This window comes from Xyrauchen texanus, chromosome 11, assembly GCF_025860055.1.
Source record: "Xyrauchen texanus isolate HMW12.3.18 chromosome 11, RBS_HiC_50CHRs, whole genome shotgun sequence".
Lineage (NCBI taxonomy): Eukaryota > Metazoa > Chordata > Actinopteri > Cypriniformes > Catostomidae > Xyrauchen > Xyrauchen texanus.
This window is the reverse complement of record NC_068286.1, coordinates 23,020,868-23,165,046: the sequence shown is the minus strand read 5'-3', so window position 1 is coordinate 23,165,046 and position 144,179 is coordinate 23,020,868. Positions and strand designations below refer to the sequence as shown.

The 144,179-nt window shown below is 39.4% G+C and overlaps 6 protein-coding genes, 1 long non-coding RNA gene and 1 pseudogene across 9 annotated transcripts; 6 read left to right on the top strand and 2 right to left on the bottom strand.

Moving 5' to 3' along the window:
- Positions 1–9,880: 9,880 nt before the first annotated feature.
- LOC127651623 (5-hydroxytryptamine receptor 1F-like) lies at positions 9,881–10,992 on the top strand (annotated as a pseudogene).
- Positions 10,993–26,010: 15,018 nt separating this feature from the next.
- On the top strand, positions 26,011–42,748 carry LOC127651620 (zinc finger protein 654-like). Its single transcript, XM_052137545.1, has 9 exons — positions 26,011–26,149; positions 27,798–27,943; positions 28,033–28,114; positions 32,382–32,517; positions 32,711–32,913; positions 37,767–37,903; positions 38,174–38,315; positions 38,455–42,295; positions 42,399–42,748. The coding sequence occupies exons 1-9, from the start codon at positions 26,024–26,026 to the stop codon at positions 42,407–42,409; spliced, it is 4,824 nt and encodes a 1,607-aa protein (XP_051993505.1). The 5' UTR covers positions 26,011–26,023; the 3' UTR covers positions 42,410–42,748.
- A 1,265-nt stretch (positions 42,749–44,013) lies between these two features.
- LOC127651622 (ADP-ribosylation factor-like protein 13B) lies at positions 44,014–88,815 on the top strand. 3 transcript variants are annotated; one of them, XM_052137546.1, is made up of 10 exons: positions 44,014–44,840; positions 68,658–68,728; positions 68,851–69,100; positions 72,325–72,430; positions 72,602–72,804; positions 85,813–85,912; positions 85,998–86,142; positions 86,407–86,526; positions 86,811–86,879; positions 87,031–87,352. In XM_052137546.1, exons 1-10 carry the CDS (start codon positions 44,782–44,784, stop codon positions 87,126–87,128), a joined length of 1,221 nt encoding a protein of 406 aa, XP_051993506.1. In that variant the 5' UTR covers positions 44,014–44,781; the 3' UTR covers positions 87,129–87,352. The 3 variants fall into 3 exon arrangements, with proteins under 3 accessions (XP_051993506.1, XP_051993508.1, XP_051993507.1); XM_052137548.1 differs by lacking the exon at positions 87,031–87,352 and adding an exon at positions 87,379–88,815 and having other exon boundaries at positions 44,016–44,840; XM_052137547.1 differs by lacking the exons at positions 44,014–44,840; positions 87,031–87,352 and adding exons at positions 67,062–67,326; positions 87,379–88,815.
- Positions 88,816–99,025: 10,210 nt separating this feature from the next.
- LOC127651329 (uncharacterized) lies at positions 99,026–101,204 on the top strand. The gene is made up of 3 exons (XM_052137108.1): positions 99,026–99,308; positions 99,679–100,350; positions 101,129–101,204. The coding sequence occupies exons 2-3, from the start codon at positions 99,785–99,787 to the stop codon at positions 101,202–101,204; spliced, it is 642 nt and encodes a 213-aa protein (XP_051993068.1). The 5' UTR covers positions 99,026–99,308; positions 99,679–99,784.
- Positions 101,205–101,274: 70 nt separating this feature from the next.
- On the top strand, positions 101,275–103,357 carry LOC127652118 (uncharacterized). The gene is made up of 4 exons (XM_052138169.1): positions 101,275–101,362; positions 101,456–101,566; positions 102,310–102,586; positions 102,832–103,357. Exons 1-4 carry the CDS (start codon positions 101,328–101,330, stop codon positions 103,057–103,059), a joined length of 651 nt encoding a protein of 216 aa, XP_051994129.1. The 5' UTR covers positions 101,275–101,327; the 3' UTR covers positions 103,060–103,357.
- A 1,666-nt stretch (positions 103,358–105,023) lies between these two features.
- Positions 105,024–107,876, bottom strand: LOC127652021 (uncharacterized). Its single transcript, XM_052138085.1, has 10 exons — positions 107,760–107,876; positions 107,359–107,442; positions 107,190–107,269; positions 106,723–106,800; positions 106,414–106,619; positions 106,206–106,305; positions 105,948–106,110; positions 105,766–105,863; positions 105,402–105,535; positions 105,024–105,150 (listed from the first exon to the last, which is right to left on the bottom strand). The coding sequence occupies exons 1-9, from the start codon at positions 107,871–107,873 to the stop codon at positions 105,496–105,498; spliced, it is 963 nt and encodes a 320-aa protein (XP_051994045.1). The 5' UTR covers positions 107,874–107,876; the 3' UTR covers positions 105,024–105,150; positions 105,402–105,495.
- Positions 107,877–108,193: 317 nt separating this feature from the next.
- LOC127652101 (uncharacterized) lies at positions 108,194–109,356 on the bottom strand. The gene is made up of 4 exons (XR_007971661.1): positions 109,232–109,356; positions 108,780–108,943; positions 108,453–108,675; positions 108,194–108,235 (listed from the first exon to the last, which is right to left on the bottom strand). It is a non-coding gene; the product is annotated as an uncharacterized LOC127652101 (long non-coding RNA).
- Positions 109,357–110,932: 1,576 nt separating this feature from the next.
- On the top strand, positions 110,933–139,067 carry nsun3 (NOP2/Sun RNA methyltransferase 3). Its single transcript, XM_052138157.1, has 6 exons — positions 110,933–111,140; positions 112,233–112,342; positions 112,853–113,211; positions 127,111–127,265; positions 129,463–129,584; positions 136,733–139,067. Exons 1-6 carry the CDS (start codon positions 110,988–110,990, stop codon positions 136,998–137,000), a joined length of 1,167 nt encoding a protein of 388 aa, XP_051994117.1. The 5' UTR covers positions 110,933–110,987; the 3' UTR covers positions 137,001–139,067.
- The last annotated feature ends 5,112 nt before the right edge of the window (positions 139,068–144,179 follow it).

Sequence of the window (144,179 nt, the reverse complement as noted above, 5' to 3'; positions counted from 1 at the left end):
TATTTATGTCAAAAAATATAAATTATTTATATAAAAAATGTTTTTTTTTTTACTTCACTTTACTCACTATAATATAACTCTTTTGTGATGACATTATGTTAATGTATGTGAAAATTCAAGAATCATGATAGATATTAGGGCAATCCCACTGATCTGCTCTTCCCAATACATTTACTTCAATGGTATTGGTCAACAATTTGACATATGTAGCACTTGATGAATTAGTTGTTTGAAGCTGATTTGCAATAAGTTATGTGCTGTATCTGTTCTTTTGCATCACAGATGATTCAGGGAGGAGAGAGGATGAGTTAGTCGAGGATAGTACTAGAGTGGAAGATTTAGGAACTGTAGAAACAGGCCCAGCCAGAGCAAAACTCAAAGAATACCCTCTCACCAGCTTTGGACTACAGAGAAGTGGTTGCTAGTGTGAAAATAAAATGGTCTGGGCTAAGCCCCGGATGTCCTTCAATGCTGGAAAATCCAGTCCTGCAAATCTTCCTAGATGCCATTTGTTGAATCAGATCAAAAAAATTTGAAATACTATTTATATTTCTTCAAAGATAGCCTAATGATTTTGCTGCATTACCCGTGTTTATCAACATAATCATTAACAGCATATAACATATTGCATATTAATCCATTGGTCTGTTCACTGCTTGATTCTGCATGCATGGCTATGAAGTACCTCCAGGTATTGACTGCATAACGGTTCTATATCACTTGGGCAAATTATTTCAGTTATTTCAGAGAATTGTACAGGCTACCACAGCAAAATAACCAAATAAAACAAAGACACTGGCAAAGTACATGGAATAAGTAGAACAATGTCTATAATATCCTACATTTATTTCAATTTCTTTTGAAAAGCGCTCTTTCACTCCCTCTCTCTGTGTTGCTCTCACCAACACACATAGTTACACACACTGACACATGTGCATATTCGCACACACACACATAGAGATTTGAGTCGCGACCAATCATCAGAGCCTTGTTGTAAATGCACCCTGTGACTTGATCGACACAAAAGTTTCTATATTATCCAAAATATCTTTGAACATATCTGTGGAAATCATAAAGCTCTCTCCAATGGTCACCGACAAGCCGGTGGAGGGACTAGGATGCAATGTTCTGCTGGGAAACCATAGACGACAACATTCTCATGACTTGATGATGTTGTGTTTTGTGATGTGATGGTTAATTCACATTTAAAGGTCGTTTGAACCAAGGTATAACTGCAGTTTCTGGGGTACTTGATTCTAATTGGTCAATGGTGCCATCTAGTGGTCTGAGATTTCTCAGTAACAACTGCACATACACATATCAGACCGCTCATTCAGGTATTGCGAGCCATCTGTCCTGCTTCTCGTATCACTGTGAGATAATTCAAATCAATGTTAAATGTAAATTTATTTGGCAAGTAGTTTTGATTTGGAATCTTTTTATTGTTCTTTGAACCCAGGGTATGCATATTTGCATGGACATTCAACCTACAAAATTCCAAATAAGAATTTTACTACTCAAATAAGACTTGAGTAGTTTTTAGCGCAGCTACTTTTACTCTAGCTCATTTAAAAGTACTCATGAGTAGTGATTATTGAGTACTGAGTTGCAAAACCTATGCCCCATTATAATGAAAACTGTATGCCAACTTTCAAAACATAAAAGGGAGACATGATAACAGAAATGAAAAGATGAAAAAGTCATTTTCAATACACTGATCACCATTTTAAATCATAACATATGAAACAATTACATTAAAATCAGTTTATGTGTTTATGTGCATTTCCCTTAATGCCGAAAGAGCGTTATTGTTGTGCATAAAACATGTTCAAACAATGCAAGGAATGCAACATTTTTTTAAATAAGCAGGGTCACTTGGCACGTCATGTCCTGCACAATAGAGGAGGAAGAGCAGGCATGGAAAAGTTGTTTGGTACAGGGGCTACATCACAGTTATAAAGGAATAATTCACCCAAAAATGAAAATTGTCTCATTATTTTCTCACCCTAATGCCATCCCAGATGTGTATGACTTTCTTCAGCAGAACACAAATTAAGATTTTTAGAAGAATATCTCAGCTCTTTTGGTCCATGAAAGTGAATCAGTACTAAAATATTGAAGTTCCACAAAGTCAGCATAAAAGTAGCCTAATCCATGTGCCTCCAGTGATTTAATCCATCTTTAGAAGTGATATGATAGATGTGGTGAGAAACAGATCAATATTGAATTCCTTTTTTTACTATTAATTCTCCTCCCTGCTCAGTCACTTTAAATATCATATTGTTCTTCTTGTGTTTTTGGTGATTCACATTCTTCATGCATATCGCCACCTACTGGGTAGAGAGAAGAATTTCTAGCAAAAATTGACTTTAATATTGATCTGTTTCTCACCCACACCTGTCATATAAATTCTGAAGTCATGGATTAAGCCTCTTGAGTTGTATGTATTGCTGCTTTTATGTGCTTTTTGGAGCGTCAACATTTTGGCACCCCTTCACTAACATTGAATGGACCTACAGAGCTGAAATATTTTTCTTAAAATCTTAATTTGTGTTCTGAAGAAGGAAAGTCATATACATCTGGGATAGCATGAGGGAGAGTAAAAGATAAGAGAATTTTCATTTTTGTGTGAATTATTTCTTAAAGCAGCACATGGGGGGCCACATTGTCTTCCTTTGGAGATACAATGTTCAACATTGATTTAGTTCTTGTATCGTTTAAGCCAATAAATAGTTGTGTTCTCATTCTAATGCACGATGCACAATTTTCTGAAGTTTGTGACTGGTGGAATGTTCTACCTGAAGTATTGCTCTGCAAATGATAATCTTTATAATGGCTAAGCATAATTATAAATTATTTGATCATTTTTCCTTTCCTGGTAATTTATTATACCAATTAACACACTCTCTACCTCAGGGGTCGATATTATTATAAAAAATATAATTATAAAAATTTTTTTATTCTATTACATGAATAATTTTAAGTTATTCGGCCAAAAGTAGTGAGTAGTTTTCTCATTCCCTTGTTAATGTTGTTTGATTAATAGCCTTTATATGACATAGCCTACTAGACAGTGTTTGATTCGGTTACATGTACACTTTAAGTCCAACATTTTGATGCAAATATGCTTTTTGTCCCACTGTTTAAATTCACTTTAGACACAAATGACAGCGTTTACATTAATGCCTCATCAAGATGGGCACTGGCGGAATTATAAAGTGTATTTGATAATTTAGGTGCAAATCCGCATTAACGCTCAAACATTAGCCGCCTGTCAATCAAACAGCGTGCAGCTACAGGCGTCAGAAAATAAAAAGTAAATCTTTTATATTTAATCTAGATCAACCAACCAGTTGTGCTCTTGCTATCAATTGATATAATGAAAAGCCCTGTTCTAGATGTATAATATAGGCTAAATATAATTACTACTCAAACGTTTGATCGAGGAAATCTCTCTTTTTTCAGATAAACATCTAGATCAGTTTATTGCCCAGCCCTGGCTTGAGCAAGTTAAACTCACATGACACAGTCAAGCAATTGGCTTGAAAACCCTTCCAGGTGTGGCCAGATATGTTCAGCTGTAAACTGTGCTTGAGGCATTCTACACATCGATAACAGTTGGTGCCAGATCTGCAGCTGCCGTTCAAGTTGGTGGAGGGGGGTTGATGGTTAGTGACAAGACGGATGGTACTCCGGCCTGAGTCGGGCGATGGGGGTATGTGGTGATGGGTGCGTAGCCGAGCGACATCTGTGGAGAGCGAGGCTGGGAGAGGAACAGTGGTAAGGATTGACAGCTGTGGGAAATTATCTCTAGCAGCTGTTTTGTGTTGCAGTGAGAGCTGGAGAGAGATAAAAGGGCAGTCCAGACAGCCGAGAGAGAGGAGAGAGAGAGACACATGCAGCCGTGTTGATCTGTGTTTTAAATTGTTGTGCTGAAAGCAAACTGTTTTGTGTTACACTGAAAAGAGGAAAAACTAAAACTTAAGTTGTACAGTTTACCCGGCCCTCGCTTCCTCCACAGAGAGAGCAAGTGATCTATCACACACACCAATAAAGGTCTTTAATCTTTAAAAAAATTGTATTAGTGAAAAGAGTGGTATTGTCATAGTGGTTAAATAGCTTAATTAGAGCAGTCTGATCCTTCTCTAACCAGCAGAGGGAAGTGAGAAGAGCTATTGGCAAGAGCAAATAGCTGGGATCATGTACTGTGCAAAATTAATCACCAAACTTGTGCGGAGCATATTAGACTAAAGGGCAGTGCTATACGGGTATACGGGTAAAAGGAGGGAATCGTGCGTCTGTCCATTGCACTGAGGAGCCGAGAATAAGGTTCGGCCATTACAGTGGCTCGGTACAGCATCGTGGCCAAGGGGGACATAACGTCTCGTTCCCTCCATCAGGGAATGGGGGTTACAATAGTAACCTAGACATTCCCCGTCTGTCGCTCACTCAAAGTTGTGTTGAATGAAGTGACACTAGGTGTCCCTATTCAATCATGCCATGCTCTGAACCATGTACATGAACTGCTGACGCAGGTGCGGGCAGGTAGGCTGCGTCAGACTGCACGTACCCTTCCCCAACACCCCATAAAAACATCTGTTTTTAGGTTCCCGGCATCCCGAAGGAAGGGAACAAGCGACGTGCAAAGCATGGGAGCAGGCCGTGCCAACCACGCTTTTTCTCTCTCTATGTTTCTCGTATAGATTTAAAGCGGCTTCCCAAGGGAGACATGGGTCTGCAGGCAGGGGGACCGTACCGCAGAAAATACACACAGGGGGATTAATCCATGATGGCCAAACCCTGTAGATCACCTATTCCAGTACAGAGTAGTTAGTACACTTAGTGGGTCTGGTCGGGAATTCCTCAGTTGAATTCGCGGACCAGATTGCTAGGGAGGAAATACATCCAGGGAGCACGAGCCTAGTGGACTCTCCTGGGAGAAAGAGTGCACATGATCGCCTCAGTGGAGCAGAAGGGCGCTATGTGCAAGCAGAACACCCGGTCAGCCATTCCGCATTACCGAGTTCTACGTGCTTGGACCTGAGAAAATACATGACGAGACCGACTCAACCCTAAGATTGCAGAATCTCGTAAAGGTATTGGGTGTTGCCCAGCCCGCAGCTCTGCAGATGTCTGCTAGGGAGGTGCCGTTGCCCAGTGCCCACAAGAACGCCACACTGCTCGTAGAGTGTGCTCAAACCTGCAAGGGGGCGGACACAGCCTGGGTCTGATAGACCAGACTTTAGGACGTAAATCTGCCTGGTAGAGGGCGCTCTGGCTTGGTTGATCATGTCTACAACAGCAGGTGGTAGGCCACTTGGATCTTCAGCAGCCCGTCCAAGTGCCAGACATGGAGGTTCCAGAGGTCTGGGCGCGGATGCCAGAGAGTGCCCCTTCGGGTGGGGTGACTTGTTCCTCGTCCTCACTGGGCTTGCACAGCACCTGTACAAGTAGGCTCACTGGGGGTAATGCGTATTTGCGTATTGTTACCTGGGATTTTAGCAAAGCCAATTTAAAAACAATTGCACCAAAATACCATCAACACATCAGCTTCAACACACGAGGGGACCGGGTTTTGGACCATTGCTATTCTCCTTTCCGGGATGGCTACAAATCCCTCCCCCGCCCACCTTGGCAAATCAGACCACTCTTCCGTTCTGCTTCTGCCCGCTTACAGGCAGAAACTGAAACAGGAAGCACCCACCCACATAACGATCCAGTGCTGGTCGGCCCAATCAGACTCTATGCTACAAGACTGTTTTCATCACGTGGACTGGGAGATGTTTCGGTCCGCCTCTGATGACAACATCGAGGTTTACGCTGATAGCGTAACGTGTTTCATCAGGAAGTGCGTAGAGGACGTTGTTCTGACCAAAACCATACAGATATACCCCAACTACTTTAATTCCGGGAAGGCGGAGGAGCATAAACAAGCCAGTTATGCCCTCTGTAAATCTATCAGAGCAGCCAAACGCCAGAACAGGCACAAAACTGAAGGACAGTTCAACACCACCGACTGTAGAAGTATGTGGCAGGGAATTAACATCATCACAGACCACAAAGGGAATAAAAACTCAGCCATGAACACCACTGCCTCTCTCCAGTTATTATTAAGGATGAGCTTAATAAATGTTATGCTCATTTCGAGGACAATAACACCACCCTCGTGGAGAGAGCACTCACGGCCGACGCTACAGAGGTTAGTTCACTCTCCGTCTCTGTTGCGGATGTAACCCAATCCTTCCGATGGGTGAACATCCGTAAAGCCATGGGTCCAGATGGCATTCCGGGCCATGTCATCAGACCATGCACGAACCAACTTGCTGGTGATTTTACTGACATTTTCAACCTGTCCCTCTCCCTGCAATTTTTCCCCACATGCTTCAAAACGTCCACCATTGTACCTGTACAAAAGCAATCAAAAATCACTTGTTTAAATGTCTGGTGTCCTGTTGCTCTGATCTCCATCATCAGCAAATGCTTTCAGAGGCTAATCAGAGATCACATCTGCTCTCTGCTGCACACCTCTCTGGACCCATTGCAGTTTGCCTACCGCAACAACCGCTCCACTGATGATGCCATTGCATCTACAATACACACTGCTCTCTCCCACCTGGAAAAAAGGTACACATATTTGAGAATGCTGTTTGTAAACTACAGCTCAGCATTCAACACCATAGTACCCTCCAAGCTTGATGTGAAACTCCGGGCTCTGGGCTTATACAGCTCGCTGTGCATCTGGATCCTGGACTTCCTGTCAGGCAGATGTCAGGTGGTTAGAATGGGTAGCAACATCTCCTCATCACTGACCCTCAACTCTGGATCCCCACAATGCTGTGTTCTCAGCCCACTCCTGTATTCCCTGTACACACATGACTGTGTGGCAACACATAGCTCCAATGCCATCATTAAGCTGACAATGATGAAACAGCCTACAGAGAGGAGGTGCACACTCTGACACGCTGGTGTCAGTAGCAAAACCTCTCCCTCAATGTTAGTAAAACCAAGGAGCTTGTAGTGGACTTCAGGAAGAAAGACAGAGAACACAGCACCATCACCAATAATGGAACACCGGTGGAGAAAGTCAGCAGCTTCAAGTTCTTCGGTGTCCACATTACTGAGGAACTCACATGGTCCGTCCACACTAAGGCCGTTGTGAAGAAGCCTCTTCTTCCTGAGACGGCTGAGGAAGTTTGGAATGAACCACCACATCCTCACACAGTTCTACACAAGTACTGTAGAGAGCATCCTGACTGGCTGCATCACCGCCTGGTACAGCAATAGCGCCACCCACAATCGCAAAGCCCTGCAAAGGGTGGTGCGAACTGCCAGACAGATCATCGGAGGTGAGCTTCCCTCCCTCCAGGACATATATAACAGGCGGTGTGTGAAAAAAGCTTGGAGGATCATCAGAGACTCCAGCCACCCGAGTCATGGGCTGCTCTCACTACTACCATCAGGCAGGTGGTATCGAAGCATCAGGACCCGCACCAGCTGACTACATGACAGCTTCTTCCCCTAAGAAATCAGACTTTTGAACACTTGATCTCTCATGATCAATAATCAGCACTGCACTTTATTAATCTTATATCTCACACTGGACTGTCATAATTATATTCTCCACAATTACTGTATATATATATATATTTTATTTACTCTTTATTTTTTATTGTATGTGTATTCTATATTGTGTGTATTGTTTACTGTACATTGTATATTATTATTGTGCTGTGTAAGTATGTGTACATTTGATATGTAAATTATGTTGTGTAAATATGTTGTTTATTGCAATTGGTATTTGTCTCGTCACTGTCATGACTGCTATGTTGCTCAGAACTGCACACAAGACTTTCACCTACTGTTGCACTTGTGTACATGGTAGTGTGACAATAAAGTGATTTGATTTGATTGAGATGCTCTGAACCGAGTAGAGCTTGCTCTTTTACCATTTGACCTGAAGCCCTAGATGGCTGAGGTGCCTGAGCACCCTGTCCCTGTGGGTGCACAGAGACTATCGAGAGTGAGATAGAATCAGCCAGTCATCAAAGAAATTGAGTACATGGATGCCCACTTCACTTAGCGGGGCAAGGGCAGCCTCTGCGACCTTCGTGAAGACGTGAGGGGATAGGGATGAGCCGAAGGGAAGGATCTGGTACTAGTACGTCGGGCCGTCGGACGCGAGCCGTAGGAAGGGTCTGTGTCGAGGCAAAAGTGAGATGTGAATGTACGCATCCTTCAGGTCTACCACTGCGAACCAACCTAGATACTAGACACACGTTAGAATAAGTTTCCGTGTGAGCACCTTTGAACGGGAGTCTATGTGAGGCCCGGTTCAGAACTCGCAGGTCCAAGATTGGCAGCCACGCACCGCCTGTCTTGGGTACAATGAAGTGAGGGCCATAGAACCCTGGCTTCATCTCGGCTGGAGGGACGGCTCTATCGCATCTCTGTGGGGGGCACTAAGGGGACGATCACGTATGACGTCCCCGTTGGGCCTTCGCCTCGTGGGGAGCAGGTAATATTATGTCAGGGAGCAAAGTTGCGTCCCGAAACAGTTGTGCTGAGAAAAAAAAACTCAAAGCACTTACCTTGCTCCTGGCTGGGTGCGGGAAAGTGACTGAGGAGGAGGTCCTATGGAGGCATCATCTAGACTCGTCAGAACTGGCCCACCGGAGGCAATGGTATCCAAGATCCATTGGGCAAGCCTCTGTTTAGAGACAGCGTTCCCTTTCCGCTGTCCACCAAAGCAGACAAAGAGCTGCTCAGAGCATCTAAAGCTCTGCGTGTGATCCAAGTAGGTGCGCAAAGCAGAGGGGAAAGATGTTCAACATCAATGTGTGTGCTCTAATAGAGAAAATATAATCTTTAGCATGAATAAACTCACTTTTAGTACTGTCGAAACACCCAGGGGTGAAATCTGTACTCGTCTTGCAGAAGGAGAGAAAGCCGCTGGAAATGTGCTGTATATACAACAGCATAAGCTTCTGAAGAGGTGAATGGAACAGCAGTAGTATTCAGCTCGCTGATAGTACAACCTCTCGGCTCCATAGAAAAAATCTGAATAGAGTTGCATTCCAGCTCCTTTTATACCCTTATGTCCGGGGGAGTGCTATGGAAATTCCACTCGCCTATTCTCATTGGCCTTTTCTCAAAGAATAGGAGGTGTTATTAATAATATGATTATTTATTATTAACATAAATTTGTATTTTATATAATTATTATTCTGGGTTGTGATTTCCAGGCCTGAAAAATATCATGGAAGTTAATAAATTCATAAAAGTCATGGAAATTTTAATAGTGAATAAAATTTTGTCTGGTCAAGCTTTGCTCTAAACATTTTCTACATCTTTTGTTAAATAGAACTTGTTCGCACACTAAAGTGATGTCCGATTTGTAAGCACATCTTCCTTTTTAGTAAGAAATTTACAGCTACTTTACAGCTAACTGTCTTGATGATTTATTGCAAATCTGAAAAAAATTATATTTAAAAAAATTGTTTTCCAGAAATCACGAACAACTGAGTCATGGAAATCCATTTTCCAAAAAGAGTGAGAACCCTGATCAATATAATTTTACTTTAATATATATATTTATACACTCTCAGAAAAAAGGTACCCTTGGTACCCTTAAAAAGGGCTTTTGTTTTAAGAGGTTTAAAACATATACAGGTACATTTTTAAAAGGTACACAATAGGTCCTTATGGTACAATTATGTACCTAAAACAAGTTATACATGCTGTACCTTAACAGTACTATTTTTTGAGAGTGTAATGTATCAACCTCTATAAACCTTTCTTTCATACTATTGTATAAATGAAAATAGGCTTGGCACTTTCATTATCCAACTCTTAAAGGTCACAACAAAATAATTCTGTAAACATGGACCCCATCAATTGTTCAGCTGTGGACTTCTCTGACGTTCTGGCCAACAAGATGAGCCCCAGTAAGACCCTCCTCTCCTTGACACTCTCCTTTCTGGCTGTGGCCACCACGGCCATTACTGTAACTGCCTGGTCATCACTGCCATTCTGGTCACCCGTAAGCTCCACCAGCCTGCCAACTACCTGATCTGCTCTCTTGCTATGACAGACCTGCTGGTGGCTGTTCTAGTGATGCCTGTCAGCATTGTGTACATCGCAGAAGAGACGTGGGTACTTGACCCGATTCTCTGTCACCTGTGGTTGGGTATCGATGTTACATGCTGCACCTGCTCGATCCTACACCTGGCTGCTATTGCCCTGGACTGATACCGTGCCATCACAGACACCGTTGCCTATTCCCAGAAACGCACGTATAGAAGAGCAATCATGACCATTTTTGCCCTGTGGGTACTGTCTGTGCTTGTGTCTCTACCACCTTTGGCGTGGAGGAAATTCCCCAGTGTGGAACGCAAAGATGGGGAGATGCAAAACATGGACTGCTGGATAGAACATGACCATGTAGCCTTCACTGTTTATTCCACATTTGGAGCATTCTATATTCCACTGATCCTCATATTAGTGCTTTACTACAAGATCTACAAGGCAGAAGAGACACTGCGCAACCGTAGAGGGAGCAGCCAATTGGTCAAACAGACAGTGAGTGGTGTGATGCTTTCTGGAATTAGTTCTGATAAAGATACCATCCTCAGTCCAGATACCTTCAGCCCAATTGAGAAGTCATTTTCAGATCCATCAACAGATGAAGAAAGGGGTTGTGTGGCTTCTTTGTCAGGGAATCACATCAGGGTTCGGAGGACCACTGGAGCCAGGGAGAGACGAGCAGCTTTAACATTAGGGTTAATCCTAGGGGCCTTTGTGGTGTGTTGGTTATCATTCTTCCTGAATGAGGTGATTGTCAATATATGTCTGACCACTGTGCTTGCAGATTTCCTCACCTGGCTGGGATATCTAAACTCCCTCATCAGTCCTCTAATATACACCATCTTTAATGAGGACTTTAAGAAGTCTTTTAAAAAGCTTCTGCCCCTCTGTTGTTGCAACATTCTGTGAACTTTTAAAGTGTTGCTGGAACTTTGAAAAAAAGAAAAGAAACTACAGTCACTGGAAGAGAAAAATACAATTGATCATCTCATGTGAAAAAAAACAAAAAATTGCAAACTGGTGGATGTTTGCAAGAATTAGACATTTCTCAGAGTTGGAAACTGTACTGAACCAGACTGAACACAATGTGAATTCAGCAACAGGTTAAAAGTGATGCTTCTGAAATAGATCTGTTTTTACCAAAATTTGAACCACTGTCCCTTGGCCAAAGCTGGAAGTGTTGTTTAATGTATGGGCACGTGTGGGCTCCTGTTTCAGGATGAAATGTTCACAAAGTAGGGCCAAAGTCAAGTTGAATGTTTTGTTGTACATTATGTAATACAGTTAACAGGAATGCATATTTTATTTATTCTTATCCCAAACTAAACCCCAAATCTAACCGCCAGTGGACTAAAAATGTAATTTTAGATGCAACCTCCGAGTAATGCTCACCATTGTTTATGTGAACGCGATTTCTTCCTGGTTTCCAGGGGACTACAGTCCATGTCTCGTGCAAAGCACTATCAGTAGTGCTAAAGGGAAAGGTGACCACAGATAGACTCAGAGTATATACAGTGGATATAAAAAGTCTATAAACTCCTGTTAAAACAGCAGGTTTTGTGAAGTAAAAAACGAAGCAAATATAAGTCATATCAGACTTTTTGCACCTTTAATGTAAAAATGACAACCTATTCAATGCCACTGAAAACCAAAGTGACACATTTCAGAGAAAATAAATAAATAAAAAACTTAGAATAACTTAACTGCATAAGTGTGCCCTTTTACAATTGGGTATGTGGCTGTGTTCAGAATCAACCAATCATTAAGCTCATGTAAAATAGTACACCCCTGGCTTCACCTTAAGTGGCTCTGACCAACTCCTAAAAAATCTCAGCTGTTCTTGTTGGATTTTTCTGACATCTGATCACATCTTGGTTGCATGCTACTACAAGAGCCATGGGCCACAAAGAGCTTACAAAGCATCAACGGGCACACTAAGATTAACTGAAAAGTCCTTAAACTTTTTCATTTACCATTCATTTAATGGCTGTTACTTGGATTATTTTACGTGTTCCTGCGAAATTCTTATTTTGAGTGAATTTGAGTTGTTTGATGTCAACCGAAAACAAAAAATGGATGGTGACAGAGGAAGACAAAGACGGGAGCGGTTTGATCACGTAAGTTAAGTTAACTTCTCTTTCAAAATTATGGCGCTATCATGGACCATTTTCTCTGCTATTTTCTGTAACAATGTAATGTTTTGTTTTCATTCCTTTCATTGATGTAGCCCAGTCTAAAAATGGGGTAAACAGACGAGATGTGTGAAAGTTGTTAAACCTGCCGTGGTGTAATTTTACCCATTAAGAGTTTCACCAACGGGTAACGGATATATCGAAACCTTCAGAAGGTAAATACCTCTGTGTTTTACTACATCAAGATGGTGTGTGTTAAAGTGAGATGCTAATTGAGATATTGGTACATATTTAAATGTAGAAGCCAAGGTTGTTGTGTGATGCTAGTATGTGTTAATGTTGTCAGTTACTTTAACGTTCAAACAAACTCTGTACTCTCTAATTGAGAGGTAAAGTTAATGTACTTGTTTACTTGTATTATAACGATAGCAGTCTTTGAGTGGTGACATAATACTGGCTTAAAACAGAAGGGAGTAAGTAGCAAAGTAAATCCTGTAAATTCACTGAAAAGTTTAATGTAGTCTACCTTGCATTATCATCGCATGTGTGAGACAACAAATTTTGTGTAAACGTTAGAAATTAAATGTACATAGTTGGCAACCTTTATCATCATGTACAATGATGGTGGTATGGGAAGTTGATGGTCACTTACTTTGTAAACCGATTACAGCACAACTACAATAGGCATACACCTAACTAAAATAGGCATACACATCTGACCATTGAGGAGTACTGTTGTATTTATAAAAAATAATTATATCAAAGTTGTGGTGTGCAGTTTTCTGATCTCTCAACTATGGAAGTTATTAATGTTCAATATTCCAAGATAATGGCTCTGAGATATAATTGACAATATTCTTCAGTGTCCAACTGTACTTCACACCGCAAATGACCACAGCAGTGCATCACTGATGAGATCATGAGAAGGCTGAAGATCCAGGAGTGACAAGATATTACTGGATGGTGGGGTACAGAATTAAGCCCAGGGACAGGTAAGCAAACCGTAGCAAGACATGCATGGATTGGATTTGTTCTAACTAATTTGTTTCATGAAACCATGTTTCAATTCATTTTCATTTGTTTAGCACCATCTCACACAAAAGTAGTCCAAAGTGCTTTACATAAAAACATGGTAAAAACAGCAAAATTGTAAAACATTCATGCATGCATACACATACAAGCATACAGCGCATTCAGAAATATTCATACCCCTTAATTTTTTTTCCACATTTTGTGTTGCAGCCTTATGCTAAACATTTACATTATTTTTTTCATACCAGTCTACACTTCATACCCCATAATGATTAACAAAAAAATGTTTGTTTCTTAAAAAGAAGAAAACCGAAATCTCTCACTGGGATGTATTCATTCCCTTTGCTATAACACTTGAAATTTAGCTTGAGATTATCTTTGAGATGTTTCTTCACTTTGATTTGTGTCCACCTGTGGCAAATTTAATTAATTGGACATGATTTGAAAAAGTACACATCTGTCTATACAAGGTCTAACAGTTGAAAACGCATATCGGAGCAAAAACCAAGTCATGAGGTCAAAAGAACTGCCTGCCGAGACCGGATTGTGTCAAGGCACAGATCTTTGGAAGGCTACAAAAAATTCTGCTGCATTGAATGTTCCCAAGAGCACAGTGACCTAGTATACAAATTATTTTATTTTCTCCAATTTCTCCCCAATTTGGAATTCCTAATGCGCTCTAAATCCTCATGGTGGCATAGTGACCTCAATCCGGGTGGCAGAGGACAAATCTCAGTTGCCTCCGCATCTGAATCCGTCAATCCACGCATCTTGTCACGTGACTTGTGGAGACATGGTGCATGTAGAGACTTCACGCTATTCTCCTCGGCATCCAGAACCACATTTATAGTGACCACGAGGAGGTTACCCCATGTGACTCTACCCTCCCTAGCAACTAGGCCAATATGGTTGCTTGGGAGACCTGGCTGGAGTCACTCCGCACAACCTGTATTCGAACTCCCAACTCCAGGGGGTGGTATTCTGCGTAAATACTCGCTGAGGTACCAAGGGCCCCCCTTTTTTTATTTTTTTTTATTTGCAAAGTTATCACAAATCTGATTTTTGCTTTGTCATAATGTGGTATGGAGGCTGGTCATTCCCAGTTAATTATACAAAATATAAAAATTATCTAGTAAGTAGCTCTGCAATCCGATGGCCACTGTAATATGCATTCTGGGTGAAAGCCTTTTTAAGTTGGATTTTTTTTTTAACTTCAAAATATGCACATTTGATAGCTGAATTGACTTGATAAAACACTTGATGACGTGGCACCAATGTCTGCTAAAACTATCAGACAGAAATGTATGCTATGGCTTGTACTTGTCTTGGAGAGATGTTATATTTGGCCCAAATCTGTTACCGTTTTGAAATTCTCCCTTCAAACTCATTCTTTACTATTATTCTAAATTGTGAGAATTATAATAAAGTCATCAACTGTAGAATTACATTAAACTTACTTTGGAAATTATGTTGTGACTAAACAAAATCTAAAATAAACTACATTTAAAATATATCAGATTTGTTGTATTTTAGCATATTCAGTCAACCCTTAGCCTAGATTTTGCAGACATGAACTCTTGACATTTTCTTTACCAACTTCTTGAGGTATCACCCTGGGATGCTTTTTAAACCACATTGAAGGAGTTCCCATTTATGTTAGTCACTTTTCTTTATTATTTGGGCCAAGCAATCAATTAAAAAAAAAAATATTTTTAAATTAAATGAATTAACATGGTGGCACAAATATAGTTTTGTAGACACAACTAATTTCAAACATTTAAGCATAACCCTTCAGATCAAAAGATTTAAGATATGAGAAACATTTCAGTCAAGTGTTTCAAAAGCTGACAGTTACTGTATGTGTAGCTGCCGGTTTCTTTGTGCAATTTTTACATTCCCAGTTCCAACACTGACAACTGCTAATTGTTAGATAATTTTGTCATCCAATTTATTTTGTTGATCTGCAATCCCCGTCTCGATACGGCTCAGCTGAGGGAAGAAAGAAGTGACAGACACTTAATGGTATCAAATCTCTCTTCAACGTTTAATGTTTCAGCATTCTGTTATATGGTCCAGAAAAACCACATTCCACTGGACCCCCACCAATGAAATAGTTCTTTACCTTATATGGGGGTGACATACATGTTTGAGCTACGTGTGAAACGTGAGAGTAGAGAGAAAAAACAGATTCCTTAGAACATCTTTAGAACAGGGAGCAGCTGCAGCTACCCAACAAAAGAAGTTTAAAGAGGCCTTAATTATTCCACATTACATCACCAGAGAAGTTGTTGAAGCATTAATTATTCCACAATGCCCACTTTGATCCTGAAAGGATCACGTAGCCTTCTTAACCAACTTCAGTATTTGGTACACACATATAATGGAGCATGGCGATATTATGCCTGTTTATCATCACATTCATCTTTTGCATTAGTAATTGTAGCAAACATGGGCCAAATAATAACATAAGTATAATGCATACACCAGTCGATATAATGGAAGACATCCAGGGTGCGAACCACCCAAACACATTGAAAAATGTCCCATATTCCCTGATGTTATCAGCTAATCCTTTATTCAACTTATCCATTTCCTTTCATACCTTCATGAATTCACCATCATCATCAATATGACCCAGGATGTATGTATGGCATTTGTCACCAAATATTTTACATATTCCTCCATCTTTAGCCAGGAATTAATCCAAACATTTAATACCTTGGCTGTCCAACACTGTCTAGATATACTTCAGGGTCACTTGAGGCGTCACCTTCTAGGTACCTTCGTTTGCGGGTGTTTAACCGTACCTTCATAACCGAAACTTCTTCCTGTAACATTACCATAAAACATAAACTATCATACATTATTTCTAGGAATTGGAATTACACTTGTGACTCCTTTCTGTTGTGTTGATACTGAACAGGCATAGGCAAGCACGACCGCCTGCCATATGCAGTGTTGGTAGGAATGTTTTCATGTTGACTGTTCCAGGTCCCTCCTCGGGTCCTCCTAATTCACAGATTCCCGGTTGGGCACGGCGCTGCGTGTTCAGCTCCTCCAGTGCTTTCACCTTGAATCAGTAAGGCCCTCCTCTGGAGCAAGCTTCACGCGGCTTGCGTGGATCCACTGTGGTTGAAGGTCAGTTAGCACCCCCATTCTGGTCACCGGCAGTTCAGTAGTTGAGCTCTGAACATTCTGAGCTCAGTCAGCCGAATCTCTGTATTGATAAAAGGAAATGCAGCTGTTTTATTTTCACTTGTTTTTTCTTTGACTCGAATACGTCCGTGGCTGCAGGGAATGAGTTGCCTTTAAATTGTGTGTTGTGCATTGTGTCTTTGGGAGGTTAGGGGTTAAAGCTTTGTTCACAACAATATCATATTTAGGCGGCTTGTTTTGAAACGGAGACCGCTGCGTGCATTTGATTAGTCTCTTTTCGTTCAGGACCTTTGTCTCCGAATGGTTTTATTTTCTTCCACATGTATATACACTCACCTAAAGGATTATTAGGAACACCATACTAGTACTGTGTTTGACCCCCTTTCACCTTCAGAACTGCCTTAATTCTACGTGGCATTGATTCAACAAGGTGCTGAAAGCATTCTTTAGAAATGTTGGCCCATATTGATTGGATAGCATCTTGCAGTTGATGGAGATTTGTGGGATGCACCTCCAGGGCACGAAGCTCCCGTTCCACCACATCCCAAAGATGCTCTATTGGTTTGAGATCTGGTGACTGTGGGGGCCATTTTAGTACAATGAACTCATTGTCATGTTCAAGAAACCAATTTGAAATGATTCGAGCTTTGTGACATGGTGCATTATCCTGCTGGAAGTAGCCATCAGAGGATGGGTACATAGTGGCCATAAAAGGATGGACATGGTCAGAAACAATGCTCAGGTAGGCCGTGGCATTTAAACGATGCCCAATTGGCACTAAGGGGCCTAAAGTGTGCCAAGAAAACATCCCCCACACAATTTCACCACCACCACCAGCCTGCACAGTGGTAACAAGGCATGATGGATCCATGTTCTCATTCTGTTTACGCCAAATTCTGACTCTACCATCTGAATGTCTCAACAGAAATCGAGACTCATCAGACCAGGCAACATTATTCCAGTCTTCAACTGTCCAATTTTGGTGAGCTCTTGCAAATTGTAGCCTCTTTTTCCTATTTGTAGTGGAGATGAGTGGTACCCGGTGGGGTCTTCTGCTGTTGTAGCCCATCCGCCTCAAGGTTGTGCGTGTTGTGGCTTCACAAATGCTTTGCTGCATACCTCGGTTGTAACAAGTGGTTATTTCAGGCAAAATTGCTCTTCTATCAGCTTGAATCAGTCGGCCCATTCTCCTCTGACCTCTAGCATCAACAAGGCATTTTGGATGTTTTTCCCTTTTCACACCATTCTTTGTAAACCCTAGAAATGGTTGTGCGTGAAAATCCCAGTAACTGAGCAGATTGTGAAATACTCAGACAGGCCCGTCTGGCACCAACAACCATGCCACGCTCAAAATTGCTTAAATCACCTTTCTTTCCCATTCTGACATTCAGTTTGGAGTTCAGGAGATTGTCTTGACCAGGACCACACCCCTAAATGCATTGAAGCAACTGCCATGTGATTGGTTGATTAGATAATTGCATTAATGAGAAATTGAACAGGTGTTCCTAATAATCCTTTAGGTGACCGTATAATCCCACTGAGGGTCCTTTCACCCTTTTTAACCATAGATTTTGATTTACTCATGAATTTATCTAATTCAGTTTATTTATTTTTTCTGACCACCCAGCCAAATTGCTGATATATGGCTCAGTATTATAATCTTATTGCAAAACATCCATTATTTTGGAGTTTCATTCGATAACTGGCGACTTATTTCCTGTCCCATAATGTCACCCTTTTAATAATAATAATAATAATAATAATAATAATAATAATAATACAAACAATTTCCCGATCGACACGGTTCATGCAGAACAATAATGCAGATCAAATTCTCTCCGTCTTTTCCTTAGGACAATTACCGTCCTCTTCCTATTCATACCAGAATAAGGATATCCTTAAAACTGCTGCGGTTGTGGGGTTTTCCCTATATTATAATAGAGCAAAACCCTCCTTCCTATTTCATAATAGGGCAAAATCATCTCTTAGAAGAGGCCCCCGAGCGGAGTTATTAACGGAGTTAATATAGAGCCAAATTAAACTACTTTTTATTCAGTCTCTCATCAGACAGGAATACCTGATACTTAAATCAGTCTTACCTGTCTGGAGATATCCCGGACGAGCCCCCAAACTGTGTATTTAATTTGTTGATCTGCAATCCCCGTCTCGGATACGGCTCAGCTGAGGGAAGAAAGAAATGACACAGACACTCAATGGTATCAAATCTCTCTTCAACGTTTATTGTTTCAGCATTCTGTTATATGGTCCAGAAAAACCACATTCCACTGGACCCCCACCAATGAAATAGTTCTTTACCTTATATGGGGGTGACATACATGTTTGAGCTACGTGAGAGTAGAGAGAAAAAACAGATTCCTTAGAACAGGGAGCAGCTGCAGCTACCCAACAAAAGAAGTTTAAAAGAGGCCTTCATTATTCCACATTACATCACCAGCGAAGTTGTTGAGAAGCATTAATTATTCCACACTAATGATAAGAGACTTGCTTACGTTTTTTTAGATCAAGAATTGGAACAAGGTTTATGGGGAGAACAGGCACCCAACAGAAAGACAAGTCCATCGCTAGTAATTATCAACTGTACTATATAAGATATTGGTCATCAATCCTTTATTTAATTTTCAGGACAACATTTAGACCCTCAGACATGTAAACAGGGTAAACGCAGCTGCAGTTTTATTTATTTATTTTTCGCTACAACTGTTTACCTTGCTATGATGCATATGCGAAAAGTGACCCATTGTTGTGAATCCACTTCCTCCATTTGGTGGTTCACATTTTTCTGACTGGAGTGCGAAGTCATGCATTAGGTGCATGGTTAAATTGGTAAACATTTAATAACGGACACTCACAGCTGACAGGACTCTCATAATGGCAAATGTTGGTACAAACAATTTAAATAAAGTTTGTTTAATAGTAGACCGTGGCGAGTTGCGGTGCAGATGGCGGCGGCGGCGGCAGCAGTGCACACACTTAAACCGACGTATTGTCAAACTAGACCGGTGAGAGGTGCGAACAGTTCTCATTGGCTAGTTTTCTGAATGCCAGATAACCAATCATTCTCAAAGCAACATGAGACCGCCAATAGCAATTGTTTCAGTGTGGTAAAATATCAACTATAGGGACAGACGACTTTTTTTTTTTTAAAGTGTGTGACATTTGTTGGCTGTTGTATTTAATTCATTTCTCAAATGGTCTTTTCTCTAAAGTGTATGAATATAAATGCATGCTTATGCATGTGCACTATAGCCTTTTTTTTTTTTTTTCTTCTTCAAGGGAGGGCCACCTAAAATGTCTCACCAGTTGGTTTTCTACAGGTTTCACCATATTAGTGGGGATATTGTGGCTAATGTGAACGCATTCAATAGAACATACAAACTAAATCACAGATTGGAAGATGTTTATGCTGCTCTCTTGGGGTTGAAACTTTCAAAGCATGTTGCTGCTCTAAAGGACTTAAAGCACATCAATCTTGCTTCTACTCATTCCTGCCTTGACTATTGCAATGCGTTGTTTTCCTTACTTTGCCTTTACTAATATTGGCATATGTGCTTTTACTCACTTTGACATCACTGATTTGGTGTGGCCAGAGGTGTAATATGTCTGAAAGTTTCAACCTCGAGAGCAGTGCAGCTTTGTACTCTTTCAAAAAGGCAATTGATTGTTTAATTCTGGATTCAAATTTAGCAGAGTTTGAATGTAAATGTACATAAATATAAAACTAATAAGCTTTACCTTAAAATTACAAAGAAAAATGTTAAATATTTAGTATGGACATAACTTTATATAACGAGCTACATATCAAATTACAGAATTGTCATTTTACATTTGTCTAATTTTAGAAGGCAGAAAAAATTATATAAATATAGTAATTGTTCTGTTAAATTATTATTATTTTTTTTTTAAATGGATGTAATTTGTCATTGTAAATTAACAAACCAACAGTCCTTAAGTTTTATGAATTTTTAATACAAGTGAAAAATACTGTGAAAATGTAGTTTTCTGTAAAATTAGGATTTTTATTTATTTTCTTTTCCCCACTGTGCAGCTCTTTCTGGCAAGTACAGGTTGCTCCCTACATGTGACAACTATCTCCTGTATTCATCTGCCTGGGCTATGGGGCAGGGTGGCAAGATGCAGTACAGCAGCTTCATATACGCATGCCATGCAGTCTGCGTTGGACACCTCCTCTAGGAGGGCATCAGGAAGCAGTTGCAGAACACAGACGATCACTTCACGCTCCAATCACACAAAAGCACACATCCAAATCAAGAATGGCTTCAGAAAAAAAGATTAATGTTTTGGAATGGCCCAGCCAGAGCCCAGACCTAAATTCTATAGAAAATCTGTGGGGGGACCTGAAGAGGGCCGCACACAGTAGATGCCCTTGCAATTTGACAGATCTGGAATGTTTTTGCAAAGAGTGGGAAAATATTCCCAATTCAAGATGTGGCAAGCTAACAGACTAAGTGCTGTAATAAAATCAAAGGTTGCAAAAGTTTTTTTTTTTTCTCTGAAATGTCACTGGTTTTCAGTGGCATTGCATAGGTTGTAACTTTTACATGTAAAGGTGCACACATTTGTACTAAGTGAAGTGGTGCACCAACCATTTGTTCTTCCCACTCACTCCATGGCAAACATTTCCCCAAAACACCACTCCACTGTAAAGTTTCTTCTGTATGCTTTTAAACATCACAAACCTCGGTGCAGAAAATGTATTAGATCTACACAGTACTACAAGAAATTAATTAATTTGCCTTATTGAAACACTAACATTAGCTTAAGCCTATATTAAAATGATTGTTTAGCTTTTGAAACATGCCAGAAACATTCTCTGGATTCAATAATAAAAAAAATTATTACCAAATGAAAATAATAAATTACCAAACAATAGTAAAATATTTTCAAAATGGAAAATTACATTGAATTACCATAATATTATTAGGCATATGGGTTGTTGCCCTTTAATTTATAAATGAACCTATACCTCAATTCTTTGAATGGGGGGAAAAAACCTTGCTTGAATGACTCTCTAAATGGTCTTTTATTTTTTAAATCAAGAAGAGAAATGATAACAAAATGGTGCATGTTCACTTTCAGAAATTTTTTTTTTTGAATCTTTCAAATATAATTTTTTTTTTTTTTTTTTATCGACTCCTCTCTACCTTCTGTTTGTCTTAATATGTAAATTTGATTAATGGCACTAAAATAAATTTTAGATCAATTTACTATTCAATATGAACAAATTGAAAAGTTAAGCTGCTTTTTAAATCTTAAGTTCTATTTAATGCAGAAAATAATATAGTTAAGATGCTGATGCATTAGACTAGAATTATGATTTATCTTTCAAAATATTTGTTAGGAAAGAGTGATATGTATTTATATTTTGACCTTTTAGATTTTCTTTCCACATTTGAACAGAACACAGTTTTATGGATACATTTGGACTTCAGTTTCCATAAACTTTTGGTTGTGGAAATGACTTCTGCACTTGCGTTCATTCATTTTCAACATACATTTGCATTTTTTAATCACATCAATATATCAGAATTACATCTGTCATTAATACCAACAGTCTTTAATACTTAACACATGGTGAATTCCAATAACATGTTGTGCTTGTCATGGAGCATTAATGGAGTGCTTTTGCAGCTAATATTCCAATTAAAACAAACAAAACAATGCTGCTCAGCTCACATTTGAAGTGCTGCAAAAATGCCTAATGACGGATGGTGCTTGTCAGTAATTCAGCAGTATACAGTGTTGATTACAGGAACATTCGGGAGCAACATGCCAATTTCTTGTGATGATGTTGCTTGAACATTGCATCATTATGCTTACATACTGCCTGTCAATCCTTTGTATATGTACAAATCAACCATTTGATCTTCTTGAAAGGACTTCAGTATTTTGAAACTAATGGCTTTTGTCAAATTAAACAGGGTTTACAAATTAAATGTACTTTCTGCAAACGTCCCCAAAGTCTATTATTAATGGAATTTTGTTGGCAGAGCATGGTAAAACCAATGCCAAATTGAACAATTCCAGAATTCCACCTCACACAGAGGGTCTATATTCAGAAAGGAATAGCTTACTGAATACTACGCAGTATACACTGAGCTGCTTAATATTTTTTAAACAGTAAGTGAAACCATAGATATTAATCCACAATAAAAATTGCAGTCCAAGTTATATAAATATTTTAGAAATTGATAATTTCTTTTCATTTTCAATTATATTTTGTGTTAAAGTGTCTTAACATCTGGCAGTCCAATCAAGATGATTAAATGAGATGCAAAAAAAATTATATAAATAAAAACACACTTGATATGAAAGGTCAATCATTCAACATTGACAATATTCCACATACAGTTGCATCTCCAAAAATTAGAATGTCATGGAAAAGTTCGTTTTACTATAATTTAATTCAAAAAGTGGAACTTTCATATATTCAAGATTCATTACACAGTGAAATATTTCAAGCCTTTGTTTTTTTTTTTTTTTTTTTTTTGGATTATGGCTTACAGCTCATGGAAATCAAAAATCCAAAAACATCTAAATTCTAATTAGAATAAATAATTTATAATACAGAATTTTCCACCTACTGAAAAATATGTTTATTTATGCACTCAATATTTGGTCGGGCTGCTTTTGCACAAATTACTGCAAATAATTTTTGCTCAGTGGTCCAAAGTTTTTCTTTGAAAGTACATTTGGCATTTCATTAGGAAATCAAGGTCCCAGAGTCTGGAGGAAGAGTGGAGAGGCACAGAATCCAAGTTGCTTGTAGTCCAGTGTGAAGTTTCCACAGTCAGTGATGATTTGGGGTGCCATGTCATCTGCTGGTGTTGTTCCACTGTTTTCTCAAGTCAAGAGTCAATGCTGCTATCTACCAGAAGATTTTAAAGCACTTCATGCTTCCATCTGCTGACAAGCTTTATGGAGATGCTGATTTCCTTTTCCAACAGAACATGGCACCTGCCCACAGTACCAAAACTACTAGTAACTGGTTTGCTGACCATGGTATTATTGGCCAGCCAACTCGCCTGACCTGTATTGTCAAGAGGAAAATGAGAGACACCAGACTCAACAATACAAATGAGCTGAAGGCTGCTATCAAGGCAACCTGAGCTTCTATGACACCTCAGCAGTGCCACAGGCTGATTGCTTCCACTTTTCCACGATATTCAAATTTTTGGAGATGCACCTGTAGTAAGCTTTTGTATACTGCTCATGTATTGGCCATCTGGTTATTATGGGGAAGGCTAGATCTTAGTAGTTTTAAGGTTGAGTTAGTCCAATTAGACAATGTTTTTTTTTTGTCTTTGCATTGAAAATGGGTAAGAGCTATTTTCGCCAGCAAAGTATAGACACCCTAATCAAATCCATTCCCTAAACATGTGTGGTGTCGCCAACATTTGTAGTAACCCCACCTCCTTCTGGAGTATCTCTATCTTTTTCTGGAGAGCTCCAACCTCCAGCTATATACCTACTCGAAAGTTGACATGTTTATTGGGGCAAGTTGTCACAAGTGTTTGAATATGTCCTAAATGTATGCAATTTAGCAATTAAAATATTAGTTGGACAAAACCATAGTGAAATACGTGTGTATCAGCTTTCTCAATTTTTTTCATTTCATGAGTCATATTGCATCTCATAATTGTTTCTTTTAATCCAACCAAAAAGCCCATAATAGGCTGTTTTTAAATGCAGGCATGGATGCATTACTTATTAGGGCATGCTGACACACACACGCCAATTAATCCTGGGCAATAAATGGTCAAGAATTTTAGCCAACACTAATGTCACTATACAGAAATTAGCTAAAAATAAATAGATAAAATAAACCTACCCATTGAAACATACACTGGAATAAAAAGGGAAAACTAGCCCTGGTCTCCTATTGTTTTTTTTTTTTTTTTGCACAAAGGAAATGTGTGTCCTGTACAGTGTACACACAATATACATGAAACACAGCAGCAACAGTAATATGGCACTATGCTCTTCCAAACTTAGTCTTGCTAATGGAAGTGGTGCACATTTTAGAATCAAGACTGCCCCCTGTAGGATAAAAAGTATTTTATTATCTAATTGAAGGCAAATTCAGTAACAGGTTGAAACTTTCAGTGTACATGAAGCCAAACATACATTTAAAAGAAGTAAAATCTTCTAAAACACATACTTCAGTTCTCAGAATATTCAGACACATCCTGCACTCACACATTCCAAACACACCCTACCATTTTTTTGATGCTAGTTTAATCGACCCCTACTTGATGCTCTTTCATTGGAGCAAGAGCTGCAGGAGGCCTCCTCCAAACTATATGAGAACTGCCATCCCCAACAGATAAAGATAGTAGCTCCCAACTCCATCTTCTGAGCATGTGCCACTAGAGGACTGTAGAAGTGTGCAATGACCTTGTGGGCAGTCGAACTAGGTCGCACCAAACCCAAGACCCCAGCAGCAATGAAGGCCATCCCAACTGCAGCAGCCCGGTCTTTCCTGGAACTCTTTGTAAAGCAGTTGTTTCATTTACCACCTGCAAAACTGGCAAATATGGCTACTACACCAAGAAGGGCAGCAATGAGAATGATAGCTCGAGAGGCCTGAAGGTCTTGTGGTTGAGCCAGCATGGAGTCATACACTTTACACTGCATTTGACAAGTACTCTGCACCACACAGCACATCCACAGTCCTTCCCACACAACCAAAGTAGTAACAATGTGTTTTCCAGTGAAGGCAGTCACACACACTGTAGAGGAATCAAACAGGATATGATGATGGCCAGTGAAGAATCCCCAGTGTCGTCCCAAGCAGCTGTAACACATTAGACATGACTGCAAAGAAATACAGTCATAGTTTATTACCTTCTGCACTGACCCAGCAGGAGAATTCCTTGTCAACCAGTTTGAAGTAGACTTTCAGTATTACTGTCACACTATTGATAATTCAACAATTTTTTCAAGGCAAACCTTTAGAAAGTCTCCAGAATAAACTCCTCTTACTTGAGAATTGCCAAAGCTTTAGATTACATCCAATTACACTGATGCCAAATATATATTTATATATATACATCTTTCTCATAACTCATAAAAATTATTACATTACCCAGTTGGTCACAGTTTATGCAATGATGAGTTTAAATATCTTATTTAAAACAATATTTATTATTATTTAATAATAATAAATAAAAAAAAAAATCATTATTAGAATTATTTATTTATTTAAACCCATAGTCAGAGGAACAAAACAAGCTCAAACATGTTGGAATCATTCAGACAAGAAAATAAAAGTGCTTGTGCTTGGACTGTATATGCTTAAAAAAATATTCATAAAGAAGACAGATAATAAAAAGTTTAATTGACAACTTATTTGTTTTGGGGCATTCATTACTAGACACAAAAAATGTACGTCCCTGTCTGACCAATCAATTATCCAACTATTTGATTGAAGAGACAATCGCCAAATTACAAAACAGACGCCTACTGCTCAGTACATGATTCACAGGACAATCCACCAATCACTTTCATTGGATGGGCTGCCTTCAGCTTCATAGTAACATTCGTGGTCTCTGTTGTACGCGCTAGGGTAGACAAGCAGTATGGCGGAAGAAGATAGTGAATTGGAGTTTGACAGGGTTACAAAAGAATTTGAGAGTTTGTTGAAGACAAATGCAGGCGACGAACGCGGACTCCAGAGCAAGACGTACTGTGAAAGATTTTGCGAGGTAAGATGACGGGGGGACTAAAGCGAGCGTAAGCTATTAGAGATAGCAAACAGAGATGTGCTAACCTATGTTAGCAGCATGTCATCAGATTCCCCTCCCCCAGTGCACAGCCTCCGTCAGCCAAAGATCACGCTCTGTTTAAACATTGTAACTACGAGTACCGTCCAAGTGCTGTTAGTTGAAAACTCAGTAGAGCGATAATGCGTTTCTGAGCACTATTTCTAAGTCATGGGCTTTCGTTTTCTTTTAATTATTCCATTAGCCTGATACGTGGCTAATGGTTAGCTTCCCTAAGTTGCATCCCAAAACAAACAGGCTGCGAAAGACCAGCTTCTGCAGCAGACTTCCTAATATCAGTGGTTAGATCTGAGAAACCGTCAAACTCAGTTTGAAATCTCATTTTGTAATTACGCTCGGCTTTGCGGTGTCAAATGATGAAAAAAAAAAAAACTGCTGTGGACAGTGCTGTCATTGGTTAATACTAAAATTAGCCACCGTTTACAGAGTCTGCAATAACTGTTTTTTTTTTCTCCCCTCTGGTTGAGTCTCAATGGCTACTGTACTCTCATTAACTCTTTTAAATTATTTTGTATTCAGATGATTGCCGAATTAACGAATACACATTTCGGCCATGAAAAACACACTTTTGCGATTGTTTAACGAAAATTTGATTGATGTTTCCTAATTTGTATCATTAGTAAATGTTCTGCCATTTAATGGCAATGGCCAACTATAAACATACATTTAAGTGTCTTGATGGTTGATTCTTTTGGGAGCACTTTAAAAAAAGTTTATGAAAGACCAATATATTGGCTCATATTTGGCCCCTTGAATTTAAATGATCACCATTAACTGTATCCGATAACCAGCTAGAGTTATCTATAGCTAACCAGCTACGTTATCGAGTTGATAACCGACAATTGTTCCCTTGTGGCAGGTTAAAGGACTATTCTGGGTTCAGAACAAGTTAAGCTCAATTGGCAGCATTTGGCAGATAAAAACATCGAGGTTATAGTGTGGCACTTACAGTGGAAGTGAATGTGGGCGATTTTTGGAGGGTTTAAAGGCAGAAATGTGACGCTTATAATTTTATAAAAGCCCTTTAATTATTCTTTTAAAACTTGTGGTATTATTTGAGCCGTAAAGTTGTTTAAAAATTGTTATTTTTACAGTACTTTTAGGGTTTGTTGACATTAAATCATCATGGCAACAAAGATGTAACATTTTCTGTGGAAATAACTGTGTAAATGATCTTAGTAAGTGATTTTAAAATCATTACATTTCTTGTGGTTATAATTTTGGAAAAAGTGGGTATTTTAATGTTCAGAAATTGCTGTAATCAATATTATGCTACAAGTCCTGTCAATTGAGCTTGACTTGTATTGAATCTGGAATATTCCTTTAACAAGTGGTTATTAGGCATAGTCTTTGATCTAAAATCCTGTGTAAAAGTTTTCCAAAAAAAATATTTAATTGAGTAAATATTGTGTAAAATAAGGGTGTTAAAATATAGGTAAGCAATTTTGTGTACCCTGCTGTATAAATATTTGCTTTTAAAATAAAAACCTATAAAGGCTGACACTCAGTATTATTCTCTTATAATATCTTCTTTCACTTTTGTCTGTATTCTCTTTTTTTCACTATTTAGTTGGTTGTGGAGCAAACAGGGTATTGGCAGGTTCCTCTACCCCAGCTCCAGGTGTTGCAGAGTGCCCTGTGCTCTTTTGTCCAGGGTACAGCATCCTTTCCCCCAGACTGTGAGCATGTGCGCTTCACCCTGAGTAGCCTGGCCCTGTGAGTATGGACTGCTTAAGTTGCCCTTGAATTTTATTTAGGACCAGTGATGAAAGGTAAAGAACAGTGTCACCTTTTTTTATTTGCAGGAGTGTTTTTGAACTGCTGTTGTTCTTTGGAAGAGATGAATTTGTCGAGCATCCTTTAAAAGACATTCTAAACTCATTTCAGGTAACAGCATTACCTATTTTTTTTTCTTTTTGGGGACGTATTGTGTAAAGTTCCAATCTATGCTTTATACTAGGCTTGGAGTGCCATTTATTTTATTTTCCTGGTTAACAGCTGTGCCGACGTCTAATATATATATATATATATATTACACACACACACCCCCCGATCGGCCACAACATTAAAACCACCTACCTAGTGTAGGTTCCCCTCATGCCACCAAAACCGCATCTCATAATAGCATTCTGTTCTTCTCACCACAATTGTACAGAGCAGTTATGAGTTAACGTAAACTTTTTCAGTTCAAATCTGTCTGGCTGTTCTCTGTTGATCTTTCTCGTCAACAAGGTGTTTACATCCACCGAACTGCCACTCACTGGCTGTTTTTTGTTTTTGGCACCATTCGGACTAAATTCTAGAGACTGTTTGAGCATGATTGTTGGTGCCAGATGGACGGAAATGCCTTGTTGATGAGAGGGGTCAACTGAGAATGGCCAGACTGGTTTGAACTGACAAAGGGACCTACCGTAATTTCCGGACTATAAGCCGCAACTTTTTCCCACGCTTTGAACCTCGCGGCTTATACAATGACGCGGCTAATATATGGATTTTTCCCGCTTTCAAATTTTATATATATAAAAAAAAAAAGAAAAAAAAAAAACATTCTGTGACGTGCTCAGTTTTTTGGCGGCGTGACGCTTTCATTAGACCAGTTGAAATTGCCGAACGGGTTAAGGTCAAAACAACTTTTTTTGTTTACTGTTTAGATTATATCGAGCGCGCTCAAACTTCCCATCATTCTGATTACGGTAGTAAATTTGTCACCCTCACCATGGCAAAGACATGGAGAAACTCATATGATGCTGCCTTCAAGTTGAAGGCGATTGATCTGGCTGTTGGAATAGGAATTAGAGCTGCTGCACGGGAGCTTGGTCTTAATGAGTCGATGATAAGACGTTGGAAACAGCAGCGTGAGGAATTGACTCAGTGCAAAAAAGACAACTAAATCTGAGGCTATTCAACTCCGACACCGAAGGAGATGACTTAAGTGGTTTCAGTGCACAGGACGAGGAAGATAGTGACCAATGACTTTCTTGGTAGGCTACTGTTTACTGCAAATGTTTTATTACAAGCCGTGTGTTGCAGCGGGGGCGTGTTCAAGCGCCCGTCCGGGAGAGAAAAGCTGTAAGGGCGCTTACACCTGCGCTAAATTATGTCTAACACCGGTGTCTAATTTCAAGTGCCCTGCTTCACGTGTCCTTCTTGGGAAAACTGTCACACGGGCACCAGTGTGACAGTTTTCAGCAGGGCACTTGACGTTCCCGGTAAGGCTTAAGGCCACAGCAGTGTTTACAATCAATTTTATAAAGTTTCTCAATTCTTCTATGCGCCAACACTAGACTGACGTGTGTCACTCTCTCAGCTCTGTGGCTGCTGTCTTTTTATGCCGCTCTCCCCATGCTTACTGAAATTAGACACCGGTGTTAGACATAATTTAGCTCAGGTGTAAGCGGCCTTACCGCTTTTCTCTCTCGGACGGGCGCTTGACCACGCCCCCGCTGCCACACCGTGTTTTTTAAAGCCTATTTATTTTTGTTACAAGCCGTGTTTCGTTAAAGCCTGAGTAAAGTTCATTTGTTTCAATGTACCGGTAGGCACCTGCGGCTTATAGACAGGTGCGGCTTATTTATGTTCAAAATAATATTTTATTTAAAAATCAGTGGGTGCGGCTTATATTCAGGTGCTTTCAATAGTCCGGAAATTACGGTACACAATTTTAGGCAGGTGGTTTTAATGTTGTGGCTGACATTATATATACAGCTCCATATATACAGCTCTGAAAAAAATATTAAGAGACCACTCCAATTGTTCAGTTTTTCTGGATTTACTATTTATAGATATGTGCTTGAATGAAATTTATAATTAGTTTTATTCTATAAAGTACTGACAACATTTCTCCCAAATTCCGAATAAAAATATTGTCATTTGTAGTGATGCACGGATACCATCTTTTCTCTTCTGATATCGGAAATCTCAGTATCTTCTGATACCAGTTGTTGTTTTGCATAATCAGTTTAGAATATCGTTACATTATTGTGTGGAAGTAATTGGGTGTGCTTTTCAATATGTATAGAAACACAAACCTCTAACTACACATTAATTCAATATAAATGTATAGCTTATTTAGAAAAACTTTATTGTTAACTAGTATACTGGATAATGTAGCTGCATAATTAACAGTATTTCCAGTATAAGTCATCAGTAGATAATTTATTTTACACCTTGTATCTGGACTTTAAAGGACTCAGATCTCTTTTTTTTTTTTTTTTTTCAATTTAGTTGTAAGATATCAGCTCACTTTTCATGCACAGTTATTTTTTGGAACCCATTCAACTTAAATATTATTATCATTTGTAAACAAATGATGCTAATAATATATTATAATAGTGATATATCTCAATCGTGCACCTTTAACTTTTAAACCCTCACACTTTTATTTTGACGTTCTAAACTCCCCAGGAAGTCCTTTTTATATGTCTGTTTGTAGACAAGTTCACAGTAGTTTAATTCGCTTCTTATTCAAATTCTGGTCAAATGCACCTCTGGTGCTATTCTAAATGCATATTATAATGGCACTTTTCCACTGCATGTTACGGTTGACCTGCCCCAACTCTACATGCTTTACTTTTCTGAGCTTGCTTTTCCACTGCAGTTTAGTGTCCCTCAACATGGGTGGGATTATAGGATGATCGTCATAGTTGCGCCGCCTCTACTGCCGTGACATCATCTTAAACACGGCACAAACTGTCCAAAACAATAACACGACCGCTAGCTGTTAGCTACTAGCTCATTGTGCTGCATAAAGCAGTTGGTTGTTTTACACAAGTGTAACAATTAAATTGTTCTGGTTGTTTTAGAAGCTAGCTTCTTGTAGCTGGTCAACTAAATAAAGTGAAGCTTTCAAGCAGAGTATAGAGTTAACATCCTCCATCGTGGCTGAGTCCAGGGCTTTCTCCATGCCATTGCTTTTTCTTGATGGTTCTGTGGTCACTTTAGTTTTTTTTAAACTTTTCTCTACACTGTTGGTAGGTCCAGTGGTCCAGTAATAGCCGTGCACGCGTGTGTGCAAAGAAAACAAGTTCATATTCATTTTAAACACAATTCTAATGTTAGGAATAGTTCAGAAATCCAAATTTGGTGAATAACCCTGCTTTTCAATCACAGCTTTTATGTGTCTTTGCAAGCTTTCCACAAGTCTTTCACATTGCTGTTGGGTGACTTTATGCCACTCCTGGCGCAAATATTCAAGCAGTAATTCAACAGATGCTGGAATGGAATGGCTTCCATATATGTAGAGATACTTATTTAAGAAACATTTGGAGTGGTCTCTTAATTTTTTCCAGAACTGTGTGTATGTATGTATGTATGTATATATATATATATTAGCGAGAGGGGAGCTGTCTATTTTATTTAAGGTTTTCTGCACCTGCATTCCAGTTTGCATTTTGATATAATCCTTCCTCATGATCACGCAGCATGTTTTCATCAGCTGAATGGGAGGCTACACAAAAAATAAAATGTGACGAGACCGGTGCTGCGCATGCTAGTCATTTGCGTATCACAAGCCGATCAACTATTTAGCCCTTTTTGGTGAATCGCACCTGCGGAATCTTAACTTTATTTTGAGTTTAAATTTATATTTTGAATATACTTTGATTTTTGAACCCCACAATGTGGGTTTGTTTTCTCTTTTAATCGTTTCATGTAATTGAATATGACCATGGTTTAAGAATGGTGTACCTGTATGCTGGGTTGGAAATCTCAAGGATTAATAGTGGTGTTTTCCTTATTACATCACATGGTGATCTGAAAGCAAAAAGAAACAAATGAAACATGGAATGAAGGTTGTCTTCCGCGCAGGGCACATTTTAACATGCTCAATTAACTGAAATTGAAGCGCAAATGTCTTGCATGCTGCACAAGTCAGTTGGGTATACTGCAGTCTCGTCACATTTGTACTTTTTGTTTAGCCTCCCATTCAACTGATGAAAACACTCTGCGTGATCATGAGGATTACATCAAGATGCAAACTGGAATGCAGGTGCGGAATTTCATATAAATAAAATAGTCCTCCTCTCCAGCCATTGCGTGCCAGTGATTACCCCTGTTTTATATTATAGCACAAGACTTTCAAGTGCTTTTTGTGGTTTGTCACCTTGCTACTATATATGTGGTGTGAAGTTTAAAATGACCCCCCCATCTGTACTAGGAATGCTACGCGAACCTTGTAAGGCACCAGAATGTGTACCTTCTGCAGGTCAGGCATATTATCAAAGATGGGGGTCCTTGGGCAAGCCCAGTACTTCAGGCCATTCTCAAGGATTCAGAGATACCACAAGGGGATGGTCAGTCAACAAAGCTTTTATAAAAAAACAACTTAATGTGATGTGTAATCTTTACTTTGCATTTCATAATCTGTGTATGTAGTTCATTATAAATTGTACTCTTTAAAGTTGGTGCCTTTATTTAGTAATGGCAGTTTTGGAGAAAATGCTTTTAGTTCTTTTTTCATTATTCTTATTTGCTGCTTTTTCACAGTGGAAAGATATCTGGGCTCAGAAGTATATGTTTTCTTTGAGCTTCGTGTACGTTACCTGGTAGCCTGTGAGAGGCTTCCAGAGGCCATAGCACTGGCAAAGAGATGCAGCCAGCACTCTGTTGCAGGGAGGCATCTCTACTTCATGCAAGCTTACCTCACTTGCCTTTGGAGAGCTTCTCTCCATGAATGCTTGCACAAGGAGGTAAGTGAGATTTTATTTTTTAATAGTTTTTTTTTTCACATGACCTTTTGAACAACTGAAATGGCAATGAATAATGTTTAGGTTCAGCCCATACTACCTTTGTGGCGCACAGAATTAAATTGGTGGACTAAACAATACAGATTTGTAGAGCCGATTCATACCAAGGCGACAAAGCAACACAAACCAGAATCATTGCAAGCAGTTTATGTAACTCAGCACAATGCTATTTTTTTGTCGGTCTCTGACTCCAGTTATTCATGTGCTGAAAGGAATATTCCGGGTTAAACCTGACTTGAGCTCAATTGATGGTTTCTGAGACATGAAGAGTTGCACCACACAAAATTTCATCTCATCCCTCAGTTTGCCAAAATGGTGGAGAATCTTGTTTACAATTGAAGCATATGGGGCATGTTTACAGTGCTAATAATAAACATTAAATAACACTTTTATAACTGAGTATGGAGTATAACCATGACATTTATGTGGTTGACAGACTCATTTATCAAAAGCTACTTTTAGTACATTCAATGTATACATTTTATCAGTTTTTGTGTTCCCTGGGAATGTAACCAATGATTTTGGCATTGCTAGCGGCATGCCCAACCATGCCTATGCAAACTTGTTGCTAATTCTCTAACTCGTGTCATGAGTAGGGCTGCATGACTTCTAATCATTGTGATTTTGACAAATATTGAGTTGCAATTTGAACTGCGATATGATAAACCATATTGGTACAGCTTTGAGATCAAGACTTAAAGAACAAAAAGGAATTGGTCCTGCTGCCAGTAGAAATAGTTACATTTTAAAAGCCCTGGCATACTTCATATGAAATCGAAGAATGAACTCTGTGTGAACACTTTTGTAGACCCATCTTTGCATCTTTTATACACATGTACCATGCCTTCCACTGGCTGATGCTATCAACTTATAGCATATTTATTTAAAAAAGCTAACCTGTTCAACATTAAATTAATTAAATGCAACATAACAGCTAATGTGTTCATTTATAGTTAAAAAACAGCAAACTTGATTAATCTCTTAAACCGATAATAAGATAATCTTTGATCTCAGGTATGTGGGTAGGTATGGTGGGAAGGGACGATGTGTAGAGACCAATCGGCCACTGTTTTATAGCTTGGATTGGACTGACCACTTAGATTGACAGGTCTTGATTTACCATGCACACAACTGAAACAGTGCTGGATCTTATTACTTGTTACTTATTCTATGTAATTATGTTTCTGGTTTATTGTGGCATTTACAAATGTAAGTAGTTCTTAGGTTCAGTAAAACCCTCATATCACTTGTTTGGAGTTTTTTTGGACTTTTGATAAAAAAGGCTACCTTGGTTCCAAATGCCATAACTTGCATTGAGATAACAATAAAATGTTTTGCCCAGATACAGTTGACATGATTGTAGTCATCATGTCAAGCATGAATAATTAATAAATAACTGCATCACTTTCTCAGCAGTGTTGTAACATAAGAGCCTCAAAACATGAGATTTGCATGTTTGCATTATAGAGAAAATAAAGATTATTTTATATATATTTTATGACTTTATAAGTCACTGACTGAAATAAGGCCATTAAACACATAATAATTTTGTGAGTGAAAACTGGAGTCTACAAAATCTAAGTTTTGTGAGACACTTTTTGTGTTAGAAAGGCCATAACGGATCACGCTCTTCTACTGTGGTAAATTCACAGCGTGTGTTCCAAAAACTATAATGAGCTCAAACAGGAATGACTGTACCTCTCGTTTGTTTCATATGGATTACACAATCATAGAATATTTGTTTTCGATTTAAATTGGTTAATTTAAAAGTGGACAATTCAATCTTTCTATAGAAATATTTCTCATGTCTGCGAGGCAAGCATACGCTAAGTTTCGTTTCATTTTCGTGACTCGCGGGACGAGACCGCAGAAAGCGCATCCTGTATGATTTCTTTATTTTACAAAACCACAACGTTTTGCTATTATTGTGAGTGTACACAAATAAAAGTAAACCCTTTATAGTTTCGAATTATATCTTACTCTTAACTGTATGACCAAAAATTACCGACTATTTCTTTTTGCTGTTATCAGGGAAAATGTCAGGTGACCGCGCCAGCGCCACCAGTGACCACAGAGGATTGATTGTGTTATCAATATAAACAAACTAAAAAAAAAACAACTCAAAAAGGAGCAATTCAAATATTGAATTTTGGGAGCATTTCCAACCCTGCACAACGCTATTTTGAGCCAATTCCTGATTAGCTTGCTTACTTTTTAAGCTTAATGGAGGGCTATTGCTTAAGTTCTGCTGGCTCTATGGAGATTTTTATAGTGGTTTAATTTCACAGCAGTGGCAAACAAGGTCTAAGTTTAGGGCAAACATTATCCTTACCTGGCTGTCACAAATGTAGACTTCAGTGTTGCTCCTCAGGGTGCTCATTCTGTGTGGGTTAACTGTGTGGAGACTGTGACAAAGAATGTCAAAGAGGGTGAGGGGCAGGGCTCATGTGGGCTTGCAGAATTACAACTTAAATGCAGATGTTGGGCACACGTTTAATTGAGAATTGATGCCAAGGGCCAAATTTAAATAAAAACTAAAATATAAAAGTGAGAAATTACTTGCAAAAAGGGCACTTATCCTGTGAAAGAGGGCAGGTGCTTGAGCACTACTTGGGGTCTATCTGTGCACATGACTGCCTGCCTGAGTTTCGTCAACAGTCAGCGGTGGCATGTAATTTGACAGAGGCGGCCACCTCATAATTCTCTATGCAGAAAAAACCCTGTGTCAGTGTCCACATAAAATACAATAACCAAGGGTATTGTAGGTAAACCCTTACTGGTGCATATTATGGCCGTGCATAGCATGTTTTTGCACATTAGTGCCATGAATACAGAATGTAAACATGACAAATTACACATTATCTACTGCTTACATTTTATCAAGTGGTTAAAACAGTATCTACTGGTTTGTGTGAATCATAATTGTAGAATGAGGCATGGTGTCATTGATAAAATGTTTTGTCTCTAGTTCAGGTTTTACATGTAGTCTTGTGTGTCTTCATATTAAAATGCTCCTCTAAATTCCTCCCACAGAGGGGTGGCCTATGTCTGAATGTTCGCAAACCGAATACCGTTGCTCAGCTGTTTCAAACATCTTTTTGACTCTGAGCAAAGAATGAAAAACAACTCTGTTAGTATGCCAGGGCATTAATGGTGTTCTCACTTGAGTCCCCTCTTAAAAGAACAAAACTGGAGGGTTTTCATCATGTTACAGTGTGCTATCTCAATTTATCCCCTTCAAACTTAATATCCTATATACGCATACAGTATTTTTCAACATGCTGCACTGTGATCGTTGAGACATGTTGATTCAATAGTAGTTCAACAAAACTTTTTCAGTGTCTTATGACCACTGCAATCTGTTCCAGTCTGTTGTGCTTGTCTAGCTGTTTTTTTTTTTTTTTTTTTTAATTGCTGTCCATTTACCTGTATGCCTGAAGCACTTTGAAAGCCTTATTTAGTACTTGTCAAATAAAACATATCATCATTTGTAGTATTAAACACATTGTCGAATATTGCACTGCACTTAAGCAAATAAATACCTGAACAGTCTTTCCATCATAATATTGCGCGTAAGCTCTTAAATCTGTTTGCTGTTTCTGATAAAGCGCTAACATAATGTTAGTCTACCTATAAACCTAATGAGATATTACAAGTCATGTAAAACTGCCTGTAGCTGTTTTTTTTTTTTTTTTTTAAACATTGATTTTAGACTCTTATACTATCTTAGACTTGTCTTTTTAATAAGCAGATCAGCGCTGCGGTAAACGGTAACTTTTTTTTTTTTCATCTGAGAGCAATCGCTAAAGTTAAACATTTCCTTTTCAGCAAAGATCTGGAAATTGTGATCCACTTCATGATCCTCATCATGGTTAGACTACTGTAACTCGTTATATATTGGTCTCCCTCAAACTGCATTATCCCGGTTATAGCTAGTTCAAAATGCAGCAGCCAGGCTGTTAGCAAGGTAAAAAAAGCAGGATCACATTTCTCCGGTTTTGGCAACTCTTCACTGGCTCCTTGTGAAGTTCAGTGTCGAATTTAAAATTCTTCTTTATGTATAAAAGTGTCTCTGGTACACAATACATTTGTGACTTTCTCCACCATTATTCCACCCCCAGAGCACTTGGGACCTCTGATCAACTTTTATTGTGTCCGCTATAAATTAAAGGGCAATCAATCCTTTTCTGTGGTCGGTCCTAAACTATGAAACAGTCTCCCTTTCCATTACTAGCCATTTTTAAATCCTCACTGAAATGTTTTTATTCTTTAGTGTTTGAAAATGTTAATTTGTGATATTGTATTTTTATTATGATCTGTACAGCACTTTGGTTCACTGTTGTTTTTAAATGTGCTTTATAAATAAAGGTTGTCTTGATTTGACTTTAGTCTCTGCAAATTCTGTGGTATGATGCTTGTGGAGATGGTGCTTTTAGGTTTAAAGTGTTTCCTGCCTAAGCCGACATAATTTGTTTATTTTTTGCAACAAACCTTACAAGCTACAAGAAACATTAAAGGTCCCATGTGGATCTTTTACATACCCTAGTGTATGAATAATAATATTGAATGAAGTGTTCATGCCCTTAGTGTGAATAAAGGAACAGGAAATGTTTACATTGTAATAAACAGCTTAGGAGTGCTTTTTCTTTTAATGCTTGGACTAGTCTACAGGCATCTAAGATTCATTTGAGAGATGGCAAGTTATTTTTTTATTTTTTTTTGTGTGTGAAAATGTTGGAAGATTGACTGATGAGCATGGCCATAAATCACACTGTTCTTTCATCTTTTCTCTAAAGATGGCTGATATTGATGGGAAGGATGCTGTAGAGATACTCTGTATGGCAGAGAATGAGCAGAAAGCTGAGACTGTTTTGATGCTGAGTAAAGGCTTTCTCTCTCAGCAGCTCCAGAGAGGAGACATGTACTACCTTTGGTGGGTCTAACAAGTTCTGAACTTTTATGAAGTGGAATACAATTTACAAAAAGTTCCAAAGATATCTATACTTAAGAATAACATTCTTGCCTTGTTTCCCTTTTGGGAAATTGAGTTATTGCTTTTTTTATTTTTTTATTTAAAATTTTATGTTTTCATTCCAACAAACCTGAGTCGAGAATAATGTTGAAGATGCAAAGCCACAGAACTGCAGTTTAATAAAGTCTAATAAGAGTCTAATGTCTGTACTCTGTATGTTTTTCCTTACAGGGATTTGGTCTTTATATGGAGCAGACTTTACCTGCGAATGAATGCCTCAAAGGAGGCATTTCTAGAGGAATGCAGAGTAATGATTCAGTCAGTCACCAACTTAAAAGCAATTTTCCCATTCATGAAGGTGATTTTGGCAGAGGTGAGAGAATAAATTATTTTGTCATTTTGAAATGTGGATATTTTACATGTATATGTACACACACACAGAATATTTAAAATGTACATTTATTTATTTTTATAAAAAAAACAAAAAAACATTTGTGGTTTTATGTTTTCAGCTAGGAAAAGTTGGCTTGGGGGTTTGTGTGGAGCTTTGTGCACGAGCCTTGCAGATTGACCTAAAGAATGATCCAGTCACCAAGTCCCTCATCTACAAAACCATTGCATATCTACTCCCTAATGACCTTGAAGTCTGTAGGGCTTGTGCGCTGCTAGTGTTCTTTCTAGAGCGAACTGTTGAATCGTACAAGACCGTATTCCTCTTATACTCTCACCCCGATCAACAATACCATGCAGATAATAGTCCTGTTGGGAATAATGCTCGCTTTGAGATTCTCCAGATCTTGAAGAAAGGCCTGTACTTTGACCCTGAGTTCTGGAGCCTTCTCAATATTGAGAAAAACTGTCTGAAGCTAATGAGTGATAAGGTTGCTGAAGCAGCCTTGTGTGAAATCATGCAAAAGGACAAGTGGGTGCCAAGTTACTGTATGAAAGGACATTGTCAGTGTCATACTGATTTCACAAACAGGACTGTCAGAAGTGTAGAAAAGCCTACCAACAAAAATGGCAAAGAAGGAGAGAATGTGAAAATGCAGACTAATTCTGCCTCAGGTGAAGCATCCTCTAAACCTCCTGGCAAAAAGAGGGGAAGGAAGCCAGGGACACGCCTTGTAAAAGTTTCAGAGGCCTGTCCAGTTCGACATTCTTTTAGACAAGTGGACTTGGCAAAGGTTCATGTCCGGCAACTTAATAGCAGGCGTCAGAGATTCCTTGCTCGGCAGGCAGAGGGGAAGACTCTGAAACGTAGGGGTAGGAAACCACAGTGGCTTTTGGAAGAGTTAGCTGTCCAGGCAGAAAACAGTGTACCCAGACAAGGCAAAAAACCAGGAAGGAAACCAAAGCAGTTAAATGTTTTGATGGATATTTCAGTTGAGGAACCAATAAGTGAAATCACAATGAGCCTTTCTTACCCTGATAATGAAGTTGACCTCTTTTCTGATGTTCAGGCTTCGTTGTCTTCCACAGACACTGCTCATTTGACTGAAAGCAGTTCTGTGAAAAGCAAAACTGAAGAGGTTCTGAAATGGTCTTGTGACAGTGCTACATCTCTTATTGATTTACTATCAGCTGAATCTACTCCATGTTGCAAAAAAGACTTGAGGGTCAAGGAGGAGCTTGTTTTCTGTGAGCAAGGCCTTTCAATGGTTCGAAAATTCCATACATATTCAAGATCATCTGAAGTTGAAGGAATAGCAGTTGACCTTTTTAGCAGTGATAAAGAGGTTAAGCCAGACCATATTGAATTCAAGCAAGAAAAACTGTTGCAGTCTTCTGAGCTACAGAATGAACCTCCTCAGAGCCCTAGAGCTGCCACACAGGTTGAAACTTTAGTAGAGATTGAGGCTACACAAATTCCGGCAACAAATCTAGTGACCTCCTCTCCTGTTGAAGTCACTCTTGGGCCAAATGAAGAAATCATTGTAGAGCAAAAGGCTAATCCTGAATTACCAAATCAACAAGCTGCTGATACCAAATGTCCAGACAACACTGTTAGTGCTCCTGAAATTATTACTGTTGGTCCTCCACCAGAAGTGACTTTATTTACCACAGATGACACCACTCCTATATACGATAGTATGCCAGAGAACAACACAGGTCATCATGAGGATGCTCCTGTTCTTACTGAAGTGATGAACATCCCTGAAAATACACCTTCAACTTGTAGTGAAACTCAGTTTGCTGCTCCCTCTGAAACTTTGCCTGAGAAAACAGAAGAGCTAGTGTTGCAACCAACATCTGAGGAGACGTTAAAGAACACTCACGCAGATGTTAATAGTCTAGTCTCTGGCCTCATCCCCCAAAGTGATGGAAGTCCCCAGCTTTCGTTTAACTGCAGACTTTGCAATAAAGAAACCAAATACCATTGTATACTACGGCATGCACTGTGGCATTATCGGATTGACAAAAAGTGCATGTTTTGTCACAAATGCTACACTCATGGGCGCAGACCATCACGCCATATTAAAATGCACATTGAAGCATTGAGAAAATCCAATGGGCTTTTAAAAGAAAATATTTGCAAGGGTATTGCTGACCTGCCTGAGACAGCAATGCAATATGCCCAGACAACAATGCTTAAACATGTTAAACCAGTGCAGAATAAGTTTAGAAATATTAAAATGAGGTTAAACTGTAGTTTGGAAATTGCACAATTGCATAAGGAATGGGATGGTTCAGAATCTAAGGTAAGATTGCGGACAAGGTTAGCAAAACATTCAGATCCCCCAAGTACATCAGAAGAAAGAAAAGAGAAGGTTTGCCGGAAGAAGAGAAGGCGTTTAAGGAGGGTTTTGGCAGGGAGGTCTCAGTCCACAGATGAGAACAAGAAATTGTTTAGGATGAGATTAGCAAGGAAGAGATTAGCAAAAACTATTCAAGCACCAACGCCAGAGGAAGACAATTCTAATACCATGGTCAACTCTGCTCACATGATAAATGGATTGATCAGAAAAAGAAGAAAAATTAAAAGTGTGAAAGAGGTAAATATCTCAGATGAAAAAGCTCAGACATCTTTAACACATGGCAGCAGAGAGCAGAGAATGGAGAATGTCCAATGTACAGAAAGTTGTGCAACCCACAATGATGTCAAGACTGAAACTGAGAATGTAGGGATACATTACCATAATCACAAAGACACGATTGGGGAAAAAATAGAAGTACAATATGAAGACAAAATTACCCTGAACTCTGTTCGGGCAAAGAAGATTGTACCTGGAGATCATAAAAAGGATGTTGTAGCTGTAAAAAGAAGGAAGATGACAAATGGTGAGGATGAAGGTTCTGTGAAGAAAGAACACAAAGAAGAAACTATAACAACTAAGGAAACCACGTCAAGCAAGGAAACAAATGATTTTAGATTGCCTAAACAGTTATCTACTCCATTTCAGGGAAACCGAACAAGAGCATCTACAGAGGTCAGATGCCCTGTGGAGATTTGTACGTTTACCGCAAAATCAATCCTTGTCCTTTCACATGTGTTGTCACACCATCATGGTGACAAGAAGGCGCTTGTGTTCTTTTTTCATTTTGCCAAGGAAAAATGTCTTTATTGCAGCAGGAAGGTATTTAACACCCAGCATTTCTTTGACCATGTGATTTGCCACAAAGGTGAGCTAAAGTTCCCATGTTACCATCAAGGCTGTAAGGAGAGGTACAAAACGCGTATGGAGCTTTCAGAACACATGGTAGGCCATAATCCTTTGCGAGCAATGTGCTGCTTTCCTGGTTGCTCTATGCAAGTTGAAAGTATTTCACACCTGTATAGACATGAAAAAATTCATTACCGACTCGATGCAATTTTGGAACAAAATGCAGTGCCCAAGATAACTGAATGCATGGCTCCTCTAAGTCAGGAAGTTGGTATGGAAGTTAAGCCAGAGTCGTCAACAAATTCTTCAAATGGTCTCCTAGTTCAGGGAGCAGGTCCTGCCTCTGCAAATCAAGATGATGGGAAAACTTTCGTCCTAAATAAAGGGTCTGTAAGCTATAGTAGCAGAGACCATAGGCTTCTTAATGGGCATGGTGATAGTGACAAAGATGTTCCACCCAAACCTTTCAATGCAGCAATCAAGGAGCAAGAACCAACAGGAAAACCTACAACTCAAAAATACATTCGACCTCTTCCCTCTGCTTATCTGGATGAGTCTTACCTTAGCATGCCAAAACGCTGGAAGGAACCCCACATGAACACAAAGTTACTGGGCTCTGTGACAAAAGCAGTAACGAACTCTACAAAGCAGCGTTGTTCTCGTTGTTTTGAGTCTTTCAGCAGTGAGGAAGAGCTGCAATCACACAAGGACAAATGCACATCTCTCTTTGGCTTTGATTCGGATGATGAAAGTAAGTAACGTTTTTTGTTTTTTTGGGGAGGCATTGTGTTATTTTAAACTAGGCTCATGTTCTTAAGATTACTGTGTTCAATTATTTATTTTTGTCTTTACAGGTATCTCCTGAAATTGCAGACAGGCCTTTCTACTGAGGCGACGGCCACCAGTGAGACCTGTTGTTAAATGCTGCTGTTGTCAATCAGAGTTGTAATCATATGGGCTTAAAACATCTCTGTCAGCGTCTTTATATTAAGGACTACATGGGAAGCAAACTTATTCTTTGAAGTTCAGTCTAATTCATTTTCTGTTTTATTTTAGAATAAAGTTTGAGCTTTTATCTCATTGTAAAATATCTGACTTTGCAAATTTGACACTGTAATCTTACAGTATATAACACTTAGGAGTGCAAAGTGATTTTTTTTTAAAATATATATAATGTTCATCTGCTTTGCTAGCAAAACATAAATTTTGCCTTTAAATTATTTTATATATATATATATATATATATATATATATATATATATATATATATATATATATATATATAAAATAAATTAATTTTCTTTTCTTTTGTAAGTTGCTGTTTGGCTATTGTCATCACTTTCTGTCAAAGGCTCAGCCTGTTTAATATTTTCTTGTCTTCTCAATTCCTGGTTGTGAGAAATCAACAAGGACCAGAGGCATTGGGCTTTCTGGCCATGATAATTACCTGCTCTATTAAGAAAGTCTTGTGGTTAATGAAAGGCTTCGCTTGGCTGTTTTGTGTTGGGGGTCAGTTGTATACCAGTGTGAGGAGCAGACATATTAGGTGGAACACATAAGCTGTTCAAGCCCATGTATTGCAAGCACACTCTAAATATGTTATTTTATTATTTTAAAACACTTGATCTGTGACCAGATTTGTGAACTGTTACTAATTGCATATTTTGCAAATGTCTTTTTCTTGCTTATGTGTAATACAGTGGATGCTTTGGAAGATTTGAAAAAGTCTTGAAGCACTTTCACATAGTCGAACAAGTACTGTTGGTCTGTTATAGGTTGGGCTGATTAAAATGCCTACTCTGAAATCTTGCAAGAATTCAGATTCTCCTGTTATCATAGGAGTGTACATGTGCCACACGACCTCTTTGATCATTTGGTGTTACATATTCTAAATTACTTCTCTTAAAAATCAATACATTTTTAAGGGGAGGACTAAATTGTCTCAAAAAGAGGCATGCTGTTCCATTGATGAACAGTTACAGTTATTTATTCTTCTTTTTTTTTTTTTTTTTTGATCTTCTGTAAATTTGTGAAGAATATAAATGACATATTATTTGATTGGGTGGCTGGGTTTATAAATTAAAAGCCTTTTCCTTTTTGTCCTGATTAATAAACAATATATTTGAAAGTGGAGTGCATTAGTGTATTGTAAGACGTCCTGCTTGCTTGTATTCTATATTGCAAATTAGCCTTGTAAAAATGCAGATATTACTTGATTTTACAAATTGAACTGTGCCGTCGCGGTGTATGACACCCCCACCCCTCATTGTAGTATTTAGCTGTAATTTAATTTACGACTCCGTCCATTGGAGGCGCTGTTAATACACTTTTTGCAGTGTTGCCAGATTACGGAGCAGGTTTTGCACTGATTTTTTTTCCTGTTCACTTTGAATAGACTTCCGATATTTGTTGCTCATTGACAAGTGTAAACTGTTTCAATCAAGATCTCAGACTCCAAATATATGCCACAATTGTAAAAATAAAGGTTATTTCTTGAGTCGTGAGTGCAAACACCTGGCAACCGCAACCACAACCTTCGACGCAATCATATCTGCAGCCATAGCAGCCAGATTCAGCTGGGTAAACAAAGCGGACCGCTCCGAGCTAACCGTTAGCAAAACGGCATTTTCAAATGATTAAAAACAGTAATACATCCCGTTAAAGGAGGTTTATAACTGTACAGCATTGCTAATATTCTATCAAACTCTCGCTTTGATTATATAATATGCTATGTAATAGTGTTCATCTATCGTATGCAGCGGCTAACTCGTTAACCAGTCAGGCTTAGTGAGGCTGCTTTGATTGGCCTTGGGAGCGAGGTTAAAATTAGTTCAAATGACAAGCTATAATTGTTTCACTGTTGTTGAAAATTATTTGTTCAGTCTGTTTTGATAGGTGTTTATTTGTATTACACGTATTACAGCTTCCATTTGGCTAACCAGTTACTTGAGAGATGAGGTGTTACTGAGCCGATTAAATCCCACTTCATTGCAGCGTTTTAAGAAGTGACAGTTCGATAATGCGACAATTGGTGGTAAATGACAATCTCTAGATTAGCTCTCATTTCCTTCTAGTTGTACCAAATAAAATGCCTGCATTCAAATCTTTACAAGTTGTTCAAGCAAGCAGATAGATGTTTGCTAGCAGTTAAAGTTTTTCTAAGAAAACGGACAGTCAACGTACTAATAGGACAAATCGGCTGTCATGATATAATTCTCGATTCAAACTTTGAGTGAGATGTTCAACCTGATGGCGAACTGCTGTAACTGGTTGAAAAGATGGAGAGAGCCTGCGAGGTGAGTGTATGGAACTTTATTAACTTTGTTAAGAAAGTTTAGATATTTCTGCACTGCATACCTGCGCACACCTGTCAACGAACCCCTATACTGTATCTTTATAATGATCTATACTATATTGTTGTCTACAAAGGCTTGTGATCATGCATCCTTTGCAAGATATAGCACTGCATCTTGACATTTATACTATTATGCAATCTACTGTATTAATTTATACAATCAGTTAGGTTACATACTGTGTAGGACTGGGCGATATATCGAATATACACGAAATACAGTTTAACTTTTAAGTTTACATACACCATAGCCAAATACATATACAGGTGAAACTCGAAAAATTAGAATATCGTGCAAAAGTTCATTAATTTCAGTAATTCAACTTAAAAGGTGAAACTAATATATTATATAGACTCATTACAAGCAAAGTAAGATATTTCAAGCCTTTATTTGATATAATTTTGATGATTATGGCTTACAGCTTATGAAAACCCCAAATTCAGAATCTCAGAAAATTAGAATATTACATGAAATCAATAATAAAAAAAAGGATTTTAAATACAGAAATGTCGGCCCTCTGAAAAGTATAATCATGCATATGTACTCAGTACTTGGTTTGCGCCCCTTTTGCATTAATTACGGCATCAATGCGGCGTGGCATGGATGCTATCAGCCTGTGGCACTGCTGAGATGTTATGGAAGACCAAGATGCTTCAATAGCGGCCTTCAGCTCTTCTGCATTGTTTGGTCTCATGTCTCTCATCTTTCTCTTGGCAATGCCCCATAGATTCTCTATGGGGTCCAGGTCAGGCGAGTTTGCTGGCCAATCAAGCACAGTAATACCATGGTCATTGAACCAGGTTTTGGTACTTTTGGCACTGTGTGCAGGTGCCAAGTCCTGCTGGAAAATGAAGTCAGCATCTCCATAAAGCTTGTCTGCTGAAGGAAGCATGAAGTGCTCTAAAATGTCCCGGTAGAGGGCTGCGTTGACTCTGGACTTAATAAAGCACAGTAGACCAACACCAGCCGATGACATGGCTCCCCAAACCAACACAGACTGTGGAAACTTCACACTGGACTTCAAGCATCTTGGATTGTGTGCCTCTCCATTCTTCCTCCAGACTCTGGGACCTTGGTTTCCAAATGAGATGCAAAATTTGCTTTCATCAGAAAAGAGGACTTTGGACCACTGAGCAACATACCAGTTCTTTTTTTCTTTAGCCCAGGTAAGACGTTTGACATTTGAAGCCCATGTCCAGGACCCATCTGTGTGTGGTGGCTCTTGATGCAGTAACTCCAGCCTCAGTCCACTCCTTGTGAAGCTCCCTCACACATTTGAATGGCCTTTTCCTGACAATCCTCTCCAGGCTACGGTCATCCCTGCTGCTTGTGCACCTTTTTCTTCCACACTTTTCCCTTCCACTTAACTTTCTATTAATGTGCTTTGATACAGCACTTTGAGAACATTCAACTTCTTTTGCAATTACCATTTGAGGCTTTCCCTCTTTGTGGAGGGTGTCAATGATGGTTTTCTGCACAACTGTCAGGTCAGCAGTCTTCCCCATGATTGTGAATTCAACTGAACCAGACTGAGAGACCATTTAAAGGCTCAGGAACCCTTTGCAGGTGTTTAGCTGATTAGAGTGTGACACTTTGAGCCTACAATACTGAACCTTTTCACAATATTCTAATTTTCTGAGATTCTGAATTTGGGGTTTTCATAAGCTGTAAGCCATAATCATCAAAATTATATCAAATAAAGGCTTGAAATATCTTACTTTGCTTGAAATGAGTCTATATAATTTATTAGTTTCACCTTTTAAGTTGAATTACTGAAATTAATGAACTTTTGCACGATATTCAAATTTTTCGAGTTTCACCTGTAAACTCAGGTTTTCGCAATTCCTGACATTTAATCATAGAAAACTTTCCCTGTCTTAGGTCAGTTAGGATAATTTTTTTCAGAATGAGAAATGTCAGAATAACATTTGAGATAATTATTTATTTCAGCTTTTATTTCTTTCATCACATTCCAAGTGGGTCAGAAGTTTACATACACTTTGTTAGTATTTGGTAGCATTGCCTTTAAATTGTTTAAACATGGGTCAAATGTTTTGGGTAGCCTTCCACAAGCTTCTCATGATACGTTTCTGGAATTTTTGCCCATTCTTCCAGACAAAATGGGTTTAACTGAGTCCTAACTCTTTGCTTGCACACACTTTTTCAGTTGTACCCACCAGTCTGGTACTGCGGTCAAGCCAGCCGCCACTTCGAAATGAGCGGTCAAACTAGCCGCACCTATATTTCGTGGTGCGCGTATACACTGGTTATTGCGGTATGACCGTCAGAACTAAAACAGGTAAAATTCCTGCGAAGGCAATTTCACATGCATTCATTTATTCTGTCTGTCTGTCAGAAAGAAAGACAGAACGAAAGAAAGATTTTAGCACACCACACAACCTGTCACTGCATGATATATTGAATTCCAAAATAAGAACCCCCCCAAAACTCATATATTACCTTTTTTGTCCATACATTCATAAAATCATAAAAATAAAAGTCCTAGCTTCCACAGACCAATTTCACCTCAGATGGAGAGGACACCTTCTCAAGGTGTCAACTACAATGTTTCAGGACATTCTGATGTTGTCTTCCAATATAAGAGCCCCCCAAAAATCGAATATTAGATGTTTTGTTTACACATTCAGAAAATCATAAAAATAAAAGTCCTAGCTTCCACAGACCAATTTCACCTCAGATGGAGAGGACACCTTCTCAAGGTGTCAAGCCTCTGTCAGGGCATACCAGAGTGGGCAGTGGGAGGTTTCCTGGGAGGCAAACAGGTCTACCTGGGCCTTGCCGAACCTGTCCCAAATCAACTGAACCGACTGGGGGTGGAGCATCCACTCGGGCAAGCTGTGACATGTGGAGGGAGCGTACTCCGCCTTTGCGGTTTATGTAGGCTACCACCGTGGTGTTGTCTGTCCTGACTAGGACGTGCTTGCCCCGAATTAACGGGAGAAACCTCTTCAGGGCAAGAAAAACAGCCAGCAGCTCTAGGCAGTTGATGTGCCAGCGCAGCGGGCCTCGGTTCCACCGGCCTGCGGCTGCGCGCCCGTTGCGCACGGCGCCCCAACCCAGTTTGGAGGCGTCGGTTGTAACCAGAACGCGTCGGGACACCTGCTGCAAGGGTACTCCTGCCCGAAAGCAGAGGTCTGTCCAGGGTTTGAAGCAGAGGTCTGTCCAGGGTTTGAAGGCTTGGCGGCAGGCAGTGGTAACTTTCACGTTGTGCGTGCCACGGCGCCATGCTCATCTCGGGACTCGAGTCTGTAGCCAGTGCTGAAGTGGTCTCATATGCATCAACCCCAGCGGCGTGGCCGCCGCGGAGGATGCCATATGCCCCAGGAGCTGTTGGAAACGTTTTAGAGGGACCACGGCGCCTGGCTTGAAGGAAGCGAGGCATTTCAGCACTGACTGAGCACGCTCGTTGGAGAGATGTGCTGTCATTGAGACTGAGTCTTACTCCAAACCGAGAAAAAAGATGCTCTGGACCGGGGTGAGCTTGCTCTTCTCCCAGTTGACCTGAAACCCCAAACGGCTGAGGTGCTTGAGCACCTGTTCTCTGTGCACGCATAGTAACTCTCGCGAGGGGGCCAGAATGAGCCAGTCGTCGAGGTAATTGTGTATGTGTATGCCAGCTCCTCGGAGCAGGGCAAGAGCCGCCTCTGCGACTTTCGTGAAGACACGAGGGGACAGAGACAGGCCGAAGGGGAGGACTTTGTACTGATACGCCTGGCCGTCGAACGCGAACCGCAGGAAGGGTCGATGTCGAGGGAGAATCTAGACGTGGAAGTACGCATCCTTCAGGTCTACCGCTGCGAACCAATTTAGATGCCGGACGCCAGATAGAATTTGTTTCTGGGTGAGCATTGTGAACGGGAGTTTGGACAAGGTCCGATTGAAAACTCGCAGGTCCAAGATCGGTCGTAAGCCGCCGCCTTTCTTGGGTACAACGAAGTAAGAGCTGTAGAAACCCTTTTTCGTTTCGGTTGGAGGGACAGGCTCTATCGCGTCCTTGATTAAAAGGGAGGCGATTTCTTTACGCAGGGACTGAGCATGTTTGTCGTGCACTGCGGAAAAATGAACGCCCACGAAGGGGGGCGGAGACCTGACAAACTGAATTGCGTAACCGAGTCGAATGGTCCGGTGCAGCCAGCGCGACGGGTTGGGCAGTGAAAGCCACGCCTCTAAGCTCCGTGCTAGGGGCACCAAGGGGACGAGTATTTTGTACGTACCCGGCGGGGCTTCGCAGCGGAAGAGGTAACACGCCGTCGGGAAGCAACGTAGCATCCCGAGGCTCTGGTGCTGAGAATAAACTCAAAGCACTTACCTTGCTCCGCGCACCCGGCGGGGGGCGGGGTTCATGACTGAGGAGGAGGTCTGATGCTGGCGTCCTCTGGACTCGTCTGAACCGGCCGGCCAGGGGAACAGTCGTGGGGCTGAGGGCGGGGACACCTCGTACAGGGAGCCGTGATGGTTGAGGCCTGAAAGTAGAGTGACGTGAGAACGGCATTTGTGGGCCACATGACCCAGAGACAAAGGAAATAGCTCTTTTATTGAGAATTTGGGTACCGCAGCCCCTGTTGAGGGGTGCGGCAAATGAAAAAACACAAGATTCTCCTCCCGGCCCTCCACCGGGGGACGGAGCGGTCTTACCACCTCTGGAGCTAACTTCTTGAACTCTGGGTACGTTGTCTCAGGAGCGCCTGGGAGCCTTCCGGGTCCTCGAGGGGGTCCGTGAGACGTACGTGGGGCATACGCTTCCCGCGGTTTGCTCGACGCCGGGGCTGAGAGCTGGGCACGGGTTGAGGCAGAGCAGAAGGTCTTCTGGCCGCGGGAGGACGCCCTCGGCGAGCAGACGGGGCATGGGCCGTGGCGGCAGGCTTGTGGCGAGGCATGATGTGGGAAATGGCCTCCGTCTGCTGCTTCACCATGGAGAACTGCTGGGCGAAGTCCTCGACGGTGTCGCCGAAGAGGCCAAACTGGGAGACAGGGGCGTTGAGAAAGCGAATCTTGTCAGCTTCACGCGTCTCGACCATGTTCAGCCATTGCTGACGTTCCTGGACCACCAGCGTCGCCATCGCCTGCCCGAGCGCCTGTGCTGTGACCTTCGTCGCTCTCAGGGCGAGGTCGGTCACTGAGCGCAGTTCCTGCAGCGCGTCGGGATCAGGGCCACCCCCCATGCATGTTTTGCAGTGCCTTGGCTTTGTGGACCTGCAGGAGAGCCATGGAATGCAGGGCGGAGGCGGCACGTCCGGTGGCGCTGTAGGCCTTCGCGGTCAGCAAGGATGTTGCTCTACAGGTCCAGGAAGGGAGTACAGGGCGGCCCCGCCAGGTGGTAGGGCTTCCGAGGCATAGATGGAGCGCAACAGCCCTATCCACCTGGGGAATCGCCGTGTACCCGTGGCGCGTTCCGCCGTCGAGGGTGGCGGTGCGACGAGTGGAGAGGGGTGCTCTCCACGAAGACGTCAGCTCATCATGCACCTCCTGAAAGAACGGGACCGGGGGGGGGGGCGAGGCTGTGAACGGCGCCCAGCACCCAGGAACCAGTCGTCCAGCCGTGATGGCTGTGGGGAGGATGGAGGGTTCCAATCCAAGCCCACGCTGTTGGCTGCCTGGGAAAGCATATCGGACATCTGTGCGTCGGCTTCTTCCTGGGCATGCAGGCCTGAATTCCAGGCCACGATTCCGCGGCGAACTCGTCTGCTTCCATCGCAAGAGGGTAGGCAGACTGGCTGTGAGGCGAGTCGCCACCGCCTCGAGTGGGGACGGGAGTCAATGAGCGTACCGGGGCGCGGGTGGTCCGAGGGGGTGTACCCGGTGAAGCTGCACCCGCTACCATCCCCGAATCGCCTCCATCGCCAGCCGCATCGTCCTCAATCCCGTGGGAAGAAGGAGCGACGCGGGGGGGCGGCTGGAGTGGCGACCGCAACGTTGTCATGGTCATGTTCTCGCAGTGAGAACATGAACCATCCACAAACGCAGCCTCGGTGTGATCGCTATCCAGACACACGAGACAACACCTGTGGCTGTCGGAAGCGGAGAGTACTCTACCGCATCCAGGAACAACACAGGTGCGGAAAGGCATCTTTATAAAGACGCGTCCTTAAAAGGACGTTCAATACCGCTGTGTATTGCTCTTTTAGAGGAAATTACTCTTTTAAAATAAAATCACTCTTTTATGAAAGAAAAGGACTCGTGAGAGTTCTTTATAATCTGCACTGTCGAAGCGCTCAGGGGCAGGAAATGCACAGCTGTGCAAACAGGAGAAAGCCGCTGTTGTGCGCCGTAGAATCCAACAGCATGCAGCAGAGGAATGACAGGAACTCGGTGTGTAACACGCAGCAATTGCAGACACGACCATCGGCTCTGAAGAAATTTTCTGAATGAACTCCCGTATTTGCGCTGCTTAAATACCCGTATGTCTGGGGGCGGGACATGCAAATACTGGCTGCCAACTCTCATTGGCCTTTTTTTATAGATCAGAGGTGGATATCGGCGCTCAAGAGAGACCCCTAGTGTCGCTTCTCTGACACAACGTGGAGAGAGCGACAGAAGGGGAACATCTAATATTCGAGTTTTGGGGGCTCTTATTTTGGAAGACAACATCAGAATGTCCTGAAACATTGTAGTTCACACCTTGAGAAGGTGTCCTCCCCATCTGAGGTGAAATTGGTCTGTGGAAGCTAGGACTTTTATTTTTATGATTTTCTGAAAGTGTAAACAAAACATCTAATATTCGAGTTTGGGGGGCTCTTATTTTGGAATTCAACATCAGAATGTCCTGAAACATTGTAGTTGACACCTTGAGAAGGAGTCCTCCCCATCTGAGGTGAAATTGGTCTGTGGAAGCTAGGACTTTTATTTTTATGATTTTCTGAATGTATGGACAAAAAAGGTAATGTATGAGTTTTGGGGGGGCTCTTATTTTGGAATACAACATCAGAATGTCCTGAAACATTGTAGTTGACACCTTGAGAAGGTGTCCTCCCCACCTGAGGTGAAATTGGTCTGTGGAAGCTAGGACTTTTATTTTTATGATTTTCTGAATGTGTACACAAAACATCTAATATTAGAGTTTTGGGGGCTCTTATTTTGGAAGACAACATCAGAATGTCCTGAAACATTGTAGTTCACACCTTGAGAAGGTGTCCTCCCCACCTGAGGTGAAATTGGTCTGTGGAAGCTAGGACTTTTATGATTTTCTGAATGTATGGACAAAAAAGGTAATATATGAGTTTTGGGGGGGGGGCTCTTATTTTGGAATACAACATCAGAATGTCCTGAAACATTGTAGTTCACACCTTGAGAAGTTGTCCTCTCCATCTGAGGTGAAATTGGTCTGTGGAAGCTAGGACTTTTATTTTTATGATTTTCTGAATGTATGGACAAAAAAGGTAATATGAGTTTTGGGGGGGGGGTTCTTATTTTGGAATTCAATATATCATGCAGTGACAGGTTGTGAGGTGTGCTAAAATCTTTCTTTCGTTCTGTCTTTCTTTCTGACAGACAGACAGAATAAATGAATACATGTGAAATTGCCTTCGCAGGAATTTAACCTGTTTTAGTTCTGACGGGCATACCGCAATAACCAGTGTATACGCACACCACGAAATATAGGTGCGGCTAGTTTGACCGCTCATTTCGAATTGGCGGCTGGCTTGACCGCAGTATTCTGGTCAGGGCTTTGTGATGGCCACTCCAATACCTTGACTTTGTTGTGCTTTAGCCATTTTTCCACAAATTTGGAGGTATGCTTGGGGTCATTGTTCGTTTGGAAGACCCATTTTTTTACCAAGGTTTAACTTCCTGGCTGATTTCTTGAGATGTTGCTTCAATATATCCACATAATTTTCCTTCGTCACGATGCCATCTATTTTGTGAAGTGCATCAGTCCCTCCTGCAGCAAAGCACCCCCACAACATAATGCTGCCACCCCCATGCTTCACTGTTAGTATGGTGTTCTTCAGCTTGCAAGCCTCACTCTTTTTTTAATAACTCCAAATTTAATGATGATCATTATAGCCAAAGAGTTACATTTTTGTTTAATTAGAGCAGAGGATATTTCTCCAAAAAGTAAAATTGGACCATTGGCTTCTTCCTTGCTGAGCAGCAAGGGTTATGTCGATATAGAACTTGTTTTACTGTGGATCTAAATACTTGTCTACCTGTTTCCTCCAGCATTTTCACAAGATCCTTTGCTGTTGTTCTGGGATTGATTTGTATGAAGCCATTTCAACGCCATTAATCGCGCTTTACACCCTTGCGCGCATTATTGATACTTGCGCACAGTAGTTAATTGCTGCACGCATGACATCTCCTGCGTACGCAGAAAGGACCTGCGCAAGATAATTCCCCCAAATCTCCCGCTCTATCTAATCTCATCTGCTGCTTTTGCTCGCTCAAACTCCCATGCAGCAGATCCATTGGTGAAGTTGAGCTTGTTATGAATCCTCTCATAACAGGCATTCAATCTCAACAGACTTCCGGAAATGGGCAACAAAAATACGTGCAAGACTGATAATTTCATAGGATTTTTTTTTATTTGGTTTATTAAATAAGGATAAAAATCGTATGTTATTAATAATTTATTGCTTTTGTTGAAATTGTACATACACAAATGTAAATTTTCTAAATTCCTCCTCGATTATTTGCTTTTAAAGAGGAATTTTCAATGTATTTAGAGACTTTGAGTGGGATGAAAAGTCCCAAAGCAAAACATGTGTATTCTTTGATGTAGGATTGGTTTTGTAATGTACAAATCTCCTACTCCCCTACTTTATTTGTTTATTTTACTTATTTTTTGTAATTTATTGTTTGGTATGTTGTGGAGAATGTGATGTGTAAATTGAATTATAATCTCAGTCTTTGTTTGTAAATCTTTCAGGTATGACTGCCTTTCTATTGATGTTCATACAAGAATAAAAAAAAAAACTCATCATAATAAAAAAAAAACAGACTTCCGGTATAGTGTAAGTAGCCAATGACATTTTAGTTTACAATCAAAAGAGCAAAGACCACACCACGACTGTCAAAAATAAAAGTGTTTGAGCGAGCAAAAGCAGCAGATGAGATTAGATAGAGCAGGAGACTTTGGGGGATTGTCTTGCGCATGCTGTCAGGCATGTCCTCGCGTTTTATGACGTTAAAAGTTGGTCAAAACAGCGCAAGCGCATAAACACAGCGCGCAAGTGAATTTCAACAGTGTGAGCACCATGACACAGCTCGCACGTAAAATTTAAACCTGCAGAACTAGGAAATCACAAACTGGAGCACAAAAAAATATGATTGTGCACACAAATTAACAAGTTCCACACACGCGCGAGTTATTTTCTGCACACAAGTCGGTTTTGACACTCCGGAGCGGGGCCCAATCCTTTCTGTTAACAAATGCTATTGGCTGCTGACCAAATACTGTATTGATTGGCTGCATCTCTTCGAATCTCTCATGATTGGCTGTTGTTGGACGAGAACAGACAAAAAGTAGGAAGGATGATGCAGACAGTAAAGAGGTTATGGTTTCTTTGTAAATTCCTCAATTTCTTGTAGCTGTAAGATGTTTTGTATGTGTGTATGTATGTGTATATATATATATATATATATATATATATATATATATATATATTTATATATATACACATACACAAGAGGCAAGTTTGAATAAAACAAGAGTGCATCCATCTGAAGTGTGATAAGAGACATGAAAGATGGGCCGGATGCGCAGTCATTATAAAGCCTTGCTACTGACGACGATCATTATCGGTCATATAATGTTGCAACTGACAAATCAGAATCAAACATTTCAGAGAGACATTCCCGTAATAATATTATATTTTATGTACACTTGATTTCCTAACCTGGCCTTATTCTGCTCTACCTGCTCTGCTTTCCCAGCCCCAAGGGTCCTAGGGCCTGAATGGCTTCCTCTCCGAGCCTGCATTTCATCTACATAATTAATTAATGTAGAGGCTGATGAGTAGTGGATGGCCCTTGCTGTACCAAACAAACAAGCTGGGAACTATCTGGCATCTAGCTATCTACACTTACCATTTTGTGAAACACTAACGTTCCCTTCAACATTAACGTTAGATGGATAGATATGGATAGATAGGGTACCTCTAAACAGGTTCACTAAAACGCCTGGCTACGTTCTACACTCACCTAAAGGATTATTAGGAACACCATACTAATACTGTGTTTGACCCCCTTTCGCCTTCAGAACTGCCTTAATTCTATGTGGCATTGATTCAACAAGGTGCTGAAAGCATTCTTTAGAAATGTTGGCCCATATTGATAGGATAGCATCTTGCAGTTGATGGAGATTTGTGGGATTCACATCCAGGGCACGAAGCTCCCGTTCCACCACATCCCAAAGATGCTCTATTGGGTTGAGATCTGGTGACTGGGGGCCATTTTAGTACTCATTGTCATGTTCAAGAAACCAATTTGAAATGATTCGAGCTTTGTGACATGGTGCATTATCCTGCTGGAAGTAGCCATCAGAGGATGGGTACATGGTGGCCATAAAGGGATGGACATGGTCAGAAAAAATGCTCAGGTAGGCTGTGGCATTTAAACGATGCCCAATTGGCACTAAGGGGCCTAAAGTGTGCCAAGAAAACATCCCCCACACCATTACACTACCACCACCAGCCTGCTCAGTGGTAACAAGGCATGATGGATCCATGTTCTCATTCTGTTTACGCCAAATTCTGACTCTACCATCTGAATGTCTCAACAGAAATCGAGACTCATCAGACCAGGCAACATTTTTCCAGTCTTCAACTGTCCAATTTTGGTGAGCTCTTGCAAATTGTAGCCTCTTTTTCTTATTTGTAGTGGAGATGAGTGGTACCCGGTGGGGTCTTTTGCTGTTGTAGCCCATCCGCCTCAAGGTTGTGCGTGTTGTGGCTTCACAAATGCTTTGCTTCATACCTCGGTTGTAATGAGTGGTTATTTCAGGCAAAGTTGCTCTTCTATCAGCTTGAATCAGTCGGCCCATTCTCCTCTGACCTCTAGCATCAACAAGGCATTTTCGCCCACAGGACTGCCGCATACTGGATGTTTTTCCCTTTTCACACCATTCTTTGTAAACCCTAGAAATGGTTGTGTGTGAAAATCCCAGTAACTGATCAGATTGTGAAATACTCAGACCGGCCCGTCTGGCACCAAAAACCATGCCACCCTCAAAATTGCTTAAATCACCTTTCTTTCCCATTCTGACATTCAGTTTGGAGTTCAGGAGATTGTCTTGACCAGGACCACACCCCTAAATGCATTGAAGCAACTGCCATGTGATTGGTTGATTAGATAATGGCATTAATGAGAAATTGAACAGGTGTTCCTAATAATCCTTTAGGTGAGTGTATATTTCCACCTATTTTCAGTTATTATCAAAGACAGAAAACACACACACACACAAACACACATTTATTTATATATATATATATATATATATATATATATATATATATATATATATATATATATATATATATATAAATAAATAAACGCACAAAACATCTTACAGCTACAAGAAATTAAGGAGGAATTTAGAAAGAAATCATAATCTCTTTACTGGCTGCGATCATCCGATTCCCAAGCTTTCCAGTTCCATCCTTCTGTTAAAATAAAACCAATTATATTAGGAAATCACAGTTAGTGAAAGAGAATGATAAGGGTGCTATCAATGCCTTGGACTTTGAATACATTTTTGGGGCATTTACGTGTGGTTGAAATCATTCTTACTCTATGTGATAGATCTCTAGATTTCTATTTAATAAAATGGGTGGGCCTGAATTTATTTTAAAATGTGATTGAGGTATCTAAGATTCCTATTAAATTATCAAACTTCCACAAAAAACTTCTCCAATACTGTAAAATTATAATTACCCAGAACTTTTCTCCCCATGGATCCACCCTATGGAATAACAGGGTCATTACAATTCATATGAAATCATTGTTTAAAAGTGATTGGTATGAGACTGGTATTGTGTTTGTGAATGATACATTAGATGATAATGGTAACTTTTTGGAACATATTGCATTTTTGCTCAAGTATAATCTTAACCTCACTTTTAGAGAATATAATAATATGTAAAGCAATACCGTTACCAATATTACAGTTAATCCAAAACACACGGATGTATGTGAGAATAAGACTTTCACCAACCTTACCAAATCTAGTAATTAATTAATGTAATTTACATTACAGAAAATGTTATAACAAATGTATTCATATAACAAAATATTTTTGGATTATAATAGAGGATTGTGTGTACAAATTCCAAATATGAATGCCTTGTCCATAGATAAACCACATTTTAAATTCATCAAATGGCCCATTTCCCCTGAAGTCAAAGAGACTCACTTTAAAATTATTTATAAAATATATCCGGTTGCTGACTTTCTTAGAAAGAGGTTTAAATTGGAAGTATATCCCTGTGTATTTTGTGAGGCAGCTGATGAGACTCTGGAACACTTGTTCTTTGTATGTCCTATAGCCAAAAGCTTCTGGTCTGATTTACATAATTGGCTGTCATTTAAGATTGATGACATCCCGATATTTGACATAAATCACAAATTCTCTTTTATGGATAATGTATATTCATCCCTATATGATTGTCCTCGTGGGTAAATATCATTCATTATAGTAAGTGGAAATATTCAAAGCCTTCTTTTTCATGGTTTATGAATGATTATACATTGTATTTTCCTCACTGAAATAAGTAAAGTCTTGTAAAATTGCAAGAAAGATGTGTAGTGATATATCCAGACAGTTGTTTCGATAAATATCCACTTGTATGCTACGTCTAAAGGATGCTTTTATTTAAAAAATTATTTTTTAAACCAATACCCTCTTGTTGTTTGCTATTTGTTGTTCAGTATTGTGTATGTATTTTCTTTCATTTACACTGACAATAACTGTATTGTTCCAATTGATGTATATTTCTTATTTCTCCACTAAGAGAGTTTTGTATGTTTTTTTTTCTTGTCCAATAAAAAAAGTTCCCGCTTTCTATGGAGCTAAAAGAGTCTCAATAAAGATAAATGCACACACTACATTCACATATGCACACACATGATTCATACATGCACACACAGGATTCATACATGCACACACAGGATACACAAATGCGCACAAAATTCACAAATGCACGCACAAAATTTAAAAAGCACAGAAGATTCACAAATGCATAAAAAAAATCATAAATGCACACAAAATTCATAAATACACACACAATTCAGAAATGCAAACAAATTTTACAAATGCACACAAGATTAAGAAATGCACAGGACAAGATTCAGAAATGTATTTCTGATGCACGCACAAATATATCTTGATTTACAAACTTTTTGCGGTCTGTGAACTTCACTGCATTTGTGTGTGAATTTTGAGACTCCCCTGACTTGGCTCGACACACAAATGCCTTTTTTTAAACAAGAAATGATCTGGAACCAATCAGATATCTCCCTTGTTTTAGCCAATCACGAGAACGCACCCCACGTGGGGGATTGAGCCAATCACATGAACACGTTCACACAGCGCGTGCATGTGGTGCGGGCGCGTTCACGGTCATTGTCACTCAGTTGAGACCTCAACATGGCTTCTGGCAATGACAGGGGAGCGGTAAGTATAACTTAACGTGTTTAGCTAGTTATAGCCCTGTTATGAGATGTTGTTTAATTGTTAATGTTAACCGGTTTATTTGTGCAACTAGGCTAACGTTAGTATCTTTCCATAAAGTTGAAATTCTTGTGAATTAAGTGACTGTTTGACAGGGTCTGTCGCCCCAAGCCGAGGTAGCAGCTCGGGCTTTTGTGCAGTTATTGGCCCGGGAGCTGTCCTTGGCTCCAAACGCACCGAGAGAGAGTACAGCAGCAGTCAGGGCTGGAGGCAGTGCTCCTCTGCCGGTTAGCGATGGTAGGGTGAGACAGGCTATGAGAAGGTGATCCATTTAACTTAGTATTTCTACATTTGCTAGTAAAGTATAAAGAGAGACCATAGTCCCTCATCTAACTATTCTTATTGCCCTCTGTCTGGTAGGGTTGGGAATCTGAACTCAAAAACTAATTTTATTTTGGGGGGTGTTCCATGCAGGTGCTGAACTTGTCCCAAACTTTATTTCAAATAGCTTAATTGGCATGAATGTTTAGGTGAAGAATGTTGCTAAAGCAGAAATTCACATACAAATTTACATTTGGTGCTTAAGAAAAGATTAATCAGTCCTCCAAAGTTTTTGGTACATAGATAAAGCATTGTGCAAATCTTTTTGTCTTTCCCACATCAGGCAGTTCCCGAGTATGTTTAATACTGATCACCTCATCGTGTTTCAAGTGGTCTGGTATACTTAACATCCTCTTCCCAAGGCCAGCATGGGCAAGTTCTAGCTCTTCTGAGCCCTTTGGTGTTAACTGACTGGGTTCCGAAAGGACATAAATATTTTCACAATGCAAGGGGCAGGGGTCGAGAATCGTCGTTTTCCTCTTGGCTGATCAGTATTAAACATACTCGGGAACTGATGTGGGAAAGACAAAAAGATTTGTAGGGAAAACAGATATTTTTGTGTTTCGTTTAATTTAAATAATAAATAATTAAAATAATTTCAATAATTTAAATAATGTCTCAATAACAGTATAAAATACACTAACGCTATTCATTACTGTTCCAGACACCAATATTAAATGTGTCAGAATAATATTATTCACTGTCAGTAAAGTAAACATGTGTCACTTAATAAACAATACATAATGCTTTATCTATGTACCAAAAACTTTGGAGGACTGATTAATCTATTCTTAAGCACCAAATGTAAATTTGTATGTGAATTTCTGCTTTAGCAACATTCTTCACCTAAACATTCATGCCAATTAAGCTATTTGAAATAAAGTTTGGGACAAGTTCAGCACCTGCATGGAACACCCCCCAAAATAAAATTAGTTTTTGAGTTCAGATTCCCAACCCTACCAAACAGAGGGCAATAAGAATAGTTAGATGAGGGACTATGGTCTCTCTTTATACTTTACTAGCAAATGTAGAAATACTAAGTTAAATGGATCACCTTCTCATAGCCTGTCTCACCCTACCATCGCTAACCGGCAGAGGAGCACTGCCTCCAGCCCTGACTGCTGCTGTACTCTCTCTCGGTGCGTTTGGAGCCGAGGACAGCTCCGGGCCAATAACTGCACAAAAGCCCGAGCTGCTACCTCGGCTTGGGGCGACAGACCCTGTCAAACAGTCACTTAATTCACAAGAATTTCAACTTTATGGAAAGATACTAACGTTAGCCTGACCCTATTAGCATGCAGACGCGCTAGCGTAGTTCAGCTAGCTCAGCTCGCTAGCTTAAGTTGATAGTTGCACAAATAAACCGGTTAACATTAACAATTAAACAACATCTCATAACAGGGCTATAACTAGCTAAACACGTTAAGTTATACTTACCGCTCTCCTGTCGTTGCCAGAAGCCATGTTGAGGTCTCAACTGAGTGACAATGACCGTGAACGCGCCGCACCACATGCACGCGCTGTGTGAACGCGTTCATGTGATTGGCTCAATCCCCACGTGGGGTGCGTTCTCGTGATTGGCTAAAACAAGGGAGATATCTGATTGGTTCCAGATCATTCCTTGTTTAAAAAAAGGCATTTGTGTGTCGAGCCAAGTCAGGGAGTCTCAAAATTCACACACAAATGCAGTGAAGTTCACAGACCGCAAAAAGTTTGTAAATCAAGATATATTTATGCGTGCATCAGAAATACATTTCTGAATCTTGTCCTGTGCATTTCTTAATCTTGTGTGCATTTGTAAATTTTGTTTGCATTTCTGAATTGTGTGTGTATTTATGAATTTTGTGTGCATTTATGATTTTTTTATGCATTTGTGAATCTTCTGTGCTTTTTAAATTTTGTGCGTGCATTTGTGAATTTTGTGCGCATTTGTGTATCCTGTGTGTGCATGTATGAATCATGTGTGTGCATATGTGAATGTAGTGTGTGCATTTATCTTTATTGAGACTCTTTTAGCTCCATACTTTCTGTCTGTTCTCGTCTAACAACAGCCAATCACGAGAGAGTCGAAGAGATGCAGCCAATCAATACAGTATTTGGTCAGCAGCCAATAGCATTTGTTAACAGAAAGGCTTGGGCCCCGCCCCTGAGTGTCAAAACCGACTTGTGTTGTGTGCAGAAAATAACTTGCTCGTGTGTACAGATCTGCGCGCGCGTTTGCAGAAAAGAACTCGTGCGTGCGAAAAAAAGGAATCGCGCGTGAGTACAGTTCTTCGCGCGTGTGTGGGACTTGTTAATTTGTGTGCACAATCATATTTTTTGTGCTCTAGTTTGTGATTTGCAAGTTCTGCAGGTTTAAATTTTACGGCTCACACTGTTGAAATTCACTTGCGCGCTGTGTTTATGCGCTTGCGCTGTTTTGTCCAACTTTTAACGTCATACGTGTGCGCAAGTGTTTTATTCTTGTAGCAAAATTTTATTTGCACAAGCAGAGGTATATTAAAAAGCTACCCAGGCTCACCGAGTTCTTAGTTGATGTGGAGTACTTGGTCAAATCTTTAAAATGGCTCACGAATAAGAAATGTTCTTATTTTTTAAGGTATTATGAGAATATTTTTGTATGTGCCATGAACTAGGATATATATATATATATATATATATATATATATATATATATATATATATATATATATATATATTATATATATATATTTATTTATTTATTTATCTTATATTATTATTGCCTTTTTGTATATGCCATTTATAAATGTACAACTGTAATTCTTTTGCCTTGACAATAAAAAAAAAATGCAAGTGTCAATAATGCGTGCGAGGGTTTAAAACGCGCAAGTTCTTCCTTTTTCCTCGTATGGCTTTAATCTATCGCGTGTGCGTGCGTCAATAACGCGCATGGATTAATGGCGTTGAAATGCCTTCATAGATTTGCACTTTTTGCACCAAACTAAGCTGATTAAAGCTCCTGGTGAAGGTGAAATAAACGACTGCACTTGCATTGTCAAAATAAAAACCCCAGTTTAGGGTGAAGTAAATAGGACAGAAATAAACTGGCAGCCAAACGTTTGGAATAATGTACAGATTTAGCTCTTATGGAAAAAAATGGGTACTTTTATTCACCAAAGTGGCATTCAACTGATCACAGTTTATAGTCAGGACTTTAATAACGTGAAAATTACAATTTGAAAAATAAATTCAGAACTTCTTTAACTACTTCAAAGAGTTCTCATCAAAATATCCTCCACATGCCGCAATGACTGCTTTGCAGATCCTTGGCATTCTTGCTGTCAGTTTGTCCAGGTGCTCAGGTGACATTTCCCCCCATGCTTCCTGTAGCACTTGCTATAGATGTGGCTGTCTTGTCGGGCACTTCTCACGCACCTTACAGTCTAGCTGATCCCACAAAAGCTCAATGGGGTTAAGATCCATGGCACTCTTTTCCAAATCTTTGTTATCCAATGTCTGTGTTTCTTTGCCCACTCTAACCTTTTCTTTTTGTTTTTCGGTTTCAAAAGTGGCTTTTTCTTTGCAATTCTTCCCATAAGAATGTGCCTGTACCTTTTGAGTCTGACTGCAAGGGGAGAAGGGGCTTCTAACTGACCGCCTGGAGCGGTCAGGGCCACTGCCAGGGGCGGAGGAGTCCCCTATTGGCCGCTGAAACGCGGCGGGGTCTGAGACCGCTAACCATGAGCAGGGAGGGGCTCGCTGCCGACCGCCTGGAGCGGGAGAACCGCTGCCAGGGGCGGGGGAGACCCCTTCTGTTCCCCGAGAATGCGGCGGGGCGTTCCGTCCACCAGGGGCTGGAGGACTGCCTCCGATCCGCCCTGAGAGGCGTGGCTGTCGTCCATTAGAGGGTGGAGGAGAGGCCGGGGAACAAGCTGCGGCGTATCGGAGATGTGGCGAGTAAGTGTTTTCTCGTTTAAATTTTTCAGTTTTTTTGGGGGGTACTACACTGTTACAGGAAGTACCCCCCCATTTTTTATATTTCTGTTTCCCTCCCCTTGGCCCTCTCTCATCCAGGGAGATAGGGATGACCTGCCGGCAGACGGGGCTTAGAGAACGCCCAGGGAAAGAGGGGGGGTGTACGTCATGCCGGGGGCTCCCCTGCCTGAGAAAACGAGGGAGGAATATGACAGGGCGGAGGGCGGGGCCGGGTCATGATTATACACACCCAGTCCCTTATCAGGCTAATTAAGCCTCCGAGAGGGATAAAGGCCGATTGCGGACGGTGGTGTCGTCGTGTGTGTTTTGTCTTTTAAGTTTATCATTAAAATATTATTTATATTGACAAGCCGGTTCTCACCTCCTCTTTTCCATTGAACTGCTTTACACCTTCATTCCTCAAAACAATGATTGACTTTCAAGTTTCTAGAGAAAGCTGTTTCTTTTTTTGCCTTTTTTTCTTTTTTTTTTTACCTCATATTGACCTTAAGACATGCCAGTCTATTGCATACTGTGGTAACTCAGAAACAAACAAAGACAAAGTTAAGCTTCATTTAACGAAGCAAATAGCTTTTAGCAGTGTTTGGTATACTGGCAAGTGATTTTCTAGTTCCAAATTAGCAATTTAGCATGATTACTCAAGAATAAGGTGTGATCAGTTGAATGCCACTTTGGTGAATTTAAGTACCAATTTCCTTCCAAAACAGCAAAATCAGTACATTATTCCAAACTTTTGGCCACCAGTATATATACATTTTCTTTAACATATCCTGAAAATAATAATAATTCAGTATTATATTATAATAATAAACTTGACTGAGTTCCACAGTAATAATTTAGTACTCTGAAATATCCACAGTAGTTTTTGCACACCTTGTTCATTCACCAAAATACATTTTAATAAATATATATGAAGGTAAGATTTTTATTAAGCTTCCATATAATCATTGTATTTTAAATATAAGTATAAATGTGCAAATCAATGAAAATGTTTCCATTTTACTCTACCTTCATAATTTTTAAATAGATTATTTAATGCCTTTGTAATATTAATTCTACTTGACTAAGGTGGCTGTTTAGATTAAATGATGATTCCTCTGAACACTGAACAAAAAACAAACACTTATGCTATTTCAGAGCAAATACATAATTATCTTTGCAAAAATTAAATCATGTGACCATATACTTTTGAAATGTTATGCGCATCAAAGGCTTCAGCTGCAAATTTCAAATTTACGCAATTAATCGCATGTCCCCGTAAGATTCCTGAGAAATGCAAGCTTGTAGTACCACCTGTTACTCCAGAGGGCAGTAAGTGAAACTTCAGCTGTATGAAAATGCACAGTTTATACAGTGGAGAAAACCACCTTCAGCAGCAACAACACAGACATGCGTTACGTTCTTGCATTCAAAACACTTGATGGAGCGCAAATCCGAACTAAGTGATCTCAAGATGTGTTAAAAGATTGAGCATTAAAATATATTTAACTTGACACAGTGACCTAAACATTTTATGTTTATGATGCGACGCACCCGAGATGCTACACAAGCATGTCTGACGCAGATGTAAATTGATGGGTCCTTAAACAAGCCCTCATAAAAAATCTCCAACTGATTGACAAATTCACTTGTGAAAGGGAATATGGTAGTAAACAATACATTGTATTCTGAAGCCACTTTTTGTATTCTCTTATCAATGATGAACTCTTCTGCCACAAGAATTTAATGCATTTGAATTATCTGATTATTTTGTGTGTGTGTGTGTGTGTGTGTGTGTGTGTGTGTGTGTGTATGTATATATATATATATATATATATTTGTTAAATATTTAAAGATAACTATGTATAATTTTTTTCATCATTATATATTGAATTATTGTTATATGAGGGGCTTTCTCACCAAATATTTGTATATGCAATTAATCGCGATTAATTAATCGGGACACCATGTAATTAATTCAATTAAAATTTTGTAATCCATTGACAGCCCTAAAATATATATATATATATATATATAATATTATCGTACAAAAATATAGAAGTGGTTCACATATTCCCCTATTATTTTGTCAATTTCTATGGTCTGATGTTCTTATATGGGCCATTAGCAATAAGGTTGTCTAAGGGGGGTTCAGACGCATTTGTGCGAATTTGTTTCAGCACCCATATTAACAGATGACACTATTTACACTGCAAGCATGAGTTGCGAGGTAACGTGTCACAGAAGCATCCCAGACACGGCAGTGTGCGGATGGAGCGGGATTCTATTTTTGCTGCGTGGCTCACGCTGAGCTCAAAAGCTCTTGGTGCTGTACAACACTAAAGTAATCAGGAGTTTATCGAAAATACACAAAAGCATATCAAAAATATTCAAACCAAACCTATAGTACGCTACAATTTATATGTCTGCATGCAAGTAAACTGAATAAACTAACTATACTGCTTGATATTTTGCCATTCTGTGTATGTGCACAGTATAGACGCAACATTAACCAATCACAACCAAGTGTGCCGATAAAGTGCACGTGACTGCCTGCTGTCATCCTTGAATCAGCAATAACCTCAGCGTATTGTGACCTTATTAAAGAAAACATTTGGCGTAGGACCCCATGGATAACTTTCACATCCAACGTGACCGCCCCACTCACGATGTGTGAACATGCCATGAGATGACAAAAATTATAAATCTTTTAAAAATCTAGTTCAAAACATGTGTATCACCTTTGTAGAAATGTAATATTTCTGTTCTTGTTGGTTTCATATAGTTTTGAAAAACATTTATAGGTTTTTCTTAAAAAATAGAATGAAAAAAAAAGCAGATTGGTATAACCAAGTAAAAGTTATTTTCTTTGGGTTGCTCCCAGGGGGTGTAAAAAGTACTCTGAAATTATACTTAAGTTAAAGTATGGATACTGAGTAAAAAGTTTACCAAAAAAAAAAAACAAGTTTTTATTACTTTACACCCCTGGTTGCTCCATTTGACCTGAACAAAATGTGCCTTTTCATAACTTTTATAAAACTTCACACACTGTCATTAGGATCTAAAGTCTAAATATAAAATTCTCCCTCATTTATGTTTTTTTTGTTTGTTTATTTTATATTGTAGTACAACAGAATGGCTTCGTGCATGCTGGTTCCACTACCTGACTTAAATTTGGGTGACTTTTCACATTTGAATTTTAAGTTTTTCAAATATTAATATTATTTTAAAATAAAATTGATTCTCCACTTATTTAAAAATAATAATACAAAAGGATTATTCCAAACTACATGTCAGCATTTCGTTTTAAGAATTTTAGCTTTCAATGGATCTTTTATTTCTTTTACTTTAAGTCCAAGGGTCATCCCCACCTTGCTTGACGTGGGAGGCAGAAGGGTAAATACAACAACAAAACAAAATAGGCAAGGGATAAAGGCCAACACAGAGTGACAGAGATAGAGAGAGAAAAAAAACTCACTCACCGGTTCTCTGATGCAGCGTCATGTGGTCCCTGATCACTCTTACACCCTCTCTGGCAGTCGCCAGCGACTCCTCCCCGGGCGGACTGGAGTCCCCAGCGGATAGAACCCCAGCGGATAGAACGCCCCTCCGCATTCTTGTGGGGACTCTCCTCCACCCCTGGCAGTGGCCCTACCGCTCCAGGCGGTCAGGGAGACACCTTCCCTCCTCCCCTCATGGGCGGCGGTCCTCTTGACCCCTCTGCATTTCTTGGGGACGGCAGGGCACTCCTCCGCCCCTGGCAGCGGCTCCATCGCTCCAGGCTTTCGGGGAGTCCAGTTCTCACAGGCCGTTCCCCGCGGTCGGCTACTCCGTCCCTTGGCGGATGGCAGCGGCGCTCCCCTGGGTAGACGGCAGTGTCGAGGGACGGGCATCCCTCCTCCCTCCCAGGTTTCGGCATCAATGCAAAGCGGGTTAAGGGAAAGGAGGCGAGAACCGGCTTGACAATAATTAATGAAGAAATAAAAGAAAAACACACAAACATAAACACAGAGCAGCTGCATGTTATTTTGTGGCACTACCGGGCGTGCGTTGTTCCAGCCCGGCCCTGCCCTCCTCCGCTCTACACTCACATCACCTGCTGTCTCTGATGCTTGATAAGCCTAAATCTGGGTCAATTGTCTGTATGCACTGGACATCTCTGTCCCTAATCAGGGCTCCTAGCACAGAGGTGAAGGCAAATTATCAAAAATATTGGCTTCATTTGATTGGCCGAACAGTGTGTCCTCCAGCCCCCATCTCAGATCTTGTTTGGCTTTAGTAGAAATCCCCAGCTAATCCCTCAGCTACAGAGCTGACCAAGGGCCGGAAGAGAGACAAGAGTGTGTCTGTGGACTAAAACAACTGAAGATAAGGAAAAGCTTGCTAGCATCTTGCCTTATTCCCGGTATCGATGAAGGCCTCCTGGCTGCAGAGAACTGTCACCTGGATAGTGTGTTTGATGTCACTGCGGCGCAAGTGCCGCAGGTATCTGTTTGTATGTATGTGTTTGGTAGTGGGATGGATTTTAGATTGGAATTGATGGTCGCTGCAAGGTTTGTTTATTTTTGTCTGGACCATGTGTTTGTCTGACATTTCTTGAGAATTATATATAGGTTGCTGGGTAGATCAGGGTGTTGAAAAGGGTGTGTTATTCCATAAATGCCTTGCTATGAATAGTAAGTAATGTATTTTCTTTCATGGAATTCTGGAAGGTTAAACGGCTGACTCCACAGCCCCTGATTGCTTATCATAGAATTGATATTTTTAACTCTATTAGTGTAGGATAAGGCAGCATTATTTACTTTGTATATTTGTATGTTTGTGTGTGGTACACTGAATCATCCTGTTTTTATCCTTGTGTGTTTTTACCAGTAAAGAGAAGATGCATTATTATTAGGCTTAGCTTGTACAGGTGTGAATCTTCACTGGTCTCACGATTCAATGTGATTACGATTCAAAGGGTAACGATTCAATTATAAAACGATTCTCGATGCATCTTGTCCTTCAATATCTTTTTCCTTTCAGCTTTTTATTTAACAGCTGTTTTAAAAATCAGAATGTGTCACATTAAATAAACTGGCCTTTTACATTCAGTATGAGCTGTGAACAAAACAAGGATCATCCACAAGATTAAATAAATGGTTCTATAGTTTAAATGAGTATCACAGTTTTTCAGTTTCTTTCTTTAAAACTATATAAAAATCTCTTAAAATTACAAATAAAATAAAATGCACTGAATACGATTACTTCAACTGATTTATATTATTATTTTTATTTTTGTTTAAGCATTGTAAATAATTTAATAGTATTTAATTATTATTTAAAATGAACCAATGCCATGCTATTCATTTTCATTTTTAAGCACAAGTGGAAGTTGCTGGTCCACGATGAGAGATATATCTGCTTCTAATTGAGTGCAGCTGTCAGCTTCTCCTCTCCTCACCTGCACAGGTGATAGTAAAGCGGTTTAAATAGCGCAGTTGTGGCTTCAGAAATGTATCAAGCATCCTGTATGCACTGTTCTATCTGTTTGAAACCTTTATCATCAGGTGTGCGCACTGTCCTGACAAACGAGTGACGGGCAATGACAAAAGCCAATGAAATGGAGAGCGTGCAAGAGTAGAAACAGGCATCAACAACATCTCTTTTAAGTGCATTAACGTTAAGTTAATTAACTTAACGCCTTAATAAACTCATGAATTCCTCGTTCTGACTTCAGCACTCATCATTTACATTTCTCATTAGAGTCTTGACTTATGGGAAGTGGTCTGGTGGGTGACAGATAATTAAATTAAGCTATATCTGTCTTCTTACAGGAAAGTGACTCTTGTAATGGTTGGATTGGACAATGCAGGAAAAACAGCCACTGTCAGAGGTATCCAGGGAGGTACATTTTCACTTTTGAATTTTCTTGAGAATTTTGTTATGCTGTTCAGTATTAAAATAATAATTTTTTTTTTTTTTCAAGCATTCCATATCATTCTCACAATGTGTATGTTTCTGTCATAGAAAGCCCTTCAGATGTAGCACCTACTGTGGGCTTCTCAAAGGTTGACCTGAAGCAGGGGAAATTTGAGGTCACAATCTTCGATCTAGGTGGTGGGAAGCGTATTCGTGGCATCTGGAAAAACTACTACTCAGAATCTTATGGAGTGGTGTTTGTTGTAGACTCCAGCGATGTCCAGAGGATCCATGAGACCAGAGACACAATGGCTGAGGTCCTCCGCCATCCCCGTATTTCAGGCAAACCTGTATTAGTGTGAGTTTTTTTTCAAAACTTGACTTGTTCTTTTTGTTGAACTTGACTTGATGGCCGATCTGCAAAGTTCTTCAAACATGAAATATGATATGGACTTCAACACATTTCTTGTAATTTCATATTAGCCCAAATCAAAAGAACATGGTATCATTTTGTAAAAAATAACAAAATGTTAAATAAATAAATCAGATAACTTTGTGATCTCAGCTCACATTTTTATTATTTTTTGGATTCCAATCAACTTGAATAGGCCTATTATATTATTGTAATATAATTCTTTGGTATTATTATTATTTACAGTATTAGTATGATTCTGTAGTTATTTCTAAACTTGCATGCAGCATTGCCATGCAGCCTTAACCTCTTATTTTGTCAGAGAACTGAAGAAAGACCTTAATGGTTTTGTGTGTAGTTGACAACAGCTCTGTGCTCCTCATTCTAAATATGGTGAAATGCCCTCATCTCCTCGGTTGACAAAACCACAGTGTCATGGGCTTACTTTAGATTTGTTTTTTTAACTTGCTTTGGGTCAAATATGTTTGAAATTATGCAAATGTGCATGTAAAGTTAAGCTGGAGCACTTTAAATATGAGTTTTTGAACTGCATGAAGTTAACTGACCTCTGAGGACATCTGTTCATTAATGCTGCACGATAAATCATATCGCAATCGCGATGTCAGCCTGTGCGACTATATGACGGTAAAATGCTGCGATTATATTAAATAAGTGGCATGTGTGGACTTGACAGCCCATTTTCTCTGAAAGCTGTTTGCCCATTTTCTACACCGCTAATAAAAAGATGTCCAGTCAGTCACAGTTTAGGGAGTGGCACATGTGGTCATCTCATGTGGGTTTCTGGTGTGCAGCATGGAAATCAGGTGAAGATGGACACCGAGCAGACCGACACTGAACTGGTGGCCAGAAAAAATAACACCGATCATAGCTTGGTGCTATATCTATATTTCATCCTTAATTCAAGTTCATATTATATGGGAGCGTGCCAGGTAAATAAACACAAACTCCAAAACTGTCATTCTCGGTGTGGTCAGAGCCGCTTCAACCAGTCACGGAACAGACACAATCTGAGCGGGAGTCGATATAAAGTTCTGCCGGGTGATGCGCACTATAACACGGAGACGCTCGTCTCTCACCCCCGCTGTCTGCAGCTTGCAACGTGTAGCATCATTGATGAGATCATTATGATAAGATCAATCTTATGTGAAAAACAACACTAAAATGACAACAACAATAAAATCTTATTTTCATAAAAATTTGTATGTTCTTATTTATTGTTCTATTTTATTTAGGTGTAATATTGAGAAAATAACAAGTTTGCAGTAATGCAAAGATGTTATTATTTAATTTTGTAACACTGTAACACATTTAATTTGAAAACACTGCATTTATAGTTGTTGTTGCTAGTTTGTATGTTTGAGTTGAGAAATACACATTTCAGCATTATCAGTAATCTATTTGTGCATTTGCCTTGATAACCAGGCAAATTGACTTTATTATATCGCAATCGCATATCGCAATATTAGCCTCAATAATCGCAATATGACATTTTCCCCAAATCGTGCAGCCCTACTGTTCATAGAACCGTTCTGAGACTACTGAAAACACTGTATCATTAGCCTCATGTGTGCTATGTTTTTCAGAGTGCTTGAAAGTGAAAGAGATTTTCAACAGATTTTCAAATTGTTTTAAACAGGTCATTAGCGAACTTCTGAAGAGAACATGATAGGTCACTTGAGGTGAAAATGGACTTCTAAATAGTTTGTGATTTGTCCTCTCATCTGTAGAAACAGCCAATAGTAACAGTGAATAACAATTTGCAACTTTACCTGAGTTTACCTGACTAATTTTGCTTACTAGCTCACTAACACTGCAGATTGTTATGCTTCATTACCAGTAAGAGGCACAAATCATGATCATAGTGAAAAAAACCTTTACTTGTGCTGCCCTGCCCAACAAATATAGAGTATTACAATATACAACAAATATACAGAAAATGTATGTACATGCTAATGCTATATGCAAATTTGTGTGTGGAAAGGTGTGGTTAAGTATCCATGGGTAAAGGATGGTTAGTGCCACATATCATTATGATCTGGATACACTTTGGAAATAATGGAAAATGCGTTTGTACAGGTGGCTGGGGTCTAAAGCTTTTTCTGTTTATTGTCTTGTTCTGCTTTGTGATTATATCCTACATGTTGGGTAGCACAACCTTGTTGATAAATTCCTTTGCAAGTCTTGACAGTTTTGTGTGGTGCAGCTTCCCTGCCAAGCAGTTATACTACCTGTCAGAACACTTTCAATGGTACATCTGAAAAAAGATCCAGCCCATCCTCAATTTCATCAGGTTCCTGAGATAATATAGGTGTTGAGGTGTCTCTATCAGTGTGAACGGCTCATGTCAAGTTATTGATTGGCACCTTGTTCTTGCTTATATTCAGTAAAAGAGAATTATCCTGACAATACCATGTCAGATTCTTCTCCTCAACACTCTTTGTGATCAGGCACATCACAAATGTGTAGGAGCTGTTAAACAGCTTTGTATTTAATAGGAGAATAAAAGGGGGCTCAGAACACAACCCTGGGGAACCTCTGTGTTGTGAAGGTGACCATGTTTTTAAAAATAGTCTAGTATGTTCCTGGATCTACATCCTTTTTTCTAGATTTTATGGTAAGGTTTTGGGTAATTTTAGGGTCTTGTACACCATTCTTATCAACCTATCATTTTCCTCTAATTTTTGGACTAGTTTAGGGATGGGGTTTTGACTATTATGTTGACTAGGTCAAAAGCAGTCAAAAAGCCCTGGATGCATTGGTAGAGGGAGATGTTTAGACCCAAGGCTGTGAGCTTGCTAACGAGGGAGGGTTTGATAAATGTTGATGTAAACAGTCAAAAGCATCCTTGTATGATTCCCTTGCTTCTAGTTCAAGTGGAATAGGGTTGAGTGCCATAAACGGGCAATTAATCTTATATTTCTATTAGGGCGTTAAGTGAACTGCAGTGGGTCTAATTAACTGGGGTAGTAAGGAGCAAATGTGCTTGATTAAATACAGCATGTTAAGTGTGCTAAATAGTCCAGAGTGCTTTATAACACAAAGCTAATTATTCAGTCCACATCAAGTGCAGACCTTGGGTCATTTGTTTGTGTCAGCTTACCCAGGGGCCTGCACTTATAACAAACTCTCTTCCTCTGACTGGCTTGCAGACTGGCTAATAAACAGGATCAAGATGGGGCATTGGCTGAGGCAGATATCATCGAAAGCCTGTCATTGGAGAAGCTTGTCAATGAGAATAAATGCATCTGTCAGATTGTGAGTTTTTTCCCCATCAGCTCAGCTATGGTTTTGATCTGTAGTGATGAATTAAAAAGGTTAATAAAAAAAAACTAGTCAGTGAAATTTTCTTTATTTTGGTAAACATCTGAAAGTGTTGGAAAGCAATCATATAAAACTAAGCTATACATTGTGTTTTTCTACCCTCAGGAGCCCTGTTCTGCAGTGCTCGGTTATGGAAAGAAGGTGGACAAATCCATCAAAAATGGCCTTAATTGGCTCCTGAGCAATATTGCAAAGGACTACGAGGCAATTTCGGAGCGTGTGCAGAGAGATACAGCAGAACAAAAAGCTCAGGAAGCGCAGGACAAGAAAGAAAGAGCAGAGAGAGTTCGGCGAATCAGAGAGGAGAGGTCAGTGCGTAGACCAGACACTTATTGTTTTACTTGGATAATGGTATCATGCAGCTCCCTCCTATCAGATATGTCAAGAGCATATGTGACCTAAAGTAATAAAGTCTTGGCAACATTTAAATGATTAAATTGCAGCAACATAATTATAGCTGAGATTTTCCATTTGACATTAGTGCACAACTCATCAGTTTCTAGCAGGGACTAAAAACAAAAAGTTTTTCATTTCGGTTAATTCTGAACATAAACAGTATTTTTTCGATACGGTTCGGGCATTCCGCATCCTTCTTTCCAAATGGCAACTGGTTAGAACTAAGGGTGAGTGAAATGCCATTTGCAGTGTTACCAGATCTCGCAAGAAAAACAAGCTACCTGGTCTGGGGAAAAAAAAGCCTAAAATGAGCACTTGTCTCACTTGTGTGGTGGATTTATCAGCATCAAAATATATACATATAAACAAGCATACAGTTAATTCAAGTATAATTTTAATATATCTGCTTCAGTCAAAACCTGGAAACATCAAATCTAACAGTGAGGATTTGGAAACCACTGAGAAATGTACTTTTACCTTTAATAATGTTTTTCTTATATCTGGATTAACCGTGCATGTATATGTAGTAATTATTCAAAGTTGTTAAAAAGATCTTCATTCAAAGAATGCGACTTCCACAACATGCTTTAAGGCAAATAATGCAGTTTCTTTCAGAATCAAAGTGCACAGGGTTTCCGCAGGGCATTAAAATGCATTAAAAGTCATTAAATGGATTTTGCAAAAATTAAGGCCTTAAATAGCATTAAAAAGCATTAAATGTTATTCCTACAGGCATAAAAATGTTTAGATAGTTTTGAAAAAATAATACTACCATTTTATAGCCTTCACAATTAATAACTTTGATTTGCTGTCGCAAAATATGTCCATTGGTGTGATAAACTCACGGATCCAGTTTGGTATTTGCCTCCGGCCGGTGCATAATTGACGTAACGCCGGATGTTTGGACAGCGGCGGGCTGGGACCTGGAGGAGTTAGAACAGAGAACGTACATTTAGTAAAGTTGCAAAGAAATGGGTAAGTGCAAATTCCAGCAAAATTGGCTAGAAGACGAAGAATTTAGGACATGGTTGCTTACATGGTTGGTTGTCAACATGGAGCCGTTAAATCTCATATGCAGTTCGACCACAAATCGGCTGTAAAAGGCAGACAGCAATTAACTGTCTCTAGTTACTTTGCCGTGACCGACAAAATACCATCTTCTGCAACTACTACTACCACCACAACTGCTGCTGTAGTGACCACCGCTTCCTGCGGAGCCACTACTGAAGGAAAATCGATCGAAATTTGAGCAGCGTTTGGTTCGAATGCAACACTGCAGGCAGAGGTGCAGGCAGACGTTTCAGACACCAGAGCGTGCAGCACCACTCATACGCATCAAATTAATGTGTTTCTGAGTTGTTCCAGGGAATGTTTCCTGATTCACACATAGCCAAATCTTTCACCTGTGGAAATTACAAAACCATCTACATTTTAAAATGTGGACTTGCCCCATACTTCAAAATAAACTGATTTCTGCGATTAACAATGCAGGACAATTGTGAACTACTGGCTTCTGTAGCCTCAGCCAGGACCATATACAAGATCTACCTTGATGAAGAGAGGAGCAAGAGAGAGGTTGCCATGCATGGACTTAAGAGAAAAGCTTTGGAAGATGAGCTGGAAGAACTGAAAAAGAAAAGGGAGGTGTTGATGGAGATGTGCGCCAGCCTTCAGAATGATGTCGGTCAACTAGCTGAGCAGGCCAAAAACAAATCTAACACACTCATGGCTCAAATGATTACAAAATCGAATACTCTGAGGAGATACAAGGACAAATGCAATAAATTGAAAAAGTGAGCGAACTAATGCAATGGATTAATTCTCTTATTTACACAAAGTTAAAACTGTGTAATTTCTATAGCACTTGAATTTTGCATACATTAATTTCTAGCCTTAAAAAGTTCAGAGTTTTTCCTTCACTGTCCAGACTGATAGAATTTGTGGTTATAGTTGAAGGAGGTTACGTGTATTTGATGGCGGTATAATTTACACAAACAGAAACATAATGGCTTTTTTTCCAGTCATAGACTGATTTTTCAGTATGCCTATAGCATTCAATATCTAGTTGATTGGTACTGTTAAATTAAATTTGACATATCTGCAAATACATTTTTATATTTTAAGCTGTCACCTGAGTCATTTCTAATTCAGTTCAGAGTGATGCAGTTTATTTAAATTATGTAGATTGTCTCAAATATCCAAGATTATCATCATTGCATCGTTGTCAGATTGAATGGTTACAATTGGGACATGGACTTTTTAAAAATGTATCGTTTGTATATGTATATGTGTGTGTGTATATATATATATATATATATATATATATATATATATATATATATATACGTGGTTAGTCATGGGTCATGTATGGCATTAAAAAGGCATTAAATTAGATTTGATGATACCTGCAGAAACCCTGGTGCATGCTTATCATGAAAAGAACGAAGCCCCATTTTTTGGAGATACAGGACGTGGTGTAATTCCAAAAATCTACTGTGATTAAACCCTTTGGCCTCATGAAAAAATGATCAGAACAAAAATTAACCGGTTATAGCTAATATTAGATTAATATTATCACTTTATTAACTATTGAAAGTTATCGCTCCGAAACTATTGAAAATGACTGTTCACATTTGCATTTACATTCTGCAAATAAATTACTTTGTTTCTGGTTTTCGTTTTCATTCCTTGAACTGTTTTTAGTCTGTAGTTTCTAGGTCAACATGACAAACTGTGACAAACCAAATTAAAACTTGTCATTATAATAGTCATTGATAGTAGTTTGAGATGATGTTCAATTCTAAAATGATTACACAATGATTTAGGCTGAATCAGTTTTTAGCTAAAATAGATTTGAAAAACCTTATAAAGAGTTTTAAGCATTAATATACCTTTCACCATGAAAATAGCCATTGAAGTCGGCATGGCGTTAAACCACAAACAAACATTAATTTAGGCAGTTTTATTTGCTCTTATATTTAAAGGAATTTTCTTGGTTTAATACAAGTTAAGCTCAATCGAAAGCATTTGTGGCATAATGTTGATTACCTCAACAAATAATTTTGACATGTCCTTTATTCATTTAAAAAAGTTAAAAAGAAATAAACATTGCGGTTATGCTACAACACACGATAAAAGGTATCTTTTCCATGTTAATTAGAGTTTTTGTCCAAACCAGCCACTACAGCGACACACAACAAGCAACAGGGCATTCTATCATAATCCACAAATGAACTCTAATGTGTCTATAATCCTTCTCATAACAGTATATTAAAGCCGGCATCTCGCTAGCCGGTTCAGAAATACTTGATTTTGGCCAAGGGTGTCACACCTATAGACTGTTGTGCTTGAACTCTCGCTCTCTTCATTCGGAGATCTGTCACACGCCGCACACGCATGTGCATGCACACCCACTCACTCACTCACGCACGCATGCACGCATGTGCGTGCGCACCCACTCACTCACTCACGTACGCATGCACGCATGTGCGTGCGCACACACACACACACCTATTCAGAATGGTGTAGGGGTGAGACATAGTGGCTCCCTCTGGCTTTCTCTCCAATTCCCTGTCATGTGGAGATAACAAAAAAGTAACAAAAGGAGTACAAATAACAAAAAATAACAATGCAAAATAAAAAAAAGGTGTACAGCGTGCAAACATACACCGTGATAACAGACTTAATCAAGTAACTTTGCCCTGTGTATGTGTGTGATTGTGTATATATATCCACTCTTTTTCAAAAGTATAGCTACAAGACGTAAACAAGAAGTCGTCTACTCTGTGAGAGCGCTAATTCGAAGTGCAATATTCTTGCCAGCGCAAACTGCAAGTGGGCATCGGTGGTGTTTTGTTTGCGCTATTTGTGGGTGTGTGCATGCAGACTGTGGGTGTATTGTGTTAATGAATTGCTGCAAAGTGTAATTTGCTATTTTCCTAAAGTAAGTTGTTTGAGAACCATGTCTGATCTGGGCGCAAAGTCTAAAATCTGTTCCTGTATTTGGAAGGATTCCACCAGCAGATGCTATCAAAGAGCTATAGATCACTTTAAATACTAGTTATGATTTGTGTGTCAGTAAATCAATAATAATAATAACAATAATATAGCTGCATGCAGCAATCATGGGGCCAAGCACCAACATGGCAACCGCAGCACAAGGAGCACATATGATATAGAGAGCAAGCAAACACCACAAGCATGCCAATCTTTTTAACTATTGGCTGTGCTGTCTCCAAACATTTCAGGTATCCTCAGGACATAATGTTAATGATGCATAACAATTTTCTTTTAAATTCAACAGTGCATTCAAAAGATATAGATACATTTTTAACAAGCAAGCAGAAATTATCAGGGATAATATTTATCAGAAGAACAATAATAAGATGAACAAAAATAACATCTTCAAGAAGAAATGATCAGTGATAAGCCCTGCAACCATTCATTAAGCAGAAATCAAAAAGCTCCAGTATAACAGAATTCATTCTGAATGTTTTGCCTAGGTCGAGATTCAAAACCACAACCTTTCAAACTATAAACTAAAGGATTAACACACTGTGCCACTCAGTTGACATGCTCAGTGAGAGACAAGCTGAGTTTAGAGTCAGCACAAAAGTGTAGGTTATCTTTTTAACTATTGGTGGTACTGTCTCCAAACAGTTCAGGTATCCTCAGGATGTAATGCTGATGATTCATAGCAATTTTCTATTAAATTCAACAATGCATTCAATGTGTGTGTATGTATAATATATATATATGTATAATATACACATGCTAGACCTTATTCACAACAGCGCCATATTTGAGTTTTGACGAGAACGACAACACGGCTGTGAGGGATAGTCATACAGTCTCTTCGATGAGCTGTGTACTGCAGTTTAAAGTGTTTTTGGATCTTTCCGCAGACAAAATATTACAAAAATATATTTTCAAGAACACTCAGTAGACTAAAACTCCAGACAACATGAGTTGTGGAAAATCAGATGGGATCTTGGAGCTTTTTACAGATTTATACCATGCGTGCCACTGAAGAGATGGTAAGTCTATCTCTCACAGCCTCGTTTCCATTCCTGTTAAAAATCAAACATGGCACTACTTTGAATAAGGTCTATTGCATCAAGTCTTGCTGGAAAACAAGTGACTAAAGAGAAGAATCACAATATAGGCTACATACTTTAGGCTACATGCATTCATAATGAATTGAGTTTAAAAAAAACTATTTTTCAATAAAAAAAAAAGAAAACGCATACATGCTCAATAAAATATGATAAACATGTTCCGAGACCTCCAAGTAGCCTCAGTGGTTTTGTATTCACCTGCTAATTAATTTTTTATGTGGTTTTTTTTAATGCAAAAGTGGTCTTAAATTTTTGTTTTATTTGGTCTTAAAAAGTCTTACATTTCATTCCTTCAAACCTGCAGATACCCTGTAGATATAGATATATTCGATCAGCCACAACATTAAAACCATCTGCCTAATATTGTGTACCAATCTGAGTAAATTCTAGAGAATGTTATGTGTGAAAATCCCAGGAGATCACCAGTTACAGAATTACTCAAACCAGCGCATCTGGCACCAACAATCATCCATGCGATTATCTAATAAGCCTATTGTGTGGCAGAAGTGCATACAGTTACACCGATATGGGTCAGGAGCTTCAGTTGATGTTCACATCAACCATCAGAATGGGGAAAACATTTTATCTCAGTGATTTGGTCTGTGGCATGATTATTGGTGCTAGATGGGCTGGTATGAGTATTTCTCTAATCTCCTGGGATCTAGAATTTACTCAGAATGGTGCCAAAAACAAAAAACATCCAGTGAGGGGCAGTTGTGTGGATAGAAATGCCTTTTTGATGACAATTGTGGTAAGACGTTTAGGACATCTACTTTGTGTATGACACAAGTCATTTTTCCAACAATTGTTTACAGGCAGATTGTTTCACTTTTAATTAACTATATTGACTATATTTTTAATTGAATTGTAAAACGATGGCGCCGCAGATGGCCGCCTCGGTGTGGAGCTCTCCAATTCCTTTGTTGTTTTTGTTTGTTTGTCCTGTGTTTAGTAATCTTTTTCCAGTCAGTTTTACCAGGGACAAACTGCTGAACATTCGGCAGCACATACCAGATAATCTTTTCCCGGTTTTTGAACATTCAGATGTTTCGCTGGACATTTTAGTCGGAGGCGCAGCTGTGCTGTTTAAACGCACTACGAGACGCAGGCGAGGGAAACAAGCTGGTTAAACTCTGTCAGCGCGGCGTTCGAACAGCACTGTCGAGCATTCATCTAGCTCTCTTCCCAACAAAACTGATTAACTACATCTCCTCACACGTACTAATGACTAAAGGACTTCTCAAACTCTGCTGCACTGTGCTTCACAGAAACCTGGCCTTCACAGAGTGAAGCCATTCCGGACCGCATTACATCTGCCGGGCTTCCAGCTATTCAGAGCGGATCGCATCGCAGAGTTAACGGGGAAAACGAGAGGCGGTGGAACATGCTTTTACATCAACGAAAGTTGGTGTACTGAGGATGTGCTGTCCTAATCTGGAAGCGCCCTTTATTAACTGTAAGCCGTTCTACTCGCCGCGGGAGTTTTCTTCGTTTATTCTGTTGTGTGTTTACATTCCTCCAATTGCGTCTGGGAACATAGCGCTGCAACAGCTGGCTGATCAAATCAAAGACACAGAACAACAATACCCGGACTCAGTTATTATTATTCTTGGGGACTTTAACAAAGCAAATCTCACATGTGAACTGCCCAAATACAGACAGCACATTACATGCCCCAGAGACAGGAATATATTGGATCACTGCTACAAAACATTAAAGGATGCATATCGCTCTGTCCCACGTGCAGCTTTGGGACTCTCTGGTCACTGTCTGGTTCACTTCTTCCGACCTACAAGAAGAAATTAAAATCAACAAAGTCAGTTGTAAGGACTGTAAGGAGATGGACTAATGAAGCAGAGCTGGAACTACAAGCCTGCTTTGACTGCACTGATTGGAGTATTTTTGAAGCTGCAGCTACAGACCTGGACGAGTTACATCATACATCAGTTTCTGTGAGGATATGTGCATCCCTACTAGGACATTTTTATCATTCAACAATGATAAACCATGGTTCACAGGAAAACTCAGACAGGTTCGTCATGCCAAAGAGGATGCTTACAGTGGTGGGGATAAAGTCTTGTATAATCAGGCCAGGAACACACTGATTAAGGAAATCAGAGTGGCTAAAAGAAGCTACTCTGAGAAGCTGAAAAACAAGTTTTCAGCTAACGACCCTGCATCAGTGTGGAGTTGCCTGAAACAACTTACTAATTACAGGACTCCTACCCCCCCAACCCTGTGGTGGAGCAACGACTGGCTGACAACCTGAATGTGTTCTACTGCAGATTTGAAAGGCCCAATTTCACACCCCACACACACTCGGACCTTCAGTTCACACAAACATTAACACCTCCTGCAACCCCCTCCTGCTACACAACCTGTACTCAAGATCTGTGAAGACGATGTGTGCTGTGTCTTTCGGAAGCAAAGGTCAAGGAAGGCTTCAGACCCAGATGGCATCTCACCAGCGTGCCTTCGTTCCTGTGCTAACCAACTGGTCCCCATCTTCACACAGATCTTCAATAGATCACTGGAGCAGTGTGAAGTCCCATGCTGCTTCAAACGCTCAATTATTATCCCTGTCCCTAAGAAACCAAAAATCACAGAACTTAATGACTACAGACCTGTCGCCCTGACATCTGTGGTCATGAAGTAATTTGAGAGACTGGTGTTGGCCCACCTGAAGGACATTACTGGACCCTTTCTGGATCCCCTTCAGTTTGCTTATCGAGCAAACCGGTCTGTGGATGATGCAGTCAACATGGGATTGCATCATGTCCTGCAACATCTGTACAGACCGGGGGCATACGCAAGGATCCTTTTTGTGGACTTCAGCTTGGCTTTCAACACAATCATCCCAGCTATTCTCCGGACTAAGTTAAACCAACTCCCTGTTCCCATGTCTACCTGTTAGTGGATTACCAGCTTTCTGACGGACAGGCAGCAGCTTTTGAGGCAGGGAAAATTCACTTCCACCACTTGTACCATCAGCACTGTTGCCCCCCAGGGATGTGTGCTCTCCCCACTACTCTTCTCCCTCTACACCAATGACTGCACCACCAAGGATCCCTCTGTCAAGCTCCTGAAGTTTGCAGACGACACCACTGTCATCGGCCTCATCTGAGATGACAATGAGTCTGCATATAGAAAGGAGGTTGAACGGCTGGCTGTCTGGTGCAGTCAAAACAACCTGGAGCTGAACATGCTCAAAACGGTGGAGATGATTGTGGATCACACAATCATTTAGGAGGCACACACCAACACTGTCCCCCCCACCATTCTAAACAGCACTGTGGCAGCAGTGGAGTCATTCAGGTTCCTGGACACTACCATCTCACAGGACCTGAAGTGGGAGACACACATTGACTCCATTGTGAAAAAGGCCCAGCAGAGGTTGTACTTCCTTCACCAACTGAGGAAGTTCAACCTGCCACAAGCGCTGCTGATACAGTTCTACACAGCAGTCATTGAGTCTGTCCTCTGCACTTCAATAACTGTCTGGTTTGATGCAGCTACGAAATCAGACGTCAGAAGACTACAGAGGACAGTGCAGACTGCTGAGAGGATTATTGGCCCCCCTTCAAGACCTGTACACTTCCAGAGTGAGGAAAAAGGCTGGTAAAATCACTCTGGACCCCACTCATCCTGCCCACTACCTTTTTGAACTGTTGCCTTCTGGCCGACGCTTCAGAGCTCTGAGCACCAGAACTGTCAGGCACAGGAACAGTTTTTTACCTGAGGCTATCCATCTCATGAACAGTTAAATTGCCACATTGAGCAGTAATTATGTGCAATAAACAGTTAAGTCTATTTATATTATCCAACATATCCACTTCTGCCATTACATACATTGCACTGTACATAATGTACTGTATTTTTGTTCTTTATATAACAGATTTGTAATAGATTTGCACTATGTGGGTATGTATGAAGGTGAGTGTATGTACGTATATGTATAATTATTTATTTTATTATTTAATTTTTTGTTTTTTAATTACCTATGTCTTGCTGCTGTTTTTGTATTGTTTGTGTTGTTGTACACTGGAAGCTCCTGTCACCAAGACAAATTTCTTGTATTTGTAAGCATACTTGGCAATAAAGCTGATTCTGATATCACAATTCCAATGGGTCAGAAGTTTAGATACACAAGTTAACTGTGCCTTTTAAGCAGCTTGAAAAATTCCAGAAAATTATGTCAATCCTTTAGACAATTAGCCAATTAGCTTCTGATAGGAGGTGTACTGAATTGGAGGTGTACCTGTGGATGTATTTTAAGGCCTACCATACTCCATGCCTCTTTGTTTGACATCATGGGAATTCCGTGCCTCTTTGCTTGACATCATGGGAAAATCAAAAGAAATCAGCCAAGACATCAGAAAAACACAATTGCTCCACAAGTCTGGCTTATCCTTGGGAGCAAATGCCCGATGGCACCACGTTCATCTGTACAAACAATATTACGCAAATATAAACACCATGGGACCACGCAGCCATCATACCACTCAGGAAGGAGATTCATTCTGTCTCCTAGAGATGAATGTAGTTTGGTGCGAAAAATGAAAATCAATAACAAAAGCAAAGGACCTTGTGGAGATGCTGTAGGAAACAGGTAGACAAGAATCTATATCCACAGTAAAACGAGCCCTATATGGATATAACCTGAAAGGCTGCTCCAAATCCGCCCTAAAAAAGCCAGACTAAAGTAAGGCAAGTGCACATGGGGACAAAGATCTTACTTTTTAGTGAAATTTCCTCTGGTCTAATGAAACTAAAATTTAACAGTTTGGCCATAATGACCATAGTTATGTTTGGCAGAAAAAGTGTGAGGCTTGCAAGCCAAAGAACACCATCCCAACAGTGAAGCATGGGGGTGACAGCATCATGTTTTGGGGGTACTTTGCTGCATGAGGGACTGGTGCACTTCACAAAATAGATGGAATCATGAGGAAGGAAAGTTATGTGGATATATTGAAGCAACATCTCAAGACATCAGCCAGGAAGTTAAAGCTCGGTCACAAACGGGTCTTCCGAATGGACAATGACCCCAAGCATACCTCCAAAGTTGTGCCAAAATGGCTTAAGGACAACAAAGTCAAGGTATTGGAGTGGCCATCACAAAGTCCTGACCACAATCCGAAATTTGTGGGCAGAACTGAAAAAGTGTGTACGAGCAAGGAGGCCTACAAACCTGTCTCAGTTACCCCAGTTCTGTCTGGAGGAATGGGCCAAAATTTTAGCAACTTATTGTGAGAAGCTTGTGGAAGGCTACCAAAAAGTTTGACCCAAATTAAATAATTTAAAGACAATACTACCACATACTAACAATCTGATAAAAGAAATAAATAATTCTCTCTACTATTTTAACATTTAACATTCTTAAAATAAAGTAGTGATCCTAACTGATCTAAGTCAGGGAATGTTTTCTATGATTAAATATATTGGGACAAAAGTTTAAATGTATTTGGCTAAGCTGTATTTAAACTTCTGACTTCAACTCATATATATATATATATGTACAGTGGGTACGGAAAGTATTCAGACCCCCTTATTTTTCACTCTTTGTTATATTGCAGCCATTTGCTAAAATCATTTAAGTTCATTTTTGTTCCTCATTATTGTACACACAGCACCCCATATTGACAGAAAAACACAGAATTGTTGACATTTTTGCACATTTATTAAAAAAGAAAAACTGAAATATCACATGGTCCTAAGTATTCAGACCCTTTGCTGTGACACTCATATATTTAACTCAGGTGCTGTCCATTTCTTCTGATCATCCTTGAGATGGTTCTACACCTTCAATTGAGTCCAGCTGTGTTTGATTATACTGATTGGACTTGATTAGGAAAGCCACACACAGTCTATATAAGACCTTACAGCTCACAGTGCATGTCAGAGCAAATGAGAATCATGAGGTCAAAGGAACTGCCTGAAGATCTCAGAGACAGAATTGTGGCAAGGCACAGATCTGGCCAAGGTTACAAAAACACTTCTGCTGCCCTTAAGGTTCATAAGAGCACAGTGGCCTCCATAATCCTTAAATGGAAGTTGTTTGGGACGACCAGAACCCTTCCTAGAGCTGGCCGTCCGGCCAAACTGAGCTATCGGGAGAGAAGAGCCTTGGTGAGAGAGGTAAAGAAGAACCCAAAGATCACTGTGGCTGAGCTCCAGAGATGCAGTCGGGAGATGGGAGAAAGTTGTAGTAAGTCAACCATCACTGCAGCCATCCACCAGTCGGGGCTTTATTGCAGAGTGGCCTGACGGAAGCCTCTCCTCAGTGCAAGACACATGAAAGCCCGCATGGAGTTTGCTAAAAAACACCTGAAGGACTCCAAGATGGTGATAAATAAGATTCTCTGGTCTGATGAGACCAAGATAGAACTTTTTGGCCTTAATTCTAAGCGGTATGTGTGGAGAAAACCAGGCACTGCTCATCACCTCTCCAATACAGTCTCAACAGTGAAGCATGGTGGTGGCAGCATCATGCTGTGGGAGTGTTTTTCAGCTGCAGGGACAGGACGACTGGTTGCAATCGAGGGAAAGATGAATGCGGCCAAGTACCGGGATATCCTGGACGAAAACCTTCTCCAAAGTGCTCTGGACCTCAGACTGGGCCGAAGGTTCACCTTCCAACAAGACAATGACCCTAAGCACACCGCTAAAATAACGAAGGAGTGGCTTCACAACAACTCCGTGACTGTTCTTGAATGGCCCAGCCAGAGCCCTGACTTAAACCCAATTGAGCATCTCTGGAGAGACCTGAAAATGGCTGTCCACCAACATTTACCATCCAACCTGACAGAACTGGAGAGGATCTGCAAGGAGGAATGGCAGAGGATACCCAAATCCAGATGTGAAAAACTTGTTGCATCTTTCCCAAAAAGACTCATGGCTGTATTAGATCAAAAGGGTGCTTCTACTAAATACTGAACAAAGGGTCTGAATACTTAGGACCATGTGATATTTCAGTTTTTCTTTTTTAATAAATGTGCAAAAATGTCAACAATTCTGTGTTTTTCTGTCAATATGGGGTGCTGTGTGTACAATAATGAGGAACAAAAATGAACTTAAATGATTTTAGCAAATGGCTGCAATATAACAAAGAGTGAAAAATTTAAGGGGGTCTGAATACTTTCCGTACCCACTGTATATGTCGATGTTTCATGTCAATGAAGCATAACAATTTTCTTATTGTATTCAAAAGATATCACTTTTTAATCAAATTAAACATGACAGAGAGACAGTATGGTTAATATGGGAGAATTTGGTATCGTTGGAATCCTCATGACCCACAGACACCAAAGACATGAATTTAGGACATATGTTTCAAAAATATACATTTTTCACTTTTGATTCATAGGTAGCTCTGTCTCCAAACTATGCATGCACACTCAGATCATGGCCCTGAGCAAGTATATCAAGTTTCATTTCAATACTACAAACTGTTCTGAGATATAGCCTCCCATCCATTTTTATGTCGACCTCCTTAACTTTGTGATGCTGTTACTTTTAAACCAAGGCACAAAAATACATTTTATCAATTCTGTGCAGCTCAGTCTTGAGATTATTTTGAGCCATTGTCTGGGAAAATGAGATCAAGTTTGGAGGATGTGAAAAGTTTAAACTGTAAACATCATAATCCAAGATGGTGGCCACTATCATGTGCAGATTTTAAAAGGGGTCCATTTGAATCAACAGCAGATCAGTAATCAGAAGAATATTTTTTGTCATGGTAAAGTTATTATTGTGCAGGATTGAGAATGCAAAAAAGGGTTTAATGCAGATGTTACACATTTACAGAGACAAGCAGGAGCGAGAGGGGAGGACGGTCAAAGAGGAGGAGCTAGAAGAGTTCAACATGGCCAACCCATTCCAGCCAATAATCAGTGTTGTTACCGAGGTTGGTTATCAAAAAGTCACAACATTTCTTTTATGTATTGTTGGAGGTTACGATGCCAAACCTTAATTTATATGAAAATATTCAGAATGAAGACAGGCTGAAAAGGGAGAAAGACATGCAGAGAGGAGTTGGTCAGCAGGGCAGTGCACAAGAACAGACAGCCCTCCGAGATGAGGAAGAAGAGGAGGATGAAGAGAGCGAGAGACAGACCCCAGAGAGCACAGAATCAGGTAGGGCCTCTTATTCTTCAAGCAGAGCCTATGAATAAACTGGGAACTCTGGGTTTTACTACACTCAGAGTAATGAGATGTTAAAGTTATCATTTAGAATTGGTGCTTTTGTGCTACATAGAAGAAACAAAGTCATACGTGTTTGAAACAATGTGAGGTTGAGTAAATTATCAAATGAAGCATTAGAGCATGCTGGAGAACCTGTGGGTGATACTACATCACATCAGCCTCTTCAGTGAAAATGTTTCTGTCACCTTTAATCAGGAGTCGTGGACCAGTCTAAAAAGAATACAAGGAAATTACGTCTGAAACGCAAGCACAGAGTTGACCCTCTTAGGGTGGATGAAGCAACACCCAAAAGCCCCCCTCCTCCTTCCTTGCCAGGTAAAAAAACTTTTTTTACCAGTTGTTTCTCAGACATGAAAAATGAAGCTATCCATAAATCCATTTTAGTGTAAATTGGTTGTTGAATTACAACAGGCTTCAGGGATGTCAAAGAATCTCTTTTACACACTTGTTCTTTGCCTTCATTAGCTGACATTGATTTTCAAAATTGAATGTTGTGTGCAAACTGTTTCTATTTATAACTACCGTTTTGTCAAAGCTCTCCATTTTGTTGCTTCAAATTAATGACTCAAACAGCTAATCCTTTCACTTTTTTCTTTTAGTTGGATGGGCTACTCCTAAAGTTTCTAGACTCCCGAAACTTGAGCCTCTTGGTGATACAAGACCTTCTGGTAATTGTCGGTTTAATGTCATTGCATGTAGTCTGACACCCAGCATGTCGACCACATCATTAACATTCTTTTGTCCCATTCTGTTTTCTAACCATGCAACAATCTCCCATCGTTCTGTCTTTAAAGCATTGTTTTCTCTCCATCTATACAGCAAGCTTCAACCCCATTCTTCCAGTTAAGTCATCTGTCATCAGCCAACAAATATCCAACAACTGTCACCTTCATATTGTGCCTAACAAACGCTACTAACAGTCATCTTAATGCATCAATTCCTGTTCTCTGACTAAAGTTTATTATTTGTTTTCCTTGTACTCACAGGCTGGACATTTTGAATGCTGCATGTATTGTTCTGTGTCACTTTGGCCTATGAGTTTAATCATGTAGTTTATCCATGTAGTCAATGGAAATGATTTAACCCTTGTTTTATTGTTGCAGCTATGAAAAATTGGACATTGCTGACCTAAATATGTCTTTTTTCGTGACTCTGTTTCATTGGCAGATTTCTATGGCAAACCCCTCCCACCTGTAGCAATTAGACAGAGGCCAAACAGCGATACTCATGATGTAATTTCCTAACACCCTTCCCCCGCACTGGCTTGCAATTCTTAATGGTCCCAACCAATCAAAATCTTGTTTTGTTCTTATCTTCAAGCACGGGCATTGTAGTAATCAACGCAGATGTAATTGCCCATAAGTGAGGAACTGATACCCAGTCAGCAAACCCAGATGGACCACATTACTTGAGCAACCAATGACTGATGGTCAGCAGAAGCTGTGTTCCCTGGCCAGTGTTTAAGAAAATGGGATGGACAACCACAAGCTCTACGGAGCAGTGATTGATTGGTGGGACACATGGTCCATGGACATTCTTTATATAGAATGTTCAGGTCATTTTCTTACATGGAGAACAGTTCACTATTTCAGTTTAGATTTTTTTTCCCCTGTTAGTCTTTAGAGCCTTTTTGTCTTCATTTTCAAAAAATGTTACACATCAGTATTAACACATTTAAAACAGAGACTATCTTTTGTGGAAAAAACATTCCAAAGCTATATTTTTAAGAGCAAAAATATGAAAAATATGCATAGTTTTAAATTAAGTTGAAATTGTACAAACATGTCTTATGTTTTTATGGTTCACATGCATATCTGTGCCCAAGCTTTAGCTGTTGTACATATATCTTGTGTAGTTGATTGTGACACAACTTGCCTTGAAAATATCAGATGGTCTTGTTTTTTCCCCCTCAGTATCAGTACAGCAGGTCTATACACTACGCTGTATGAGATTCATACTCCCAAATAGCACCAGCAACTAAAACTCTGAGTGAATGTTTGTATATGTGTCATAATGTAATGTTTTGAAGATAGTACAAGCTTTTTATTGAGCAGCACAATTTGAACCAGCATTTTAATCTCTTAAATAGTACAGTACATTATTCTTTATTAGTGACAATACAAAAACAAAACAAAATCCTATTTAGAAAGGTAAGTGGGTAATTTCTTAGCTTGCAGATTTACAGATGCTAAAGAAATAGTTCTCACAAAAATGAAAATTCTCATAATTTACTCATCCTATCTCAGAAGTGTATTTCTTTCTTCAGCTCTGTAGGTCCATACAATACAAGGTCAACTATTCATTTTAAGAGATTCCAATTGTCTCTACTATAACGCACAACTTCTCTATATTTCTATGTATAATGACATCACAAACCTTACACACTGTTTTCATATTTATTTGATGTTCCAAGCTAATGCTATTTTTATACTTCATATTTGTTTACACATATAATCAGTTTACATGTTTCTTTTTCTTTTTAACACCTACATACTTATTTGGCAACAGTTATATTCAGTCGATAACTCCTGAAGTTCTGTGCATCATCTAGTTTGCTCTGCTTTAAGTACTTGCGCCTTTTGTACCCAGTTTACATTTAACATGAATGTCAAATTAAAAAATATATTTTTACTCTGTAGTAATTACTCTTTAATTACTTTCTAATTTGAGTTATATGTATGTGTTTTGTCTGACAAACCACTATCTAGGTCTCTATGCATTTAACAGTTTAATTCATTTAAGATGCTATATGTAATATTTTTAATTTACTAAATCATAAAATGACCATACTGTGTCATTCGACAATTAGGAAACATGCTAAGTTGATCTACTGGCTTCTCCGATAACAATGTTACAGCCAGTATATTCTACTTTGAAGTTTCCATTCTGGGCTGGAATTTTTGTTTATATTTTGGCCCATGTGATCCCGCCCACTCACCAATAGTATTAAGACACAGATTTGAACACATTTGCAGGCAAACAACACTGCTGAGCCATGGAAGCCAGCAAACGAACTGGATCAGAGATAACAGTTCCCACCAGACCTAAAAAGCCACCCGATCCGTCTAAAAAACACCATGACCAGAGGCGTAGTAAAACAAAGATAAATATGGGAGATGCCTTTGGAAGATTTAGACAGCTTAAAGCCCAGAAATCCTTTAAAACGGATGTTGATTTGGCAAATTATGGCAACCCGCATGAGCTTCGAGTCTGGGCAGACAATTCTCCAATATTTTGAATTTGGACTGCAGTACCCATTTTAATAGCTTGTAGTCAATCTTAAATATAGCACCTTTAAATATCATATGCTTTAATGTTTAAGTGACAAGCTTAATTGGTGTAGTTTTAACTAGCTTAAAACTACACAATTGTTCTCGCATCACTTAAAACTTAGTGCTCACAAGATCATCTGTAAATATCAGGAATTTAAAAAAACATTTTTTTTATATACATATATATATTTCTCAAAGCATGGAAACGCCTTGGAATTCAACAAAATCTGTAAAATCATGGAGAGTTAATATATTTCAATCTAAAAATGTTAAGTTATGTTTCAAAATATTTCTAGATTTTTTTTAATCCTCATCCAGTAATCATTGATTGGAAAGATCACGGAAACCCTGCCTATGGCAAAATGGGTCAGATGATCAATGGTGATCATGCATGTGACTTTTCACTTAATTCGAAATTCTGTGACAATTACCTGACAACTAAACACACGTTTCAAAGAGGGAGCTAATTTATTAATTTTGAGGAGTAGCCTACATTGATCGTCAGAGATGGCTCGCAACAAACTGATATACGATGCAGCAATGCTGTCTTTACAATAATAAGAAGAGTGTAATTAACTGTATTTTGAACACCTGTCTCTGCAAACGTTTGTTAAACATGTTTTATCATAATTTCATATAAGAACGTTGACTCATTAAATGGTTATTATTCAATAAAGTGAACGTTTGCCACTGACTGTAATCCTCCCTGCCCTGTAACACACACCTGCATCTCGACTAAATGAGAGTTGAAGATTTCCGCATGAGTTTCTAAGTTAGAAGTCCGACATAATGTGACATTCCGTTGCATTTTCCCCAGATGGAAGGTGTAAATTCAGACTCTCCGATTCCGCTTCTTGAATCATCACAGCAACAACAATACAGAGTTTTGCGGCTTTCCCACAGGAGCGAAAACTTAGACGTGGACACACACCAGGCGTGTGGCTGTGAACTCAACGCATATATGGCAGGCGAGTGTTTCAAACAGCTAGACAGAGCGCAGCGTCTTCAAAACTGAACTTAAACTTAACACGCATATTAAAAACGTGATGCTTATGGTGTCTCCTGTTAAGCCAACCGCGATTTGAAAATAGACGGTCACTAAAATTAATGGTGCGGGCTTACTAAGATCCACCCGCATGCCTCTGCTCGGCCATGATTATTTTTTTTTTATTTCCAAAATTATATGACAAAATACAGTAGATACAAATGTTTCACATATACTGTTCTAAATGATTACAAATCATCATAAGATATGAAGAGCATTAAAGATAACAATCATATCAATGAAATTAAAGAACACACATTAGAAAAAAAAAGAAAGAAAAAAAAACAACAATGTAAAGGAGGTATACATGTATAATTAAAATAAAGAAGAGGAGTTTAATTCTTTGAGGATATCCATCGTTCTGGTTGCTTTGCGGTTTGAGAGTCCTTTCAGTGTTTCAAAATAAATCTTCATATCAGCTTTAAAATGGTAGATGTTAGGTATCCTTTCAGACCATTTACATTTATGTATGTAAAACTTACCAAGTAATAGGATCAAATTTAACATAAAATCGTGACTCTTGTCTATATCTTTTTTTTTCATAATAAAAAAAAAACATCTCTTTTCTCTATACTAATCTTAATTCCACTCAACATATTAAATAAATATTTCACATCAATCCAGAAAAACTTCACATACAAACATTCAAAGAAAAGATGTAAGACAGTTTCAGTATCCTTTTTACAGAATGTACAGGATTCAGAAAGGTCATTTTTATATCTTTTTAGGAACTCATTTGTTGGATAGATTTTATGTATAATTTTAAAGTATATTTCGTACACTTTGTTATTAATACAATATTTATTAGTATAGGTCCAAGTCGATCTCCAATTGATATTTCCACAATGTTCATTCCAAAAATATTTATTTCGAGGTGTAGCAGGACAGTGAATCAAGCATCTGAAGAATTTATTATTACATTTACTATCTTTTATATCAACACCGTTTAACACAACCTGTTTTTTATCCATTGATTGCTTATGAGGTTCACTACTGCCTCTCAAGAGTCTCACAAAACCTACTGGTATTGCATCAAAAACAATACTATATTCTCGTGGAGATATTGGAATCCCAAATATGTTTAAAAATTCAGTATATGTAAGTAAGAAACCCTTGTTATTTATCAATTGTGAGACCATTAGAATATCATTTTTAACCCAATTGTCGTAAAAGATTGATTTATTCTTATATTTAACCATTTTATTGTTCCATATTAACTGTTTGTGGGGGGGAAAAATTATGTTTGTATATAAGAAGCCAACATAAAAGAGCCTGCCTATGAAAATTGGATAACTGAATGGGGAGCCTATTAACCTCAAAGTCACATTTTAAAAGAAACTTTATACCACCTACTTTTTCAAAAATAAGATTTGAAATTATATACCATAGTTTATCATTATGTTTAATATAATATTTAATCCAGTTCAACTTGAAAATTGTATTAGAAGTACCAAAATCAAGCACATTTAAACCTCCTTGATTATAAGAATTACATAAAATATTTTTATTTAAATAGTGTGACTTGTTTTTCCATATAAAGTTGAATAAGATTGAATCAACTTTTTTAATAAAAGATGTTGGTACATCTAACACTTTTGCAGGATATACTAAACGAGACAGTCCCTCCGTTTTGGACAAAAGAACTCTACCTTTGAGTGATAAATCCCTCATGAGCCACATATCAAATCTCTTTTTCGTTTTCACCATAAGAGGTTGGAAATTAGATTGCACTCTGTCTAACTGATTTTTACAGATATTGATACCAAGGTACGTAACTTCCTCCCTAACTGGTATACCTTCAAATTCAGTTAAATGAATATCATTGTCTTTAAGTGGAAAAAGAATACATTTTTTAACATTTAAAGATAAACCTGAAGCTTTAGAAAATATATTGAGACATTCCATAACTTTTTTAACCTGTGATATGTCTTTTAAAAAAATAGCTGTATCATCAGCTAGCTGACAACATTTAATTTCTTTATCCATAATTTTGATGCCTTGAAATGAGTCATTGTGTATATATAGAGCCCAAGTTGCATGATCAGAAGGAATAAGAAAGGAGCCGCCGGGTCTCCTTGTTTTATGCCCCGGGAAATGCTAAATCTACGAGTAGTTCCCCATGGAAGTTTAACTGAACTATTGCAGTCACTATATAAAGTTTGTATTGCCCTTTTAAAGTGTTGACCAAAACCAAAAAATTCTAATACGTCAAATAAAAATTCATGTTTTACAGTATCAAAGGCTTTGTATATATCTATAAATAAAATGTAACTATTATTGGTTATGTAATCCTTATAATCAATTAAATCTAAGATTAATCGAATATTGTTACTAATATGTCGTCCTTGCATAAAACCAGACTGACTGTCATCTATTATTGTATCTAAACATAACTTTATTCTTTGCGCAAAAATATGAGACAACAATTTCGCATCATTATTAATTAAGGTTATAGGCCTCCAATTGTCAAGAAGCAAGCAATCCTTATTGGGTTTAGGTAACAATGTAATTAAGCCTTGACACAAAGTTGGGGGAAGTCTACAAGTTTCTATAGCCTCCTTAAAAACTAATAATAAGAATTCAGAAATGTAATCTTGAAATACTTTATAAAATTCACCTGTTAGGCCATCATTCCCTGGGGATTTATTATCTTTAAGCTTACTAATGTTCTTTTTAATTCTTCTAGGGATATGTCTTGATCACAAATGTCCTTCTGAGTTTCATCAAGACCTTGAGCCACACTTTTTATACAGGAGAGAAAATATGAGCTCTGACAACTGTTGTGTTCGGAGTATAGTTTTTTATAAAAATCTTCCACAAAATTAGAAATTTTTGAGGGGTCTTCAGAGATCTGATCATTTATTTTGAGTTTATATATACTGTTAACACTAACATTTCTTTTTTCTAAATTATGAAAATACTTCGTATTCCTTTCACCATGCTCTATCCATTTTCGTCTAGAACGAATAAAGGCACCCTGTGCCAGATTTTGATAGATATTGTCCAATTCAGCTTGTAATTCGAATAAAATATTGATGTCAGCTTGTGATTGCTCATCTTTTTCATAGATAGAAATTATTCCCTTGAGTATTTTATCTTGTCTCATTCTTTTTTCCTTAGATAATTCTTTAGCCCTTTCAATGGCCATATTACGGATCTGAAATTTTGTATATTCCCAATGTTTGCCATATATTTTGTCTTTTTTTGCTTCTATCAAATTTTCATTTATAATTTTTTTGGCTTTTTCTTTGAAGATTTTATCACTCAAAAGTGTATTATTTAATTTCCAATAATTTGGTTTATATTTTATTGATTGATCCCTTATACATAGTACTAAAGTTCTCAAATTATGATCAGAAAAAAACTGAGGGCTCTATTTTGGTTTCTTCCACATTGTCTAGCAACTCAATTGAAATAAGCCAGAAGTCAATCCTGGATCTCTTAGATACATTTTTGTTATTCCAAGTGAACTGGATTTGCTGTGGATTTTTAAGTCTCCATATGTCACAACAGTTTAAATGCATACATAGATTATTAAACTCTCCATAATTGCTTCCTAAGGATCTTTGAGGTTGACAGTCTTTGATGGGGTCACTTATGCAGTTCCAGTCACCCCCCAAAATTAATTTAGCGTTGATAAAGGAATTCAATAAGGCATTTATTTGTTCATCAAATTCTGCAACAAGGAGTGTGTTTTTATGACTATTATTATGACCATATATATTACCCAAAATGAAAAGATTCTCCATAAATTCAATAACTAGAATAACCCATCTTCCTGAATCATGAACAACATTTTTAAGGATTTTCCCCTGAAAGGAGCCCTTTAATATGGCAGTGCCAGCAGATTTACTGTTTCCATAAGCCATCCAGATATTGTCTCCCCACTGATTTTTCCAGAAATTAAAATCTGAAGCTAAGGCATGTGTTTCTTGTAGAAAATAAAAATCTGCCTTCAAAGTTTTACAAAATAAAAATACAGCTTTCCTCTTAGTCTGTTCTCGTATACCCCTCACATTAAGTGAATAAAATGACAAAGACAAATTGAAAAATAAAACAAGTTAACTAAAAGAAAAAGAGAAAACCTTGAGTTCTAAATGTAACAAAGAGGGAAAATGATTTTCTTCACCTTTTGAATACTGATCAGAACAAGCAAACTTGGGATTATAAATCTGACCTTTTAACTATCAAACATTAAATATAACAGCACATCACTCGATGTATTTAGAATACAACTGAACTTCTCAACGAAAGTCCATGGCAACTTCACTTTTAGATCGCATCAGAGCTATCATCATTACATTTGTATTTCTTTACCCTCAATGATGGCTCTGGCTCCGACGAAGAAGGCTCTTCTCCCTTGCTTCCGCGCCTCTTCAATCTGTGGCCACAGTTTAGTGCGAGTCTCTTTGTCTTTCGTGGTCAAATCTTCACCGAATTTTAACTTCTTTATTTTGAGGAATTCCGAATTCTTCGCGCATTTCCAAACCTTTTCTTTGGCCGATCTTAATGCAAATCTTGTAATCACCGGTCGAGTTTTACCATCCTCTCTCCTCCCGATCCTATGGCTCACATCAATTTGGGAGCGGAGATCCTCTTCAGGGTCTTGAATGACTGCCTTACAGATGTCAATCACACGCTGTTTAACGTCTTCTCCTTCCTGCTCTGGCAAGCCATACAGCCTCAAGTTCCATCTTCTGTGATAGCGTTCCATTTCATTCACTCTGTCTTCCAGGCCTGTAATTCTCTTCTGATGGTCATCACTTGCAATTTTAACCGTTTTTATTTCTGTTTTCATATCTTGAACTTCCTTGAAGAGAAACTCCGATGATTCCTTTAACGTTTCGATGGTGTCCGCATTTTTCTTTATCAGGCCTGCAAGATTGTCCGCGTTTTCTTTTATTTTTTCAGCTACAAGCCTCACGATGTTATCTTGCAGTTCGGAGAGTGTAGGTTCAACTTTACCTTTCTTTGCGACTGGAGTGCACGGAGCTGACTCAGGAAGATGGACAATTCCTCCGTCGGAATTAGTGTAGGTGTGTATATCACCTGCTTTGACAACTTCCATAACATCCTCAGTCACATCTTTGTGCTTAGTGGTGAATGAAAGCGTCTTGTTTGTCTTTTTACCTTGATCTCTTGGCCTTTTGTCTGTCATCTTTTTTTTTTTTTAAACAACTGTGCTAGATAGTCACGCTTGAAAAGGAGTCCAAATCGTCCTCTTATTAAGACAGCAATATAAATATATATTTCCAATTGTTTGCACTAATCAGATTTAACGTTTAAGGTGAGAAAATCATTTATATTTCCTTAGCCTTGAATATTGCCAACTGTCTCGGCCGCCATCTTGCGCGCCCGTTCTCTCAGTTAGCTGTTCTCTCAACTTCTCTGCTCACTCTGCTTTAAAAATGTGTTATTTGTTTTTTTCCTTTATGACCAATCTTTTCATAAGGAATACTACTTAATTAATCTGCTTCTTCTGTTAGCTAAATTTAGTATTCATAAATGTAAATTTGGAGGAAACAAGCCTTTGTTTTTAATTTTGAGAGCAGAAATTCAACGATACCTAAAAACAATACTGGGTTTGAAAAATAAGAAAGCTGCAAAGTGCGTATCTATATGTAAGCATTTTCACATTTTTGTTTAACTTTTAAGTTTGTCACTGCTTTGTTTGTCTTTTTATGTTTGTTTATTTAGTTTATTCATTGTACCCCTGACTGAAATTGTAATTCTTAAAATTCAATAAAAAAAAAAAAAAAAAACTTCTCTGCTCGGCCATGATGGTTGATCCGTGTCTCAAGCTAATGACGTAACTTCCAGGGAGGCATCTCTGAGCCCATTGTACACGCCCCAATCCCCTGACTCCACCCCCACGTCAAAACAGTGCCATAAAGTGAAACGGCATTCACTAAAGTACAGGGGTTTCAGTACAGCGACGCACAAGGGGCGTGGCCATGACATAAAACAAATTTCAGGTCAGCCACACATGTGCATTATAGTGCCTTCTTTCCGCGGGCGTTTCAAATTTTCATCGCGGGCTTTTCATAACAGCGACAGCAAACTGATGGAACAGCCATGGAGAATCTAAGACAAAATAGGGAAATCGGTAAATGTTTTTGTTGTTTTACTATGATACAGAGGCAGATGATTTTGTAAAAGATGCGGTAGCATTTTAATGTAAAGAACGAGTAACGATAAATAATTTTTGTTACCGTTTGCAATATAAGTGCATATGAACTATGCAAATTTTGAATTAGGAGAACGCCTACACTACCACGTCACATTTTTACGCTGTACTGAAACCCCTGGAAATAAGTGACTGCCAAAGTGAAACGCACAGAAAAGTGAAGCGCAAAGGCAAAACGGTATCATGAGCTCACACTTGATAGAAATGCAGATTAAAAGGAGCGTTGCAAAATAATTAGTAGGCATCGCAAACAAAAAGATGTGTGGCAAAATCATTGCTGCCTAAATATCTGTTGCAGAGATAAAAAAGGATAAAAGTTCTTAAGTTTCTTTTACAACAGTAATCTTTGCAATTAATTATATCTTGGTTTTTGCTATATTTTATTTATATTTTGCAATTATTTTTGTTTGCAAAACTTTATTTTTTCTCTCTTGATACTTTATTTTACTTTTGTGATACTTAATTTTTGTTTGGAATTTTTTTTTTAAAAAATTGTTTTTTTTGCTCAATACTTTTTTCTTTTGCAAAACTTTATATTTTTGCAAATATATGTGGCATGGAATTGACTCCAGAACTAACTCCTGAAGGAAGAACAGACAGTGACGCGCCTTTGTGCACATTTGAGATGGGCAGCGAATCTCCACATGACAAAATATCATGCATTACCAGGCGCGGAGTTTGCGGGGGGGGGGGCAGGGGGAGCATTGCCCCCCTGGTGGCTGAAACGGGTAATTGCATTTTTTCAACAAAAAAACATATTGCATTGTTTAAAAAAAAGATATTATAAATATTTTAAATAAAACAAAACAACTAAATGGTGGTAGGTAATACATCTGATTTTATATACTGCTTTAGTAAAAAAAAAATCAGGGCTCTGGGTCATGTGATAGGCTAACGTAAATCCAGCGATTCTCAGCTACCATGTAATAGCGCAGTTATGTGGTCGGACTCGTTACACCAAAATATGGGCATAAGGAGATTTTTAAAACGTCGAGCTCCAAATGACACAAATAGTCAGTCATCGGGATCTAAGGATACAACACAAACAACAGTAACCGATGATGACGATATGCAAACAGACACTGCTGTGAAATTGGAGGGAACACCGAGCAGCTCTGGATCAGCAGCAGCAACCGCTAGCAGTCCTGACGTTCACTCCACGCCCACAGATGCGCTAGCTGCAGGTAACCCCAACAAAGATGATCTTGGAGAAAAACACAGCTGTCCCAAATGTTTCATGAAGTAGGCTACAACAAAATGCGAAATATAACTTTGCCACAATGTGTTTCAAAAGTGGAGAGTATTGTGTGACTGTTAATTTTTCCCTCTCAAAATGTTTTAAGTGTTTCATGAAGTACAACAAAATGCGAAATATAGGCCTAACTTGTTTTTTAATCCCTCTCATTACCACAATGTGTTTTGAAAAAAGGAAAGAAAAACTTTAAAAATCTTTTCGTTTTGGATGAAGATAATATTTTAACAGTGCAAAAGTGGTCCACATTTCATTGATCCTAATTGTGTCCGAAGTTCCGAACGAAGATGCGATGCGAAGTCATGTGGCTGTTTATGCGAAGTTCTACCGGTTTACATATGGAGCCAGAACAGTGACTTTAAAATTTGGCATCAAAAATTAAAATTGGTATTGAAAACAAAAGCAGAACTGAAAAAGGAAACATTGGCATTGAAACATTTGTATTGTAAACAGTTGTGTTGGCATTGAAACAAGTATTGGCACTGAAAAAATTAAAATCTTACAAATATTATTTTATTTTATTGGGATTTATTTGTATTTTTCGATGACAATCTTAAGATTTTTTCATCATGTCACTCTTTTTCAGTGACAGGTTTTTTTACAATGTCAGTTTTTTTCAGTGTCACTGATTTTCAGTTTCAACTTTCTGTCACTGTTTTGGCGTGGAGAGTGGGAGGAGTCTGAGGGAGGGGTAAGTAGAGCATAGTTTGCATATAATTTGCATATAGGCATACTGAAGAAGTAGGCCTGCGTCACTTTTCTGGAACCCGCGCCGTCTGCTCTGAAGGCTCTTGTATGGTGGCGTTATAAAAAATAAAAATAAAAAAAATGTCTAGTTTACCTGGAACTTCCAAACCACAAGTAAGTCTGTTTTTCCCCTGCCATTTACATGTTTATTCACGTGCAACCTGGCCGGTTTGGTTAACTTTTAACGGCAGTTATGCTGTTTTTTAGACGTCGACTGGAACATGTAATACATATTACTGCTTTTCTCAGTTTACCTGCCACTGGCAGATGAGCCAGAGCGTTTATATGGACCCATGCGTCTGAAATAAAGAATGAACTAACTAACTAAATGGGGACGATGGGTAAATGGTAGCTAATGTTAAGTGTCCAGTCCTTTGATGTCTTCTTTCTTCTTCTTTAGGAGTTGGAGGCCAGTGTTATTGCTGCTGCACAAGGCCTCATAAACGTGCTAACACAAAACATTCAGCAGCATCACACCCCTGCACAGTAGAATCCATTGCGGTCACATGAGCACCAGAGTCGACAGCAAGCAGGTCAAGGGAGGTGTTGCTGAAATTGAGAGAGATGGCAGATTCGCGACCCCAACAGAGGACTGTAAGTTAATAATCAAAATATGTTTGCCTATTATTAGGTTTTATATATTTGGCTTTTTGCTCTGACGATCCAAGGAAATGACAAGTTTATTTTTAATACATATTTTGTTATCTCATGAATTGCACTGAGTTCTGCTTGGCTCTCTATAACAATGTGAAATTAAAATTTAAAGTTTTGCATTTGCTCATATCTGGAATGAGTGGTTTCTAACATTAAATTATTTGATTTAAATGTAGTTCATATTTAATGAAATGTGCGCCAATTCAGCATTACCTTAGATCTGCCATACAGCTATAGAAGAGTAGCTTGTCATGGCAACTTGAGCACTGATACATGTCATCACATTAGAGTTTTATAATGTTAATTACAGGAACCTTTGATTGTGAGGCAGTTCATGGAGAGAATGCTGAGAAGGCTTCAGGAAGTTCTGCGACGTCAGCCTGTGGATTTGGATTATTTACACTTTGTTTTAAGTCATGAAGTGGGACTTGTACGCTCTTGCCAATGTTGTAGAACTGCCTCAAGATGTTGATCGTGCTTTATCTGACTTATTAAGACTTCTTCGTTTACAAGAGGAGAGTTATCCAGCTCATACCTATGCTGAGGTTCTGGTTGGTGATAGGGGACAGCCAAAACTTGTAATTTCTAAAGAATGTCTTCAAAACCTAATCGATATGCAGTTGCCCATCCCCTGTGTAGCTAAGCTCCTGGGTGTCTGCAAAAGGACAGTGTACCGGCGGATGCGTGAGTATGGACTATCAGTTACGGGATCATACAGCAATCTCACAGATGAGGAGCTGGACAATCTTGTGCGCTCAGTTAAATTGAAGATGCCGCATATAGGTTATAGAATGATGAAGGGTGAACTGCAAGCGATGGGACACCGTGTCAGATGGGACCAGGTTTCAGCATCCATGCACAGGGTGGATTCTGCAGGGATCTTGGAGAGAATGGCACGTTTAGGCTGTGTTGCTAGAAGAACATATTCTGTCAAGGGTCCCCACTCACTGTTCCACGTGGACACAAACCACAAACTTATCAGGTGTGTTTGTGTGTGTGTGTGTGTGTGTTAGTGTGTGTGTGTTTCACAAGAATATTGTTATATGTTCATATATTTATATTCATAAATGTTTGTTGAAATAGTTTGCAGAGTGAGTCTCTTAATTGAGCTTTTACAACGTTTGAAGGATGCGGGTAGATTTTGTATGCCATTACAACATGGGCTATAGATTGCTGGAGCTGTATTTCAATAAAAAACCTTTTTTAATACAGTTTATTAATGAAGCTGCACATAGAGTTAGTTTGTGCCGCCATTCTATAAAATTCCAACATGTGAATGGGTATCTATTTTATGATTTGTGCTAGTGACTCTTAATCCATTCCACGCTGTGGATCAGTGTGCATGCTGTAAATTAAAAACATTCCTCAAGAAGGCTTGATTATTTTTGCATGGTTCTTTAGCGTTAGGCAGTAAATGCATTGGTTTACCATTAAAAAAAACAGGATGAGGATGACATACAGTCAGGAAAAAATCTGCTGTTGCTAAACATAATGGCTATGTGTACAACATTGGTTTGACTGTTACATGAAATAAAGAAGAGAAAAACAGTAATATATACACTGAGGCTTGCTTAATTTCTCATATTATAGGAGGATGTCCCATCTAAAGTGCAGCTTTTACAAATAAAGATTGTAAAGGTTACATGGGTTCATGGTTAATAAAATCTGAATTGACCATCTTTATAATTTGTGTACACAATGTAGAGCTATTATAATTTTAAGAGGTGATACACTTTCTGAAAATGAATTTTTCCTTTCAGATATGGAATTGTTATCTTTGCTGGGATTGATGGGTATTCACGATCACATTTGACACTTTCAAAACAATGTGGCTGAGCCTAGTATTACTATATTCTATTTAGTATGGCACATTCACATAAGTATTTTGTTACTATGATCCAGATAATGTACCTGGGTTCTGCAAATAATAACAAGGCATCAACAGCACTTGGTTTCTTCATGAGCTCAGTTGAAAAGTTTGGCTTTCCATTAAGGTAAGAAAACAGCAAGAGCATGATTGTCTTTTTATCAAAATTCATTGACCAAAAACATTTGACTTTGTCTCTGTTTCTTATGTGATTATTTAGAGTTAGAGGAGACCAAGGGGTCGAAAATGTCGGCATTGCTCAATGCATGTTCACTGTTCGTGGCTGTGGCAGAGCAAGCTACATGTCGGGAAAAAGTGTGCATAATCAAAGGTAAATATCAAAGTTATGTTTCTTTTAGGTAACCCTAACACATACCCCCACCCCCCGTCAGTCACGAACACTTTTGTTTCACACAAAAGACAATGGAGGTGAATGTGCTTTTTATTTTTTGATGCTCAAAGCATTACTGTAACACCAACATCTCTGTCCTAGTAAATTTGGATAATCCGTAAATAGTCTTCACCAGAAATTATTTCATTAAAAATGATAAAAGTAAAAATTAATTCATTCTTATTCAAAATCATTCATTCTTATTGATGCCCAGCCAGGGAGATTGGCAACAGCAATACAGTGAACACTGTGTAGTACCAAATCTTAAGGATACATCCTCACAGGAAGCATTAATCCTTCCTACGTCTAAAGAAATGCAGTGTCCAAATAAGGTTATTGTTCACGACTCTATACATGTGGGGAGACTGAGTCTTGTATATTTGTTCAAATCAAGAACATTGACTGAAAATTAGTGCTTACCTACGTTAACCTGAGTAAATGTTTCCCACACATGGACTTTACTTGGGCGGGCCACCCAGGTAGCCTGGGTATATTTGGCAACCCCAGAGAAACATCCTATTACATTACAATAAATTCAACACTTTCTACAGAGAGTCTATCTGTAATGAAACAAAATATAGATGATTTCAACCTTTTGTTTCCTAGGTAATGGATGGCAGTGAACCCCTGGCTGCGATTGTACTTTTTAATCTGGTGCACTTTTTGTATTTTTGATCTCAAAGGGTGGAGCGCTTATGGCGTGACGTGTGGATGGCAGTAACAAGGGTATATTATGAGTTACTTCATGGTCTTGAAGAGGAGTGCCTGCTTGATCCCTCCAACAGCCTTCAGCTATTCTGTGCCCAGTACATATTTGTACCACGCCTCCAAATGGACCTCGACACTTTTACAGCCGGGTGGGATAACCATCCTCTGCGAACGGAACAAAACCTGACTCCCAATCAACTTTGGACCATTGGATTGCTCCAGTATCCTGTGGCTGCTCCAGAGAATCTAGAGGCAGACCTCAAAAATGTTGAATCCAAGCTATTTTTAATCAGGTTTACCCATTGTCTCCTATTTTTGCATTATTTGTCACAATTGTTTCAATCTTAAAATGTATCAAATCAGAAGTCTAAATACATTTTAACGGCAATTCAATATTTTTGTATTATAAACAAATTATAAGTAATTATTTGAAGATCAAATGTGTAAAGTACACAAGGCAATTGCAAAGTGTTAACAAAATTACTTGCCATTTATAGGATTTGCAAGATCACTTCTTGGATTTCAACCCTGACAGACAAGAAGCTGCCGCCGCTGCTGCTGCTAGTGGAGTAGTTCTACCACCCATCCAGTGCCCTCTGGGGCCACAGGCTATGGCTGGACTGAGGGAAGCCATCAATCCTATCAGTCCCTCCCAGGACAATGGAAAAGACATTTACAAGGCTGCGCTTGACTATGTAACACATCATTCAAACTTGGCAGGATAACATGCAGTCTGTAATATAAATGTTCAATGTTTTTTGTGACTTAAATGTTTTATCTGAAATTATTGTGGGGACGGTGTTGGATATGTTTTACTATGCAGTATATAAACAACTCAGTCTGCCATGGTAAAGATATCTAGTTTTATTCTGCCGTTACTTGTTTTAAACAACCAAATGAACCTCCCACAACTTTCAACAGTTTTTATTTGTTAAACATAAATCTAGTGTATGTAGATATTTCTAATCTGGCGTCTTAAATAGCATTAGACAGATCAACTCAACTCAACATGCTATGTTTGATGTCTTGGTAATGAAGAATTTAAAACAAAACTAGATTTGTACACTTTGATCTTCAGTGAAATGCATTTTTTAAAAGTGGAAAACTCATCAGTTCCCCTTTACAGTATAATGCTTTAGTTTAGAGTTTAGACACTCAAGGAAAACATTTCAGTTAATATTCACAATGAAAAAGAAAAATGATAAAGGCCATAGGCATTATGTTCATTTATTGTTTTGACATCAACCAAGTTAATTTTTGCTGCCGATTTAGTAAATGTAAACCCCCACACATTTGATTCCACTTGGATGACATGAATTTGCCCCATATACATGTTGAAACTAATGTGTATGTGGTAAACTGAACAATTTCAACTTTTCAATAGTACAAGTAACACTGAATTGAAGAACATCACATTTCAAGGTTTATATTACATGTACATTTGTCAGTGCTCTGTAAACAAAATGCAAATACAGAGTTCTTAAGACCTTTTTCGAATAAAGGGTCAGCAGTGGTCCCAACTTAAAACAATGGAAGAACCAAACACTAATGTTGAGCCATTTTTATGGTTTGATTTGTGCTAGCTGTCTTTTTTTTGTTAAGACTCTCACAGAATAATAAATAGCTCACTGAACACATTTAACAAAAATGCCATTAGAAATGCCAAAAATTCACAATACTGCCTGATTTGGAGAAGTACACATCAGTGGTCAAAAAATGACCTCTAAACTCGCCCAAAGTCTCTACCCATTCTGATTGCTACTGTCAATATATCTCTGAACTCCTTGTATGTTTTCATATGTTCAACGGGAATAGTTATTGTATTTGTGCAGGCACTTACAAGTGGGAAACAAAGTTGGTGACCTGGCATTTTTTCATTACAGTGGTGTTCAAATCTTAGATTTATTTTAAAATCGGCCCTCTCTGATGGAAGAAGGGGCTTGTGCCTTTGTCCAGTTAACCACTGCATCACTGTCGGGACAGACAGGCTCACGTGTGTTTGTTGATTCCAGTGCCCTTCTTGACTAAGCAGCTCCTCTTGGGTCAGAGGCTCACACATTTGCTGGTCTTCATTCTGACCTGCATGATAAAACAAATCAGAGTAGTTGAGTACAATGATGTAAAAATCAAACACTGCAAGAAGCCAACCCTATTTACCAATCTACATGATTTATCCCAAAGGCCTATTTCAACTAACCTTGCTGCATTCATTTCTATTTAATATAAAAAACAAAACAATGATAGGAATAGTTCTAGAATAATGTTATCCAAAAGAATTCCAGATATACAGTATGACATCTTTTGACTACATTTGTAGTATATACTATGTTGTCACTACAGGCATATGTTTCCATTCAACATTGGAGGGGACACATTAATCTTAAACAATATTCCTGTATTCTGGGAATTTATGGTGGAAATATCTTTCTTAAGAAACATGTATTTTGATTGTAACTTATGTCTTTGGGATGTGGAGGGCAAAGTCCAGAAAGTCTCTAGTGAAGTTCAAAACCTGGACCATTTTTCCATAAGCATTGCCCACCCACCACTAACCACAACATTAATGTTTCTAAAAGGAAATATATTGATGGTCCTTTTTGTGGAGTGCTAATATTCAGCTCCCTAATGAAAGATGGAGAACAAATTTGTATAGTACTTCAACATGTGATAAAGACAGTTTAAATCAAACCTGTGATTTCCAGGTCTTGTAGAAAGTCCTGGAGGAAGTTGATGATTGCATTTTCTCTTGCTTGCCTTGGACTTCCCTTCTCACTCAGCTCAGGGACTAGGATACTCATTATGTAATCAGCATCCGGCTGGGGTGGTGGGGCAAAAGGAAAAAAAAGAGGTGGGTTGACTACACAGAAATACCACAGTCCACTTTACATGACTTTGTATTCTTCCAAAACAAAAAAGGTTAAGAAAAGCAATAACAGTCACAAAAATATAATAGTATCAATCATAAAGAGATACAGCTCTACTACTACAACCTGTAGGGTTTCTAAGATTATAATCAAGTACATAGCAGTAAAGCAAATCAGGATGATTTAATGTCCAGCATCCTTACTCTGTCATCATCCTCTTTGGGGACAAACAGGTTTGAGCAGAGAGTTTGATGCTTCCCAATCACATCCAGAAGGTTGTATACCTTCATCCCATTTCTAATTTGCTGAAGCATAGGAGTCATGCAAAACAATGGCTCTATCGAGAACAGGGAACAAAGTTTTGCAGAAGACTCATAAATAAAAGGGAAATATGCTATTTTCCACACAACTAAATTAAGACTAAGACAAGGCTGTACAAATTTATATTTTAAATTCAAATGCATTTCTAAAAACAGTAATAACACTATACTGTTAAAGTGGCTACTGGTGCGGTGTGCATCAAAATTAATTATATAAAAATTGTTTCTCTGGAAAATAAATGCCGACCTTATGATACTGTCCTTTTGGTCCAACTTAAGCAAACCTGTGTAACCACAACTCACGATTTCATCTGTGAACTGTGTCAGATCAGTTGCTGACTCCACCTAAAATTACAACAAACACATTAATAGTAAAGCAATGAAATGTACATTAAGAAAAGCCTTTAATGGTTTTGCAGATGTACTCACCCTTTCTATGAGTAAAGCATATTCAAGATCATCCAAGTCATCTTTGGTCAGCTGCAGATCATCAAAGTCCCCTGTTGTAAGAAACTGGTAACACCAATTTCTGAAGAAGCATGGTGCTGGGCCACCCTGAGCTAGGCTGACAGAAAATATTTGTCCTGCAGTTCTGCAATCATCAACAAACAGTGCAGACATTGTAATTGCACCTTTTTACTTTTGTATAAACTGCATAATGTAGGACAACTTTAAAACAATGCTAACCTGTAGAAACCATTTTCTAGGTCACAAATCGAGTAGACAGGACTCTTTCCCTTCTTGCCACTGCCCTCAAACAGTCGCCTCTCAATACCATGCATCATTTCTAAATAATTGATGACAGAAAACACAGTTCAGTAAATAAAAAATACTGCACCTATGAACCTGATTTCAGTAGTGTTTGGTGCCAGAGGTTGTCCTAAATATACATTACCAGTCAAAAATTCTTTACTTAATGCTCCAGTGTCGATTCCAGCTTCGCCAATAAAAGTCACATTGAGTTTGTTAACAGGTGAGCCCTTCTTCTGTCTCTGCCACTGAATTAGGCCTCTTTGGAAAAGGTTGTCCCGGGTGATGCAGATCTTAAAATCTTTGCTTGCATCTACTTGGCTTGCAAGCCACTGGAGTACATCATCATCACTATTAAAAAGCAGCAAAAAATAAAAAATTACTTAACTTTGAATTTAATGACATCTTAAGCAAATGACTGATGAAAAAAAGAAGTAATTGCGCCAAATTTCACCTAGACATGTCGGCCATAGATAAGCTTCCCTCGTGTAGCACACAGCTGTCTGAACTGTAGTTCAACGTGTCTTGTAGACTGAAAAGGGTCAACAAAAACACATTAAAACTTTCAATTTTCAATAATAATACATCAATGTTTATATTTCAGCACACCTGAAAAACAATGGCATTCTACTGATGTTATTTTGGCATTCTAAAAGGCATTCTACTGATGTTATTTTGGACCTATTTGTAAACCTAGATGCCCATTGAGTGACCCTGCCATTGCAATCTTGTGCTATCACAGTGTTTCTTGTGCATTATGAAGGATAAGACAAAACAAAGATGCAAATTATATTTAAATTAATTTGAAATTTCGGATGTAGTGCATTGTAGATTATTATATTATCTTACAAGGAGACACCGCTTTAACAGACAATATGTTGTGAAATAAAATGTATATGATAACATGATATAATGGCAAACCTTTCACCACACAGGCTTGCATGCAGAACAATTTCATCTGATGGAAAGCAGGCACAACATATAGGGCATTCCTTTCTATCCTGTAGTAGACAACATATATTCAAATCAATTTCATCAGGTCTCTCTGCAATTTCACATATTTTTCAAGATATCAGCTCAAAATTATTACCTGGTCACAATCTCTGGACTCCTTGTTAGGGTGAACAGGTGGTGAGTTTGTGACAGAAAGAACCTGGACCTCATTTTGACAGTCCTGTAAAGTAACAGACAGCTGTACCATAAATGCATAGGAGAAATAATCAATGCTACGACATGGATACCTTAAGATAAAAATTTACAGACACTTTTTTGCAAGCAGAATATGATCTCGATTGTCTTAAAAACAGAGAAACAGAAAGCACTTTATGAAGTTATCTTACTACGGTACAGGGTTTAATTCTTGCTTCCTAACGTCAAAATCGAATTTAGCATCATTAGTATATTTTATTCTTCACTTACACACATATATTGAGGTTTTATGTGTTAGGACATAGTGTTACCATAGACAAAAACAATATGATGATATTTTACCATATACATGTATTGTTTTGCAATATCTTCTCTGTTATATGCATTAACATCATCATCATCTGCTGCAGACTCCATACAATCCTCGATGTGCAATGCTAGGATATGCAGAGGCATGTTTTCTTTGCACACTTGGCATGCAGCCTTAGGCATTTTTGAAATTCAGTGGCATCAGATGGCAGTGGAGTAAGATCAAGGTCCTGCTGCAGTGGAACAATGTACATGGTCGTCTTCCCAGCACCGAAACACTGCGAATAAGTCTACCAGTATAACCATCTATATCAGGAGGAATGGCAAGCAATTTCCTTCTACCGTGGCCACCTGCACCACAGAAAGTGAGAGAAAGAATTTTGAATGTTAGTGTTCCTGCACCATCAAAATGAAAGGTGTTTGAAAATGGTATACACCTGAAGCCTTGTAGAACAACCACCCTTCCACCCCTCCATTTTGGGATATTCTTCAATGAGAATTTTATTTACCTGAGAAATAATAACAGAATGGGAAAAGGAGGTTTAAAAAGGATAGTATAAAAAACAAAACAAATAACAGTATAATACTTTAAATTGTTTTGTATAGTAATAGCATCATAATAACTATATTGACAAGTTTATTAATAACAATAATAATAATAATAATAATGTGTTACTGTAATGCCAAAAAGAAGATTAATTTCAATTAAAAGAGTGGTTGTAATACCATTTCATGGCTCATATCATCCGTCAAAGTGAGGGACCTCTTCCCCAACCCTGCTTGGCTCAACTCCAGCTCTTCAGCTGCAGAAGGTGTGCTGGTACAGCCCTTATTCACCAAATATACATACACACTGAATATCTTACAGACTTTCGGCTTCCCTGGAGTGGTTTGTAAGGGTGAAAAGCGGTTTTTGCCTTTCTTTTTGGTAAAGAAGCCAGGAAATGACCTGCATGTTTAGGAGGTTAACAGTAAGTGTATAAATCAACATTATGAAATACAACTCTCCATCAAATAAGTCAAACATATGATCACAAATAAGTTAAATGACACCTGGTCATCTCCTCCTGCACAGTTTGTTTTGTTGTTTGTGCTTGCTGTCGACTCTGGTGCTCATGCTATGGATTCTGCTGTGCTGGGGTGTGATGCTGCTGAATGTTTTGTGTTAGCACGTTTATGAGGCCTTGTGCAGCAGCAATAACACTGGCCTCCAACTCCTAAAGAAGAAGAAAGAAGACATCAAAGGACTGGACACTTAACATTAGCTACCATTTACCCATCGTCCCCATTTAGTTAGTTAGTTCATTCTTTATTTCAGACGCATGGGTCCATATAAACGCTCTGGCTCATCTGCCAGTGGCAGGTAAACTGAGAAAAGCAGTAATATGTATTACATGTTCCAGTCGACGTCTAAAAAAACAGCATAACTGCCGTTAAAAGTTAACCAAACCGGCCAGGTTGCACGTGAATAAACATGTAAATGGCAGGGGGAAAAACAGACTTACTTGTGGTTTGGAAGTTCCAGGTAAACTAGACATTTTTTTTTATTTTTATTTTTTTATAACGCCACCATACAAGAGCCTTCAAAGCAGACGGCGCGGGTTCCAGAAAAGTGACGCAGGCCTATTTCTTCAGTATGCCTATATGCAAATTATATGCAAACTATGCTCTACTTACCCCTCCCTCAGACTCCTCCCACTCTCCACGCCAAAACAGTGACAGAAAGTTGAAACTGAAAATCAGTGACACTGAAAAAAACTGACATTGTAAAAAAACCTGTCACTGAAAAAGAGTGACATGATGAAAAAATCTTAAGATTGTCATCGAAAAATACAAATAAATCCCAATAAAATAAAATAATATTTGTAAGATTTTAATTTTTTTAATTTTTTCAGTGCCAATACTTGTTTCAATGCCAACACAACTGTTTACAATACAAATGTTTCAATGCCAATGTTTCCTTTTTCAGTTCTGCTTTTGTTTTCAATACCAATTTTAATTTTTGATGCCAAATTTTAAAGTCACTATATTTACAAATATGATTGTATTGTAGGCTTACTGTTTTTTTCTTGGGTTAAAAATAAATATGTGTTTATTTAGCATGTTTGTTTTGTCCATATGTGCTAGTGCTGAGTTCCCCAATAGACCTTTTTCACAGACGGCGATGACGTGTTTCCGCCTTATGTAGCAGCGTAAATCTCACAAATAATTTTATTTTATTAATTTTTAAAATATTGAGAGTAAATTTATAACATTATGCTTTGTGTTATATTACCATGGAATTCGTTAAAAAATTAATTACCACAGCTGTGAGGGGGTTTCTATTAAAGCTGTTGAGGGAGTGACAGTAAATTTGGCATCATCTGAAATTTTAACGTCTTATTCCACCACTCTCGATTTTTCTCCTTTTCTGGAAAGTCATTCAAACGTAATAGTTGATTTTTTCTTTTGGTCTTGGGGCAAATGGGTAAGTGAAAATAATATTTGCTGTGATCTCCCATTCACCGCTGTCGAAGTTTACCATGCAATCGTTTACTTCTGCGTTCCAAAACCTGGAGTGTGAAAAAGGTCTATTGATAAGCCATGCAGGTCCCAGCTGCTACAATGATTTTTTTTTTTTTTTGCCCCCCCTGGCTCGAATGTCAAACTCCGCCTATGTGCATTACATTTTGATTATGCAATCTTTCGTACATGTTTTAACAGATTATTTTATAACAACCTATAATAATGAATAGACGATACACTGGGACAACAACACGCAATGCAGCTGGCAGCAGACAAAGACGTCTGTCAGGATGGCATATACAGAGTTATATGTCATTGCCCCTCCTCGAGTAGACAAAATGTCCATCGTGCCATCCTTAGTTGTTTTGTTTGCTTGAAGCAGGCCAATAATCTGCCCCTTCTGAAAAACTGTAACATCTTTTCCATGACCACGATATACGTCTTCTGACATGGTTGTTTAAGAAATGAGAAGCTACGCACTGCACTCGTTAGGGTTAAAATAATTGTTGCCAAAACACATTAATCACTGCAATAATTATCCAATCCGGCTCTTTAATATCTGCTTATTTAAATCCCAACGGCGGCTCTTTTTGTTTTTGCCCAGGCAGTGTATTTTACGAAATATATTCACAGCTGTAGAAAATCGGAACTAATATGATGACCCACGTTTCTCGGGGAATACAGTAAGACGGACCGCACAATTGAAGATAAATAAATAACCCAAAATAACGCGCCCTTACCGGTGCACACAAACCAATGTCAATGTTTTCTCGGAAGTTCTATTGCAGTGAGAGATTTTCCAGCATCTCCATTCTCTTTTTGAAGCCCTTTAAGTGTCTTCTGCTCTCCTCGTCTCAACGACACTGTGTGCGCACTGTCACTCTTCCAGTGAGCACACACAACACGAGGGTTTGTTTTACGTTCTTTAATCATGTTTATCCTTTGTCAGTTATTCCGTACGTGTGGTATGCTTTTCTACGTAAACATTTTCGTTGGTGTGAACTGTGTTGCACTATTGTTTTTTTATGCAGTTAAGCCGCAATTTGACAGTACAGGTCATCGACAAATAAGCTTGTCCGAACTGATCAAATTCTCTCTCTCTCTCTCTCTCTCTCTCTCAATTTAAATTTTCAATTTAAAGGTACTTTATTGGCATGATTGTGTTCACATGCAATATTGCCAAAGCATTATACACAAAACAGATAATGACAAGACAAATAATAATAATAATAAAATGGTAACAATAAAGATATAATTAAAATAAGGTGCCAGGTAATGAATACAATATAAAATAAAATACGCATTTAACAGGACATTATGAACATAAGAAAATAAAAGTACTGTGACTGAAGTAAATTAAGGCAGTGATTGGTTTCTGAGGGTGTGCATCTCAAAAATGAATTTTGCTGCAACTGATGCATGATGGTCCTCCCCCAGTAACACCAGCATCTTCTATCTATCTATATGCATTATATTAACGTTAAAGCATTTGATATATTTGTCAAACATATATTTTTAATTATGATTAAACTGATTATTGATAAGTAATTCGGTAAGCCTGTCGGCCATCTTTGGAACACTCGGCAGGCTATTTCCAGTCATGCAGGTGTAGCTCCTATCTAATTGAATGGAGAGAAACCAAAATCTCAAAATGATGAGTCAAGATTACAATCAAAAAACACATTTCAGATATGTGTATTGTCATAAAATCGGACAATACTGTAATCATAAATTGTGATTCTTTACCTCATATTATGCTAAAAATATGCAATTTTCTCAGCTTTGATAGCTAAGGTGCGTGTGTGTTCTGGAGTTGATTGACAAGTGATTGGCTCTTTTAACTAAAGGAGGGACTTTCTTTTTACACCAATTTACCGTTGGGCACTCAGATCCTTGGTTGAGCGTTCACATTTCTCCAATTCATTTTAATAGAAGTGGCTCATCTCTGCTAAATAATCTCTGATTATACCATAACATTTACATTAAGTCTATTCTCATCAGCTTGCAGCTAAGTATAAATCTAAACATCAGAGGCAGGTTTGCAAGTCTGTACTTCAACATTTTGATGCACAGTACAGTGAAGAGCTTGGAGAGCAGTGGCAAAGTGCAAGGTTGGTATTGGTCAATTTTATAGGGCTTTTTCAAAACCATCACATTCTGTCAATCATTACAAATGCTTTAATTCTAAATTATTTGTGCAGTCTTTGTCTTCAGCATGTTTTCTCTAACCACATGTTTTTCTTTTGGATCTGTATCATGGTATTATTTGAAGTACATTGTAAATTCCATGATATATGAATATAGGACTCATTTAGTACAATGGTATATTCCAAGTACCATGCTACTATATGATACCATTGCTGTACCATGACATGCATGACAACCTTTTTCTGCACACAGGCTTTCATCAGGACTAAAAGCTTTGGCCCTGATGAAGGCCTGTGTGCACCGAAAAGCATTGGCAAATATGGTTCTGATTCTGAAATAAAGTTTTTTCCTTTTATTTCTCCATTCCATGAGTGTTGCTGGATTTGCTTTTCACTGTTTTATAAATAGTCTCAGAACATCTTGGTATGGTTCTTTGAGGTTACAAACCCTACATGAATGTTTTATGTCTCTAGGGATGTGCTACTGAATCCACACTCTTGGCAATATGGTGTCCTGCTTAATCGCTTCAGTGACATTACAAACCTCCAGCAGTGCCTCACAGCACTAGGATATGCAAGCCTCCTTCCACAGGTACATCCTGAATCCCAGTCCCATAGAGCACATGTTCCCCTGCAGTGTTTTATTCACAGAGATCCAGTGCGTCTTCCAACCCAAGGGCACCATGCAGGCTGGCTAAAACAATACTACCTCCTGAATGCTGCCTCACTTCTCCCAGTACTGTCCCTGGACTTGAGGGAAGGAGAAAGGGTGCTTGACCTTTGTGCGGCTCCTGGGGGCAAAAGTCTGTCCATACTACAGACAGCCACTCCTGGTGAGTCTCTTGGTACATTTGTGCATTTACACTTGTACATTGTCATGAGAAATGTATATGAAATAAGTGACTGGAGCATGCCTAATCACAAGCTCCATTCCTGTTTTTGTTTGATAAATTTAAATATATTTATTCACTCCTTGTTACTATATACCTGTAGAGTTGATAGTCTGATAGTTCTTTGATTAATTTAAGAATTTTACCAAATGGAACAAGAAGTTTCTCTTTTGTGCTTGTCTGCTAGTTAGCCCCCTTAGAATTTTTCTTAATTATCGTTATGATAATTATAGCTTGGTATTAGATGTTATATTCTAAAATAACATTGTTTAAAATATATTTAACTATGAGCACTGATGAGCCAAAACATTATAAATGTATTAATAATGTTGAACATCTTCTAACAAGGGCACATGTCAAGTTCTGGGTAGATTAGTTGGTAAACGAACAATCAGTTCTCACAAAAATGTGCAGGAGTACAGACCTGAGCGACTTTGACAAGGGTCAAATTGTGACTCGACAGTGGCGAGTTCCTTCCGACAGTTGTCCGAGGAGGGACAAACCGGTGACAGGGTGTTTGGCGCCCAAGGCTCATTGATGCTTGAGGGCAATGAAGGCTGTCCCGTCTGGTCCAAACCGACAAAAGTTCTATTGTGGCACAACTCGCAGAAAATTTTAATGATGGTTATTGGAGGAATGTGTCATGTCACTCAGTGCATCGCGCACTGCTGTGTATAGGGCTGCGTAGCCACGTACTGGTCAGAGTGCCTGTGATGACCACTGTCAAAAGCGCCTACAATGGGCATGCGAGCATTGATCCTGGACCTTGGAGCAGCGGAAGAAGGTCGCCTGGTCCGATGAGTCCTGTTTTCTTTAAAATCATGTGGATGGCTGTGTATGTGTGCGCTGTTTACCTGGGGAAGTGATGGCACCAGGATGCACCGTGGGAAGATGACAAGCTGGTGGAGGGAGTGTGATGCTTTGGGCAATGTTCTGCTGGGAAACCCTGGGTCCAGCCATTCATGTGGACTTCAGTTTGACACGTGCCACCTACCTAAACATCGTTGCAGACCAGGTACACCCCTTCAAGGCAATGGTATTCCCTGATGGCAGTGGCCTCATTCTGCTTGATAATGCACCCTGCCACAATGCACACATTGTTCGGAAATGGTTTGAGGAACATGATGAAGTGTTCAAGGTGTTGCCCTGGCCTCCAAATTCCCCAGATCTCAATCTGATTGAACATCTGTGGAATGTGCTGGATCAACAAGTCTGATCCACAGTGGCTCCACCTCGCAACTTACTGGACTTGAAGGATCTGGATATATGCTGGTGGAGAAACTGCAGAGATTTATGTTTGGCTGAAAAGCCCTGCCTTCGTTTATGTTCTGCTGAAAAGCTTTTTTTTTTTTTGTCTGAATAAAGACTGCATTTGAGACCAAGAACGCGGTCTCCTATTTCCTCTTGTCTGGATTAACTGTGAAATCTTATGATTTTTTCTATTGCACGTTACGGTTCGACTCTGCTTGCTTTACTTTTCAGAGCTTGCTTTTCCACTGCAGTTTTGTGCCACCTCAATGTGGGTGGGATTATAGGCTGATCGTCACTGTTGCGCCGCCTCTACTGCCGTGACATCATCTTAAACGTGACACAAACATTACTGATCATAAACAATAACATGACCACTAGCTGTTAGCTACTAGGTCATTGTGCTGCATAAAGCAGTTGTTCCATGATGATTTTACACAAGTGTAACCGTTAAATTGGCCTGGTTGTTTTAGAAGAAAGCAGTAGCTGGTCAACTAAATTAAGTGAAGCTTTCAAGCAGAATATAGAGTTAAAGTAACAAAACATACCATCCTCCATTATGGACTCCAATAACGCCGTGGCCGAGTCCAGGACACTCTCCATAGCATCCATTTGGTCGAACCACTTCCACTTTCTTCTGTTTGAACCACTCCGGCTGTTGTGGTCCTTGATGTTCTGTAGTCACTTAAGTTTTGTTTTTGTTTTTATTTTTTTTACTTTTCCTACACTGTTGGTAGGTTTGGCGGTAGCGTGCCTTGTGTTGCCACAAAGGGTCTCCGGTTCTCATTTCATGTTGTTTCATTCATCGCTAACGAGAGGAACATCTGCACCTCGTTTATTGACCACGGCGTGGTTTTGCGCACAGCCATTTCTTTTTACAATACGAAAGTTGTGTGAACAAATAATACAGTTGTTAACTTTTAAAACTAGCGGGTTGATGTCCCGTGATGCCGGTAGTGACTATTCTCTCTGACCAATTAGTTATCTGCAGGGTTTTGACATCACATTTAGTATCGGCTCGGCTCGCTTGGAAGCTTGACTGAGGTGGTACTAAAAAAGGTACCAGGTACTCTACACAGTGGAAAACCACCAAAAAGCGAGCAGAGACGAGTCGAGCTGTACTGTTCAGTGGAATAGCCCCATTAGATACAGATTATGCCATGTTTTAATTAAATACATACTGTACAGTTTTAATAAAATTTAAATATAATACTTTTCAACTGCGTGAGTGAAGTGGCTGGTAAAATTGGGCATTCATTTGCCACTGTGGCTGGTTGGCAAAAAAGTTAATTTCGTACTCGTACAGAGTTGATATAAGAGCATTTTATCATAGGCCTATAATCCCCCACAAACATTCACCCTATTTTCAATTAGTTGCAGTCTAAAATGGTTGAAGAGCATTTTAGCTTATAAAAAATTACATTACATGTAAGCTTTCCATGTAGACGGCCAACCTCTGTGCCTATGAAATGAAAAACAATGTGTACATGTTGTGGGTTTGCCATCTGGTCCAATATAGTTTGCTTCACTGATTTCTTCAGTTTGAACAACATTGTCCGCCCACTTTTTTCAACCATCTTGGTTCATGGAAGTATTTTTTTCCCATTCATTCCTTCCATAGGATTTTCATAAAATCCTAATTAATAGTTTTAAGCCATGAACCGAACCAACTAGGTAAATCACAACAGTACAAACTTTGAGTTGAAGCAAAAACATTTTTATAAGCTGACAAAAAGACAAAGGTACAAGACTGTGTTCCTACTGGCTGACATGAGGGCACAAACTACAATCCCATGAAGCATTGCGAATTATATAAAATTAAAAACTATGGATTTAAAGTTGAATAGAAGACCATCGTTGTTTTTTTTTTTTTGTATGGCAAAATATTCCAAGTAGGTATAGCTGCAGCAGGGTTCCCAATTTTGCAATGCAGTTTTCCAGTCATGGAGAAGTCATAGAAAATATAGAAAAATACCTAAATGTCCTGGAAAAATATAATTTTGAATGGGTTTTTGCTAAATCGCCTGAAATAAGGTCTGTGGTTAACAAAGCCTCTAAATATTTTCACGTTTTGATCTATGAAATAAAACACACCAGTTATAACCTGCTTGTGGTTTTTTAAACTTTATTGTGTCTTAAAACGGTGATTGCTAACAAGTTGCTAAAAGGGACTACATCCTTTGGCGGGGACTTTAGACGTCATCATGACAAACAGCCTCACGTTCTTAGAAGTTTACCTTTCAGTTAATATACATAACGTTATATAGTTAGTCTTTTCAAATTGTAGTTTTTCCAAATATTTTTGTACACAGGATTCTGTGATTTATAGTGGTTCTCTCCTCGATCTATGGTTTTTCTATCGTCTAAGAAAAAGGACATAAGATTGGAAATTGATACGGCCATAGCTAACGTTAGTGCTTATGAGATGGTAAAATCGCGTTTTTTTTCTGGCGAATTAGCAAATGGTATGCAAACATACAATCAAACATAATACAGTGAAAGATAATCTTTAAAGTTTATTTGGGGCACAATGATCAAGGCATAATAATCTTAATCACAAAGAAAATAATATTAAGGTTTATATAAACTAACAAAATAATAAACGAATAAATAAAACATTAACAAAAGATTTAAAAAAAATCTCAGAGAGGCACGCATAAACAAAATTAGTTTCTAACATTTTTGGAAAAAACGAATGGGCAATATTTCTCATGAAAAAGTGGATAAGTGTTCATACACAGCGCAGATCATAATGAGCGAGCGTGTTTTTTAAATAAAGTTTGAGGAAGCTTGATGATGATGTTGATCCGCGACCATGGTGTGCTGTAGTCCATTTATAGCCTACCGTTAGCATTTTATATCTGACGGCTTTATTTAGGCTTCAAAATGTATACATTTTGGATTAACTTGTAAATATTATCTTGATAGACAAAACGTGTAACAACTCTTTGTTGAACACAGATCTTATTTTTTGCGATTTTCCAAAAGTCTATGGGGAAAATGCATAGCTTTTCGATCGAGGGAACCCATGCGCAGCTAACTTCCGTTTTGGCCTACAAAGTGATGTCATAACTTCGGCACTCTATTGGCTGTCGCTTCCGTTAGTCGCTCCAAAGTTGAACTTTTCTCAACTTTGTCGCGTCGCTGGACACGCCCACATCTAGCGCCAACGGTTGCGACAGCTCGTGTCGCCGGAAGTCGCTGTGCTCGCATTGAAAATGAATGGTATTGAGTCGCTGTCGCGCGCGATGTCGCTGGCAGTGTGTACGCACCTATAGTCAGTGTGTAGGCACCCTAATGTGGAGGACAAAGCACCGCTTGATGCCGGTTTTTAGCGAAGCTGTGATGCCTTGACTCAACTCATGTGAAATGCACTTTATAATGACGAAGGGACATCATTGAAACTCAAAATTACTGTTTAAATACTGTAGGAAAATGATACAGTACATCTGCTTTAAACATTTAATGCTTTTAATTCTACTGAAGTTAGTAGATTTGACATGCATATTTTATTAATGTAGAAGGTAAGGACGTTATTGATTCTCATTATTATTATTATTATTATTATTATTAGACCAGTATTGTTGTCTTTTTGGATGTAAAGTCATGCTCGGCAGTTCACAAACGGAGTGGAAATTATAGATCTGCTTTGTTCTTATCATGCTTAAACACTATAAAGTCTCTTGGCAGATTTCGGTTGTGAACATCTGAAAATGGTGCAATGACCTGCTCCATAGCACATTAGACTTTCATTTGTTGCAACTTAGTGGCATCTCCAGAAGGGGTCACTAAATTAATCAATTACACTTACAAACTTTGCTGTTGTGACAAGGACAGTGATATTTTGAAATGTACCTATTTCCAATGAGAACTGGTGAATTTGTGTCTTTTCGTTCACAAAGTCAATGTCCAAATTAACATGTATTTATACTAATGTAATACAAAAATGACTACAAAAGAAGTTAGAAGTGAGTAGTTTTTTTGAGATTTAGGATTATACTGTAAAACACTTTCACGAATCAGCCCCCAAATGTAGTCTCATTATACTGTCCTTGGTAGCGGCATTCAAAGTCCAGTATATCCTGATGGAATTGCTCGCCTTGCTCCTCTTAGTACGCTCCTATGTTATCCTTGAATTTATCAAGATGAGCGTCAAGGATATGGACTTTGAGGGACATGCTACAGCCTATTGTGCCGTAGTTATCATAATCTCAACCAGCTACACATAGTTTTCGGCCTTGTGATTGCTCAGTAAGCACTGTGACAAAGCTGTTCCATGCCACTTTCTCCTGACTAGTGAGCTTCTAGAGGAATTCATTGCACTCAAGGGTCTTTATCTGTCGTCCAACGAAGACACAGAATTTGACCTTTGCCTCAGACAGCTTTGGGAAGAAGTCTTGAAGGTGCTTGAAGGCTGCCAACTCCTTATCTAGAGCTCTGACAAATTGTTTCATAAGGCCCAATTTGATGTGTAGTGGTGGCATTGGCACCTTCCAGAGGTCCAACAGTGGCTCCCACTTGACATTGTTCCTCCCCACACAGAACTCTGTCCATTGTTGCCAGTCCCAACTGTGGTAGTGCGCCTTGGTGTCCCTGCTGTCCCAAAGCCAAAGATAGCAGGGAAACTTGCTAAAACGCCTTGGAGACCCATCAGGAGTGCCACCATTTTGAAGTCTCCTATGACCTTCCAGCTGTACTCATACTTAAAGGCATCCAGCCAGGTCTTGATATGTGTCCACTAGAGGCTATTCCAGCATTGAAGGACATCTGGGGCTTAGCCCAGACAAGTTGATTTTCACACTAGCAACCACTTCTCTGTAGTCCAAAGCTGGTGAGAGTGTGTTCTTTGAGTTTTGCTCTGGCTGGGCCTGTTTCTACAGTTCCTAAATCTTCCACTCTAGTATATCCTCGACTAAATCATCCTCTCTCCTCCCTGAATCATCTGTGATGCAAAAGAACAGATACAGCACATAACTTATTGCAAATCAGCTTTAAACAACTAATTCATCAAGTGCTACATATTTCAAATTGTAGACCAATACCATTGAAGAAAATGTATTCGGAAGAGCAGATCAATGGGATTGCCCTAAGATCTATCATGATTCTTGAATTTTCATGTACATTACCATAAATTCATCACAAAAGAGTTATATTATAGTGAGTAAAGTGAGGTAAAAAGAATATTTAATATAAATAATTTATATTTTTTGACATAAATAGTCAAAATTAGGTATAAGATCCTAAGTTAAAGCAATACATGAATGACTTTAGTCTAAGTTCATTGACGCACCATGGCATCAAACTGTATATAATTCTCCATGTTCATCTGTCAAAATCCTTTCATTAGGATCATTGGGATAAACAATGTTTCACTTTTAACTTTCTCTAAAGTAAAGTGACTGATTAATTGTTACCAGTTTCCATGCCTGATTCTGGCACAGCTGCTGCTGCTGGCTCCTCAGTCTGTAGCTCATCTTTGCTACTCTCTACAAAACCATTTAATCAAATCAAAGTGTATATTTACTACAAACTAATATCACAAAACAAGTCACACATACATTTTATGTTAAGGCTTATTGGTTGTCCTTAGAGAAAACAACACCTGATTAACAAGAAAAGTACACTTCGAACGGGACTAGAACCGACATCTCCGGCGAGAGAGGCGGGTGCGCTAACAAGGAGGCTAAAGACTACAGCCTTTAGCATCAGTCGCTAGTGCACCTCTTGAGGTGAGGAGAGTGAGGTTTACACACTGCACAGCTATCTACCTGCTGGCTCTCGTTACAAGTGCAGTGTGATAAAACTAGTGTTCCTGGCTACCCACTGACTTCTTTCAGAAAAATCCCCATAGCCTCATTTGCTTCATTTTTGCTGTCTTTCCTGCTAACTGCTGTTAACTCGCCAATAAGTAACGTTAGTTGATGTCAGCTTCTCCCCTACCTGCTGCATATTCAACACAGAGGAAGAAACGGAGTAGCCCATAGGCTACCGACAGCAAAGAAACTTATTCTGCAAGCTAGATTATTTTTAAGACCTATGTCTATTTTTACAGGCTGTATGCAGTATGTAAAAAGCCAAAGCACAATGAAATGGCAATTTAGGATTACGGGGGTTTACATAGGCTATTGTCCGGTTTCATATTTGTCAGTCAACATTTCAAAATACATTCGGGGCTACACTCAAAACATTCGGGGCTGAAGCCCTGGCAAAATCGGCTGACGCTGCATCTGGTGTCCACTTAGGCAGCTGGAAAAAACTGTACTGGTGGGCTTACCCTGTATTTATACTACTATTTATATTACTGGAAAGTTCTAAAAGTTACTTCAAGTTTTCTCTGCACTGAATATATCTGGAATGTTCTGGAAAATGGGTACATTTAAAAAATATCACTGTCTTGGTCACAAAAGCAAAGTTTGTGTGGAATAATAGCTATTTTATATACTTTTGTGGCATAAGCAATTAGGAAATAACACCTACTACCCAGGAACCAAAAAAACAAGTGAACATATTTGTGAAACAGAAGCAAGCCACACCAAAATACCCTTTATTTTTGCAGCTAATTCTACAGAATTGTGCAGATAATATTCTATACTTCAATCATTAAAATAGCTTAAGTTGCTTATTCTTTAAAAAAGTAACCCCAGAAAACATGTCCATGGATTAGTGATTGTCTCGACTATTTGGACCCTCATGAGTTTGCATCCCTGTGAGTTAAAACTTTAGACAATGATCACAGTCAGACCATTTATTTAAAAAAGAATAATAAATATAGCTGCGAGCAGCGATGGCGGGCCCAAGCCCCGGTTGCACCGCCACCCCCGTGCCTTTAGGGTCGCTGTGCACGATGGGCAATAACGTAACCTCGCTTTGACCGTCGAGAAGATGTGTGCTGTAGAGCTCGCATCAGTGCGGGCTCTGCAAAAGTGCGCATCGAGGGCACATATCAACCACAAAGTATGCGTGAGCACCCTTCTGATACCTAAAATGAAAAATGAGACACCCTACGGTCTTAAATGGACACATGAACTAAGTACACAAGACTGAAAATGCATATGAAGTGTGCCATTTGGGACAGGGCCTATGACCGTGAACCACAATAGTCACATCTATGAGGTAATTCAAATGTAGAATAATTTTTTATGTCATAGGATGTCATAGGTCAATATCTTTTGCAGCACTTAAATGTGTTAATCCAGAAGGCCAGTATTTATCTGGAGGTCTTTGTACAGGTATATGAATGTTATTATAATTTACGCACCACTGAAGTTTCATCGAGATCAGTTAATGTACGCAGAAGTTATAACACACTTCCTTGCTTTTATGCTCTCTTTATGTGCTTTTTGGAGCTTCAAAGATTAATTTGCAATGTGTTCCACATTCAAACCAAAATATCTGACTTTCTGTTGGTCTGAGCTAATGACTGTAAATTGGAAAGTTGTCCGGCTTCCTCCCCCTCCCCTCCACACACACACACACACACACACACACACACAGAATGGCAGGGGCACTCTGTCTGTCAGAGAGAGACAGAGAGAGAAAAATTCCAAGAAATCCACATTCAAACCACAATATCTGACTGTCTGTTGGTCGGAGCTAATGACTGTAAATTAGAAAGTTGTTCAGCATGACGAGAACAATATACACGCCGAGTTTGTAACTGTAGATAGAACTAACTAAGTTATAACACACGTTATGTGTCCTATTTTTAGTCATAAATTCTTTTCCTCGCCACGGCCAAAACGTTCGAGATATCAAAAATCCGTCCGCAATGTAGCATCCTCAATGTCTTGACTTCATGCTGACCGAGTTTGGTGGTGATTGGATTAATTCTCTAGGAGGAATATATATAATTCCAGAGCATGTGTTTCCAAACAACCCATAATAGCCGTCTTCCTGTTGGGCTGGCGTAAAACTTGGAGCACGAAAGTTGTTCGGCCCGATGAGATATAGAAGTGTACCGAGTTTCATATTATTACATGCAAGCATGTTTGATTTATGGACCAAGTTTTCGGACCCCGTTCCAGGGGGCGCCGTCGAAACCCCTGCCACGCCCGGTACCAGCTTCAGCCCGGCCCTAATGGCCGTGGGTTCTGACCCGTGTGCAAAGTTTCAAGAGTTTTTGAGCACGTTAAGAGCCCCAAAAGTGCCCCAATAGTCGTAAAAAAAATAATAATAATAGTAATCCTAACGAAATCAATAGGGCCTTTGCCTTTTCAAGGCTTGGGCCCTAATAAGGGGCCTGGGTAGCTCGGTTGTAAAAGACGCTGGCTACCACCCTTGGAGTTCACTAGTTTGAATCCCAGTGCGTGCTGAGTGACTGCAGCCAGGTCTCCTAAGCCAGTGTTTCCCAACCTCTGTGCCATATGCTGTGACAGGCTGTCAGGTGTGCCGTGGAAAATTATTAACCCCCCTAAATAAATAAAATAAAAATAAATGTACTTCAGGATTGCTACAAACAAGAATATATGCACATTTTTTGTTTTTCATCACCCAATATGCACTCTAGCTCTCTGTGACCTCATTGCGTTACTACGTGACTTGGGTTTTTCCCATATACGAATTTCTCACATTACGAGTGGCCATGCTACTAAGACCTACAGAAAACATGGAAACATTTTTGAAAAGAAAAACTACCAACCCTGAACCGGAACCTGGACCCTCTAGCAGTTGGGATATAAGAAAGCAAAAATGGTGAGCTCGAGACAATACAGTGACATATGAGTTACCTGTCATATGGGTTCACTTTCACCGGGGATACCTCAGCAGCCCTCCTCTTATGCTTAGTCTGTGGAGAAAAACTCCCTAACCATGCAATGGTTCCTAGCAAGCTTAAACGCCATCTACAAACAAAACACCCATCACTCATTGAAAAAGACATCAACTATTTTGTGCATTTGTGAGATCAAACAGAGATACAGTCTACTTTGATGAGAGAGTACCACAGTGTCTGAAAAAAAGTGCTCGGAACTAGCTACCTGGTGGCTAGGGTAGTGGCAAAGTTGAAAAAGCCAAATACGGTGGCAGAGTCGTTAATTCTGCCTGCATGCAAAGTAAATGTGAAAACAATGTTGGGTCCAAATGCTGTCAAAGAAATGGCAAAAGTGCCCCTTTCAAACAATTAATTCACCAGACGCATTGATGATATGTCTACTGACATTGAGAGTGTTGTACTGGAAAACATAACTAGTGGAAAATTTGACCTAAGTGGACATGCCCAGCTGTTAGCAAATGTGTGCTTTGCGGATGGTGAATTCATCAGAGAGAATTGTCATCAAAAACATCAGGAGAGGAAATATTTCGGGTGACATCCGATTACATTAAACAAGGAGGACTAAAATGAGAAAACTGTGCACGTGTGTGTACCGATGGAGCAGCATCTATGACCGGGCCTACCAAGGGATTTGTCAGCAGGGTCAAAGACAAAAATCCAAACGTTGTGGTCATGCACTGTTTTTTGTATCGCGAGGCACTTGTTGCGAAGATGTTGGATGTGTTGGATGGAGCAGTGTGGATTTTCAACTTTGTAAAAACAAGACCTTTGAAAAGCTGACTATTCGCCACCTTATGTGAGGAGATGGGGGCAGACCATCAGACCATCCGATGGCTGTCCCGTGTGGTGCGCTGTGGGATTTCTTTACGTATCAAAACTCTGCAGTGGCAGAAAAAAGGTTGGGAAACACTGACATGGGGTAACCTCCTCATGGTCGCTATATTGTGGTTCGTTCTCGGTGGGGCGTGTGATGAGTTGAGCAGCGGTGGATGGCGTGAAGCCACATACGCCATGTCTCTGTGGCAACGTGCTCAACAAGCCACGTGATAAGATGTACGGGTTGATGGTCTCCGACTCGGAGGCAGCTGAGATTCGTCCTCCGCTACCCAAATTGAGGTGAATCACTACGCGACCATGAGGGCTTAAAAGCACATTGGCAATTGGGCAGGCCAAATTGGGAGAAAAAGGGGAACAATTAAAAAATAAAAGTAATTCACACTGGAACCCAGGTAGGGGGATGATTCGGTCTTAACATCTGAGAACATTTGAGAAGGGTATAGCTGCAGGCATTGCTCCAAAAGGGGGTGGGAGCTCCAAACCACCATTAAAGAAATAGGGAGCCCCTTACCTAACCTTAACATGAGTGGAAGTGAAGCCCCTTTTGGAGTAAACCTGCCCTCTTTTGTAGATTCTGCCCCCATTTGGAGGTCTCTGGCCTGCATAAATTGAAAGACTTCTGTGCCAGTGATCTCACCTCTGGCCAATAAAACTAACAAAGAGACTTGTCTAGATCCGATATGACCTAAGCCCTAAGTTCAAAGGTCAAAGCAATAAAAGACAGAACACACACTCTTTGAGTTCCCGAGAGACTCAGGACACACAAGATTCTGTCCTCCGATATAAACCAGTTTGCTACACTTGGACTGATCGTGTGACATCGTGATCATTGTTCTGCAAACAGCATCTTAAAAAGGACATTACTTAATCCAGAAACATCTCACACAAAGTCACAGTACTTTGCTGAATCAATCCTATAAAATCCCACATACAATACCATGTCTTGCTAGGTAATTCTGGCAATTGCTGTTAACTGTGGTAACTTGTATAACTGACAAATTAATTATTATAGCCTGAAATACCTCTTTTAAAATGTGTGTTATGTTTTATCCATGTTGTATAACCATTGAATTAACCAGTATGATTTGTAACCAGAGATTGTCAGGCTTTGTTACCTATACTTATAATATCCTTTAAAGAACGTCATGTTTAGTATGTAAACGTTTGCTGGCATATTCAGAGAAAGCTAATGACAGTGAATGTCATGCCTCTTGTACCATGTGCAAGATATAAAGTTAAGGATTAAACTTGTGCGCATTATTTTGTGCGGTAATTTTGTAAAAGAATCTGAAAAAAAAAGGACCATAAAATCAATTCAAAAGACAGCTCAGTTGACCATGTGGGTCTGAAAAGTCACTTCTGATTGGCGCAGGACACCTTTGGGGATGCGGCCAATTTCAGTTCAAATGTTTCCAAACAGGAAGAGCTCTCGCTTTTGTTGTCTTCCCTCTCTGCTGGTCTCTTCTGCTCTTCTGACTGCTAAGACTTCGCTCTGGCTCTTCCCTTGTGGTCTTCTCTGGATCTCTTTGGACCCAGATCCATGCTATGTGAGGTCCAAGGAAGCTTGGGACTCGAAGTCCCGAGGAAGCCTCTCACACTCTATGCTTAATGAGAAGGCCTCGCTTCAAAGTCAACCTCATCATTCATACAGACAATAACTATCCAATCTTACAGAGGTCCAAAACATCGACGGAAAGAGGTTTTGACCAAGGACCAAGCAACACAAAGAACACAAGGAAACACCACAACATGCAAGTATATCTCCAATATTGTGCTCAAAGTGCTGGTGTATTAGTTAAATACTTTGGGTAATCTGATAGCAAATCGATGTAGACTCAAATAAATTAAATGGTTCTTCAGGCATTGTCAACAGACTACATAAAGTTAATTTTCACTGTATTGATCATTTATTTCACGTTCTGTCACTCTTTTCACCAACCTGTCTTGTGTATATATGTGTTAGATTAGATTTATGTTTAGAATAGCAATAAAGTTTGTCTGTATTCAAAGATGAATGACTGTGGTGTATTTTGATAATCTCCCAATCCCTGTTTCTAAAAGATTTAATTTCAAAGCTGTTCCTAAATACGTGTGATATTATTTTCAATAAGCCAGGAGAATAATATCACTCCAATAAGTGAATTAATCATAATTCACTTATTAAATATAATTCCTTGCAGTAGAAATTGTGAGCGGATACAACGAGACGTTGTATTATGATTTTAATGGTGGAGAATAATGTAGTTATTTGTAATTTATATAATTTATAATGGTTGTTGAACGCGACTTATTCCATTATACATTTCATTACCTAATAATGTACAATAAGGACAGTTTTATTTTGTTCATATCTCACATATTTCAAGACCCTAAATTCCCTTACATATATTGGTGTTAGAAGACGGGCACGTTAACGTTTTCCGTCTAAATTCATCAGTACCAAATGCCCTTACACATAATGGTGTGAGAATGAGGGCACTTTAACGGTTCCCTTCTAAATTCATCAGTACCAAATATTCTACACCGCTTTTCTCTGATTGGTGGATCTTTCTTCTCTGGATTTAACATTGTTCTTCACCAGGAATTCTGGTATTAAACAAAGTTTTTAAACAACGAAGTTGGAATAATGCAGACTGATGGCTTAAAGAGAGGCATATACCTTTCGTTTACAACCTTGTAACTCAAGGTAGGTCTGTCTTTTTAAAGTTTTCTTTTAGTTATCGTTAAAAATCAATTGGCAAATTTATGGAATTTTTACTTTCGAAACCCGACTTTTGTGCTCTATAACAGCAGGATTCAGTGCTGAACACAAGCAGGCACCATTAAAGTATTAAATGTATCAAAATGTATTTCATTTGAAAAGATTAAGAATAATTAGATAAACCGCTCTGGTTTTTGGAAAGTGGTTTATGTCCGCAGTTTTTATGATGTAGTAAATTTCTGATGTGCCCTTCAGACATGATCATGTGGTAAAATTGAACTCTTAGGGCTCCTGCACTGCAATGAGGTGAATGAACACAGACACGATTGGCTATTGAAGACTCTGGAATCATATGTTCCTCCTACACTACGACACCTGCTTGTAGTAACCCATCTGGATGGCAGGAGCATCGGGAGCACACATCCAGGGGTTTATGACAAGGTATTACACTCACCACTGCTCATCTGTTATAGACGACAAAACTACAACCTTTATCCCATTGACTATTTTAAGCTCTGATATTTACCCAGAATGAATAATTAAATGCCCTCTTTATAGGCAAGAACATTACCTAACATTTGTTAGACTCTAGTTGTATTCTGTTAACTGCAGGAGCTTAGTGCACTGAATTAACTTCCCCAGAATGTCATCAATCAAAATGTTATTTATTTATTTTTAAACCGTGCCTATTTGTGAATGCCACAGGGACACTCTCACATAAACCTTTATGACATCACTAGGACTGTCTCCAAACTCTGTCTCCATTTATCATAGTTGGCCTATTGCTTAGTGCAAGCCCTCACTTTCCATCTAAAAGCTACCAAAAAACAGCAAGGTGGAATAGAGGTTTCTGCACACTCAGTCATTTAAAAAAGCTGCATATGTACACATTTTTTCCCTCTCATCATGGGTGACGAGACACTAGGCAGGTCACTAGCAGCCCTCCAGGCAAAACATGCCAATCAAGCACTGAATGCGGCACTTTAAGGTGCCATATACTGCTGACTGAGTATTATCCCCTTCTGGTGCAGAAAAGAGTCGGGCCACTGAGCAGAAAGGTAAACGAATATACAATGTGACAGGAGGTGTTGTGATGTTTTTAAATGAAAACGTCTCAGAGTGGGTGCTGTGCAATGAAAGATTAGCTTTTCATTGCACAATGTGTGTTTGTTTAATGCACTGAATATAGCAATAACACACCTGACTGTGATGCATGCGGTTAACCAGAAGGTGGCAGTGTGATACTTAAGATACTTGGGATTTTTGGGAGCTTTGGCAGAGTAGACACAGTTACACTGATTATTCTGAGCTCTGAGCTCTACACTGAGCTCTGATTATTAAACTTCCTCTCCCGAAATGTCAAACAATTATGTCTCTGAATGCAATGATTTCCATGATTGAAACTCTTCATCAGCACTGGCACTTCGATCAGGGAAACAAGTTTCTGCTCTTCCTCTTAATTGTGCCATCTTTCCTAGATCGCTTCCTCAAGCCCACAGGGGTCTTTCTACTCCATCATGTCCTTTAGTAAAATCTATCTCCAGAGAACCCCCCGGCATTCTTTTAGCCAGACAGACTGCAGAGCTGAGAAAGGGAATTAAGAGGCTCTAATATAAAGCTGGCAGGGAGAAAAACATTGGGGCTCAATTGTCAGCTTGACAAGACAGTTTCAGGCAGTTCTAATGAGGAGAGAGTAGTGAGCTTAGCTGGAGCAAGGGATGAGGGGTATGGTGGGTGAGAATCCATTGGAGAATAAGCATGCAAATAACAGAGAAGCTCCATCTGACTATCCAAATACTATTCTTTAGTTATGCGGTTGTGTAATATAAATAAGCAGTCAGTAGATATTTTTTTTTGCAAATTATGACATGATAATTGATTAATGGCAAATAACAATATCTGCTAGAACAAAAAACCCAAAATAAATCTAATTAAATATGTATAATCAAAATAATTATATATGAAATGCACAGAGCCACGGTTCTCCAACATTTTTAATTCATTGTTTTGAATCTGCCAGCTTCTCCGGTCCTGTGCTTTTATGGGATTATAAATTGTCCAGTGGTTGCACACTTCAGAATTTCAGCAGATGAAATGCGTCATCCGGGTTACTCTTTCATGAGTACCGTGAATTAGCTCATCCTCATTTGACGTACTGCTTTTTGTGTACTTTGTAGTAGGAAAGTATATATATTCAGACATGGACAGAGACTTTGGAAATGGAAGAGGGAGGAAAGAGAAAATGTTATGGATGGCTTGATATTTTTCATTCTGTCCCCTCTTCTGCATCTTTGTGTTAGTTGTTTTTTTTACCACTGTAGAAGATTCAAGCTCAGGTGTGTTGTGTTATTTTTGGTCCCAGATGTAGAGTTTCCACAATCTCCTTCATCCCCTCTCTTATTTGCTGTTTCACAGAGGATGGTATGAGTGTGTTGGTTCTTTTAAAGAGCTAATGAGGCCCATACTGGCAGGTCCCTGCTGTCCCTCTGCTTTGCTCTCTGTATTATGTTCACCATCCCCAGGTGAACATGAAATATTCCGCTTCTGTTTCTTACACTGTTTTGTCCTCCCTGTGGAGTTAAAGCCTGCTCTCTGATGTGTGTTTGTCTGTATGTGTTGCTCTGTCCTTCTGTGTCAGGTGCTTGTAGATACCCCATGCTCTAATGACCGGAGTTGGCTTTATACCACTGATATCCACCAAGGGGAAAAGTGGCTAAAGGAAAAAGCTCAACTTCCATTCTTACAGAAAGAACTGCTCTGGTAAGTATCTACCTCAGAGAGAGAGACACACACACACACACACACACACACACACACACACACACACACACACACACACACACACACACACACACATGTTGTGTTTCCATGTTTTATGGGGACTTTCCATAGACATAATGGTTTTTATACTGTACAAACTTTATATTCTATCCCCTAAACCTAACCCTACCCCTAAACCTAACCCTCACAGAAAACTTTCTGCATTTTTACATTTTCAAAAAACATAATTTAGTATGATTTATAAGCTGTTTTCCTCATGGGGACCGACAAAATGTCCCCACAAGGTCAAAAATTTCGGGTTTTACTATCCTTATGGGGACATTTGGTCCCCACAAAGTGATAAATACACGCCACACACACACACACACACACACACACACACACACACACACACACACACAGAGACATTCATATCTGGTCTGCTGTATAATTTTGAGTCTCACTGACACAATCACATTTTGAGATTTATTCACTAAAGTAAAAAGACTGGTCCCCGCTTTCTAGTGACATAATATTTATGATTTTGGCCCAGACCATTGTCGAGATATAATCATTTAAATCATGGCTGTCATAAAACCTTGTTTTTGAGAAAACAGTCTCTAAATATTTTTATTTGACCTTATTTTAAAGTATTGGAAGATTATTTTCAAGCTTACATTTAATAATTTAGTCTTAAATAAGATATGCATATTCATATAACATTTCGATATAAATATCTATATAATGTCAATCCAGGCTCAAAGCATACTTGGAACATTTCTATGTATTTACACTTAGACATGCACCTGCACTCACACTGTTCAAATACACAGCACAAAACACACACCTTGAAGCTGTTGGATTTTGTGCATCAATGGAGAGATTCACTGATAATTAAAATACTATGAAATGAGTAGTATCCACTCTGCATCTGTTGCCGCATCTCTGGCAGTCATGGTATTTCACATTTTTGCAATATGCTCTTTTCTGGAGTTAATTTTTTCAAGCTAATTACTATGGACATTGGATCACTTTCTTGATGTAAATCAGGATTCCCACGTGTCCTGGAAAACCTTGAATACTGCAATGCAGTTTTCCAGTCATGGAAAAGTTATAGAAAATTGAAAACTACCTAAATTTTCTGGAATATAATTATTTGTCCTGGAAAATAATTTAGTATAATAAAACTGTTTGACTGTGTTGCTAGCAAGGTTTTCGTTACATGTAAAGATCGGGACTTGGAATAGGAGTCAAATACACACATTCATATTGTTTTGTCACTGCCGCGGGCCAGCCGAGGCAGATCGTTTGATTGTTGACAGCTACGGCCAATCACGTGCACAGTGAGAGGCGGCACTCGTGAAATTTCTCATTCATTAACAAATGGAATGACCTGGTACATGTACCGACCGACCGACTGAATGAGAGGGGTATGTTTTTCGTTTGCATCAGCTTTGGCATGAGAGTCTACCTTGTTCATCATGAAGAGAAAAGGGCAGAAGTCCGAATACATTGAAGTCTATTAAGGGACGCATCAGCACAACCTCGGCTCCACCTTCACACCAAAGTGTTTTTCACAAGTTTTTGCCTCACACAAATTATGCCTTGGAAAGTACAAAGCTACAAGAAATATTTTTAAACTGTCCAAATTAATGAAGAGATTTTGAATGTCTCGTAATTTTAATTATTACCTTATCGTTTCAGAGTATCTAGAGACACAGTTATTGAACTACAGTAATTACATTTAAAAAATATATAATAAAACACTAAAACCTAGACAAGTCCCATTTTCTACAATCAAAGCAAATACCATTTTTGTTTCTCTTACAAATACATGTTTTCAATGTTTATTGTGCACACCACCTGCTTTATTGCATGGCAAGCTCCTAAATTCGCCCCTCCGCAACGCTTTCTGCAATGCTTGTCATGTGGAAGGGCAAAGTGCCGCTTTAAGCTGCAGTTGAATATAGCATTGACGCCTCGCCTCAACTCATGTGAAATGCACTTTATATTGACCAAAGGACATTATTGAAACTCAAAATTATTTTTATTATTAAGCTATTGTTGTCTTTTCTGATAAAAGTAATGCTTAGCATTTTAAATGCTGTAGGAAAATGGAACCGTGCATCTGCTTTGTTCTTTTAATGTTTAAACAATTAACTGAAGTCAGCAGATTTGTCATGCAAATTTTAATAAAGGAGAAGGTAAAGATGTAATTGATACTCAATATTATTGTACTATTACTGATGCCTTTTTGGATGAAAAGTCATGCTCGGCCGTTCACAAACTGAAGGAAAATGATATATAGATTTGCTTTGTTAAAATAATGCTTAAATACTATAAAGTCTCTCGGCAGATTTTGGTCGTAAACATCTGAAAATGATTCAGTGATTCACTCATAGTACATCAGATGCATATTTTTCACCACCTAGTGGCATCTCTAGAAGTAGTCACTAAACTAGTCAATTAATTAAACTGAACAAATTTGTGAAACAGAAGCAAACCACAACAAAGTGCCCTTTCATTTTGCAGCTAAATCTGTACAATTATGCAGAACATTTGCTATACTTGAATCATTCAAAAAGCTTAAGTTGGTGCATTTAGCTTATTCTTTAAAAATAAATAAACCTGGAAAACATGTTTGTGGATTGTCTCAACTTTTTTGCCCCTCATGATTTTGTTATAAAATCTAGACCATGATGAGAGTTGGACCATTGATTTAAAAAAAATATATATTTTTTTTAAATCACACTGGATTGGTAGCATGGTGATTTGTCCTTAATACCTCGGGATGTAAATAAATTTTCAATAATTCAACGATTGGAGCTTATACCGTGGTTACCACATGTAGGATCTGGAAAACATGGAATTTAGTCGTAAAAATGGCATTAGCAATAAAACTCACGTCGTGGAATATGAACAGATGCACAGGTAGGTGTAATAACCTGCCGGGCGTTATTGCCTGTCACACCTCTATAAGAGCCTTCAGCCCAGGTGCGGGTTCATCTGCCAGGAGCCACCTATCTTCAGTATTTTGCCCCATTAATCCTGGAGCATCTGGTGGTGGGGCAGCGGTCCATATCCCTGCCACACCCCGTAGCTGGACGCCAGATCCCCTCCACCTCTCATCCTTGCCTTCCCATCCAGACATCCTTCCTTCACAAATTACTTGCAACCAGGGTTCTATATTTCATAATACCTCGACTCGACCATATGTGACCCGTCACGGAAACCAGTGACACAAGTCGGCAGCACAACTTGTGAGCAAAATGAGAAACAAGTGTTTTTTTTCCAAAATTGGTGATTTCCGCTTTTTTGCAGAATCTGTTAGTTGAGATCATGAAGAAGCCTCTCCATTTTGAGATAACAGTATTGGTATATTTAAAAGCGTACATTTTGAGGTTGAAATCGGCTTGTTTTTCGGAGATTCTAGCATGCAGTAGGGGCGTGTCATTGTCTGTGTGTATTTCCGTACTGAATAGCCGCCGGTGCTTTTGCCCCCGCCCCCCTAACAGCGTGGCTACTTATTATGCAGCGCTCTAGCCGGCTCTATCTGATATAAAAATTCAATGAAGATGGACGCCGCAAAGAATGTCGCAGACGAGCTGAACCGTGGCCGTTACAACGAAAATGTTTTGAAGTACTTCTTCGACAAGCCGGATGCTTATGAACAAGCGTTCACTGATTCTGAAGACGATCTGAGCGACGATGAAAGTGGCATGATAAGACTGAATAATATCCCTAATCTACAACTGAGCGAAGATGAAGACGAGGAAGAATGTATCGGACTGGCGTCATGCGAATTATTGGACATTTAGAGGCAAACAGACGCACAGTGCAAACTTCGGAGATGGTTACATCCACAAAGAAGACCCCGACAAAGAGAAAGTGTGCCCGAACGACTTATTTCATTGGAGGCAACGAGATCTGCAAGAATACTTTTCTGTTTCTTATGGGGTGAGTTTCCATAAACATCAAAGTTTGTCGTTTTTTGTTCATTCTAAGAACACGTACACGTTATCTCATGTTTAGTCCATGTTTACAGGGGGAGCTTTACAGGGGTATGGCTTATCTAAATGAGATGTAAATGAGCCCTATTGTCACTCCCAGCAGCAGAGAGAGGTGAGAACTGCACAATCTTTTGAGGCCGTTTTCTCCCCTTTTAGCTTTTTTGAGTGCCTACCTTCAAATGGCCACAACTTCTCCAAATATTGTCAGATTTCCATGTGTTACAAATCGTTGGAAAGCTTGGAGACTACACTTTCAGAATCTGTGAATAACTCAAAATGCCCCAAAACCGACTTGTGTCCCTACTTTCCGTGATCGGTCACATATGCACCAGCCCGTTGGCCAACTGGCACTGAGATGTGTACTCTGTGCCCTACTGTCACCTTATCTCTCAGTAACTCTGTGCCACTGGTTCCATATGGTATAATACCTCAGCACAAGCCCTTATCACATCACCCAGGTTCCCTATTCCTCAGTTTCCTACTTCTGAACCCCCCCACACACACTTTTTGTCCTTCCTTCTTAACCTTAGCCAGAAACTCCCGTTCTCTGCTTCCTCTGCCAATTCCTTTTTGAAGGAATTGGCAGAGGAACAATGCAATGTCTCTAAAAAGGGGCTGTATTGATGTTCCCATAAAACGTTGGCACCCAACCTCCACAGAGTTGGTGGCAGTCCTCCATCCAGTTCCCTGCACTCTGCAGCCAGATCAGCTTATTTTAGCTTCTTCAATTCATAGGCTGTCTCCAGACCCTCTTCCCATGGAACAGTAAGCTCAATCATTGCTATTTTCCTAGTTGAACTTGACCACTACACTACATCTGGCCTCAAGGAGGTAATGCCAAACTCAGTAGGAAATTTTAGCTGCTGGCCAAGGCCGACCATCATTAACCAATCACTTCCAGGTGCCAAGATTTAGCTGGCTTCCCTTGCACCCAACCAATAGGTGCTGCAAGTTTGCTCTTGGGGCCTCAAAGACGGGGGCAACTCTCCACATTGCCATACCAAACAGACACATTTCCAGGGCTTGGTAGGGAATTGTAGGTGGATCTTATTAGAAAACTGGGGCATCTTTCAGCCCATCCTAACACCATCACTGTCCCTTCACATATGGTCCAGCGTCCTTGCTACTGCTGGCTGACTGCCCTAACCTCATACCCTTCCTCTTCCATCCTAGTTAATTCTGTAACTATCATTGCTTTCCTATGTTTTCGGGTGGCTGCAAACAGTACCCCCCCCCCCACACACACACACTCCCCTGCTTGAATTTGACAGGCCCAGCCACGTCCTGATATAACTGTTAGCCTTGGAGTCCATCCTTGCCACTGCAGTTATCAGGCGATTGTTCAGGCGATTGTAAATTGGTAACATCAAACCTTGAATTTGTTTGGGAGATGACAATTGTCTATCTTATCCAGGCCCTCTTTCAGTTGCTTCAGGACCAACTCTGCCATGTGTTTGTCTGAAAGATCTGATGTGTATTCTCTCCCTAAACTTTGAATAGGCTGCTCAGCCACAAACAAGATACTTTCCACCTCAAATGAAATCCGATCATCCCTCACCCCCTGATTTTCTTGGCTTAATCTTCATTCTGGCCCATGCCAATAGCTGTTCCAGCCTTTTCAAGAGCTGGTTCGTACATGCATCAGTCTGGAGAATGCTTGTGACATCCATATAACTGCGCAGAGCTGGCAAACTCACCGCAGATTGTGCACTGATTCCTCTGACCATTTTTCTTTTGCACCATTAGGATGATCTCGAAAGCAGCCATGAACAGGATGGGAGAGAACCAACATCCCATTGCTATTCCTTTTTCCAGTTGCTGCCATCACGTTGTGTAGTCCTGTGTTGCATGACATCTTCAAGTCCCCATAGTAACTCTAGTGCATAGCTAACAAGCTGGTGTGGAACTGATGCATAGGTATTTGCCTAGTCCAGCCAGACTACGTGTATGTCTTTCTCATCGCTCTTGGCAGACTGGATCTGCTCCCATATTACTGACCCATGCTCCACGCACCCAGGAAAACCTAGTATGCCTGCCTTCTGGCAACTTGTGTCTATATTTGGATGAAAATGAATGTTTGAATGTACAATTAATCAAATTAAAATTGTGATGTGTCCTAGTGTGATAACTACATTTAAAAAAGTATCTGATTTAATTAAGTAAATAATCTGCAAGTGATGCACACTTCAAAATGAATGTTTGGATCCTAACTGTTTCTCACCCACACCTGTCATATTGCTTCAGAAGATATGGATTTAACCAATGCGGTCCTATGGATTAGTTTTATGCTGCCTTTTATGTCCTTTTTGGACTTTCTTATAAATATAGACCTACAGAGCTGAGATTTTCTTCAAAAAATCTTTGTGTTCAGCAGAAGAATGAAAGTCATACATGGCATGAGGGTGAGTAAATGATGAGAGAATTTTCATTTTTGGGTGAACTTACATTTACATTTATGCATTTGGCAGACGCTTTTATACAAAGCGACTTACAGTGCACTTATTACAGGGACAATCACCCCGGCGAACCTGGAGTTAAGTGCCTTGCTCAAGGACACAATGGTGGTGGCTGTGGGGCTAGAACCAACGTCCTTCTGATTACCAGATTACCAGTTATGTGCTTAGACCACTACACCACCACCACTCCTTGGTGACTATCCCTTAAAGGGGCAATCCAGACTTAATGCATACTTGCTCCCATAAAAGCTATATGAACAATGAATCTAACAGAATGCAGGTGCCTCGAGATGCATCTTTTAAGTGTTGAAGTTCTTTTTAGACTTAACATGGCATCTAAAAATCACAGTGCTCCTATGCGAGAAGCTGAAAAAAATGCAGAGATGTGGCACAATGATCAAAGACATCCATCTAGTGCATGTTTACATAGAAAAACTGTTGAAAAACAGTGCTAATGGAATCAATAACACATCCAGTGTGAACGGCACTTTATACATTAAGTTCCATTTGAAAGAAAATCCAGTATAATATGAGTTCGAAGGAACGCATTTCAGTTTTAGGGTTAAAGAAAGGCATACTTGAGCCTGACTGATGGGGTTCTGGGGGAACTATCCAAGGCAAAAATGTTTAAGAGTAATTTTTGGTTATGAGTGAGTGTAATTATTTTTTTGTTGTTTTTCAGCTCCGCACTAGCAGCAGTGCGTCCCGGAGGAGTGGTTGTCTACTCCACGTGCACCATGTCACTTGCAGAGAACCAATCAGTCGTGGAGGCTGTTCTTGCTTCCTATCAAGGGGTGGAGCTTCTGGATCTTGAGCATAAGTTAATTGACTCATTATCTGATAATTTCAACTATGCCAACCTCCATTCATCAGTGGGACAATTAGTGATTCCACAAAAGGGTAAAACTTGGGGACCCATGTATGTTTCTAGACTGAAGAGAATATATTAAAAACTCATTGATCAGAGCCGTGGCACAGTGGTTGAATGTGTGCTCTTAAAAGAGAAGTAGTGCTCTAGTTGGTGATGGAAGTTCAAGTCCTGATTTCAAAAGGACTCAGTAATGGGCCTGTTACGAGAACTGTTGGACGACATATTGTCCCAGAAATAATTGCAATTAAAGATATTATTTGTATTTATTTATACACCCCTTTTTATCCCTAATTTGGAATTCCCAATACCCTCGAAGTCCTCGTGGTGGGGTCGACGAATCACGTGGCTTGTTGAGCGCGTTGCCGCGGAGACATAGCGAATGTGGAGTTTTCATGCTATTCTCCACAGTATCCATGCTCAACTCCCCAAGCGAACCACATTTTAGCGACCACGAGGAGTTTACTCCATTTGACTCTACCCTCCTCAGCAACCGAGCCAATTTGGTTGCTTAGGAGACTTGGCTGGAGTCACTCAGCATGCCCTGGATTCGAACTCGCAACTCTAGGGGTGGTAGTCAGCGTCTTACAGTTCTAAGATTTTTATTTCATTCGATTATGTAGATGTTCCATTTTCATTATTGAGAACCTTGTTTTTGACTGCCCCATGTATTTTAAAGACAGATAATATATTTTCATTTTATGTATATTGTTAATATTATTGTGTTTATATTACCATTTTATTTTTATGTTAGTATATTATTACATATTAATATTGACTGTCACATGGCAGAGAACACTTGGAGTGCTTTCTGACCTATCCAGAGAGATGAAGATGAGAGATGTAATGGGTGTTTAAAAGCCTCTCTTCATCCTGTAGTAGGAAGCATTACACAAAGCATTGTTGCTATTTCTGCAGTTCTCACCAAAGTCAACAAGCGCTGCTGCACGAGAGAGGGAGAAGGATGCGCAAAAGCGGATTTCCTGTATTCATGCAGATTATGGAATTAATACACCGACAATACTAAATCTTGTGCAGACGCTAGATTATTTTCAACAGGTGATTTTATATATTTTTTTTAAATACGTGATGCAGGCATACGCTACATCACAAATTAACCCGGTATTTTTTTGAGTATATCATTATTAATTCAATTGGGCAACTTGTCCGGTCGGGCAAGTAAAATTCACTTTCCATTTGGACTTATTCTTCCAAAAGTTCTGGCTGGAATTATGCGGTTGTCGGGGAAAACACCTATTAAAACATCTATTAGCCTCAAGTAACATGTAATCTTCGCCTGTCGATGTTGTGTGCACATGTGTGCACGCAGCTGCCTGGGCCCCGCCTCCGACACAGAGCGGACGAGAGTACAGACGCAGGGCAACTGGCTAAAATGTTGGTGACATTCATTCTTATGTAAATAAACACGCATGTAAACAATGGGCAATATCGAGGTCAGCAAAAATTATCGAGGTCATGTTCGTCAATAGGTTAGTAACGTAATTATCGTGACAGGCCTATTCGGTAATTTCCAGTCTGACCTAAACCACTTAACAGAATTATACAACAAAGGCAAAAAGTCCAGCAATAATATTCTATATTATTATTATTATTATTATAAATATTGTATCATTATGTATTAGTATTTTGGCTTGGACTGTTTCTAACAAGGATGTTCACGCGTGTGTGGTTTGGCTATACTTGTGAGTGCCACATTTTTGAAAATGTCCTCACTACAGTACTGCCGCTCCCAATAAGCAGACTATGCAGTCTGTGTAGAGCACCAACTCCCTAGGGGGGTACCATATTACAATAAATGTACATATATGCACAGATTTCTGCGAGGGTTAGGTTTAGGGGTAGGGTTCGGGGATAGAAGAGTTTTGCTGTTGTCATCAATTGAGGTCAATTACAAATTTTTGTCTAATAAAATTTTTTAAAACTTAGTTTTTCTTAATCATACTTTGAATGTTTACCATTAATAAAAATATATGAATATGAGATTTTATCCTGCAAACAAGGAATTTACATTTAATTTAAGGCATAATCTGTAAGTGCTTTAACGGCACCCTTGTAGCTTTATTTTTATTAAAAAACCTGAGCAGAGCACACACTGATGCTGGGTTATGTATTAACATTAAAAGCAGTTGGGGAAAATTGTGTAAATGTACTGCTTCTTATGTGTCTTGGTTTATTTATTTGAAGTAAAACCTGGTAGATTTATGGCAGGATTACAGTTTCGTCTGTCTATTGGATTGCACATCTTGTTAATGGAATTTTTGCCCATTCATCTAATAAGCAATATTGCTCAAGCTCTGAGCAGCGTGGCTTTGGCTGTATGTTTTAGGTCATTGTCCTGTTGGAAGATGAATTGTCTTCTAAATTTCTGCACATTTTCCTCAGGGATTCTACTGTACTTGGCTCCATCAATTTTTACTTCTAACATTATGAGTTTTCTAATCCTTGCCACAGTGTAGCATCCCCCAAAGCTTGATGCTGCAACCAACATGCTTCTCTCTGGAAGTAATGTGTCTTCACTGTGATGTACTTTGGCATGTTTTTTGCCACATCACGGTGGCCCAAAAGTTCAGTTTTGGTATGGAGAATGGTTGCAATGCTGTAATTGGCACAGACAACACTGCACATACTCACAAGTATTTTTACATGGCAATTTTTATATATTTTTTTTTTTTACAGATTATTTTAGTGCTACACCATCCCTTTTAATAAGATGGAAATGCCATTCATATCAAGCTCTTATATTTTCTTAAATTTTAATTTTTTAACATTTCGGTTGAGCAATCAGTCAGATTATTAGGCTGCATGTAAACATGCGTATTGTCTCATATTTTTGCCATGGAGGACTTGTGCATTCTGCCTTCAAAGGCCACTTGGTTGCCTCCTGTACGGACAGTCATTTCAGCAGGATGGCCATTTCTGGGCAGATTCACAGTTGTTCCAAATGTTCCACATTTTCAACACAAGTTTTGCACATACAGCTGCAGGAAACTCACACAATAGACAAATGCAGTACAGTCTGCCTAAATGTTAGGAATAGATTAGGTGCTCAGATAGTCACTACACTTCCCTATCCCTATAATGAAAGGGGAAGTGCCTATTTGACAGAGGACTTTGACCAGTTAGAATGCAAATACGGTAGTGAAGGTAACAGGTAGGGACGATGAGAGAAAATCCTAACCAGGTGTTGAGAAGCAGACACGCACCCCTGTTCTTTTGGATAAGCCATCCGTTTTCCTCTCTTACCCTTTTCTATGTTCGTATAAACAGATTGGACTATCGACTTTTCTGGGACTTTAGTCTCCTCCTGTTAGAATTGCACATGACACTAGGGCTAGCCGACAACTGATTCAGTGTTTGGGCTCGCTGCCAGATATTCTGAGGTAAGACAAGCAATACTCCCATTTTCCCATAGGCAGCATAGCTGTAGTATTTGTGTGGTGGTTAGCTGCCAAGTTCATAACACTAAATAACACACAAACAATGATTTCATGTCTTTATCGCTCAATTGAACAGTCACAATGCAGGGTGGAAAAAGTATGTAAATACCTAGCCTAATGACTTCTACAAAAGCTAATTGTAGTCGCCTAACCTAAGCACATGAGATGAGCTGTTAGTGAGAGCCATGCTTCTCTAAAAAAAAACAATTGCAAATTCTGAGTTTGCACTTGACAAAAACATCTATGTTGATGTGTCTATGATACTGTTTTCATGGGGGGACACAACTGAGGAAGCCACTGCTGTCCACAAAAAATTATAAAAAATAAATGCTGCTGCATGTCTGAAGTTCACAAAAAGCTCCAGCACTACTGGCAGAATGTTCTGTGGACAATTGAAACCAAACTTGGGTAGTTTGGAGAAGAAAAAACAACAACAATATGTGTAGAGAGAGAGAGAGAAACAAAAAGGCCCTGAACACCAGCATCAAAACCTCATCCCAACTATGAAGTATGTAGTTGCAAAAAGTTTCTCAAGATGGCGCCGAGTATGGCTGCTGCGTCGCGGGCTCCGTCAAAACACTGCTGTTTATTGTTTGTTTTGTTTACAGTTTTGTGTTTTTTTTGTCTTGGATATTGTCTGCCTTATTGTGTACGACAGACAAACGCTTTTGGACATTGGGTCAGCAATTACACACCGAAAACCGGACTTCAAATTCCTCAACGGCGACCCACTGTTTACAAACACGCCAGCGGAGCCCTTTGTCTGGGCTGCCCGGTCGCGGAAACGCAGAAGGAAAAGGGGAAAAAGAGCCGGCGTTCTCATCAGAGTAAGACGTCGCGCAAATTGACCCACGCTACCCAGTATTCTACTTGCAAATGTTCAGTCTCTGGACAACAAGCTCTGCGAGCTGAGAGCGTGGATCTCTTTCCAACGAGAGATCAACAAATCCTGGTGTGATCAGAGGAATGGACATTTTATCAGGTCTTTCTGCTCTCCTGATCTGGAATATCTCATGCTTCTGTGTCGACCATTCTGGCTACCGAGGGAATTCACAGCGGTCATTATCACAGCTGTGTACATCCCCCCGCAAGCCGACATAGACCGGGCACTCAGGGAAATATATGGGAGTGTAAGTGAGCAGGAAACCGCGCACCCTGAGGCTGCGTTCATTGTTGCCGGGGACTTCAACAAAGCCAATTTTAAAACGATGGCACCAAAATGCCACCAACATATCAGCTTCAACACACGAGGAGGCTGGGTCTTGGACCACTGCTATTCTCCTTTCCGGGATGGCTACAAATCCCTCCCCCGCCAACCATTTGGCAAATCGGACCACTCTTCCGTTCTGCTTCTGCCCGCTTACAGGCAAAAACTGAAACGGGAAGCACTCACCCTCAGAACGATCCAGTGCTGGTCGGACCAATCAGACTCTGCGCTACAAGACTGTTTTGATCACGTGGACTGGAAGATGTTCCGGTCCGCTTCTGATGACGACATCGAGGTTTACGCTGATAGCATAACGTATTTCATCAGGAAGTGCGTAGAGGACGTTGTGCCAACCGAAACAATACGGATCTACCTCAACCAGAAACCATGGGTTAACGGCGATGTTCGCGCGGCACTTAATGCACGGACCTCCGCTTTTAATTCCGGGAACGTGGAGGAGCGTAAACAAGCCAGTTATGCCCTCCGTAACTCAGTGCAGCCAAACGGCAGTACAGGCACAAAATTGAAGGACAGTTCAACACCACAGACTCTAGAAGTATGTGGCAGGGAATTAACTTCATCACGGAATAAAAACTCTGCCATGAACACCGCTGTCTCTCTCCCGGATGAGCTTAATACATTTTATGCTAGTTTTGAGGACAATAACACCGCTCTCGCGAAGAGAGCACTCGCGGCCGATGCTACAGAGGATGGTTCACTCTCCGTCTCTGTTGCGGATGTAACCCGTTCCTTCCGACGGGTGAACATCCGTAAAGCCGCGGGTCCAGACAGCATTCCGTGCCGCGTCATCAGAACGTGCGCGAACCAACTGACTGGTGTTTTTAGGGACATTTTCAACCTGTCCCTCTCCCTGTCTGTAGTCCCCACATGCTTTAAAACATCAACCATTGTGCCTGTACCGAAGCAAGCCAAAATCACTTGCTTAAATGACTGGCTTCCTGTTGCTCTGACCCCCATCATTAGCAAATGCTTTGAGAGGTTAATCAGAGATTACATCTGCTCTGTTCTGCCCACCTCTTTGGACCCATTGCCGTTTGCCTTCTGCAACAACCGCTCCACTGATGATGCCATTGCATCTACAATACACACTGCTCTCTCCCACCTGGAAAAAGGGAACAAATATGTGAGAATGCTGTTTGTAGACTACAGTTCAGCATTTAACATCATAGTGCCCTCCAAGCTTGATGAGAAACTCAGGGCTCTGGGCTTAAACAGCTCGCTGTGCAGCTGGATCCTGGATTTCCTGTCAGGCAGACATCAGGTGGTTAGAATGGGCAGCAACACCTCGTCATCACTGACCCACAACACTGGAGCCCTGCAGGGCTGTGTTCTCAACCCACTCCTGTATTCCCTATACACACATGACTGTGTGGCAACACATAGCTCCAATGCCATCATTAAGTTTGCTGACGATACGATGGTGGTAGGTCTGATCACTGACAATGATGAAACAGCCTACAGAAAGGAGGTGCACATGCTGACACACTGGTGTCAGGAGCACAACCTCTCCCTCAATGTCAGTAAGACCAAGGAGCTTGTAGTGGACTTCAGGAGGAAAGACAGAGAACACAGAGAGTCAGCAGTTTCAAGTTCCTCTGTGTCCACATTACTGAGGAACTCACATGATCCGTCCACACTGAGGCTATGGTGAAGAAGGCTCACCAGCGCCTCTTCTTCCTGAGACGGCTGAGGAAGTTTGGAATGAACCACCACATCCTCACACGGTTCTACACCAGCACTGTAGAGAGCATCCTGACTGGCTGCATCACCGCCTGGTACGGAAATAGCACCGCCCACAACCGCAAAGACCTGCAAAGGGTGGTGCGAACTGCCAGAAACATCATCGGAGGTGGGCTTCCCTCCCTCCAGGACATCTATAACAGGCAGAAAAAAGCTCGGAGGATCATCAGAGACTCCAGCCACCCGAGTCATGGGCTGCTCTCACTGCTACCATCAGGCAGGTGGTATCGCAGCATCAGGACCCGCACCAGCCGATTACATGACAGCTTCTTTCCCCAAGCAATCAGACTTTTGAACACTTGATCTCTCACGATCAACAATCAGCACTGCACTTTATTAATCATCATCTTGTATCACACACTGGACTGTCAAATATATTCTCCACAATTTTATATATATATATATATATTATACCCTTACTCTTATTTTTTATTGTTATTTTATGTGTATTCTATATTGTGTGTATTGTTTACTGTATATTGTGTTATGTAAGTATGTGTACATTTATTATGTAAATTGTGTTGCGTAAATATGTTATTTATTGTAATTGGTACTGCTATATTATTCGGAACTGCACACAAGACTTTCACCTACTGTTGCACTTGTGTACACAGTAGTGTGACAATAAAGTGATTTGATTTGATTTGGTGGAGGGCCCTTCATGGTTTGGGGCTGCTTAAGTGCCTAAGGGCCTGCACAACTTGCTGTCATTGACAGAAATATAAATTCTAAAAAAAACAAAGAAGTTGGGTGATGCAACAGGACAACAACCCAAAGCGAGTAAATCAACAACAGAATGGCTTCAATGGAAGAAAACACATTTTCTGGAGTGGTC

Excerpts from the sequence above, each read along its gene's own strand:
- LOC127652021 (XM_052138085.1), bottom strand. The coding sequence starts at position 107,873 with ATGCCTCTGCATATCCTAGCATTGCACATCGAGGATTGTATGGAGTCT. Across the intron at positions 107,270-107,358 it reads AGTCCAGAGATTGTGACCAG|GATAGAAAGGAATGCCCTAT; the intron begins GTAATAATTTTG and ends TGTCTACTACAG. Across the intron at positions 106,801-107,189 it reads GCAAGCCTGTGTGGTGAAAG|TCTACAAGACACGTTGAACT; the intron begins GTTTGCCATTAT and ends GACCCTTTTCAG.
- LOC127651622 (XM_052137546.1), top strand. The coding sequence starts at position 44,782 with ATGTTCAACCTGATGGCGAACTGCTGTAACTGGTTGAAAAGATGGAGA. Across the intron at positions 69,101-72,324 it reads TCAGGCAAACCTGTATTAGT|ACTGGCTAATAAACAGGATC; the intron begins GTGAGTTTTTTT and ends ACTGGCTTGCAG. Across the intron at positions 86,880-87,030 it reads TGGTGATACAAGACCTTCTG|CAAGCTTCAACCCCATTCTT; the intron begins GTAATTGTCGGT and ends CCATCTATACAG.
- LOC127651620 (XM_052137545.1), top strand. The coding sequence starts at position 26,024 with ATGGCGGAAGAAGATAGTGAATTGGAGTTTGACAGGGTTACAAAAGAA. Across the intron at positions 27,944-28,032 it reads ACCCTGAGTAGCCTGGCCCT|GAGTGTTTTTGAACTGCTGT; the intron begins GTGAGTATGGAC and ends TTTTATTTGCAG. Across the intron at positions 28,115-32,381 it reads ACATTCTAAACTCATTTCAG|GAATGCTACGCGAACCTTGT; the intron begins GTAACAGCATTA and ends CATCTGTACTAG.
- nsun3 (XM_052138157.1), top strand. The coding sequence starts at position 110,988 with ATGTCAATGTTTTCTCGGAAGTTCTATTGCAGTGAGAGATTTTCCAGC. Across the intron at positions 111,141-112,232 it reads TGAGCACACACAACACGAGG|CTTGCAGCTAAGTATAAATC; the intron begins GTTTGTTTTACG and ends TATTCTCATCAG. Across the intron at positions 113,212-127,110 it reads ACTACAGACAGCCACTCCTG|GGCTCCTGCACTGCAATGAG; the intron begins GTGAGTCTCTTG and ends TTGAACTCTTAG.
- LOC127652118 (XM_052138169.1), top strand. The coding sequence starts at position 101,328 with ATGAGCTCAGTTGAAAAGTTTGGCTTTCCATTAAG. Across the intron at positions 101,363-101,455 it reads AAGTTTGGCTTTCCATTAAG|AGTTAGAGGAGACCAAGGGG; the intron begins GTAAGAAAACAG and ends GTGATTATTTAG. Across the intron at positions 102,587-102,831 it reads CTGCTCCAGAGAATCTAGAG|GATTTGCAAGATCACTTCTT; the intron begins GCAGACCTCAAA and ends TGCCATTTATAG.
- LOC127651329 (XM_052137108.1), top strand. The coding sequence starts at position 99,785 with ATGAAGTGGGACTTGTACGCTCTTGCCAATGTTGTAGAACTGCCTCAA. Across the intron at positions 100,351-101,128 it reads ACAAACCACAAACTTATCAG|ATATGGAATTGTTATCTTTG; the intron begins GTGTGTTTGTGT and ends TTTTCCTTTCAG.